The sequence below is a fragment of the Chelonia mydas genome, chromosome 5 (genome assembly GCF_015237465.2).
Source record: "Chelonia mydas isolate rCheMyd1 chromosome 5, rCheMyd1.pri.v2, whole genome shotgun sequence".
NCBI lineage: Eukaryota > Metazoa > Chordata > Testudines > Cheloniidae > Chelonia > Chelonia mydas.
In genome coordinates, this window is record NC_051245.2 from 98,196,305 (window position 1) to 98,338,340 (window position 142,036).

General features: G+C 43.4%; 2 protein-coding genes across 2 annotated transcripts; both read left to right on the forward strand.

The window, feature by feature from the left end:
* The first annotated feature begins 20,788 nt into the window (after positions 1-20,788).
* DMRT1 (doublesex and mab-3 related transcription factor 1) lies at positions 20,789-105,190 on the forward strand. Its single transcript, XM_007065580.4, has 5 exons — positions 20,789-21,350; positions 26,572-26,758; positions 50,433-50,716; positions 63,337-63,499; positions 104,837-105,190. The coding sequence occupies exons 1-5, from the start codon at positions 21,027-21,029 to the stop codon at positions 104,989-104,991; spliced, it is 1,113 nt and encodes a 370-aa protein (XP_007065642.2). The 5' UTR covers positions 20,789-21,026; the 3' UTR covers positions 104,992-105,190.
* Positions 105,191-114,902: 9,712 nt separating this feature from the next.
* On the forward strand, positions 114,903-128,532 carry DMRT3 (doublesex and mab-3 related transcription factor 3). The gene is made up of 2 exons (XM_037901869.2): positions 114,903-115,558; positions 126,621-128,532. Exons 1-2 carry the CDS (start codon positions 115,141-115,143, stop codon positions 127,583-127,585), a joined length of 1,383 nt encoding a protein of 460 aa, XP_037757797.1. The 5' UTR covers positions 114,903-115,140; the 3' UTR covers positions 127,586-128,532.
* Positions 128,533-142,036: the final 13,504 nt, after the last annotated feature.

Below are 142,036 nucleotides of genomic sequence, written 5' to 3' on the forward strand. Positions count from 1 at the left end.
AAAGTGAAGCCACACAGGCAGTTTAGTGGTTTCTCTGGGACTGCAGACACTATTATACCTTTGAACGTCTCATTAAAATTTCCAAACTTGAGTGTCCCAAGTTAGGCTGCCTAAATAAAGTGTCCTTATTCTCAAAGGAGCTGGGGATCTGCAGTCCCCAAGGAAACCAGTGGGAGCTCTGGGTGGTCAGTGCCTTAAAAAAATCACACCACTTATTCAGAGGGGTAATTATGGATATGGGTGTCTAAAGTTAGGACCTAAATTTAGGAATTTTAGCCCCAAACTCTAAAGCATGGATGGTGCTAGTGAGGTGAACGTGCAGCCTAACTCACAAAGTCTAGATCTGAATCTGAATGTCCAAAAGTTTGGAGGAGTTTGGATACAGGTCAGAACCTTCCCTAGTGTCTTTACATGATTATGGTCTGGTTAGTGCTAGAGATGGTTCAGAATTTGCACATAGATCTATAATCTTCTCCAACCATGGGGAAGTTCAGATTCAGAACCAGACTCTGTGACTCAAGTCCATGTCTGTGCAGTAATCTTCAACTCAACAAAAGCTAATTAGCACTGTCTTCTTAGGCCATCGAAAAGACAGCTTTTGTTACGCTGGGAGCAGGGCCTGCTCCCCCACGCAGTCAGAAGAACTGCCAAGGGTGGCAAAAACGTAGCCATCCATGGCTGGCACTTGCTCTCACAACAAGCAAACACTAAGAGTACATTTTCCAATTTGCCAAAGGCAACAAAAAACCTACAGCCTGTTTTGACCTGCAATTCTGTTGTCAGATTTAATTAATTGAGCAGAATAAACAGTTACAAAAAAAAAAAAAAGTAATTTACTCCCCTGGACTTCCGTTCTCTTGATGCCCCTCCTGTCTCAAATAGCTTGAAGCCCTAAATAGTTCACACCTTGAAAGCCACGGCCTCAAACAGGAAATACTTTGGAGTTCACAGTAATGCCTACATCCACTGATGCCCTTCGCTAGCAGTGTTTAATTCCATCTGTCAGCATTGGATGGAATTTATCACAGATGGTTGGATTAAGGGGTTTACCATACGTACCAATTGTGCTGAGATCACCAGTGGTTAGTTTCTCAATCCAGGTCTGACAATAAAGTCTATCAAAATCTGAAATTGTAACCACCTTTGAACCCTTGCTCTGTAGGGAAGTTTAAAAGTTCCATTGTTCTTGGGGAAACTGCAAAATACCGCACCGCGCGTCGCAGACTCCACTGGTGTGTTCAAGCAGCCCCAATGTAGACGAGTGACACATTCCATCTCATTTAGAGCCAGACTGTTGACTTGTTTTATAGTAATATATATAACATAAATGTTAGTCCAAAAGAGAGGAATTATGAGACTGTTTTTGCAACCACTTGCATTCAGAAGTTTTTCACCCTATCCAGTTTTCTGCTGGAGGAACTTCAGTCATCATGAAGGTATATGATATGTATATAGTTAGTGGGGGACTGTCACTGGTATAGTACTTCTGGGTGAGAAGCCTAGATGCTATGGATCCATTTCAACCCTGGTGTGAGTAAGCATATGCCAACTGAGTTGCTTCCCTGACATGCAAAGATATGATTCACTGGTATGGAGGGGGACTGGGATTATGGCTCTCCCCATGCCTTTGGAAAAGCTAATGACAGCACCACCGTAGTGTAGTGCTTGCACACCCTAAACCAGTTGTGTCTGACCCTTTACAGAGGCATGGGGATACGTGTGAGAAAAAGACTTCATCCTCTCCCACTCTTGTGACTCCATCCAGAAGCAACCTGCACCTCTCCAAATTAACAGGTTTAACTAAAAACAATTTCCTGGCTCAGAGAAGTCTCAGGATTTAAGATGGACTCCTACCAAAACTCCAAATCCAAGCCCCTCTAAGTCTTGAGAAAAGTTCAGATCCTGATCCAAGCTTTGAGGCTTGGGCCCATCTCTGTAGGAGATCCTGGAAAACAAGGGTATGTACACATTTTGGGGATTCCACAGCACAAATTGAGAGGAACTTTATCTCAGGAAGTTTGAGTTCTCATCTCTGAGACTGTAATATTAAAGAAAGCAGCTCACATTTAGAAAAGAGCTAAAAGGATCCCAGAGTTACAAGCTCCAGAAGCACCATGATTATCACTCTGCTAGAAACAGGGAAAAACTGTAAGCTCATTGGGGCATGGATTGTGTCATCCAATGTGTTTGTAAAGTGCCCAGCAAAAAGGGAACCTACTCCTGATTAGGGTCTCTAAGTGATACTGTGATATAAACATCTAATGTGGATCTGATACAGAGGAAAGGCTTTGTTCCTCTGAAATACAACTTTGTAGAGGCTTCACTCATACTCCCAGCAAACCTGAGGGTGTCACAGAACAAATACCTTCTGGGACCTTGCCTCTGTTTTTGTTTGTTTTGTTTTGTTTTTTTAAAATCCTTTTAGAAAAAAAAAAGAGAGCAAGAGACTCTCTTAGAAATACTGAAATGAGGTCTCAAGGAAGGAGCCCTCAGACTCATGTTTGCTCAGTTGAAAGTTGTAAAGCTATTAGACTTCCCTGCTCAGGGCCTACTCCAAAGACCATTAAAGTCAATGGAAAGACTCCTATTGATTTGGCACCCTTTCCTCTTGGTCATTTCTTACTGGGAGCTACCCCTGCCCATTTTCTGTTCAGGAAACCATCGCAGCTGGTACCATAGATGAGAAATTGCCTTTTGAATACTTTGTGTTATATAATCAAAAGTACCCTTTGGTGGCCAAGAGGCCTTTCTATACTAAAGGCCTTGTAAATACAGACATGGCTATGCTCTTAAATGGAGAATTATTAGATAACTTTTCCTATTGCTAGCATGAATCTCTCTCCATATCTTCCAAAAGCCAATACATTCTATCCCTGTCTTATTCTATAGACAATGAGAGGTAAGTTTTCAAAGCAATGCTAGGAATTTTAGCTGAGGAACTCCCATTGAATGGAAGTAGCAGAGAGAAACCTTTGGGATGTTTACTTAGTTTACTTCTAATTATTTTTATCTGCTGTTTCTTTAATTACAATGGCCAGAGTTGAAGAAGCATCTCATTCTAAGTTACTACTGCATTGCGTAGGCTGACCACAAAAATCAAAGAATGTGTCCAGAACAGTCAATGAGAGATTCATCTCTGGTAAAGCCCCATTGGCTTCCCTATAAATGAAGGGAAGAATTTGACTTACTCACTTCATTTGCATGCATTCTTCACCCTTGTACAGCGCCTTTCCTTCAAGGTTCTCCAAGTGCTTTCCAAAGCCTCCTGTTGCCTCTGGCTGTCTGGAGTCCTGTGCAATATCTGTGTCCTCAACTTTAGCCACCAGCCCCCTAAATGTAACCCCAGACCTGACGAGCACCTTCCTTAGAGTCCATGGGTGGATGAGAGGCTACTGTGGACGTGGCTGAACCTCCTTTCCATAGGAGAGAGGGCGTGCCATGTGGATCAATCAGGCCCTGAGTTAAGGACTTCAGGTTTGGAAATTACAACCAAATTACAATCATAAACCAGTCTTGCAAATTTGTCATGAGCTCAGGCACAAAATCTACTCCAGTGCCCTTTGCTGTGGTGATTAACGATACCCTTCGGCCCTGGAAGAAGGCGTAACCGACATGTTAATCACTTCTGCAGATAATACTAAATGGGGAGGAGCTGCAAACAATAGTGAGGGCAGAGGAATAATACAAAGGGATTGAGAGAGATTAGAAACATGGGCAGAGAATAAAATGAGATTCAGTTTGGTAAAATAATAATACAGCTCAGGAAAAAGAATCTGAACCACAGCTAATCAGTGGGAGGAGAAGCCTTGAAAGTAGTAATGCTGAAAGAGAGCTGGGCGGAGAGCAAACCGGGCAGGTATTTGCAAGGTGTTGGGGGCAGTAAAAAAGACCTCTGCAATTTTTTCTGCTTATGCATGAGTCATGGAGCAGGGAGGTAAACATCCCTCCCTATATACTGGTAGCTCTGATGCAACTGCATCTGGAAGGTTGTGTTCATTTCTGGCCAGCCATTTACTGGAAAGAAAATGACAAATTGGCAGGAGTTCTGGGCAAATCAACAAAATGATCAGCATGCTGGAGGGGTCAATTTATGGAGAAAGGTTAAAGGGAAAAAAATATCTGTAAGGCAAGGAGACAACTGCTAAAAGTGGGGAATGTGGAAAGAACTATAAATATTTGAAGGGTTTAAACATCAAGTAGAAAATGAAACTAAAAGAGAACAATGAAGTAATTATTTGCAATTAATAATAAGAGGCTCTCTGTGACTAACGGGACATGGCAAGTTACCTCTGGAGAACTGAGTCCAGTTCTTGGAAAGACACGGATCACAATATAAGTGAACATGGTCTTATGGTGTCACCATTGACACACATGACAAAACCACAGTGGTGTTGTATCTGCTCAAGATCAGGCTGGGAGTAGAAAGCAGGGTTTTCCAGATAAGGATCCACATGCCTGGTAGGGCTGCATAGGGAAAATTGCAGAGCCCCAGCCTGCAGCATGCCTGCCTTTAGTCTCTTTCGTTAATGCTAAATTTAGCCACAAGCTTTAAAAAAACAAACAAAAAAACAGTCTTGAGACTTGGGACGTCTGCTTGGCTTCTCTCTTAGCTCCTTCATGCATGATTAGACATTTCTCTAAGGAGAAGGGAGACCTCTGTTGGCAGGAAATGCCAAATACTACCAAGATTTACAGCTTTGCAGAAAATGCATTCTTGCCTTTTACAGAGTGGTTATTCACAGCATTTTTCACAAGTCACCCACAAGTATTCTAGTCTGAGAGCTTGTCTCATTCATTTTCTGGGTTTTAAAAACCATTTTCAATGTGTAAAGTTAAGGGACCATACATGTGAAACTTGGGCGTTTCCAAGGATAGAGGATGTGTCTTAATTCACTTTGGGTTATGAGTCCAGTACCTTCCTTGCTTCTCCATCTTACTGGAAAGTGCAGTAATACTCTGCAAAAGGCAGAGACCAGCAGCTGGAAGGAAGCCGTGGGGCACCCAACTAGCCCAGGAGGACTGTAAAAAGGTATGGAAGGGCTGAGTATGGGTGAAAAACAACAACTCAGGAGGCGCAAGCTCCATGCACAAGAGGAAAATTTTTCTTTATATATAGACCCTCCAGTAAAAGCAAAAGCACCAAAGTCCCATTTTCAAAAGTGACTTAGGCACTTGGAAGCCTAAGTCCCACTGACTTTCAGGCTCCTAAGGGCCAGAATTGTTAAGGTATTTAGGTGCCTAAAGATGCAGATAGGCACCTAGTGGAATTTTCAGAAGGACCTAGGTGCCTAACTCCCTAGCTTGGCACTTTTGAAAATACCACTATGTGCCTATGTGCATCTTTAGGCACCTAAATACCTTTTAAAATGTGGTCCTAAGTGCCCAAGGCTCCGATCCTACCACTGGGAGTTAGGTGCCCAAAAGCCTTTGAGGATCTGGGCCTTAAATCACCTTTGAAAGTGGAACGTAGTCTCCTAAATCCCTTGAAACTATTACCCGTAAGCAATTAGCAACCTAAATTCCATTGACTTTCTGTGAGACCTAGGCTCCTATGTGCCTTACGAAAATGGGAATTAGACCCCCTCCCCCTTATTTTCCCATTGGGAAAAGTCAATGCTTTGATACGGCAAAGAATTTGGCCAACATGTAGTTTTTGTTCTTGTGAAGTCAATTCGGTCAAGAATGTGAGGTATTCGGAGTGTATGTGCCCAGCACTGGGGAAAGAGAGAACATGAGAACGTCTCTGAGTACTTCATCAGGGGGCTGAGATTCCACTTAATCACTCCCCCCTTTCCTGTGCTTCAGCCTATTCTTCTACAGAAGCACAAGGCAGAGCTCAGTCCTTCCAGGACAAAGATTTGACATTAGACACAGTTACATTTCTGACTGAGAGTGTGACACAATTTCTTTTGAAAGTAACATGTAATAAGTATGAACAACCTTCAACCGATGTTTGACTTAGTTGTGAATATTTTTCACTAACAACTAGTATTTGATAGCTCTTCTCTGGTGTTTCTCATCCAAATTGCCACGTTTGTTGCTATTACAAAATATTGAGGAAATATGTATCTTGTAACCACACATATATATTCACTTCCCTCCAGCGTCCTCATGGGGTGAGCCCTCTGCCTTCTCTGGTTCTCCCTGAGTTGTGGAGTACACCGTCTGGATCCAAATGGAGTGGCACAGTCTTTAGATATAGACCATGCAGTGGTCATCTCTTATCACTGCATGATTCAGCTACTAAGTTCTCCCAGGCTGGCTCCAACTTCCCTTATTTATAGCCTCCTCCTCAGGGACCTCAACTGGCTCAGTCTTCAGTTCAGATGGTTACTTTTGGTATCTCCTGCCAGTTAGCTTGCCCACAAAGTTTCATATATAGCTTCAAAATGGCTACCGGGCATGTTTAGTGATGCCGTACCCAAATTTTTGGATATTTCTAGCTCCGCCAGCAGAGTCTGTACAGGCAAGGCTGAACAGAGTCTTCAAAATAAATACAAGAAACTATGTGTTCTCCCTGCTGTTTCTTCCCTTATTTACACCACTGAATGCTGTAGAGCGTGCATGTGGGTGAGATCTGCTCCCATCATTGGTTATTTTCCTTACATGCCTGAATTATTTTTTCAGTATGCCACCAAAACTGATGGTTTCTATTTAATGGCCAGGGAAGCTTCTACTGGGAAAATGTCTTCAAGGTCACCTAAAGAAGTCATCTTTGTTCCAAGTGCAACCAGCGCTAAGGCCTCAACAGCACCTGGGACACTAACTCCATCTTGTGGCCTGGGGTAAGTAACCTAGCCTCAATTTCTGCACTCACAAAACGTGGCTAATGATACATCCTCGCGTGAAGTTGTTTTGCAGATCAATTATTAAATACACTGAGCTAGGGATCTCTCAGAGGCAGAGACTGTTTTCCCATTACTGTGTGTGTACAATGCCCAGCACAGTGGATCTCTGAAACCCTACTGTGATACACATAATGATTATTTGTTCTTTGCCTATGAAAACACCAAGTAATTGCAAAATATTACTGGTAACGTTCTCATGTTCTATGAGAGCTCAGTCATAGCTGTGTTAGGGAACTTTGGTATCACAAGCCCAGAGAGATTAATACATTTTTTCCAGATGTGGGTTTTGTATTTAATTTTCTTTGTGTGTTAACGTTTGGTTTAAAAAAATGAGAAAAGCAATTTTACTGAAGTGTATGAGAATAAATAGCTATTTTAAAATTGCTTAAAACATGTATTATTTACCCAGTGGACCGTAACAACTGCAGTCTGATGGTCTATCAGGTAAATATACATCCAGACAGTTTTTAAAATGTGTATCATTTACTTGATAGACCATAGCAAGTTCTACAGCGTGGAGTTATGGTCTATTGTGTAAATAGGTATTTGGACAATTTAAAAAATGTATCCTATTTACCTCCATGCGCTTGGTGAAAATTCTTCTGAGAAGTCATTAACGTGCTTACATAGAAGTTGCTTTTCAGCATCTAATAGCTTGGTTGCATTCAATGACTTTACATATAAAAACGAGAGAAGACAAAATGATGTGTTAAAGCAGGATCCTTGCAAAGTTATTGCTTATTTAAAAGGTTGATTTCTGAGCCTGCATCTATGAATATTGGTTTTTAATGTACTACGACATCAGTCTCCTAGGTTTCATTATTTAGTCTTTATTCGGGCAATAGGACTATTTGCATGAGCTCTGCAATGTAACTAGGGGTTGCTGACTTGCACCCAAAATACTTTTTTGTCAATTGCAAGGGAAGGTTTCCAAGGGGTGATTGAAATAAAAACAGCTGTGTTTAGAAAAAGTCACACTCCCTCTAATCAAAATCAATAGTCTGCCAGTTAGGAGAATTTGTAACAAAGTATCATCTTCTTAAGCACCACCTAACCAATAGGAACATAGATGCTCATATGGTCTTTAATTTAGCCTATATGTGTATATTTTTAGGGAGTACTAACCTTTACATTGCCGGACTGCAATATTGTGCAAAACACACATCTAACAACAGAGGAAAACTGTTACTAGGGCTAAACAATTATCTCAATGTATTGAGTACTCTTACATGACACAACAATACCTTGATGTCCATATAAAACCTTATACACCAGCAGACTGACTAAAGACTTGAATAACAATAATATAGAATCATAGAATATCAGGGTTGGAAGGGACCTCAGGAGGTCATCTAGTCCAACCCCCTGCTCAAAGCAGGACCAATCCCCAATTAAATCATCCCAGCCAGGGCTTTGTCAAGCCTGACCTTAAAAACTTCTAAGGAAGGAGATTCCACCACCTCCCTAGGTAACACATTCCAGTGTTTCACCACCCTCTTGGTGAAAAAGTTTTTCCTAATATCCAACCTAAACCTCCCCCACTGCAACTTGAGACCATTACTCCTTGTCCTGTCCTCTTCTACCACTGAGAATAGTCTAGAACCATCCTCTCTGGAACCACCTCTCAGGTAGTTGAAAGTAGCTATCAAATCCCCCCTCATTCTTCTCTTCTGCAGACTAAACAATCCCAGTTCCCTCAGCCTCTCCTCATAAGTCATGTGTTCCCGACCCCTAATCATTTTTGTTGCCCTTCGCTGGACTCTCTCCAATTTATCCACATCCTTCTTGTAGTGTGGGGCCCAAAACTGGACACAGTACTCCAGATGAGGCCTCACCAATGTCGAATAGAGGGGAACGATCACGTCCCTCGATCTGCTCGCTATGCCCCTACTTATACATCCCAAAATGCCATTGGCCTTCTTGGCAACAAGGGCACACTGCTGACTCATATCCAGCTTCTCGTCCACTGTCACCCCTAGGTCCTTTTCCGCAGAACTGCTGCCTAGCCATTCGGTCCCTAGTCTGTAGCGGTGCATTGGGTTCTTCCATCCTAAGTGCAGGACCCTGCACTTATCCTTATTGAACCTCATCAGATTTCTTTTGGCCCAATCCTCCAATTTGTCTAGGTCCCTCTGTATCCTATCCCTGCCCTCCAGCGTATCTACCACTCCTCCTAGTTTAGTATCATCCGCAAATTTGCTGAGGGTGCAATCCACACCATCCTCCGGATCATTTATGAAGATATTGAACAAAACCGGCCCCAGGACCGACCCCTGGGGCACTCCACTTGACACCGGCTGCTAACTAGACATTGAGCCATTGATCACTACCCTTTGAGCCCGACAATCTAGCCAACTTTCTATCCACCTTTATAATGCATTCATCCAGCCCATACTTCTTTAACTTGCTGACAAGAATACTGTGGGAGACCGTGTCAAAAGCTTTGCTAAAGTCAAGAACCAATACATCCACTGCTTTCCCTTCATCCACAGAACCAGTAATCTCATCATAGAAGGCGATTAGATTAGTCAGGCATGACCTTCCCTTGGTGAATCCATGCTGACTGTTCCTGATCACTTTCCTCTCATGTAAGTGCTTCAGGATTGATTCTTTGAGGACCTGCTCCATGATTTTTCCGGGGACTGAGGTGAGGCTGACTGGCCTGTAGTTCCCAGGATCCTCCTTCTTCCCTTTTTTAAAGATTGGCACTACATTAGCCTTTTTCCAGTCATCCGGGACTTCCCCCGTTCGCCACGAGTTTTCAAAGATAGTAGCCCTCATCAAAATGTTCTAAGTGGTCCAACTCTATCCAAAGTGGAGTCTGGCCTATCTCACCTACACAGATGATTTGAAAGAGGAAATAAATAGGGGAAAATGGGTGGGGGGCGGGGGGAGACGCACAGAACTCCCGGGACAGAATTAAAAAAATAAAATAAATAAAGCAGGGAAAAATTTTGCTCTTGGACCCAGGGCTGTTCCAACTGACTTCAATGGAAAGTCAATCAGACTGACATCAACAGATGTGTGTGTGTTTGAAAGCAGAGTTCAGCCCTAAAGAATTATTTATTATTTATTTACAGTTAAATGACAACAACAACAAAAACTTCTACAAAAACCTGTGAGTGCTCAAACAATTAATTAGACTTCCAGTCCCAAATAATTGCTCAGCAGCAAAAAATAAGCATATCCAAATAAGGAATTAACTCTGCCAGCCAATAAATCAAAGCCGCAAAACCAGTCCCTTTAACTCTTGGTACATGCCCTCAGTGTCCCCTCCCCCCACTACAAACCTCTGTGCAATAAATCAATGGCTTTCGCAGTGTGGCTGGAACACCATCAGTTTTTGCCTATTTCAGATGAAGAACTTTAAATAACTGGAACTTGAGCAACTTTAAAAATTGCAGATAATAAAGCAACTGCTTTATCATTTGAAATGATCTATTAATTCCTTTAAATACGAACTAATGCAGTGGCTTTGTTCACGGAAGTGGAAAGTCAGCTGTATCCAGTGAGAGATTAAAGATCATAAATAAAAGACATAGCAATTAATTGTGTAGCTGTAAAAGATCAGAGTTTACTTTGCCACAGTCTGGAAATCTATCAAATTTCGTTGTCTTGCATCGGTTGTCTTGTATCTCAATTGATGTTGGTATTCAAATCTGAACGCACTGAATGCAATAGCACTGTTCTCTGATAAAAGAGCTCAAACATATAGATTGCTTATAGGATTCTATCATTCTGATAGAGTGAATTACAAATGTTAGAAATGTCAGTTTAATGAGTCATGCAAGCGACCTCAATGTTCTAAGTCACTGGTCCAATTAATTTTTTGAGTGTGCCTAAAATGAATGTGAAGGCTGCTCTCGTTTCCTCCTGCATGCTCATCTACCTTTATTTTATAAGTCAAGCCTAATAATGCTTTGAAATAGCTATCAAAGTAAATTATTAACAACAGCTAAAAATTCCAGAGAGCCTGATAGCTCATGCCCTTCCCCCGGTCTTTAAATCTGGAATGAAATGATTCAGGAACAAAGGAGAAAAACAAAAAACAGACTTTGGTTCTTCACAGGGATAAAAGTGTTGTTTTTCACCTCCCCCCCCCGCATCTGTTACTAGTTATAATAATAATCATCTCATCTGAGGCTTTTAAAGCTCTTAACATCTGAAATGTTAACATCTCTTAACATCTGAAACAGGTATGAATGGTTCAATTTAATTTGCTTTGCCAAATTTGCAAATTGTTTACTTTTTGCATTTTACTCAGCACAGTTTGGTAGACTCACTTTTGTTTCCAATTTCATTTTTGTTTAAAGCTACAGCCTAATATTGTTGGGTAGGTTGATACCCTTGGAGGGGACTGTTCCCAGGTAGGCACTTTGGGATTTATTTTGAAAACATTTTTTAACATAATCCCTTAATTTCTGGGATCCTGTAACCCACATCTACTCACCCACCCAATACATGTCTACTCATACTGATATTTCTAGTGGTTTCTTTAACAAGCAATGTATCTGGAGCTACTGATGCCTCAGCTCCCTGTATGAAGTGCTGGGAATGGCGCTGAAAGCAAATTCCATTTGTGTTTGAGCTGACACTTCCCACTTCTATGTCCATTCAGGGATGCAGCATACTCCCCTTGCTGCTTCAGGCCTGAACTATGAGTTGGAACACAATCCCACACGCTGACCTTTCCTCCGCACTTTGGGACGACGTTCATGCCCAGGTGCAATGGAGGGAACAGCTCCTGTCCACTTGGGATTGAGGTTATGACTGGCTCTTTTATAGGGCACAAAAGAATGAGGCGAAGACTCCCAGCATAGGCCCCTCATCTGCTGGCCCCTGCTGTAAGGGGCAGTCACAACCTGGCCTATAATAAATAGATGGCCTCAGAAACACAGACATGATACTTATCCTTCTCCACTAAATGGGAAAAACTAGTTCTTGGGTGCACAAATAAATTATAAGTGGAAACTGATAAACTATAAGAGAAGCACCAGGCTTCAAAATAGTAAGAAGGGAGCTCTTTGGCATGCTGTAGGTTGGAGGGAAGGGCATGTTAGAAAGAATTACTGAGGCCAACTCTCTTGACTTTGGTGAGAACATAATGGGGTCATTGCACCTTAAATGTAATTGGCCTTGGGTTGTATTGTAGAGTCAAAAAATTTCACACAGAAACATTCCAAAACCTGTACAGAAGAGCTGGCAACTTTGGGTCTCCCTCCAGAATGTTCACTGAATTCAGGACCGGTGACTTCTGCCAGCAGATGCAAAAAACCCTTTCTGGTTGGAACACAACTCTGTGGAGTTTTGTTTTGGCGTATATGCAATGTGATCCCATTGCCTAGACTTCACCTTCCTTATAAATTAAAGAAAGCTCAGATTAAGGCTCCAGAGACAAAAACAAATGATTAAAAAGGGGAGGGGAGCGATGCAGTACAAAAGATGAAGAAAACTGCAAAAAACATGCATGGCCTATTTATGCCACCTACTGGATTTTTACTGAAGTATATTTTCAGTGGGTTTGGGTGGTACAGTCAGACACTCTGATCTTGCAAGCACTTGCACGTGTGAGTAAAGTGACTCATGTGAGTAGGCCCATTGACTTTGATGAGATTACTCACATAAGTAAAGATACACATATGCTGAAGTGATTATAGAACTGGAGCCATATGTCTCTTTATTCTGCTAATTTGATGATCAGGCAGCAGCTAGGATACTTAGGGCTTACAGCAAGTTGCAGAGGTGGGCCCCTGGGAGGTCTAATTGGGTCTAGCAACGCAGTAGAGGCTGATGGCATGTCAAAGTGAGTCTGCCAAACTGACACATCATGATGTGCTCAGTGCTGTCAGCAGTAGCTAAAGATCCTAGCTGGGGAGGGCGTGGGGGAGTTGGAATTTCCAGCATAAGAAGGTACAATAACATCTCAGATGAGTCTGTCTCATAAACGTTTCCCTCTGTACATAGACTATAATGACAATTAAATGGGTGCTGTGGGTGTATTGCTGTCTGTACTGTAGTACGTCATCACTGTTTCAATTTGGGAGCGGTGCAAGCAGTGCCATCTAGCAGGCACTCTTGGGGATGGTGGGCTTTGTACCAGCATTTAAGAGGATGTGGTGTAGCAGGCTCTGCCTTCTTTACCATCTCTTCCCACCCCCTGTGTAGAGGTTAGCATTGACAGCCGCCCAGACCAACATATTCCATGTGCTTCCTGAGCACAAGGACTCCCACTAAAGTCAATCCCCTGTGAGTGATGTTCCAGGTGGGGAGAGGGTCCTAGCATCATCTCCCTCCCCTATACATCATACATGAACCTGATATGGTGGGGCTCTGTTTTACACTTTGTTCTGAAGGTGCTAGTGTTCATGGACATTCTGATCTCATCCATTGCAAGACCCAGTTGCTGTGAAAGCCCTGTCTTCTTTACCCATGAGTCTCGCCCCTCAGGTTGATAGTTCCATCCTCCCACTGCACCATAGCTATTGCAGGAAGCTACAATCATGCAGCGTGAGGTGGTCCCTCAGGCAAGGAATCACTATGAAGACTGGGACCAACAGCTGGGTTTGCCCCAGTATTCAATGGGGAGCTGGTAAAGGGTCACCGCGAGTGCCTGTGTAGTAGCTAAGCATGTTGGATGCTATGTTCTCTGACCCAGGTGGAGGTAAGAACCAGTGAATCACATTCATATATGTACAAGATGTAGGCTGTTTTTTTTAACTGTGGCAAAGAAACAAGCAAGATTCTTCATTTAATCATAGAATATCAGGGTTGCAAGAGACCTCAGGAGGTCATCTAGTCCAACCCCTTGCTCAAAGCAGGACCAAACCCCAATTTTTGCCCCAGATCCCTAAATGCAGTGGTGAGCTGGAGGCGGTTTGCACTGGTTCGTGCAAACCGGTTGTTAAATTTTGAAGCCGGTTTAGAACCGGTTGTTAAAGGGGTGGGCAAACTCCGGCCCGCGGGCCACATCCGGCCCGCAGGACCGTCCTGTCTGGCCCGCCTGAGCTCTCAGCTGGGGAGGCTCCCCTGAGAATCCCTTTTAAATTTTTACTCACCCGGCGGTGCTCCGGCGGCACTTCGGCGGTGCATCCTTCACTCGCTCCGGGTCTTCGGCAGCGGGTCCTTCACTCGCTCCGGGTCTTCGGCAGCGGGTCCTTCACTCGCTCCGGTCTTCGGCAGCACTTCGGCAGCAGGTCCTTCAGTGCCGCTGAAGACCCGGTGCGACTCAAGGACCTGGTCCCGAAGTGCCGCCGAAGACCCAGAGCAAGTGAAGGAACCGGTTCTTCAGCTTTTGGCAGCCCATCACTGCCTAAATGGTCCCCTCAAGGATTGAACTCACAGCCCTGGCTTTAGCAGGCCAATGCTCAAATCACTGAGCTATCCCTCCCGCCTTAATAAGGAGTCCAAATATAAATCAAAACAAATTGGACATTTCAGAATAATATAGTCTTTGGAAAGAGACTGGTGCTGTAGAAAGTTGTCCGTTTTTCCACAGAACCACTACAGTACAGACAAGAGCAATGGAACCTTCCTCCCACTGCTCTCCCAACGTGAAGGGCCATCTTCAGTGGGTGAGAGGATAGTCTCAGTGCTCAATCCAGGACTCAATCCAGCAAGGGACTGAATGTACCTCACTCCACTGTGTTCTGTGGAGCTGATAGTCCCTCACTTCACAGGCGGGGCAACATCTCACAGAATTGGGTCCTTAATTCTTGGTCATCAAGACTAATAATCAGTGCCAAATCTGGATGTTTTGACACGTGTCTGCTGGATCTAGACTGACACCCACCCATCAGTACAGTGGCTCCAATCAATGCAGCAAAAGCATTCAGCCATTCTCAGTGGTCTGCCAACAGGCTGCACACTCCGTAAACAGTGTGAGGGATATTTTTATACAAGGTTAAATTTTATACTTTAAATCTCAAGCAAATGTTAAAGCTAAAGGACAATTACAGAGAAATTGTTGTTACGCAAGAGCAAAAATATCCTTTGCCTCCTTTACTTTTTGCTATTTCAGTGGAGCCATTAACATATTTCTGAAGAACTTATTTCACATAGGCCATCTAACAGCCATCAGACAGTAGCAATGTTTGGTCACTGCTATCATGGGCTGGATTCAAATAGGCCCAGAGATGGGGGGAAACTTGCACCCATCAGCAAAGTCCTCTTCAAGCCGAGATGAGCCAGTAATGCCCCCATCACTCTCTTAGTTACACAAACAACTTTTGGGCCTTCCAAGACACCATGAAACTCCTGGCAGCATCCCTCCAGATCCCATTAGAAGAGGTTCAAGTGTGTCGCCAGTCTGTGGTGGACATTCGGAAAATCACCTACTCGCACAGTCTTTGCAAACCCCTGCCACTATCCAGCCCACCTGTAAGCAGGCAGATAAAAAAAGTACCATATTCCAGCCAAAGGAATAGAGCATTTCTTTTCCCACCCTACTCCCAATTCCCTAGTGGTGGACGTGGCTAATGAAAGAAATCGACAAACCTGCTCCCAACCTTCTCCTTACGATAGAGTTCAAATGTTTAGACCTCTTGGGTAGAAAGAGCTATTCCTCGGTGGCTCTCCAATTTCGGGTGACAAACTACCAAGCTCTATTGGCAAAATATGCTTTTAACACGTATTCCAAGTTCACACATTGTATTGAACATCTTCCATCGGACCAGAGAGAACAATTTCAGGCCTTCATCTTGGAGGGTCAATTGATAGTTAAAACCTCCCTTTAAGCTGCCCTAGATGCTTCACACATGGCTTCCAGGTGCATAGCCATGGCTGTGGTTACATGGAGAGCATCTTGACTCCAGTTTTCTGGTCTCCCGACAGAGAAGCAGAACTCAATTGAAGACCTGCCTTTGGAAGGGCCTTAGTTCTTCAGTACTGACACATACTCCTCCCTCCATACCCTGAAGGACTCAAGGACAACCTTACGGTCTCTGGGAATTTACATCCTTGCAACAAAAAGAGCCTCAGAAAACAGGACCTATCCATGCCAAACTTTTCCCAGACCTTCAAACTTTCCGAGGAGGAGATCTAGACTTCAGAAAACAGGACCACACCCCCAATAACATCATCTACACCTCCCTCTAAGAAACAGTTTTGAATCTCAGTCGAGGGCTGTAAGCAACCTACTTTCTTGGATCCTCTGCTACACGATTCCATCCATCCCTGTATGGAGACTGACTATTCCACTTCCTCCCTGCCTGGGAACAGGTTACCTCAGACAAATGGATCTTGGAGGTGATCAAAGGAGACAAGAGCTGGTAGGCTTCTATCCCTAGTTCCCAAGTGGGAGAAGATGGAGACTGATTCTCGACCTCAGAAACCTGAACACCTATATCCTTTCCCAGCACTTCAGGATGGTGATGCTAACCACTATAAACCCATCCTTAGATCTGGTTCGTCACCCTTAACCTCCAAAACGCCTACTTTCATGTAGCTATCCCCCCATCCCACAAATGTTTGCTATGTTTCATAGTAGGCTCAGAACCATACCAGTATCAAGTCCTTCCCTTCGGGCTTTCCACAGTCCTGGGGGTATTTACAAAACTTATTTCAACAGTGGCGGCCCATTTATGTCAATGGAGTGTAGCAGTATTCCCATGGCTTTTTAAAATCTTTTCTCCTTTATTTTTTCTCCCCCTCTCTTTTCTTTGTACCTCCTCTCTATTCCCACCTGTTTTCTGGCTGCTTTGCTTTTTCATGTGCATCCTGAATCTGACCCAACTCCCCCTTTCCGAGAGTCAGAGGGAGTTTTCCATTGCCTTCAGTGAGAATTGTATCAAGCCCCTAGAGATCAACAATTGCCAGTCTCAAAAGCATATAGTACGTCAGAGACTGGAGCCTGTTTGTTTCACTTTGCTGCTTCACTTGTACGTGGACTAAAACATCAGAGGACTGATCCAATGCTCCTTGGAATCTTTTCATTGACTTCAATGAGTGTTGGATCAGACTTCAAAATAGGAAGCAGGGAGCAGCTCATTCCATATGAACCTTCTTCAAACACTGACTATAATGAACATCATCCATTTAACAGACACATTTAGTTCTGTCCCAAACAAACGTTTGTTTTCCTCTGTACTATTACTGTAAGTGTATTGACATCAAAAATGTTGAACCATTAAAGTGAGGTTAGAGAAAATTTTCATTCACATCAAATATATAATTCTTGTATCAAGACAACCTATGTTTCCTCTGCTTTTCTTTGTTGGGCACCTGATTTGGGGGTTATTGTCACATATTTGGGACTCGGGAGCTATCACTTAGTAACAGTGATTTCAAATGTGAAATTCCTAGTTGGAGGGAAAGCCACACAAGTATCTTGAAGCTGCATCCTGAGGTAAATAATTTGTTGCAATGTACTTAGCAAATAATAATGCAATATTGTCCCATGGATGTATATGGCACTCTATTCACATAGGGCCATGTCACGGTTCCTTCCCCACTCTGAACTCTAGGGTACAGATGTGGGGACCTGCATGAAAACCTCCTAAGCCTATTTTTACCAGCTTAGGTTAAAACTTCCCCAAGGTACAAACTATTTTCCCTTTTCCCTTGGACTTTATTGCTGCCACCACCAAGCGTCTAACAGATATATAACCGGGAAAGAGCCCGCTTGGAAACATCTTTCCCCCCAAAATCCTCCCCAAACTCTACACCCCCTTTCCTGGGGAAGGCTTGATAAAAATCCTCGCCAATTTACATAGATGAACACAGACCCAAACCCTTGAATCTTAAGAACAACGAAAAAAACAATCAGGTTCTTAAAAGAAGAATTTTAATAGAAGAAAAAGTAAAAGAATCACCTCTGTAAAATCAGGATGGTAAATACCTTACAGGGTAATCAGATTCAAATCATAGAGAATCCCTCTAGGCAAAACCTTAAGTTACAAAGGACCCAAAAACAGAAATATACATTCCATTCAGCACAGCTTATTTTCTCAGCCATTTAAACAAACAGAATCTAATGCATATCTAACTAGATTACTTACTAAGGTCTAAGACACCATTCCTGTTCTGTCCCCGGCAAATGTATTCCACAGACAGAGAGAGAGAGAGAGGTTTTTTTCTCCCTCCCTCTAGCTTTTGAAAGTATCTTGTCTCCTCATTGGTCATTTTGGTCAGGTGCCAGCGAGGTTATCCTAGCTTCTTAACCCTTTACAGGTGAAAGGGTTTTTCCTCTAGCCAGGAGGGATTTTAAAGGTGTTTACCCTTCCCTTTATATTTATGACAGGCCAGATTCAGAGGTGAGTTTAAGGGTATGTCTATACTACAATGTAAGCCCAGCATTCAAATTCAGGAGCAAGACTAATCCCCCGCTTCCATCTACACACAATTTGCACTAATCAAGGGGCTCAGATCTAGGGTCCCAGGCATAGGTGCTAGAACGAGGGATGCTGGGAGAGCTGCCGCACCCCCTGGCTTGAAGTGGTTTCCATCATATACAGTGTTCACAGTTTGGTTCAATGGCTCTCAGCACCCCCATTATACAAATTGCTCCAGAACCCCTGGTCCCAGGACCCCACAGGGGTGGAGGGTCCGAAACTGAGTCAAACCAGGACCCAGGGTTCAAGTTGCTTTGCAGTGTAGACGCAGCCCCACTGGACTTGTGCTCTGGGAGTCTTCCCAAACTATTCCACCTGGTTAAGGCAGTGTTTTCCCCAGGAATTGAAATTAGAGAAGGTGTTCGAATTTACAGGGGAATGAGAGCTGAGGGGTGAGACTGTGAGGGTGAAGGTGGGCTGTTTGGCACCATATTAAAAACCGAAAAATACATAACTGTTTTAGATTTCTAATAAAAAATTAAAATATATTTAATTTAAATTGATTTTTGAAAACGTAATTAGAATATATTATTAAAAATGTTTAGTACAGAAACTCCCCAAGATAACGATATCTCGAGATAGTGACAATACGAGATAATGACCTTGGCAAATACTGCATTTTAAAAATCTTGGCCTACTAGGAAACTTATATTTATATAAGGTTTCACAGTAGCAGCCGTGTTAGTCTGTATTTGCAAAAAGAAAAGGAGTACTTGTGGCACCTTAGAGACTAACAAATTTATTTGAGCATAAGCTTTCGTGAGCTACAGCTCACTTCATCGGATGCATCCACAAGTACTCATTTTCTTTTTATATTTATATAAGTTTCCCAGTTGCAAATCCAACATTCTGGAGCAAAGTCACTGAAACATACTAATCTAGTTGTCCCAAGAATGAGAAATTATATTAATTCCTCTTATATATGCATGAACTTTCATGAAATTTCAATTAAAAAAGAGGAGTTAAGCGTACTGTCTCTGTCCGGTTGCTGTCAGTAAGTTTCGTACATTTTTGTTGGCAAAGCGCTAACTTTCAGCCCCACATTTTATAACACCAAAACATCATAAAACAGCAATAAACATCATATGAATTTATGATGATTTACTGATGTTTATACATCATAATTTGAAATTATGAGGTCGTTCAACATCATCAAAATGAATGCGCTGACATTGTCATAACAAACACAGCTGTATGAGGAAGCTAGTCTTTGTTCATACTTTTCAAACTTATTATGCTTTTTCAGGTTCAAGTATTTTATCATATATATGCTTTTAAAGTGTGTATTAATGGTTCAATTTCAATTCAAATTTCCAACCAACAACTAAATGGACTTTTTTTTTTCTAACTAGAATTTTTTTAAACAACTAGATCTAGGTGGAAAATGACTAAATTGGCCACACTGCGATGTAACTAATTGACCACTAGGAGGGAATGGGTGAGTTAGGGAGGATGTAGGGAAATCCGTAAGGGGAAATCGAGGCAGGGAGTGCCTGGAGCACCCAGCGGGGCCAATAGGGAGTGCTACAGGGCAGCCATGCCCTATGACATGCACACTACCGTTGCGCAAGAGATTCTATATGGTACCACTTTATAAATAATCTCTGAATTTAAGCCATGTCCTGACTCCAAGGACCTTACTTTAATTTGGAAGGCTTGAATGCAGAAAGATAAGAATGAGCTGTGTTACAAGTGGATAGAATTCCAGTCAACCAGTGATGAAAGACTAACTGAAAGAAATATGCTTTAAGGGGAGACTTCAAGGAAGAGATGGAGGGTGCCTACAGCACAGGAGAAGCAAGGCTGTATTTTATGCCCCAGATTCATAAAGATATGTAGGCTTCTAATTTACATTTAAAATCAGTGCACTTCTTTGGTAAGAATCACATCTGTCCAAGAGGACGGGATTCTTACAAGCGGAGTCTTAGTATAGGAATTATTTTTGTCCCAGACCACTCTATGCAGTTGATTCTTATAAATGGAGTGCACTGTACCTTTGGATCGGGGCCTGCATATTTTATTTATTTATTTTTCAGTGTGAATCGTGGACATACCTCTTAACTTATCAAAACGCCAGTGAGGTGGATCCTTAGCAGGGAGATGCACTTGTTTAGGATGCGTTTTAGGATGAGTGCGTCAGGCAGCTGGTGTATGTGTAAAATCTTGTAAAATGAGTAGGTTCCAGCTGGAGTCCCTGAGACATAATAAACATGGCACCCCAATGGTATTTTTATTGTGGGACTCTTAAAAAGAGCTGAAATGCAGTTTAAAATGCAACTCTCTCCCCATCCCCAAGGGACCTGCTACCCTAGATTTGTAAATCAACTTCTCTTGGATTTTTGTGTAATATCTTATTTAGATTGTCTCACTGCTCCCCAGCCCTGGAGCCAAGGCGGCATGGACCTGGTCTGCTCAGCGCCCTGGGCCCTGCAGCAGCAGCTGGCCGGGCGGGAAGAAGGGGGAGGAGCTGGGAGGGAGAGGCCGGGGTTTGCTTCGCTTTCTCTCTCCTCCCGGGGAACGTTCCAAAAAGTATCCAGCGTTCTGAAAAAAGTAGCGAATGTTCCAAACCTGCTGCAGCCCGCCCGCCAAAACTCAGCCAACACAGGGGGCAGGAGCTGGTGTAGTCAGTGTTACTCCCGCTGCTGCTGCGGCAACCGCAGCTTCCAACTGGGCAAAAGGTGGGGGCAGCTGTCTTATTTGGGCCGCATCGCAGCGACTCCTTCTGTTGCAGCAGGAATTGGCTAATACTTGTTAGCCGAACCTCTCTTCTCCCAGCCACACCCCAGCCCCTGAAACATTAACTACCTTCCCCCGTCCCTAACTGTGCGGGCGAACCAACCGGTCCGGGACGATGCCCAATGACTCATTCAACAAGCCCTCGGCTTCTTCGGACCATCATGCCCAAGGGGGTAAGATGAGCAGCTTCGGGAAAGCCGCCGTTCTGATGGCTGCTACTACTCCTGCCGGAGGTGGAGGGGGTGCCGGGGTCTTGACTCAAGCCGCCGCCACCGCCGCCTCCGGAAAGAAGTCTCCCCGTCTCCCCAAGTGTGCCCGGTGCAGGAACCACGGCTACTCCTCGCCACTGAAAGGGCACAAGAGGTTCTGCATGTGGAGGGACTGTCAGTGTAAAAAATGCAGCCTGATCGCAGAGCGGCAGCGGGTGATGGCAGCCCAGGTGAGCTGGGGATAAAGGGGAACCAGGCCTCCTCGATTGAATCAAAAAAGGGGCCAACGGTGGTGGAATGTGCCTTTCCTAGCACCTGTCTGAAACGCAGATACTTGACAGGCACACGAAGCTCCCTGCAGTGCAGAGAGAGGGGTTTAAAAGCTCTTATTTCAGGTTGTCACTCACGTGCACAATAACAGTTCCCCCACGGATGCAGGTTCTGCTCGACAGCAGTCACTAGAAAAGCTCTCGCAAGAATATACACCCTGCTCCCCAAAGCCTCTTTCCCGTCAAATCTCCTCCAGTGTCTCCATGTTTCCCTCTAGACCCACTAGGCTGATGCTTTGCGGATGGCACATCTCTTGTTACTCCAGACTGTCCGTTAAAACAGAGACTTGGGGAATTCAATCCACCCTGCACCTCCTCCCAGCCTTTGATTATTTGCCATTATATGGTTTCCATCTGCCATAACTACTAAAATACATTCTTGTTTACAAATAAATTTCATAAAACCTTTAAAACCTACCTAGAGGCCTGCTAAGCCTTTTATTCATCTAAATTATCGGCAACATGTCATTCCCTTCAGATGTTTTGGATAGAGTCCATAAAAGCATATGTGCGATCTGTCCTCATGTGTGTTTCACCGGTTTCTGTATTTATAAACTGCTCAGAGTATGTTTTGAAAATGAACTTCCAAAGACATTAAATAAGTGCCCACATATATTTGCTTAAGTCTACCTTTGTAGTTTGACCGAGAATTGCTAACTTTGTAAATGGAGTTGAATAGCTGCACTTCACAGATGTGAAGATAATAATACATACCAGGTTTTCTAGATGAATGGAAATGAATTCAATCATGTTTTACAAAACTAGAGTTTAACGCATGCTTGTTTTTCCCTTTTGCAATCAACAACCTAAACTTGTAACCTAAATCTACAACAGAAAAAGGAAAAATCTTCTGAAGAGCATGCTGGTCTGTTTGAGTTAAAACACCCCAATAAAGTCACGCTGGAGCCATGAAACATTTGTGTTTTAGAATTGGCAAAGAAACTGAAACAGAAACATTTAAAAAGCAGATTCTTGTCACACACTGTTTTTTTCCTGTTAACAAATGACCACATATTTCCTCACCAGTTTGATATGTATATTTAATTTACCTTATGTAAGCAAATAGTTACTTGTTTTCAAACTGTAAAATATTGATCTAACTGGATGGAAGCATCTGAACTCATTAAAGGGACATAAAAGGACCACATATTTTACTCGCTCCTGATACAGACAGATTCAAGATTTGGGAGTTTAACCTGTGTTGATTGCAGAAGCTGGTCCAATATGGTATTTTTATGAAATCTAATTGGGTTTTTTACATCTACTATCATACATATTTTGTTTAATCCTCTAACCAATGTAATGAATCAAAGAGTAACACATGATTCTCTTAATAGGAAAACAATTACCTCAAGAAAAAAAATTCTTTAAATTTTGGAATTACAGTATGCAAAAGGAAAGAACAAAATGATTGGATTTTTTTTAATCTGAATAAAAATGCTTTACTTTGCTGCTATCTCCAGATAATGTGGTCTTGAAGAGCATCTTATATTGAGTAAATGAATGTGAATGCTTTTCTTTATAAATTGGTATGACATTTTGACACTTTACTTACAGCAGTATTCAGAAGTGGTTTTAGTAAGTAGCGGATAACTCATATAGCAGATTTTGCATAATTTGTGAATGTATTTCCATTGCAAAAATGAGTAAAATACAACATGTTTATAAACTTTAAATTCAATTAAGACATTCAAGATGCAAGATTTCCAATGAAAATTTTTGGTGATGCATTTTCTATTGTCAAATACAACTTCAGTTACCCTACATGGATATTTTTTGGAAAAATCTTCTTCATGTAAGGTCAGCTAATTTTCATATTTTTGTAGGTAACTGTTTAAGTTAATTATCTTAAAAATAATTGGGGATCTGATCAACTCAATGAATGGTGGAAGCAGAATTGAGTTGTAGTTTTCCAGTTTGACATGCTTATTTTTTCTGATGTGTTCTGTGTTTTTAGGTGTACTGTGGTTCATTTCTAAGAGTAAAAAATATTTTTAGTGGTGTTTTAAAAACGTTTCCCTTGAATTATCTGTTTAAAAAATATTGGCCATTCAATATCTTATGCTCTTGAGTTGCGCTAGTTTTAAACTTAAAATTGGAAACTAATAATTGGTGCTGGTACTCTGCCCCCCCCGGCTTGAAGGGGTTTGCATTATATACAGGATTTACAGTTTGGTTCAATAGCTCTCAGCACCCCGACTATAAAAATTGTTCCAGCACCACTGAAACTAATAGTAGCTAATAGTTCAAGCTTGGTCCAGTCCTGCATGGGAGTAACTTTACCCACGTAAGTAGTCCCATTGAACTCTCAGTTATACATGTAAATGTTTGCAGGATTGAATCCATATGAATCTGCAAACCCATGCTTATGTGAGTAATTCTGTGTGTATAAGGGCTTCTTGGATGAGAAAGATTGTGTGGCTTTGAGATGCAACATCCTGTCTTGCATTCCGTACTTGTGCAATTTTACTAGAATAAATTATTTGCAGTCATTAGGCTTACTTATGTGAGTAAATGTTGCAGGACTGAAACCTATGGATTCAGTTCTGCAAGTGGTTGTCTCTCAGAACTTCCAGAATCCAAATTAACTATAATTCCCTTGCTCTGTGACTGAAGTGTGTGGCTGGTTGACATATTTTTTAAAACCTTGCAGTGCTGGGGTCAAATCCCATCCCAGTCCCTGTTCTTGGACCAGGTCATGTACTCCCATTTCCCCCAAATATTGTTGGTTTTAGGAGGTCTTTCTTAGAATACTATTTTGGAAAAATTATAGGTGCTTTTTTACCTCACTGGAGATAATACACAGAGATCCTGTTGTGACACCCTGTGAAAAAGAACCATTTGAAATTGTAAAAGTGTCAGTAAAAGTATCAGATTCTGTACAGATTGTTCTCATGCTGCTAGGTAGCTTCCATAATATGATTAACTTCTCTCTGCACATAGGCCTAGATCCCCAAAGGTATTTAAGCTCCTGAGTTTCTTCCTACCACCTTTGTTGATCTTGACCCTAGACCTCATTGTGCCTTATTGGGACTGCTGTCCTTACCTAACCCAGAGCTTCCTGGAAGTGCTGAATGTTCCCACACATCATTTCAGTTGAATTTTTTTATGTATAGGAGTTAAGATCCTTAAAATCTTCACTTACCACTCCCAATATATTTTGCATTGACCCATTTCCAGCAGGTGGGATCTTCTAGCACCATTCAGCTGATAGGTTGCTGCTAGATTTTGCAAATGAAATTCCAAGAGTTTGTGTTGGAAGATGTTTTTGTTACAAGAACAATTATTAAAAATGCTGCTTTTTGGGGGTGCAGCATCATTAGAAAAGTAAAGAAAAATAATACTGTTCAGTATACTGTAGTATTGAGGGAAAGGGAGATCTAGGTAAATTATACTGTGACATCTCAAAAACTGTGCCCCAAAAAATACATGGTCACCTCTTGTAAGTTGGAGGGTGATTTCCACAATTCAAATGCAAACATGGACCAAACTGCCACCTGTATGGGAAATCACAGCATAGGGGATTATAAACTCTGATGCCATGTCTGTGCTAGCCAAATGACTCGTTAGTGACAAGGGGTGTTAGCCGTGGGTGCAGCTAACTGCTGTTTAGCTACCACTGCAGACAAGGAGAAATGGTGCTGAGAACTGCAGCACAATGGTTTTCCCCCAGGGATAGACATACCCCTGGTTGTCTGCCAGCGGGTACATCAGCTCGTCTAGATATTTACCTACTTTTACAACAGGCTACATAAAAAGCTGTAGCAAAGTCAGTACAAACTAAAATTTCATACAGACAATGACTTGTTTATACTGCTCTAGATACTATACACTGAAATGTAAGTACAATATTATATTCCAATGGATTTATTTTATAATTCTGTGGTAAAAATGAGACAATCAGCCATTTTTCAGGAATAGTGTGCTGTGACACTTTTGTATTTCTATGTCTGATTTTGTAAGCAATTAGTTTTTAAGTGAGGTGAACCTTGGGGTAGGCAAGACAAATCAGACTCCCGAAAGGGGTACAGTAGTCTGGAAAGGTCGAGAGCCACTGCTGTAGTGGGATATGTGGATGACCTCTCTTTCTGAAGTGGTGCTGAACATGGTTTGTTTGTACCTACACTTGTAAAAGCTATTTTTGGTGCTGGTTGTGACATTTGTTGTCAGCAACAGGTTGTCTACATGAGCAAAACAAGGGTATAGTTTGCTAGCTCAGAGTTTCCTCTGGTTGCGTGTATTGGTAGGATTGCTGTAGAATGAAGGGGAAGTTCAGGCCACAGAACCCATGGATCTGGGGTTCATTTATGTGGGAGGCATGTGTGTCTTGTTCTATGGTCCTCATGGCAGCCATATTCTCATGGGTTCGGTGACTGCTCTTGCCCTGCTTTCTTCCTGTGTGCTATGAAAACTTGCCTGAGGGGGATTCTGTGGCAACAGCCTGCAGGGCAACCCAAGATCACTACTCCTCTCGGCACTGGCCTCCATGGATCTCCTGAGATCTTCAGACTTGCCATTTCTTGTGGGGCCAGAGCCCCCACCCTGATGAAAAGCTGCAACAGCTACTCTGCAAGTGGGAGCTTTCAGAATTTCCTGCCCCGCTGAGGCTACGTACGAACACAGGAGATTATCTGTCCCCTTTGCCCAGATCCACAGCAAGTAGAAATAAAATAACAGCCAGATATCTTTGAAAAATCTTCTTCCTGGCTTTGCCTGAACGTGACTGTATCATGCTGACCCTGGCTAGAATCTTTGACAAGAATGATGTGATTTTAGCCAGTACTAAGTATTTAATTCCTGTGCCCCTGCTGAAAACAGAAGACATATTTGTTTATGGCGGTAGCATTTTACAAGAGTGTTTCATCTTACCGATGTAACCTAACTGAAGTTTGCATGGCTATAAATGAAGGTAAATTTTGACCCACGTTGTTTCATAGCATCTTTTTCCTTTATACCCCTCAGAATGTTATTGCCCCCTTTCATGTCCTGATATTAATAGCCATGAGTTGTTGGAATGTGTTGTATGTCCCTTAGTTTGGGACCAGTGGATAATTTCCCTTGTATTCATTGTGATCATTGTCTAACGAGAGACTAGACACAGAATAGTTGTTCTTGTTTCCAGGTTGCATTGAGAAGGCAGCAGGCCCAAGAAGAAGAGCTGGGGATCAGCCATCCCATCCCTCTGCCAAGTGCCCCGGAGCTCTTCGTTAAGAAGGAAAACAATGGTGGCAGCTCCTGTTTATTGTTGGAAAACAGCAGCCCGACACATTCAACAAACACAGCAACTACAGCATCCACCACCCCATCAGGTAAGGGAGTGGGGGGGAGAGAGGGGGGGTTCTGGTCACTCTAATGAAGAGAGCTTGTTTCAGAGAGATGCTAGTTTTTGTTTTCCATGCTTGTTATAGCTGCAGTGACAGGTCTGCTGTGTGTTTCCTTCTCTTTTCTTTCCCACAGAGCAACACTGCTGTAGAAAAAAATCTGACAGAAAAGGTGTGGGGGGGGGGGGGGAAGGGGATGCAGCAAGCAATTTTTCATATTTTTTTCTTTTTTAAAAAACATGTGGAAATCAAAATGGAAAATTTCAGAAACCATCAGCCAGCTCTTCTACTGTATATATGTGTAGGCATGAAACAAGTCTGCAAACTGAATGCAATCATTTCCATTCATATCCGGGATTTAAAAGAGTTCTCTCAACGCCATTGTGGCTGAAAATGAAGCCCCTTGGGCCACATCCACAGCTGATGTAAATCATCGTAGTTCCCTTGGCGTCAGTGGGGCAATGCTGATTTACACCAGCTGATGATCTGATGCTTTGTCTTTACAAAACCTCACATAATTAGAAATAACAATTGGTCGTAACCAAAAGTGAAACCAGCTTCACCGACTTCCATTGTCCCAAATAAGAGAGATGAAAAAGCAAACGAACACGGTGAGAAGGAAACTGGATTTTCGTTTAGGTTTAGTAACCAAGGGGATGTTAGTAATATTGGTAAAGCAATTTGTTAAAAATATGTTTGTGAAATGGACATTGTCCCACTAATTAACTAAAAATCACCCCTGGCCAGGGTGCTTCTGTATGTCAGCTAGCCGACACCATTGCCCACTCCAGTACATTTAGAGCTTAATTCCTGCACCTGCCAAATGGAATTGCTATATCCCACGTTGACCAGGCAACCCCTCTGGGTCCAATCCCTGTACGCACCGGATGGCAATTCCATGATTTGTGTGTGTTAAGAGGGTATTGTTTTGGGTTGTGTTTAGAAAAATTGCTAGTTGGAATTAACAAGTCAGATTTTGTTTTCATTCAGACAATCCTGTTTGGACTCATGGTCAACCAAAGATGATCTTTTCATAAAAAGAAATATATTTGGAACACTGGGTTTTGTTTGTGGTGGGGAAGGCTGGTTAAGGATTAAAACAGCTTGTGAAATCACTTCCAGAGATTGAGGTTAATTCGGACAAAAGAGGGGGAAAACTTACTCAGATAAATCCAGAAAATGAGATCACGTTGCAATCAGTGAAACACTCACTCAGGAACTTCAGCCTCAGTGGATATACAATGGAGTATTTAACCTACTCAGTTTTTACTACAATAAAAATGTGCATTCAGCACCCTTGGCAATATTATAAAAATACACAGATCCATAAAAAGATCCTAGGAGAACTTTATGCTGGAGTGAAAAATGTAAAGTGTAAATATTGCCAATTTAAAAATCTTTAGAAATATTTTTAAAATGTCAGTAAGGGACTAATTAATTATAAACATCTTTCAGGCCACTATTTTTTTAAGCAGAGTGTCTTTGTCAGTGTGTCAGATAATTACGTTCTTCAGCATAGTAGCTCCATGTTCTTCTTTAGCATTTTAATAAATAGCACCATGTAGGCAGCAGCATTGATAATATTGTGCTTAGACCTTTGAAAAGTAGATGCGTTTCCAACAAAAGACAAAATAGGGGTCAGCATTCCTTTGCCAGAGATGAATTCAGAAATCATGTACAGCATCTGGGGATGAAAAGTTTGGCTGAGATTTTCAAAAATAGGAGCCTATGTCATAGAATACCAGGGTGGGAAGGGACCTCAGGAGGTCATCTAGTCCAACCCCCTGCTCAAAGCAGGACCAGTCCCCAATTTTTGCCCCAGATCCCAAATGGCCCTCTCAAGGATTGAACTCACAACCCTGGGTTTAGCAGGCCAATGCTCAAACCACTGAGCTATCCCTCCCCCTATTTAGGCACCTAAATAAGGCCCTGATCCTCTAAACACTGACACATATCCATAACTTCAAGCACATGCATGGTCACATTAGTGAACTCCTGGCCCAGTTGAAGTAATTGGGAGTTCTGCCATTGACTGCAGTGCAGTACTGTTTTCACCATTGACTTTGATGTGACTACTCATGTCCTTCAAGTTAAGGATGCACATAAATATTTGCAGGAGTGAGGCCCGAGTGGCCTGATTTTCAGCACTGTGCACCTGGCTTCTTCTACAGAAGTCGCTGTTCAGCACCTTTGGAAATTAGGTTTCTTAGCTGCCCAAATCGAGATTTATGCGCCTAACTTGGTCTTTAGTTATTTTATGTGTGTCAACATTTTCCTCCCTAGATACAAGTACCGAGGTGTACAGGTATATATGTCTATATTAACATATATAGATTAAACTTCCTTTGCAGGGGATCTTTATATGGTTAAGATGATGCCAGCCCTAGTATGAGAGCTGCAGAGAATCTTCCCCTTTGCAATCCAGGGTGTTTTCAGGTATCCTGAACTTGTGTTTAACCAGTTTTTAATATTACTCTCAAGCAAGAGTTTAATAAGTCACCTGATTTAGAGACTAAATGAGTGGATTGCGCGTTAATGGAATGAGGGGACATTGGGGGTGTGGAAAAGCAAGACAAAGGGGGCGGCAGTAAGGAAAAACTCCACTTTTAAAAATAAAGAGTCTAAGAATCCGATTTCAGTGACCAACCATATCATGAAAGACCCAAAGCCTTCAAACGTGCCATGTGAATGAAACATAATGATGGCTTATGGTGAATCTGGTATGTACTTGGGCGGCCACACTGCTATTTTTAGTGCACTAGCTTGCAGAGAGCTAGCACATGTCTGTCCACCCACACTGGGAAGCTCCGTTCCAGCTGTGGTGTAGACATACCCTAAGAAAGATAGCAGGCCCTGCCTCACTCCCATGAAAAGGAACTGCAGGGGTTGAATAGGGCTGGTTCATAGCAGCCTGGTGAGTGGGCCCTATTTTGGAAGTGGTGGTGTTGTGCCCCAGAGTCTAAACTTTCAGTGAAAATAAAAATGAAGTCCTTAGCTCTGACAATTGAAAAGATAACCTTCCAAATATGAATGGAATATAATTGATGGAGCGGTGCATGCCTGAGTCTGCCGGCAGCCTGGGCTCTGAATTCTGAACTGCTCCCCTTCATCTCCTTGGCATTAGGGAGAGAGATTGCAGGATGACCCTTCCCCAAGGAATGTGTGGGGAGGAGAGAGAGGTTGGTCAAAGAAGGGAGCAGAGATAGAGGAGATGGCCCAACACACCACTGCATACAGCCCTTCCCCAAGGACAAAAGCCCTGTTAGTGCCCCACTGTGCTAGGTTCTGTACAAACGCATAGTAAAAGTTAGTCCCTGGCCACTCTATATAGATGAGACAGACAAAGGATGGAAGGGGCAACAGAAACACAGCATGGGGAAGTGACTTGCCCAAGGAAAGATCATAAAGTAGGTCAGTGTCAGAGATAGGGTTAGAAGCCAGGTTTGCTGAGTGCAGTCCTCTCCACTGGATCACGCTGCCTGACCTTTCACAGGGCCTTTTTTGTATGTAGATGCAGCTCTTTGGAGAACAACCATCTACAGTAGTAGTCAATGCTCACTGAGTCAAACCATGGCCTGAGCTGGAGGCAGACTGCTTTCACTGCCACGCAGGAGAACCATGCGGACACCCAGGAGGACTCCTGTGAGGACAAATCTCTTTCTGTCTAACATTAGCATATAGTACACAGGAGGTCATAGTGACAGTTGTTAATTCTATTCCTTATGCAAGCTGTTGGCTTTAAAGGCTTAGTAGTTTTCCTTTTGAACTTCATCAGACTGCACATAGCTTGTGTGTGAAAGAGTCACACAAATCAGATAGGGTGCCAGGGAGAGAGGGACTTTCCTCATTGTATCCCTTTTATTGGCAGGTCAGAAATATTATGACACCTTGAGAAACCAGAGGCAGTTTTTCAGACCTCTTGCGACACGCTGTTTTTGGAAAAGAGGCAGAATGAGGCGTACTGGCACTAGAAAAGCAGCTTGCCCATGTACCGTTTCAGTCTTGGTGACAGTGTTTAGTTTGAAAGGTGCTTATTATCTTCCAGAATCAGAAAGAAAAGAAACATAGGAGTTTGCAGGATAGTCAGCAGGAATAGCATGGGAGCAAATGAAACAGTTTGGGCAGGACAGATACAGAACTTCTGTAAGCAGATCTCATTGTTACTGAGCAATTTTCCTGAAAAAGTATCATCTGGTTTAACTGTAGTGCACAGATATTGTAATGCTCAGTAAAAAGCCAGGATTCAGGAGCGTTTAGAGCAACAGTGAGTTCCTCGTGTTTTGTTTTGTTAATTAAATGTAGTGGGCAAAATTCGGAGATGAGTCTTAGGGGAAACTGAGCTGATGTGATTGTACCTTTCAAATGGCCTTTCTTTTAGTCCCAGAGTCATCTGTGATCCCCACAAATGTGATGTCCCTGCACTTCTTTGGTTTACATCAGAAATGCAGAGCCATGAAATGAAGGTTGCAGAGAGAGCCGCTCACATGAAAGGAAGGAATCTCACGTCATTTTCATGGAAGAAATGTAATAATTTGTGCCCTCATTTTGCGGTTTTGTCACACGTTATGCCTTGGCAAGTTGGGAGGTATGGGCGTAACATACACATTGAGGAGACCAGAAGATGCTGTAGGATACTTCAACTTTCTGGGTCTCCCCCATGTGATGCAACTGAGACTCCGCCAAGACTTAGCATAGTAAAGCTCGACCTACTTATCACCAGGCAGCTTTACACATTGTGGGCTTCTTCTCTCTGTAAGGTTTCCTACAACCTTAATCAGGGCATCATTTCTTTGCCTCCATAATGACACTGGTTCTGATCAGGTTAAATGTACCATTATTAGCACTTAGTAATCCATTTCCAGGGTCGAGCGCACCTAGCTCAGTGGTCCCCAGTCCTGATTAGGGGCATCTGGGTGCCACTCGGATATTAATATTTAAAAGTACTACAGTTTCATTTCAGATAGCACATAGGTTTAACAAAATCTGTAATCTTGCCAGTATATAGGAGAAAAGGTCCAGATGAAATACAGAACCGACACTTTGTTAATGTAATTGGACTAAAAAAATTGAAGGTTTAGTTCATTGTTATTTTTCCTTTTGATACATTTATCATGAATGATGGAAACAAAGGTGTTTTCTTCATATTTCACTAGGTAGGACCTCCCTTTATTAAGAGACTGTTGGCGGACTGGCATGGTTTGTCTACATATTGTTAGGTAGTTATGTGATTATTGGTCCACTGGCAAAGTAGCATTTAAGTGTTTACAAGTAGAGCCTTGAAGATCTGCGGATATCTGCTTTATAGCCGCAGATATCCGCATCCGTGTTTGTGGATATCTGCAGACGATTTTTGTGGATTGTGGATACAGATGCGGATAAAATCTCCCCTTTACCCTTTAATTTCCTCCTTTCCTTCTTTTCTGTTAGTCTTTCACTATGTTCATGCTTAAACAAGAGGGTGTGTCGGGGTATGGAGGAGTAGGTTCTTATGCCCCTGTATGGGTACCCAGTCCAGTCACAATTAGCTCTAAAACAAAGGAAAATGTAGGCAATAGTTATTACTGATGATCTATTAGATTGTGAGATAGTCTCCCAAGGGAACTGGAAAAAGCCCCATTGCTTGGGTGATTTTCAAACTGGACTGGACAAAGACCCATGGAAAAATATGGAAATGGACAATCCTGCACTGTCAGGCATGTGGGCTAAAGAACCTGCCAATAGTAGGTCTTTTCTATTTCTGATTTCTATGATTCAGTACTGGATTTGTAGGCGGTATTGGACAGTGGGGTGGATGTGACCTCACAGTGCACAGCCATTGCAACCATGGCAAGTCTTCTGCTTGCTGTGAGTTCTCTATACAGGGGATACCTCTTGTCGAGCAAGTGAGGTACTACTGCTTCTCTCTTTGTTGCTTTGGTATAGCCATGTTGAGGAATGCCGCAGAGACTCCTGAGCATCTCATTATAAAAAGGGCATAGATAAATCTGAGAGAATCAAGAGAAGGGTGGCAGAAATGATGTACGGCTTGTCGAAAAGGAAACTAAGGGTGGATATTACAGTCTATAAATATCTGAGCAGTAATAATATGAAGGAGGAGGAGTGATTATTTACAGTACTTGAGACCGCATAACAAGGAGCAATGGCTTGAAACTAAAAAAAGGAAAAAATTAAATTAGACAGTAGACACTTTTTTTCCAACCTGGAAGTGCAGTTAGGCAATAGAATGACCTGCCTAAGGACAAGGAGGTAAGTGAAGCATCGTAAGCATAGGCCGCGAGTTATAGCCTGTGCTCCACCAATATTGAGGAACGTGGGCCCAGCTTCACCAATGTTTGGGCTTATATTTTCAGAGCCGTCCTGTCCATAGGATGGACCGGGGCAACCGCCCTGGGCCCCGTGCTTCGGGGGGCCCTGTGCTTCAGGGGCACACTGGGTCCAGGGCGGCCTGGGGGGCCTGGTGCTGGCAGCCACGAGCGACCCGGCCCCAGCCTGCCCTGCCGTGCTCCGCCTCTTTCTGTCCCTGCTCTGCCTCTGCCCCACTCCACCCCTTCCCCCAAGTCCCCGCTCCGCCTCTTCCTGACCCTGCTTTGCCCCCATTCCACCCCTTCCGCCAAACCCCAGCCCTGCCTCTTTCTGGCTTCTGCCCCCGCGTGACATTGGGAGCCAGTGGGATGGGGCAGAGCGGGGCGGGATGGGGCTGGATCGGTCGCTGCTGCTGGCTCCAGGAGCCCCACTAACCCTCCCAGGCCGGCCTGGACCCTGCGTCCTCCTGAAGCACAGGCCCCCACAAAGTGCGGGCCCAGGGCAGTTGCCCTGGTCTGTCCTATTGTCAGGACTTCTCTGCTTGGACCCATTCTGGGCACCACCAAAAATTATACAAACCTGGTGCCCATGATTGTAAGAGGTGTTGAGGACAGAGGTGGGCAAACTACGGCCGGCGGACCACATCCTGCCCGTGGGCCCGTCCTGCCCGGCCCCTGAGCTCCCAGCCAGGGAGGCTCGCCCCTGGCCCCACTCCTGCTGTTCCCCCACCCCCGCAGTCACGCTGCTGCATGGACAGTGCTCTGGGTGGCGGGGCGGCGTGTTCCTGCAGGGCAGTGCAGCAGTGTGTCCGGCTCTGGCCGGGCGGCGCGACTGCCAGACGTGCTGCTCTGAGCGGCACGGTAAGGGGGCCGGGGCCAGGGGGTTGGATAAGGGGCAGAGGGTTCCGGAGGGCAGTCAGGGGACAGGGAACAGGGGTTGGATAGGTGTGGGAGTCCTGGGGGTCCTGTCAGGGGGCGGGGGTTTGGATAGGGGGAGGGGCTGTCAGGGAGTGGGAGTCCCAGGGGGGCCTGTCAGGGGGCGGTGGGTCCCTGGAAGGGGGCGGTCGGGGACAAGGAGCGGGGAGGGGTTGGATGGGTCGGGAGTTCTGAGGGGGGCAGTAAGGGAGCGGGAAGTGGGAGGGGGCGGATAGGCGGTGGGGGCCAGGCTGTTTGGGGAGGCACAGCCTTCCCTACCCGGGCCTCCATACAGATTTACATATATATATCTCCCTCCCTCCCTCCCTCCCCTAAATCCTGAAGTATCACGTATGCTTGCTTAAGGCCCAGACAGCATTGTGGAAATACTAATGCAGCAGAACTATAGCAAGACTGAAATTGTCCAAGGGGAAATCTTTGGGTAAAATGTTCATGACTTTCTTTTCCAGTTTTCAACTTGCTTAAACATTTCTGATGAAATTTCAAAACTTTTTGAAAAACTAGTTAACCAATGTGGGGGAGATAGTGGGGAGGAAGGTCGCTAAAAACTGTTTTCCCACCAACTCCAGAGAAGAGCTTGTTAAGGGGATTCGTCACCCTGATGCATATGCTGGGGAGAGCTGTCTGCATTGCCATATGGAAATGGAGGAGGAGCCAGTGGGTTTGTACACAGTGTGAATGCACTAGGGCCATACTTCTCATTGGTGGGAACAGCGAGCTGCATCTGCCGCTACGCCTCGAAATCTTGCTGTCGTTGGCCAGGGGCTGGATAAGTGTGTTTGGAGTACCCAAGGCACATGCTGGTGCTGAGGCTCTTTTCCCTGGGTCCTGCTGTACTTCAGAAGTTTCCTTTTACTAAGGCTTTCTTTGATTAATACAGGGGGGAAATGCTGATAAATTATTTCCTTGTTTTTTTCAGAACATTATGGTGGATCCTCTTTTACTTGGGCTTCTCTGAGTCTGCAGCTCCTTTTGGATCAGCGTTTCTGACATATAGTGAGATTTTCAAAGGCACAGATGAGAGAGATCCTCAGCTGGGGTAAGCTGTCATAGTGCTCCATTGACTTCAATGGTGACAATTTACACCAGCAAAGGATCTGCCCTAGGTGTCTGGCTCCCGTTGAAAGCCAGTGGGAGTTGGTTGCCTGTCTGTGCTTTGTGCCTCTGAAAATTGCCCCCATAATCTGATATTGGTAGTAGATTTGCATCTGAATTTGGGGGGTTACCTGTTCCTGGCATATGTTATAAACACTGAGACAAAGAATTTTGGTCCATTATGATTTTTTACAGGGACACTGTATTATTAATCTCTCTGTGCCTAACCTCTTGTTCCTTCCCGTGCCCTTGAAATTTTTCCTATTATTTATCTGAATGTGTGGTGTTTTGCTAATGTTTGTTGTTGTTTTTTTAGAAAAAACAAGATTAAAAGTGGAGACTGCAAGATTATTGCACACTTTCTTAATTAAATCCTGGCACTGTCCCATTTGTTTCTTTGCCCCATATTTTATACTTCACAAATCCTGGTTCTTTCTGTTTACTTTTTGACAGTCCTTCCTTATTTATAGGGCCCTATCAAATTCACAGACTGTGAAATCTGGTCTCCCCCTGTAAAAATCTGGTCTTTTGTGTATTTTTACCCTATACTATACAGATATCACGGGGGAGACCAGCATTTCTCAAATTGGGGGTCCTGATCCAAAAGGGAGTTGCAGGGTGGGTCACAAGGTTATTTTACAGGGGTCATGGTATTGCCACCCTTACTTCTACGCTGCCTTCAGAGTTGGGTGGCTGGAGAACAGTGGCTGTTGCCCAGGTGCCCAGCTCTGAAGGCAGTGCCCTGCCAGCAGCAGCGCAGAAGTAAGGGTGGCAATACCACACCATGCCATCCTTACTTCTGCGCTTCTGCTGGCAGCGGTTCTGCCTTCAGAGCTGGGCTCCCGACCAGCAGCCGTTGCTCTCCAGCTGCCCAGCTCTGAAGGCAGCGCCACCACCAGCAGCAGTGAGGAAGTAAGGGTAGCAGCACCGCCACGCCACCTACAATAACCTTGCGACCCCCCACAACTTTTTTTTGGATCAGGACCCCTACAATTACAACACCATAAAATTTCGGCTTTAAATAGCTGAAATCATGAAATTTATTATTTTTAAAATCCTATGACCATGAAATTGACCAAAATGGACCATGAAATGGGTAGGGCCCTACTTATTTAAAGGCTTGGCAGAATTTGATTTTTATTCGTTTTATAATTTTGACAGATAATACTGATGTTTATTTTTAAGCATTTTTTTCAATTTTTATCCATTTTAAATTTTCACAGCTGCATATAATTGTGGGGGGTCAACATCACATGTAAAAATATACAAAGTTTGAAATTCTAAGAAGGTCGCAATTAGCATTTTTCCTGCTTTGCATATCTGTGAATTTCTAGAATTATCAATGGAAATATTTCTGCATCGGTTTGAATGTACTGTGAAATCAATGTTTACCAACATTTACTGATCAAAACCTAGTTCTTCCAAGCCTACTTATTCATCATATTGGCCCTTATTTCATATTTAGTGTATTTATTGCTAGATGGTCTGTGTGACCACTAGCTTAGCTTTGAACGTTTTCTTTCTAGATTTTTTCTTTCTGATGCTTATTCACATTCACCCCTTCCCTAAACTTGTCTTAACTGTGGTGTTCAGTCTATGATCACACAATGCTTGCAAGAGCTCTACTTTATTTGCTGTCTGACTCCAGCTGTTTGTTAATAGCGATAAGAGCATCCCACCCAGACTCTGCCTGGGAAACTCAACCCTTAAAGACCCTAGTACCATACAGTCTTTCCTCTCTGAAGTGCATTGTCCTTGTTTTCACTTGTGTTTGCTCTCCTATTAGTCAAAATTACAAATTTGACTAGATCAATCAGTTCATGGAATTCCTACACACATGGTATTCCACCATACATCCAGGAGGAGATTTTTGAAGGCTCATATCTACTTAGGTGCCCAGCTTGTAAAGGAAGGTGGGTTTTTGCATTTAATCATACCTTCTGTGCTGCATAAAATTAAGGACAGCATTTTCAAACTTGGGTGCCTCGCTATAGGCACCCATAAATCTAGACCAGGGGTGGCCAACCTGAGCCTGAGAAGGAGCCAGAATTTACCAATGTACATTGCCAAAGAGCCACAGTAATATGTCAGCAGCCCCCCATCAGCTCCCTTCTCCCAGCACCTCTCACCCACCAGCAGCCGCACCAATCAGCTCCTCCCCCTTCCTCCCCATCAGCTGTTTCGTGGCATGCAGGAGGCTCGGGGGTGGGGGGGCGGGAGGAGTGAGGGCACGGCAGGCCTCGGGGGGTGGGGAAGGGGTGGAGTGGGGGTAGGGCCTGTGGCAGAGCCAGGGGTTGAGCAGTGAGCACCCCCTGGGCCGTTGGAAAGTTGGCGCCTGTAGCTCCAGCCCCGGAGTCGGTGCCTATACAAGGAGTCACATATTAACTTCTGAAGAGCCGCATGTGGCTCTGGAGCCACAGGTTGGCCACCCCGATCTAGACTTATGCACCTAAATAAACAGCCTAATTTCTGTTGACTCTGAACCATTGAGAGCTGCAGGGTATCAAGAGCTTTGAATCAGCTGATTTATTTAGATATTTAAATATGGTTTTTATGTGTCTCAGTTTAGGCACCCTGTTTGAAAAATTTGCCCTAACTTCCTTTCTAATTCTCCTTGATACCTTTGGCTAAATTTTCAGAGAGGCCTCTACCAGGTTTCTCTGTATACACAGGCCATTTACACGCTCAGATCCAGATCCTCAGCTGCTGCAAAACATCATAGCTCCAAAGATCTGGCCCTCAGTTGCTGTGCATTATTGCTTTTGTATGTAACTGATAGATTGTGCATGAACAAAAGTCGTTTGTGGTCAGTTTGCATTTTCATGGACACATGTTTTTGCAAGTATAAATTCTACTGCTTGCATACACTAGTAATCACATGCAGGAATTGTGTGTGCAAGTTATTTGCACTCACTGATGCAGGCCACTATATACATATAGATGGTTCTATACCATTTCTAGTCATATCGCTACCAAGAGTGTGTCTGCATAATAAAAAGAAAAAAACCTCTCCCATTATTACTAGTTGGTGTTTTTCAGAAACCTTTTTGATTTCTGTCATCATGTTGCTTCTAATCAAGTGGTCTCTAGCATTCCGACCATAAGCTTACTCCCTTTGTTATTTTTAGTGTGAGCTATAATGATTTTATCCCAGTCATATTTCCTCCAAGGTCTTCTATCTCAGATACTTGTAAAGCTATGCCTCCCTACTAATGTTTTCTTTGATCTTCTTGTTAATGACTTAAATCCATACTGGTTTTGTTTCTCCTCCTCTCGTGTTTGCTCCTCTGAATCTGCAGGATGTGTTTCTTATCATTGTCTGGGCTTTTAGTTTTCTTTCCCAATTTCTTTTTCCATAATATTTCTTCCTCTTTTAAGAGAAGTTCTTGCGTTATTTAACCGATGTTCCTATTAAAAATTTAATTCTCATATGTTATATTATAGTATATTTAAATATTTGTAGTTTTCTCTCTCTCTCTCTCTCTCTCTCTCTCACTCACACACACACACACACACACGTCATGCTCATAGCAAGTGCAGTGAGGTTGAAAACTACATTTCATTACAACCCCTTATTTTTACATGCTCATAATTTTCTAAAACACTAACCTTTTGGGCCCCAGTCAGGCAAACACTCCTACATGTTGGTAATTCTATGCACATGAACAGTCCCATTGAGTATAAATATCCCTATGCATTAAGTTACAAATGTGCATGAGTTTGGAGGATCAGGGCCTTAGTCAGAAATTTTGAATGCTTGCTCTCTGTCCAACGGTGAATTTTTTTATGTGTGAAAGTTTGAGCAAAATGTCAGTTATTTTTGAATTACGCCTTTTTGCTCAGCAATGTAACAAACTGCTGACAACTCTGCAAGTTGTTTGTAGTGTTGTTGTAGCCATGTTGGTCCCAGTATATGAGAGAGACAGTATATGAGAGGTAGTATTTTTATTGGATCAACTACTGGTGAGGTAATAACTTTTATTGGATCAATTTCTGTTGCAGAGAGAGATGAGCTTTCGAGCTACACAGAGCTCTTCTTCTGGTCCATAGCTCGAAAGCTTGTTTCTTTCACCAACAGAAGTTGGTCCAATAAAGATATTACCTCACCCACCTTGTCTCTCTCACCTTGTAAGTTGAAGAAGGACTATAATATGTCAACTATCAGGACTGGTGTCTTTATTTGATTTGGGGGGAAAGTGTTTTTTATAATTTAACAAAATTAGGAATACTTTAATGTTGAATACTGAACACATGCAGTAGATTTTTTTGAGAGGTGCATGCTTAAGGATGAACAAATTGGACCCAATCCACTTCCACGGAAATCAGTGGGGGTGTTTCCAGTGACTTCAGGAGGAGTTGGATGTAAATAAATGCACAACGGAGAAGCTGGTTATGCCATACGCTTCCTCCGAACGTACAGTGTCCCACCCACTGGCCAGCCCTCCTGCCTCCTTGTTATTTTCTCAAATTGTTTTGCCTTTTAAAATAGTTTTTGTCGTTTAAAGTGAACTACAGACCTTACAGTGACTTTTTTAACGTATGATGAGAACAAAAGGAATCCTAATAGTAATATTGGACCATTACTTGATGGAAATGATAGAATTGTCAATAGTAATGCAGAAAATGAAGGAGGTTTCAATAAATGTTCCTGTTCTAAACCTGTGGAAATGCCAGATGATGTAGTCACATTATATGATGAAGATGAAATACTTTCCATTCTAACAAAAACTAAGGAGGGTGTTAAACAGCAGCTACTAAAACTAGACATTTTAAATTAGCAGGTGCAGATAACTTGTATCCAAGAGTTTTGAAAGAGATGGCCAAGGAGCTCTCTGAACCACTAATGTTGATTTCTTTTTCAATAATTCTTGGGACACTAAGGAAGTTCCAGAAATTGGGTCACCTTGATTCTGGGGGCCAGTTTAGCTTTCAGCATAGGTTAGAACAGGGTCAGGGATCTTCTAACCTGCACAGGATAAAACAACATTAGGGACCATTCTGTCAGCATAGTCTGGTAGTTAGGGCACTTAGTTAGGATATGGGAGACCCAAGTTCAAATCCCTGTTCCAGTGACTATTTAGTTATTCATAAATAGTAGAACAGCTTCAGGAGGAGAAAGCCACATGCCAGAATATCCCACAGTCCAGTGGTTAGGGCACTCTCCTGCAATAGCAGAGATGCAAATTCAGATCCTTTCTCCACATCAGACAGAGGGGGGAATTGAATCTGGGTCTCCCACATTGGTCCGCTAACCATTGAGCTAATGCTTACAAGGGAGGTGCCAAAGCTACTGCCTCTGGCCATTTTGTGAATCCTTTACTATGCTTCTGTCAAAATGCTGAAAATCTGAATGAAATTACTTGGGCCAAAACAAGCTGTTTTGACTTTTTCAGTTCGGTAGAAACTATTTGACAAACTAAACACAAATTCACCAATAGTTTCAGTTGACCTGAAACTGCATTTTTTGGCAAATAAACTATTTGTCCAAAAAATGTTGCCCTGTTCTCCTTCTGAGTGCTTTACCTTGCAATCTTAATAGTGTTCTTTTTAACGTCTTGCTTTTTAATTAATTTCTTAATTTATATTGCACCTTTCTTGCCAAGAAAAATATAGTCTATTTGACATTGGTTTAAAACTTAATTTTAGCTCAAACTTGGAAAAAAACTGTATACCAGAAAGCATTTGCTTATGCTGGTAAACTCAAGATAATGACTCCAGCCTTATTGTTGGAGGGGGAAAATAATATTCATTCCTTCAGTATAAAATCAGTATTGTTTCTGGCAGTAGAATAAACCTTGAGAAACATAAGAGTTTAGGCATTGACGTCTTTACGGATAAAGCCAGCTCCTGCCCACAGACTGCTTTCTCCTGATAGCGTTCACATGATGCTTGTGCCTTTTTGATAATCTTTACAGAATTAGCAGTATTGCTTCTCACCCTCGCTGACTGTGTGGCTGGACATGCCAGATATTTTCGAGAGTTGTCAAAAAAATCACTTGAAGACATTCTTAATCACTGGTTGTTTTGTCTTAAGGGCTAGCATCAGAGTGAGAAGAGATGAGGATGAGGTAGGAGTTGCCAGGTGGGATGTGCCTCAAAAAGACGTTGTTAGATAAGGAAGTGGTGCAGCAGTTAAGTATGTCCCTGTATATTGCAGCTGAAGTGGAATAACAGCCGGCCTGGAAAGGCTATAATACTTCCATTGTGCCCTTTTTTAAACACTTTGAAAAGTGGCTGTGTAAAACTGGCACCTTCTTACCAAACAGATCAGCTCCCTGTGTGTGTATTGAGAGCAATATCTAATAACTTTTGGACAATAGTACATTTTTGCTCCATTTTGCTCCTGTTTGCCCTGCACAGCTTCGAGAGAGCTGAGTTATTTTCCTGCGTGTGCATCAACAATAGAATTATTTATTAAGTTCCAATCAGTTACATCTGTGCAAATCCATTGAAGGGAACAGGCTTGGACCTGTGTCACTGAAGGCATCATCTGAAGACCCTGGTGCTGCAGAGGCATCGCCAAGGGCACAGGTTAGCCTGCAGAACCTTTGTTACAGGTGATGATGGGCAAGAAGGGAAAAACCCTAGCTTGGCTGAGTTTGCAAGGCTGGCAGTTAGAAAAAAAAACTCTTTCATTTGTAAGCTTTGCGTATTTGAGCAGGAGTATTGAAAGACAATGAGCCAGGAACCCCACAATGTCATTTTCCCAGAGACACTTAGAGTGCAATTGCCCTTTAACTCTCTCAGTGCACTAGGATGTCAGTGACTGGCCCTCAGTAATAATTCCTTCCAAGGGTAGAAGTGTGGCCTACTGTGTAAAGGTCAAAATGAACAAGTGCAAGCTCCTCTGCTGCTAAACAAGCTCCATTCATGTCTCTAGTCCGTGTGTTCTGCCACTTAGCATGCAGTTATAAATGTGAATGCTTTGAGTTACCTGCATCAACCAGTCCTAATGGGATTGTCATTTCCTTGAGCGTGGGGAGAAATCCAGAGATGTCGCGCATTGGCTTCTGTCACTCTCGCTTCATAGCAGGAGCAAAATGGCCGAGGTAGATCTCCATGTCTGCAGAGAGCCTAATTTAAGCAATCCTTTTAAGGGTCTTGAATACCTTTGTTTTATACATTGGGCTTTGGTGGGGCGGGGGGGCAAAGGGGGGAGGGTTGCACCGACGAAGCTACACCATTGCACACCTGTCGGGCTTGATTCATGGTTCCGTGCCATGCGTGTGTAGCCATTTGTGCTTGTGCAAAGCATGGCCATCGTGAGGGATTTCTTTGAGCTTGTGGAGTGCAGGAACAGCATCTGAGAAGTTTCTTAAAACAGGGGGGAAAACTCCACTTTCATCCTGTAATTTAAAAATGGCCAACTGGCTTTTTATTGGAATTTCTTTAACAATAAATTAATGTTCTCGTTATTTTAAATTCACCTTTGGGCTAAGAACAAGCCTGAGAACTTCTCCAGAAAGTTATAAACACCTGAAAATTGGGCATTAGAAAGAAAGCGCCTCCAAAATTTATATCTGTAGAGTCATCGTAAAACGATTTTAAAAAAATCAGAAACGTGTCTTAGGGAGTCAGTTCCCCACCCCCCACCCCGTTATTTAATTCATTTATTTTTCTGGGTAAATAGCTTTTTCTGGAGACAGCTTCTTCTCATGGAGGATCAGAGTCTGCCACCCTGACTCAGTGACTAGTATCTTACTCATGGAGTAGTGAGACTACTTACGGGGTAAGATGTTACCCATACTCAGGCCACAGCTACAGTGCAGGTGCTGCCGCGGCACGGCTCTGGCTCCATAGCAGTGCTCCTGTAGAGTCATAATGGAGACTCTCTTCAGTGACAGAAGGGGATTTCCCATCACTACAGGAACTCCATCTCCCTGAGCGACGGTAGCTAGGTAGACAGAAGCATTCTTCCATCGATCTAGGTGCAGCCACACCAGGGTTTAGGTTGGCACTATAGCTGTGCCATACTAGCTTTTAAAAGTAGATCAGGCCATATGGTGAGTATCAGAATCTGGCCCTTAGCTAGATGTCTGAGGGAGGTAAACACAGAAGTCCTGATGTTCCAGTCACTTTCACTAGTATAGATAAGGAGTGACTCCACTGAAGCCAATTGGGCCTGACTCTCATTTACACTAGGGCCCCTTTGCATTGCTCTGGCACTGTAAAGGGGCCTTAAATTAGACATAAATGTAATTTACACCCACATTAGGGCCTCTTTACGCTACCAGAACAGTATAAAGGGCCTTAGTGTAAATGAGAATCAGGCTCAACAGAGCTACACTGGTGTAAAACTGGCCTAAGTGAAGAAAGAATCAAGCTCATGGGACTGGGATGAGAGACAGGGAGAGGTGGAGTTGAAGAATAGACCAGCTGGCACCTCTAGGATCTAATATTCAGGCATACCTATTTGTTGCTACTATACTTCCCAGCTTAGGCTAAAGAGGATTGTCCCACCCTCCTGCCTGCCCTTTATTAACAGAGAGAAAAAATATTACAGAAACATTTTTTGGGGGGTGAGGGGGATTTGCAATGTTTCAGACTGCTCCATGTGTTACATACCCTTTGTAGGGTCTGCATAATAAATCACATGCTACATGCTTAAACAAATTACTGCCAGCTTTTGTATGCACAGTGACAAGTGCTCTAAAGGTCAGAAAAGCTTCCTTAACAAATTTGATAAGATAGTGCAGTGAGCTGTAAAGGCATAAAGTCCTGGGGGTCGGAAACCAGGCTCGAAGAAATAATTACGCATGGTAATGGGTAATTATGGATAATGGCCTATCTTGGGGGGTGGCAGAAAATACACAGCCCCACAGCCTTGCCTGGAATGCACATTGTCTAGCACATTAACTTTATAGTGAGCTAAAAGTTCAGCACTGGAACAAAAACAAATCCCTAATTTACAAGGGAAATAGCACAGAAATGTTCTTTTCAGAGGCTGAGTTTATTTTTAAAGGCAGAACAAACGTGAGGGTTTGGTTTTGTTCCAACATCCCCCAGTCAAAAGAACACTGATGGCTAAGCAGAAAATAGTTAATGGTGCCAGCTTTGTTTGACATCTAAAATAGCTCTGTCATGACTGTCTGGTGGGAGAAACATATTGTTCCAGCATTTCTGATTATTACTTTAGGGAGTGATTTCACACCAGCCTCTTTCAAGGCTACTGTCCGACTTCAGAGCCAGCCATGAATTGAACTAACACACAGCCGGGGCAGCATTGCCAGGCTGGTTAATAGGGCAGTTAGGATGCATTCAACTGAGCAGGGGGGAAATTCTCAAGTGCAGATCCTAGACTTTTATGAGGGCTGAAGACAAGTATTTCAAGAATGAATAATTATTCAAATGGTTGTGGCCTGATTCTTTCCTGTGATAGAAGTTGGCTTATGGTAAAATAGAACCATTACTGTGATGAAAACAATCACTCTTAACCAAAAGTTGGCATAGCTCTGTTGAAGTGAATGATACTATGCTGATTTATTCTGACTGTTGATCTGGTGCACTATTTTAAAGCCTGTGGCTAAGTAGAGGCATGGGATCTGGGCCTGTCACAGGGATGTGGATATATAGGACTCTTAGGTGTGGCTGACCCAGGATCTTGCCTCTTTTTAAAAAAAAAAAATCTCAACCCTCCTGAAATGAATTACTGGTTAATTACTGTTAATATGCCATAGACCTGAAGAGCCGTGTACAACACCGAAAGATCAATAATAGTATTTATCATGAGGTATATTGATCTTCCATCTCAGAGTGGGTCATATTTCACACCACATCCTTCAGTGCACAAAAGTAGCAGAAATACAGTATAAGGCTAAGTAAACAGGTAGAAGTGAGCTTAGTGATCAAGTACAGCTTATGAGGACTAGAATGGGAAGTGATAACATCATCTTGCCAAGGGCGCCAGATGGGAGGGAGGGTGTGGGGGGTGGTACTGTATGGCAAGCCCGAATTAGAGACCGGCCTGGGGGAAGACGTGGTGTACATGAATCATGTATAGTGTATATGAATCAGGGACCAGTGAGGGGAGGAGGCAGATGGCACCCTATTGCTTGCCTGCATCAGTGACCAGTATGGGGGGAAGACGTGGGCAGTGCCACATGGCATGGGCGCTCATGACTGGTGGGCAGAAAGAGGCGGGTGGTGCTGTATGGTGTGCCAGCATCACTGACCGGTGTCGGGGAGGACACGTGTGGGGCCATAAGGCGTGCCCTCCTCAGTGACCTGAAGGCTGAGGAAGATTTTTCCAACTCCTCTCTCCTCGTACTTGTGCATTGGTGGGTTGCAGCTTTGCTTTGGTGTTGAACCCAGTGTTCTTGACCCCATTTTGGCTACAGTTGCACAAATTACTACTGTACCTTAAAAAGGCTGGGAGAAGATTATACCTATGCAGCATCTGAACTCCCAGAATACTTCGCAGACTTAGGGCAAGGCTGGTCCTGGTCCTGCACACATGCACAGGACTAGGGAGAGGGTGTAAAGAACCTCTCCTGGCTCCCAAGCACGGGGACCAGGGACAACCAAGGACAGTATAAGGCTAGCACCTGCAGCAACCACTAACCTTCCCAAGGGTGCAGGGAAGGGCAGAGTTGGGAGCACATGAGGCAGCTGGTTAAAAGATGTAGTATCAGTTGTTCTCCTTGGAGCATTGTGCCTAATATTGAGCTCCCACTGGCGTGATGCACCCCTCATGTGCAGAGATCACTTTGTTCTCCGCAGAAATCCATGAGACAGTCATTGTCTGGCATGAGAAAGCAGCAGCCAGTCTGCCAGCAGCACTGTACAAGTGCCGAGGGTTTTATTTGCGGGAAACAGATGAAAAATAGCTTATTAAATGAAAACCACGGAGTCAATCTAGGCAGGCTGTAATTAGCAGAATGCAACCTGCCTGACAACTCTTCTTTAATAAATTCAGCACTGGGGGTCCTTTACTGACAACGAGTGGGCAAGGACTTGGTTTTCAGTCTGATGTACAACACAGTTCCTAACCAGTACAGCGCTTCCAGCACTATGGTGGAACTCAGTGGAATGGGCCAGAGACTGAGTAACCACCCCCACCAGCACCTAGCTTTCCCTTGAGGCTCTCCCAGTTAGGCAGTCTCTCATCCTGACCCTGTTTAGTTTAAGAGCTGGTAGAGATGCAGGCAGATTAAATGCCTAAAAGTCTCTCCTTCAAGCACAAAATCCTCTCTTTTGGAAGTGCAGTGTCCGGCTTTGCTTCAGGGGATACAATTCAGTCAGGGAAATAGAAGGAAAATACAGGGAGAAGATGTGGTTAAGTATTTTAAAGGTAGAGGGCCTGATTCTGGTCCCTAATCTTGCCCCTGTGCGTCATTCAGGGGCACACCATTCTGAGAGAGAATTCCCAGGGAACACCAGCATCGTAGGAGCAAGTGTCTCCTTGCAGCCCCAGCGTCTGGTGTATACCAGGAGCAGGAAGATGCTTGTGGTCCTAGGTCTCAGAGCAGCCAGCACCAGCACAAGTGTGCTGTGAATCAGAGTAATCCCTGAGGCTGCTCCAACTTTCACCAAAGGCTATTTTGGGCCGCAACAGTAGCCCAGAATCCAGGTGGTGCAAAGATGCCATAAAGCTATGCCTTCTGTGTTGTATCTCTGAGGATATGCAGCCCTGAATCTAGCCAAGAATACTCCAGGGAAAGGCAGTAACCAGTCACCATGCATGGCTGCAAAGAAAAGCGCTTAGGTTTTAAATCCAGGGTGCAGGAGTTGGCTGGAGCCTGTGCTAGTTCTCAGCTGCTCTTTGCATGATATTGCGATTTCCTACATCTTTTGGAATATAACATGGTAACGCCATGAGACCTCACTGTGGCCTCACTCTTCTGCCTTATCTCATGTGGCAAGAGCATTTGGGTCTGCTCCAAAGCCCACTGCAGTCACTAGGAGTTGCTCCAGCCAGGGGAGGCCATTATACTTTCCCTGAACTTTCTTCTTATGTTCCATGTCTCCTGCTTTTCTGGTGTGTTGTTAGGAGTGCTTCCCAGCCCTCTGGCTGTAGCTCATGGGGGGATGTTTGTCAGGCCCATTATAAGAATTGTGGGTTCCATAATTTCATGTTCATGAAAGAAAAACATCCCAGGCATCTGACAGTTTGGGATTTATGCATGTGGGTGAGTGGGTGGGTGAGTGAACCGGCGAACTGATGAGTCTTAAAAGAGCAGCTCATAGGATTGTACAGATTATTAGAGAGCAAAAGATGGCAGGAGACACAAGGGACGAGACCAATAGATTCATCATGGGGCCCAAGCACTAAGCCACCAGGGATAACAGCACAACCACGTCAGGAAAAAAGAGGGTGTTGGCAAGTCAACCCCTTAACTCAGTAAACTCCAAATTATGGCGGCCCAGCCTGGGTATGCTGTAGAGGGGGAAGAACATGCATGAAGCTTTTAGCTCTCTTTGTGCTCCTATGAAAGAGGCAGCCATAATGCTGCACCCAGTGCCTCTTTTCTGGGAAGGGAGAGCGCTAGCCTTGCCAGCAGTACTGAACACCCAGAAGGGGTGTGTTTGAGGGATTTGGGGCATGACCACGGCTGTACCCCTGCTCCAGCCCTTCCCACCATGAAAGACCTTTGCAAGCACCAGGAGGCTGTTGCTGAGGCTATAGGGAACACAACACCCTTTCTAAAAGTGCAGCAAGTGCTGCATGTGAGTATAGAATCATAGAATATCAGGGTTGGAAGGGACCTCAGGAGGTCATCTAGTCCAACCCCCTGCTCAAAGCAGGACCAATCCCCAATCAAATCATCCCAGCCAAGGCTTTGTCAAGCCTGACCTTAAAAACTTCCAAGGAAGGAGATTCTACCACCTCCCTAAGTAACGCATTCCAGTGTCTCACCACCCTCCTAGTGAAAAAGTTTTTCCTAATATCCAACCTAAACCTCCCCCACTGCAACTGTAACCCCTCTCCCCCCCCATATGCTTGCTCCGTCCCTCCACAGGCACAAAGTGCCCCCGCCAGCCAAGTCTGCCTTGCCTTACCATCTATCTCCTGTAAAATCTGTATCCCAGCAGGGGAAAGGATGGAGGACATTACATTTGGCTGTTGACAAGTAGTATGCGAAGCCGAACAGCCTGTCTGGGATATTATTCAAAACCTAAGTTTGGGGTCAAGGTAGTCCAGGGATTTGTGTGATTGACTAGCTTTTCAGTTCCAGTCACCTGAGTTCGGATTTCGCCAAAGTCCCGGAGGGGATGAACTTGGAGATAAAACTGGCAGACTCTGCTGAGCAGAGAGACAGGCGTGGAATAACAACAGCACCAAAAACTGGGATGGAGGTGCAATAATAGAGCTCTATGGGCAAGGTCTCTGCTTACCTGACCTGATACCTCTAAGCAGGGCTCTAGTCGCCTCACTTGCACAAATGTTGTGGTGTAGGTTTGAGAAATGTTCAGAATGTAAGTGCCCAAATGGCTGGATTTGCACTCGGGTAGAGCCTCGGGATTGGGAGAGTCAGGACGGAGAGAAGACACACAGTATTTGAATTAGCAAGTTGCTTTGTTTTGACATGTGCAAAGATAAACTCCAGTGAACTCAACGGAGTTACAGCAGGGATGGAACTGCACTATAGACCTGGAGTGATACAACTGTTGATTGTGAGGGATCTTAATTTCAAGCCGGGAAGGGAGGCAGGGTTGGGTTGAAACCTGTAATAAATGGTACTATTGAACATTTGCAGCTGGAATGGAGCTCAGATATAATGCTTTACAACTGAGGGTTCATGAGAGGTAGGTAAATACTGTTGTGTCCAGTTCGCAGAGTTGGTTATTGGGGCAGAGAAATATTAAGTGACTTGACCAAGATCACACAGGCTCTGTCTACGTTAGGGATTTTGTATAAACATTCCCTTACCATTGTTAGCACTGGTTCAGCTCTGAAAGTGTCTACAATATTGGAAGGCCTAGAATAGAAAGGTCAGCCCTGTCCTTGTTAGCACCCTGTCATGTCACCCTGCTCAGAACAGATCTAATCTACATCGTGTTAAAAACAGCAGCAGCAGCTGTCTGCACTCAGGATTGTAACGTTGCAGACACCACTGAAGCTGGAATGGTATTGGTGATGGGGGGGAAACATCCCTAGTGTAGAGGGCCAAGTGACTCAATGACAGAACCAAGTAGTGGAGTTCTGAAGTGTTTGTGCCTCTGATAAAATACACCCTTGTTAAGTACTTAGCCCTATTCCCCACTGTATCAATAATACACCTTGAAAAGTTACAGCGTTGTTTCCTGTACTCTTATATTAGTGCCTTTAAATGCATGTGACTGTGTGAGCACTGCACAGACCTGATGCATGTGTATGAGACAGAGTAAGGGTGTTAAGCAACTGCAAAGTATTAAAGGACAATCCCCTTCCCCTCAGAGGAGTCACAAGACACCAGACCTGGCCTGGGCTAGTATAGAGGGATGGGAACTTACCCATTCATGCATTAGCAGCTGAGAATGAAGTTGGAGCCTGACTCCCTTCTCAGCAGGAGGGGAAGGAAAGAGGATGGAACCTTCTTTCTTCAGACAGTAGGGGAGGGATGTGGTGTTGGCAGCACACAATCTAAGCAGTCAGGAGTGAGATTGAGAGCACAGTCAGGAATCCTGTGAAGCAACAAAATAATCAGCACCTCTTTCTGCAGTGCCGTGGAAACTGGTGCAAGGGATTCGGGTGTGGGTGATTGCCTGAGAAAAACATGGCTGCATTTTGAGTGTTTCTAGAGGAAAGGGGTTGAGTGTCCCTGCTGAAACTAGTCTTAGCCACCCCCAACAAATCAGAGTTTGGATTGCCATGGCTTGATCTGCTGTCCCCTGGGTATCACAGCTTGTGTGGCATGTACACACGTCCTCCCCCCTGTTCTAAAGCCATGTTTATAGAGTGCCCCAACTGTCACCTGCAGATAACCAGGTCCAAAGGGGTGAATGAAGGGAACCGGTGTCAGCCTGAGGTCAGAATCTTTCTGTTTTTAAGTTAATTCAGACTTGACATATAGCTATGATGCGCTTTTAAAATGTAATGGTGTAAATGTATTTCATTCGAGTTTACACCTGCTGAGGTTCTGGCCCAATCTCTAACCTTCTAGTCGGTTTTGCCTCAGGTGAGATAGTCAGTGGGAAAGGTCTTTCAGGCTCAGCCTTGCCTCTGAATGAATATCTGCCTGCTGACGCTCCAACGAACAGCAAGCGCTGCCTCCCTTCAGCTTTCACCTTTTCTGATCTGTCACCCCCTGTCGAGCCAGCAGATGGAGAAGCAGCTTAGTGAAAGATAACGTTCTTTATGGACCCTCCTGTTTCATAACCAGCTGTGGTTTGGTTTTTTTTCTTTTCAGAGGGACGGATGCTCATTCAGGACATTCCTTCCATCACCAGCAGAGGGCATCTGGAGAGCACATCTGACTTGGTTGTGGACTCCACCTACTACAGCAGTTTTTACCAGCCATCTCTGTATCCTTACTACAACAACCTTTACAACTACTCCCAGTACCAGATGGCAGTGGCCAGTGAATCCTCCTCTAGTGACATGGGGGGCACACTAGTAGGGTCCCCTGTGAAAAACAGCCTGCGAAGCCTCCCAGCCACATACATGTCAAGCCAGTCAGGAAACCAATGGCAGGTACTGTGTAACAGAAATGATGTTGGCATTCTGTGTGAAATGTGCTGGGGTCCATGAGCCTGATTCGAATCTCATTTACCCTGATGGAACGCCATTCGCTTCAGTGTAGTGGCTGTAGTTCTCAGCCGTGTGAGATTGGAACCAGACTCTAGATGTGTGTTAGGGTGTGTTTAAAAAGAAAGAAAGAAAGAAATGTCCTGGGATCCGAAGGCATTATGAAAGCCATGTGACAGGCTGTCAATGCAACTGGAAGGGGTTTCCGCTCAATTTCTTTTTATTTTCCGTTTATAATTAAATATTCATTTAGTAAGGGTTTGTTTCCGGAAATAAAACCATTATAATTAGTAAATTTACCAGCCTGAGAGCTCAGGGTGGCGTTCTGGAGAGACTGTGTTCTTTAGGATCTCTCTTCATTTCTCTTTTATTATTCCCCTTCAAAGACCATACATAGAAGTGACCCCGCCTCCCAGCCTGCTAAAACAGTCCATGCCGCTCTTTGATTGGCTGGCAAGGGTCAATTGAGCATGACACAAAGCTGTTCTTCATGTGAATGTTAACTCTGCCAGGAAGAAGGGAATTGGACTTGGCTCCTCCATGTAACAGTTTGTGCTTGGTAGGCCAGCCCTGAGGCATTTTTTAAGCTGTGTGTACCACTATTATATGCAACATTAAACCCAACCTCTCCCCCTTAACTGGAAATAATATTAACCCCTGAATGTTCAAAGAGGTAGGCAGGGCTTAAGGGGAAATCAACCATTTTTTAATGTTTTTACATTTTTTTAAATAATTAAATAGCTTAAATTTCTAAATGAAAAGTCATTTCAAACAGGAAAAGTGGAATTTTTCATTTAAAAAATGAGTTGCAAAGCTGTTTTTTAAGAAATTTTGGAATTGAAAATTCTTCACAACCAATCCTTTCCCACAAAAGTTTCGATTTCAGCAAATCAGCATTTTCCATCACAAACATTTTGTTGAAAAATTTCCAGTCAGCAATGTGAATATCCATTTTCGCGTGATTTACACATACACAGCTACAGAACTGCAAGTGTGAAGTTGGAAAAGAGGCTGTTCCAGGTTGGCCCACAAACAGTCGGTTCATTGTATTTTGAACCCCCTAAGCCAAATGAGCTATTCCTGTAGCAATTTTATTTTTTACCTTTTTCAAGCTCCATTTCCCAGTCTGGAGAAGGACCAAGGGTTATTTGAGGTCAGAGACTGGCCAAAAAAAAAAAAGAAGAAGAAAATCTGAGACAGTGAGCAGTTGTCTGGTCAGAGAAAGAGAAATCAAGAGTAGGAAATGCAGTCACTCAGTGCCACTCTCCACCTCACGCTGCATATTCCTCACCCTCCTTTGGAAGTGCTCCCCATGCAGCCACACCCTTTATGGCTCCCAACTTCCCTGGGTTACTTGTCTCCCTCTTGCAAAGCACGAGGGTGCACAACACAGTAGTAACACTTACAGCCAAGGGTTTGATTTCCAGCTCTCGTAGACATACTCGTGCTAACACTCTAAAAGTAATAATGTCGCTGCGGTAGCACGGGTTAGCCATGTTAGTCTGGACACTATGGATATATACTTGGCATGGCTAGCCCAGGCCATTACTCTGGCTACGCTACTATTTTTAGTGTACAAACTCGATGGGAGCTAGCATGAATATGTCTGTGTGAGCTGGGAATCACCCCCTCCTCCCAGCTCCAAGTGTAGACATTCCCACATGGAGAAGAGAAGGGTCCTTCTTCAGAGGCTCCACTGTGACACCCCTCCCCCCCCCGCCCCCCCCCCCCAAAAAAGAAAGGTAAATTGCCAGAAAATCCTCATTTCTTTAAGGGGACAAAAAGATATCGCCCTGAAGGGAGAGGTTTGATCCATTCACATTTGAGCTATGGGGCAGCACTGGAAATGTTTTGCGTTCCAGTACAGTAGGTACTAGAAACATCAGCATAGTTCCTGTCCCCACTTATAATACTCTTCGAGTGAGGTTTCCCAAATGTTGCATAATCCTTTTTTCACTTCCTCCGCATGGAAAGGCCCTTTTGGAAACCCAGATTAAGGGCAACTCTTGAAGGAAGGGGGTAGGTTCAAGGCCATGGCTTCATGACAGTCTCTGTTTTTTCCTCTTAAAGTCCTTCACCCCGGAGATCATTCCTGTTTTTCTGAGAAAAGAACTGGCTGGCCCCCCTGTGCCTGAACTCAATGCTGAGACAGCTTCGTTCAGACAAGAGTGATTTGCTCCCTCCACTTATACGTGTACACACGTGAAAACTGGTGCTGCCCCTTACCCAAGTGGTTGTTAGAGGCTGTTCTAGTGTTGTATTCAAGAATACTCAGACAGGTCACACAGAGGGAGGTGGATCTGGATTTCACTCATGACAGGACTGTGCAGTATCATTGGTTTACTGCTCTTAATTTTGTTCAACCCAAGTGTTACTTGTTTGGTTAACATGATATGATGCAATACGATATAGCTTGTAAAATGTTATCTATTCTGCCTTTCAGTGTAAAGCTGTGTTTGTACAGCCCCTAGCACAATGGGGTCCTAGTCCATGGCTGGAGCTCCTAGAGCTACCGCCACGAAAATAATAAGTCATAATACTTGCATCGTGAACAATATGTTATTAAAATGGACTGTCAATCATGTAGTTCACAACTCCTCCAACCTAATAGTGATCCTTCCTGTGGTTGCCTCACTAACTGAGAAAAACAATGGAAAGTGAGGGGTGCATGAGTTGACATAATACATAGCATATGCGTGTAGTCTGAAGAGTTGCATGAGAGCTAGCTGCTGCATGAAGAGCTATATGGAAGACATTATGCACTGCATAGTGGAGATAGTATCTAAGCTACTGTGTTCTGATGTGTAGTGTAAACTTGAATCTAGATTATTTTTAAACACATGAATTCTATGTATCTGTGGCTTGAGGTGAGCTTTGGCTCACTATGATATTAAGTATTGTTATAGATCTTTATACATGTCTCATTTACCTATCTTCTGAGTTACGGTGCCCCAGATGTTTAAAATATATGGCATTGTTTTTAACAATATTTGTGGGGGGGAATAATCTTTTTTGTTAAGCGCTTGTTTTAGAAACTCAAGATTTTTTGTTTCCTCACCAGTTTCATTTCCTTGGGTCTTGGAAAAGCTTTAACTCCTACTGGCGGAGCTAAGCCAGCTGCAAATTTTAAATGCCCGCTTTTCTGCTATTGACAGCAGTTGGATACGGAGAACAGCAATTAAATGTAACATACATAGAGGACTATTACCCTTTTGCTAACACTTTAACACCACTGCCTTGAGACTCAGAATACAGTAATTGAGCCAAATCCTCCGCTGGTCTGTATAGGTCCAGCTGTGTTCAAGACAGTAGAGCTAAACCACTTTTCACCAACTGAGGATCTGGCCCATGATCTTACTGGCCAACAAGGACTGGCTGAGAATCCTTTTGGAATCCATCAGTGCTGTTCCGGCCAAAAGTCACTGCTAAGAGATTTGAGGCATTAACTTCTCCCTGTTGCCGGCATAGCTGTCCCAGGCTCAAATGGGCAAGTTAGTGAGAATGGCCCCAAAATTGAACATAGGTCTTCTGCCAGACAGTGGAAAGCACAGTCACTAAGACCTGCTGCTTGTCACTGTGAGGAACTGCAGGAAGGAATGGTGTTGTCTGAAGAGTTAGGAATCATGTGACTGACATACTGTTATAACAGAGAGACAAGGTGGGTGAGGTAATCACTTTTATTGGGCCAGTTTCTGTTAGTGCGAGAGACAAGCTTTCAAGCTACAAAGAGCTCTTCTTCACATCTGTGTAACTTGAAAGCGTGTCTCTCTCACCAACAGAAGTTTGTCCAATAAAAGATATTACTGCGCCCACATTGTCTCTTTAATATCCTGGGACCAACACACCTGCAACAACAGTGCAAACGTACTGTTATATGTAGCCGTTGTGAAAATTACCATAAAATACTTTATAATGAGAGATAGGATAGATAACCTTTTACAGCACAGGGGGGCAGTGACTCTCATACAGGCAATTAGGGAAAGCAGTGTTTTGCACTGAAGTAGACTAAAAGTAAGTGGGAATTAGATTCCCACTGCAGTATGTGGTTGAGTATAGCATATGTGTGGCCAGTATTGCATATAGTCAAGGAAAGCTCCCTGCAGACTAGTTCCAGTGTGGGAAGAATAGGAAATTGTGGTGAAGAGGAAGGTGAGTGAAACTTCAGTGTCAATTGCAAGAAAAAGTTAAAGGAGTCTTTTAAAGTAAGATCTGAAGAGAGGAGATGACTAAGGTTTTTATCTGCACTTAGTTGGATTAGCTGGTTTTAATATATTGGTAGAGTTATACTGGCAACCCCCCAGTGGAGATGCAAATTATACTATCTGAAGAGTGCTTTTGTCAGTGTGGCTTAAACCAATTCCGCAAATGGAATAAGTCACCCCGGCAAAAGGACTTTGTTCAGTATAGCTGCATCTACACTAGGGCTTTTGCCAGCAGAGCTGTATCAGTTAGGGCAGGGGTGGCCAGCCTGCGCCTGAGAAGGAGCCAGAATTTACCAATGTACATTGCCAAAGAGCCGCAGTAATACGTCAGCAGCCCCCTGTCAGCTCCCCCTGCCTGCCAGCAGCCCTGCTGATCAGCGCCTCCCCATCCTTCCCCATACCCCCTGTGGCATGCAGGAGGCTCTGGGGGGAGAAGGAGTAGCGAGGGCATGGCAGGGTCAGGGAAGGAGGCAGGAAGAAGCGGGGGCCCTGCAGGAAGGAGTGAAGTAGGGGCAGGGCCTGTGGCAGAGTCAGGGGTTGAGCAGTGAGCACCTCCCCACCCCCCAGCACATTGGAAAGCTGGTGTCTGTAGCTCCAGCCCCGGAGTTGGTGCCTATGCGAGGAGTCACATATTAACTTCTGAAGAACCTCATGTGGCTCTGGAGCCACAGGTTGGCCACCCCTGAGTTAGGGGGTGATTTTTTCACACTTCTCATGACATAGCTGTGCCCGGGAAACTTCCATAGGCCAAGTCTACACACAGTTTTTGTTGCAGTCTCATGATTTTGGTGAGGGGGGCGTGATTTTATTTTTTGTTGAAATCGTACCAGTACAACTCCTAGTGTGGACGCAGTTACCTCGGTGTAAAGGTGTGTTAGTCATGGTCTACATTTAAAAGGTTTGTGGGCATAGCTATGTCGGTCGGGGGAATGATTTATTATTTATTTATTTTGCTGCCAGAATGATGCTGACAAAAGCCTTAGTGTAGATGTAGTTAAACTAGCAGCCCAGCATCAGCTATATAAGCACATTTATAAGCCCATTTATATACCGGAATAACTATTTCCATGCTGGGGGTAGGGGAAAGGCTGGAGCTACTTTAACTGTACCAAGATAGTTAAAGCAGTACAACTTTTGTGTATAGACAGGGCTTTAGTAGCTCAGCTGTTTGCTGTTGGGGCTAGAGAAATGAATTTAGGGAGCAGGGAAAAGCGATTGGGGAGGGAACACGAGTGTGTGCATGGGATGGGAAGAAGATTAATGCATCATTGAGATTTGGCAAATAAACTGAATCACTGAATTTTTAATGTAGATTAATGTCAGATTTCATTAGTCTTTGTTCTTTGCAGGAGCTCATGTACTTGCTTGGATTCCTGTGGGGGAAAGTTTGGACTTGTGGTATTTCTCTGGAGGGTTCATTTGTTTGTATATAATTACTCAGGAAGCTGTATCCGTCACAATGTGATAAGCACAAGGAAGATGGTAGTGTTCAAGAGAGCAACACTGGCAGCGTTATCTGATATGTTTTTAGTTCCTTAAAGCCAGGTTTTCTTGCCAGTTTAAGGCAGATGTTCAAATAAGACCTGATGTGGAGTGTTAAATATTATTTAATAAACAAAAAAGTACTCGCGTGTGCACAAGAGCGGGAAGGTGGAAGAAATGTAACAGGCTTAACAGTTACTATCCATCTCATTTTGTTCTATTTCTGCACTTGGCGACTGGGCCCTCCCTCTGGTCATTGCAACAGAAATTCGTGCCTTATATCCAATTAACAGTGAAATGAGTTGAACAGCATTGGCACTGCAAGCCCGCACACGTTAATGTTTTAATGGAAGTTGGTGAATTGCTGTCTCTGGGACCAGTGCCACTGACACCTGTTTAGCTGGAGGTAAACGATAAATGTTGAGATGGCTTCAGTCTTCTTGACCTAAAGAACAAAAATTGGCACAGTTTGTATCTAGTCAGGCTTAAATTCTCTCCTATAAGAAGGCAGTGGATCATGATAACTGCTGCGCCAACAGTCACAGCAGAAGGATAATGCTGGCTTCTGAACGTGATGCCCCTCCCGCAGGTTTTTACATCCTTCCACGCCCTGCTGCCAGGCTCGTCAAAAGTCTGGCTAAGTCGATCAGCTTTCCTTCAGAAGACGCCTTCTTTGGTTGGGAGGGCTGCTGGGTCTTCTCTGAAGAGGGCTTCTGTTATGTCGGGAGGGTGGGCCAGTGTACTTTCAGTAAGGGTTAGGGAAGGGAGAAAGCTCTCAAAAGCTTTTTACAAAGCCTCTGGATTTCAGGTACTTTCTGGATCCAAAACTGAAAAGTTGAAGCTTTATTTTTAAAATGCAACTTTTACGATCACCATGTTCACTTCCAAAAACCTCCATTTTCATTCCTTCCTATGGCAATGTAGGCAGAAAATCTGAAAGAACCACCACGTAAGGTCAAACAGAGAAATTAATTTATTGTACGGAGAAGAAATATACTGTTAATTCTAAAATGTGTGATTAAGGCTGTTGACCTAAATACCTCATTTATTAAGAAGTTATAAAACATGGCATCCAGAAATTTTTTTTTGTGGGTTTCAAAGGCAGAGCTGTGATCAAGCAGTTAGGAGTGTGAACTCTAAGAATAGCCACCGTCTCTAAAATGTGTTGTTCCCATCACCTTTTGTAGTGTCTCTCTCCTGTTATTTTGACATAATTTTTTCTTCATAAATCTTTTTATAAATCCCATTTATAAAAATACGCAGTCAGAATCTTACGCATAGAGTGAAACTTACCTAAATGTATACATGCATTTCACAAGTAACCCGAAAGCATCCCAACGTGCCCTGTAAGCAATATATTATGTACCATATTCATAAGATACCCTTCACATTACAGATTTATGCTAAAAGTATCCTAATGTTTCTGACAGCTCATGTGTGACATGGATATAATCCATAATTCTTAGAGAGCTAATCTAAGCGGTTTATTTTCCGATACTGCTGATAGAGCTATATCTCTTGATGTCGCAGCAGTTGAGATTCTGATGGTAACATATTGTTTGTGGGTCACTGCTTTTGTCTCAAACAGTAGGTTGGAATAGAATAGCAAAGGTTAATTAAGTTTGTCTATCAAGGAAGGACAGATATAGATGTCTCCTGCATTTTCCATGCTAGAATCAAAATAATTCAAGGCATGGTGTCATTGTCTTTTCTTTTTTTTTTCATCCTGCAGAATGTGCTTAGTAGGTTTTAGAAATGAACAAAAATACTCTGAACAGTACTAATGTAATAAGACTGAGCATGTCTATAGCAACTTTTGTCTAAGGATCTCAAAGCACTTCATAAATGGGAGGTTTAGTTCGTTAACACCACTCCTATAAGGTAGGGAAGGTGTATTATCACCATTTTAGAAATGGGGAAACTGAGACATAGACTTGTTAAGTGACTTGCCCAAGGGTCACACAGCCATCTGGTGGCACAGCAGAGCCCGGAAGCCAGTTGTCTTAATTCTTAGTCCTGTGTCATAAGCAGAAGACCATCTTCTCATCTCACACCAGGACACTGAGATCTGAATTCTGCTGTTTTTAAAAGAGAGTTATAAATAAATGTTAGATGCCATTTTATCTCATCTAAAAATGACTTAGCATTTAGGGAAGGGAAAGGAGCTAATGTTAAAACAGTTAACATCTAGTACTATGTATACATGCACGGAAGACAAAAAAACTTTGCCAGAATTTTAAGGCAGCTTTGGCGGGGGATAGTTTATGTATGAGCCATTGAGGAAGTGGAGTCATGGAGTTTGTATGTTAAGGGACCTGCCCAAGATCACACTCCCGGACCTGTGCTCTTTGCAGCATCTGTCTCCCCCATAGATGGGCACTCCAGGAGAGATATGTGACTTCTTCCTTGTAGCTTTTCTCCTGGGGAATGGGCTGGGCCAGCTACAAAAAGAAAGACGTGGTCAGCTCATTTTGTTTATTTTGCAAGGGGTTTAACATAGAGGCAGTCAGCTTCTTCACAGCTAGCTATTGCCCAGCTCATCCCTTCCCATGGCAAAATCACCTGGAGAGGGCAATGGAGGAGGGAAATTCTGCAAGGGTCTTCTCTGATTTCCCCCCAAATCATTCTCTGGAGTGTGTGAGGTTTCTCCTGCCCCTACCCCGGGGAGCCATGGATTCCCTGGGATCTGCAAGGACACCCTGCACCGGAGGTGCTCAACACAACTCCCTCCTTCCTTGACACTGCTCCATCCTGGGCCGCGTGGCTCTGAGGGAACTACTTCACCAAGCCTTTCCCCTAGCTCTGATTGTCCCAGGAACCTCACTGAGGACCTGGTCCCAGCCCCCTTTGAACTCTGTGAGGTCTTTGTCATTGGTTTTGATGGCAGCAGGTTCAGGCCCTGAAGGAGGATGTCCATGCTCTCTGGGTGTATATTTTTTCTGACTCAGTGTTTCCCACACTTGCAGTTTTATCACAGGTCACATGATATTTGGTCTTTTTCTTAAATCTCATCTTTAATTTTTTAAAAATGCATTTCTTGTTTGTTGAAACTCCCATGATTTTGGGGACCTGACTCATGATCTTTGAACACTTGGGGTTGGCAATGCTTGAGTTTTTACAGGGCTGGTAGGAGAAGAGTAAGCAGCCGGGTACAGTGGCCGGATCTTCTCCCCATCCCTTGGTCTGCCTAGTTCCTAATATGTGGCTCTTGATTCTGTAGAGACCCCTCTGCAAGGAGTCTGGAAAGATGGGGCTGGGCTGCACCCACCCCTTCTGCAGTGTTGGGGAGGTTGCCCTGGTGGGATTCCCTGGGATGATCTGAGTTTGTGGAATGTCTTATTGTTTGAGCTCCTGTAACATTCATAGAGGCAACGGTTCTGTTGCTTTGTCAGCCATCAGTGGAGAGCTGAAGGCTGTGTGTGCTCTGGTCATTATGTTAAATGACTAAAGGCTTTCGTTTAGCAGCTTTTAACACACAAACACATGTGAACAACCTACAACTGCCTGTTGATGCAGAGTCCTCTACCGTCTTTTCAAACAACAGCAACAAAAGAATTCCAAAGTTACAGTTTACATGGTTTCTTGGCTCACTCATATTTATTTTGTGCATCATTTTTCAAGTCTGTCTCACCAGTTATCCAGCTGCTGTACACAATACATCCTTTGACTCTATACTGCATTTGCACAGTATACCAGCAACCGTGAATATTGGCCAAATTCTCTTTCCCGCGCCCCCCCTCCTTAGGACTTGCAGCTCCCATTGAAGTCAGTGAGAGCTGTGGCCTGGCTGTGCATTTGAGGGCAGAGATTGGCCCCAAAGGATTCCCAAATGCAAAGAGGAGTGATAATGAAATGCAACTGGTAGGAGATGCCTAGAGATGAGAAACCCAAGAACGCTGAGCAAGGGCAATACCATATTTACAGGTGATGGGGCAGCTAGGTCAATAGCTGTCACCCTTCCTGCATTGTAAAAAAGAGTGATTGGTTGTATCCTATAACTCTTTGGAAAAGAGGCCTGCTAATCATGCCCCAGCAAAAAGTGTGCAGGTTAAACATTCTTATCACTAGCATCTAGAGGCCCCAACTGGTTTGGGGCCTGGTTGTGCTGGGTGCTCTCCCTGTCCTAAAGAGCTCGCACACTTTGTGTGAGGTAAATTGCAATAGGTGGGTGTAACAAACAAACCAACGGAGGAAAGGGTGGGCGAGAAGGGAGGCTTATGTTATGGGTTTATTTTAAATGCTGCTTTCAAAATGAAAGGGGTCTGTGTTCAAGCCAGAGCACAGGAGATGACTATTACCCCTGCTTTGTGGCCTGCCCCCCCAGTTTGACAATCTACCTCACAGCATCCTGCTGATAGAAAATGTGTCCCAATATGTATGGCAGGTATCCCATAATGAGGGTACCACTTCGTCCCCCTGGGCACCCCTTTGAACTCCCGTTCATGCCATGAGCACCTTCCTTCTGACTTATCACCAATGGTGCAAGAACTCCCAACCTAGCCGAAGCTGAAGGGGTTAATACAGAGTGAATCCCCCGCCCACCAGGGTAATGATCTCGTAAGTCCCCATTTTTAATACAGTGCTAAGGTCAAGAATGTTTATGTTTGGTTGGTTTTTTACTGTTACTATAAAATAGGGTAGCTAAGCGCTATGAAAAGGAAACCTTCTGGTTCAGATTTACAGTGGCGTATATTCTAAACAGTTTAATAAAACAAAACCTAAAGCTTTTTGATTTTCTTGAGTGGTTAATTCAATGCATATTCTTTGCAGAGCCAAACCTGTCTGTTGGTTGGACTGTGGTTCATAGACTTGGTGTGGGTAATAAGATTATAAAACATGTCTCTTGCCGCCAGCTACCACGTATTAATACTAATAGTTGTAATAACTCATTGAATCCTGGGCATTTTAGGTGAGTTGTTTTTTAAGGAATGGGGGGGAAAGCTTTAAACGGCTTGAAGGAAACAGTTCATCGCCCACATCCTTCAGGGGAAGGAAACAAGACATTCATTCAGTGCCATTGAGCAGTTCTTCCATTTTATTGCTGCTCAAATAATATTATCTCCAGCAGGTGATATTTTTAGTGCCCGCACACAGACACCACACACACACAAACAGTTACTTTCAAGGATAGCAGGCCTAAAAACTGAGCTGCCAGGCCAGTTGTCTCATAACGCAGAACATGACAACATGATTGCCGAGGGCAGGCAGAGGTGGTTCTTCTACCATCTGCTCCACCATGCTCAGTGCTGACTGCCTTCAGAGGTGCATGGACTGAGAAGGAGCCTTTGATGTTGACATTCAAAGCCTTAGGAATAGAGTGGAGCCTGCGTACCTTATACTGAGTTTCTGGCTTTCTGTATTGCGTTCTTGCCTTCTTAGGTCACAGAGGGCATTGTGGATTTGGAGATGGGAAGTGTGCTGAGCTTTACGTCTTAGCCCTGGCCTCCCTGTGTTTTGGGGAGTGCCTTACTATCTGAGCTTAGGGCCATTGGTTTGACCTCTATTAAGCAAGGCCTAAGCCCCTTCTGACTTCAAAAAGTTTTCAGAATGCTACCTGACAAGGAGTTGGTTCCTGAAGTTTGTTTAACATTGTCTTATTGCTCCCCTGCACTCTCATTTGCTGTACCAGGTAGAACATTTCCTGTTTTTCTTCCGAGTGTGATTGCAGTGGCATGTTTTGTTGGATAAACATACAGGGCCAAATTCTGGTGAAGCCCACAGAATACACTGGGTATAACTGCTGGCAGAATTTGGCCCACTGTCCGTATGTAACATGAGTACACTGTACCTTAGATAAGGAACTTCAGATGGCATAGTTGTACAGGTGTGCCTATGGATAGATTTACAGGTTTAATACATACTGTGATAATTTTTCTCTTGTCAAAAGCTTTTTATCTACTAATAATTTAATGGCAAACCAATTTGCGGAAGCTAGATAATATAGTATTACCTTCACACATAGGATTTTAATGTTTTTAGTAATTATGGCTTTCTAGGTTTCTCGCTTACCTTTAACTGTTATATCAGCCTTACGGTATAGAAGTTTATAACAAATAATAATGCCAGTTTCCGTAAAATAAAAATTTAAAGATATAGTTAATTCTGTTTGGGTACTTCACAGATATCAAGGACGGAGTGCAGATTAGGTTGGCCCAAGGGATTGGAAATAGGATAAGCCTTCATTTCTGAGTTTTAGTCTCCATTCATCCTTGATCCAGGTTCAAGGTTTTTACTACCTGGAAGCAATTTGGGCTGTTTGAAATGAGAAAGGATGGTCTGGACTGAGACTCACAAGATCTTAAATTCCATTCCTGGCTCTGACAGATTTCCTGTGTGACTGAGGCAGTCACTTAATTTCTGTCTGACTCAGTTTCCCATTGTAAAAGAGGGATATTTTTCTACCTCACTGGGTTTTAAGAATAAATTCAATAATGTGTGTGAGGTGCTCAGAAACTCAGTTGGTGGGATCTATATAAGTCTCTAGATTGGTATGCTCTGTCCAGTTTCTAGAGAACGTGTGTGTCCTCATTGTAGTAACTACCATCACCAATTGGTCCCATGGTTGCTAGTCTCTTTGGAGAGTCCAAGGACTGAATGGCTGCTGAGATTGAACTATCTGCTGTTCATCTCTGCTGCTGTTCGTCAAGTTTGAACACATAGACAGAATGGGATTAGAAAGCTCACAGTGATACTGTCTGTGTTGGAAATAAATAATTTTCTAAACAAAATTCCTAGGAAATGAATGTGTTTTTTTTTCTTGAAATCTAAGTCAATAATATGTAAATGAAGGACCGTGAGAAATTTCCAAGATGCAAATAAATCTCACTCCCCACCTCTGATTCAGTTTTTATACACTGCTGTTCTAATTCTTTCTTTGAACAGATGAAAAGCACAGAGAGCCGACATGCCATGAGCTCCCAGTACAGGATGCACTCGTACTACCCTCCTGCCTCCTACCTGGGCCAGAGTGTTAGCACACCTGCATGTGTTCCGCAGATCTTCACTTTTGAGGACAGCCCCTCGTACTCAGAGTCTAAAGCAAGCGGTAGGTGCACAGTCACCCCAGATCTAATGGGGGTCTCAGATTTTTTTTTTACTTCACCTTGAGAGGACATAAAAAACTAGGATTATGCACAAGGTTGAATTTAGCAGTGCTGACGGTACATATCGTAACCAGAGTTTACAAAGAGCAGTCCATTTTTGGATGATGTCTGGTGCTGAGATGCATATGACATTATGAAGTTCACTTTTTGGAAGTCTGATAAATTAGTGTGGGAGGGAAGGTGCAAATTTCAGGGTCTTGTCTGCTCCTGCATTCGTTTTGCTAGATTGCAGGAAGAGCAACTAAAGGTTAAAATAATGCAAATTCCTATTCTATTCCTATTCAATCCCTATTCATATTCAATCAAATAAGTTCCTCCAGGGAAACATTTACCCCAGACAGTTCTGAGCTGTCTTTCGAAGAAGGGACAACCCCTTTATTTTTTAAAGGTTCTGTTCACTAAATATTCCTTTCAGGCCAGTACTTTCACAGGCCCCCGTGGCTTTGCAATCCTGTTGTTGTCTCCATGTGTGTTTCAGGAGACACTTCAGGCCCAACCGTCCAAAACCTGCGGTAAGGAAGGACTGGGTTCTCTGTGTGAAATAATTCACCCACCTCCATTCTTAGGTTTCAAGCACATCAGACTACATTGCCTGATTGAAAAGAATTCCAGAGAAACACATATTTTTCCCATCTGGTGTTTTTTCCATAACACTAAAAAGTTTATTTTTAAAATGTCTGTATACTAGTTTGTTTGTAAGGGCCTCTGGGTTTACGTGTAGTGGGTTAGCAGTTCTGACATGGAGCAGTAGGACTATGAAGCATGAACAGAGCCTGAAAGCAATCAAAGTGCTGATCAGGGAATCGTCCCACTGTGCCAAATCCGGGTCGATTGGACAGAGGGGAAGACGCAGATCAGATGGATTCAGTGATGTGGAGAGGAGAAGTCACATGGACACACCACCTGTCTTTTAAGAGTTTCGTCTCCCCCCACCCCAATTATGACTAAGCACTGGGAACATATGCTGGGAGTTCTCCATCCAACGATGAGTATCTCCACTCTCTTAGACCAGGGGCTGCAGTCCCATGGAATTTTCCTTCTGCTCTTTATTCCTATGAATATTTTCTCTCCTCCTTCATAACTTCACTCCCAGTGGATGCTTACTTAGCCAGAATGGTGTGAACAATGGAATGCTGTTCAGTACCTGAAACTTGCCTACTCTGCAAGGTACTGGCTATGTCTGCTACAAGTGTTTGATCATTTAAAGGACAGGCTGCTTTCTCATATTTCCAGTACTTGCTGGTTTGGACTCTGGGCATTTTGTATATAATAGAGCAACTGACCTATCTCCCCATAGTTAATGATACCCCATCTTAAAAGATAACATCAGTGCAGCTTCATATATCAGCAAGCCCAAGGAAACTGCTTTAGTAACTTAGACAGTTCCATTATATTGACATTAGTATGTTCACTACTACTGTAAAGGTGGTGGATCTGTTTTAAATCTTGTACAATAACCCTCTTCCTTCCCTACTGACTATACACATATATTAAATGAAACATGTGATATGCTGTTTTCAGTCCTTTCTTCCTTTTCTCCGATTGAAATCATATCTTCACCTAACCTCATAACGCTGAAGTGTACCTGTTCCGAAGTCCATGAAGACACTGGACCCTTAGTCATCTTGTGGAAGATTATTAATAAAACACACTACACCGTTCCTGATTTTGCCCCAGGAGCATTTTTATTATTAAACACAAAACTGCTTTTTTCTTTCAAGTACCCGTATTCATAGGTTTTAAGGCAGAAGGAATCATTGATTATTTAGGCCAACGTCCTCTGTAACACAGTCCATACAACCTCACGCAATAATTTCTGCATCAAGCCCATAACTTCTGTTTGAAGATTGTACAGATTTATTGGAAGATCTGCGTATCAGAAGTCCATAAACTTCACAGAAACGTAAAAAGCACATTTGTTTTGGAATCAAGCTTGAGAGATCATGGTGAAAGTAGAGGAGAAACTGTAGGAATGTTTATAGCACAGTCACCATGATAGGAATCAATTAACCTGGGTCCCCCTGAGGAAGGTAGTCAGTCCGAAACTTCGGTGGGAATTCTTACAGGCCCAATCCGATGTCCGTTGAAATCAGTTGTAGTCTTTCTCTTGTCTTCAGTGGGCTTTAGAACAAACCCTATGTGCTTAAAGTTAAGCAAGTGCTTAAGTATCTCAGTGATACCTCAATTCAGGAAAGACATACTTAAATCCATCCCTTTCAGGGTAGTGCTTATACTTAATTTTAAGCATATCCTTACAGCCCATTGACTGAAAGTTACACGTGTGCTTAAGTGCCCTGCATGACGAGGCATGTTTTCCTGAACTGGAACCTGGGAGTCTGGTCTGTGTGGACAGGTAATACATACAGGAAAAAGTTAACATCTACAGAGAAGGAAATTAAAGAGAATGATTACTCTCTCTCGCACACACACATACCTCCCCCTCAATTTTTAAATGAAGACCATCTTGTTCCAAGAAATGCACAAAATAAGCCCCCACTTCATGGCCCTACTGCTTCATATTTGTTTTGTGTATTCCTTTGTCCATGGCTAAGGAGGTTACTTGATTTTTAAGATGTGGGCCTAGGCTCTGTGAACATTTGAATTTTTTGTTTTCCTGTGGAAATCCCTGGAATGTTGGCAATACAAATTATGAGCTATCAGGGGTCATTGTCTGTGTTTTTACCGTAAAACTGGGAGCCTAGAACAACTGAGTTCTAATCCTATCACTGACACTGTTTCCTGTAGTGGCCTTGGGCAAGTTATTTGATTGCTCTGTCTCAGTTTTCACATCTGTAAAATGGGGATAATACTTTTCTTCCTGTGGGGTGGTGTGTCAGTGCAACAGCACTCCTTCTGGCCAAGCATGGCGCAGCCCCTGGGCTCGCATAACCTAGCGGGGCTATCAGTCTATTCCTGGTGTCCAGAATCTGAAAACACTTTCTTCACTCCCAAGTCTGTCAAGGGTTTAGTAGGGGAAGCCAGGCCTGTCCACTCCCGCAGGTTTCAGCTCCGGGCCCTTGAGCTAGGTGAGTAGGATCAGGGTTCTTTGACTCTGACAGTGCCCTGAGCTCCTTCCTACCTTCCCCTGGATCTCTGCAGGCTCTCCAGCCTGTTGGTCAGTTCGTCCCCTTCTGGGCTCTGGGCAGCACTTTAGTAGTTTGCTGGCAGGAGCTCCTTTCTCCAGCCTGCTCACTCCTCTGACAGCTGCCCTGCCCTTCTGCTTCCCAGCCCTTTTATCCACCCAGCTGCCGAGAAACTGCCAATCAGCAGTGGCCGGCAGTGCCTTTGGTTGCTGGGCTCGCAGGGGGTACATACATCCTAGGACACTTCCTAACCCGATGAATTACTTGCTTGTAAAGTGCTTTGAAACTATTAAATGTAGCACTGGTTGAAAAAGTTTCAGCGGACCAGCTTTCCGTCAGAAAATGCTATTTCATCAAAATTGAAACGTTTTGCCGGAACATGTTGATTTTGATGGCATTTTTAGTGGAAATTTTTTTAAACGATTTGATCTGAAATTGAGTATTTTCTTGTTTCATTTCATTTTGACTCATTTTGTTTAGACTTAAATTTAAAAAATCCATATAGTAAACAAAAATCAAATTTTGTCTACACACACATATATGAAATATATTATATTAGAATATTTTACCATTATCAAAACGAAATATTTTGATAGGGTCATGTCAACGTTTCCAAAACAAAAGACTTTGGAATTTTTGTTCTGCACTAAATCTCAAAATTTTGACTTTTCAGAATGTTGGAATTTCCCCTGGGCGGGGCATTTCATTTTCCAGACTAGCTCTAATTAAATTATGTATAAACGCTTAGTACGGTCTTTAATGAGCACCCTTATTTGATGTGATTGTTTTGCAAAAATATACAGGAAGACAAAAAGAGCATACCCAAACATTTCACACTACGGCCATGTCTACATTATGAGCTGAGGATGTGAGTTCCCTGCTTGCGTACGCATTCTTGCGTCAGCTCTCATTGAACTAGTGCTAGTAAAAGTCTGACTGTAGCCTCAGGAGCAGGGGCAGCAGCAGTGCAGACACAGCTGAGCTGTGCTGACTACAAACCCGCCTGAAACCGGTGGGTATGTACTCAGCATGGCCCGGCTGTGCCTGCACCGCTGACACTTGGGCTGCTGCAGCTACGCTGCTGTTTATCCTCATGCTAGCTCGATGGGTGCTAAAGCAAGCATGTGTACACAAGCGGGCAAACCACACCTCCTCGCTCAGACTGAGCCTGTCACCTTTAACATTAGCTACCCACAGGTGATCATTTGTGCATATGGAATTGCTTGGATTGTGTAACCCCGCCGATAGTTTGTCATCCTCTGCTTTTGCCACATTTTTTGTTTTTTTGCATTTTGTTTGCAAAAAAGTGTTTGTTTTTTTAAATCAGCTGAATGATAGAAATATTGTCTTGTACTTGTCCCTTTAACACGTTAGTCCTGGAGTCATACACAGCCTGACACTGAATTGTCAGGCATGACAATAGCATGTGACAGCCAATGGTACTGCCCTGGCCACCATCTTTTCTGCCTCCCCAGCATGAAATTGCTGCAGCAGCTGAATCTGTGAAACTAAAGGATCTTCTTTTGTATTCAAAATCAAAAAAATCCTACAAGATCTGTGAGTAGCCAAACACGGCACACCACACAGAAAGTATAATGACAGTCAAGATACACATGGGGTATGTCTGCAGTGGAGCTAGAAGGTGGACATATTGATTGACCTAGCACGCTAAAAATAGCTGCAGTGGCATGAGACACAAGAAGGACTAGCTGTCCCTGTCCGAGACCATAGGTGCGTATTCAAGATGGCTAGTTACTTCTGCTGCTCCTGCCACCTCAGATATGCTTCTGTTTTTAGCATGCTAGCTCTGATCAAGCTAGTGGGGGTTTGTCTCTTCAAGGTGAAATTTACACCTTTTAGCTTCCATGTACGCATACCCTTAGGCAACTGGGCCCTCAAGGAGAGCTTTGCTGTGGTGTACTAAAAGCAGTTTGTATCTGATTCAAACAGACCTTTGTTCATTTCATACTGTGACGCTATAGATCTATTGGTTTGAAGTTACAGGAAGGGGGAAATGGGAGTGGCAGAGGTAGCTTTTGTGTAATGGGAGATGACTAACTCCGCACTGAGGAAATAAAAAGCCTGGTAAATAGAGAGTCTGATTCTCATTTACACTATGGCTCCTTTAAACCTCTCTGGAAGTGTAAATGAGAGTCAGGCCTACTTTTTTAAACAGCTTTTTAAATTTAAACTTATTGGGGAGCTGCAGATATTTCTGTTAGGAAATATTAGTTCCTGTTAAATAAACAGATCCCAAAAGTACTCCAAAATTGTTTACATGTAAAGTGGAAGAATTAAAGTGATTACAAACTTTGCCACTCAGTGCATAAGGACATAGCAATTGCCTGACTGCATCAGACCAAGCTCTGTCTATGTGCCTTGTCTTTGTCAGTGACTAACGCTAGATGCTTCAGAGGAAGAGAAATCCTGCAGTAGGCATAGATAGGTAAATGTGTCCCCACATTATAAGAAATTAGGTTAATACCTAGTTTTAGATTGGCTTAAGTCCTGAAGCATGCAGTTTATTACCCCTTCCAAATTTATTGTTGGCATTACCTATTATAACTGGATATTCTTGTTATCTTATAAATGTTGAATCTCTTTTTGAATTTTGCAACATTCTTGGTCTCAAATTACTTCCCATGGCAATGAGTTCCACAGTCTAATTATGTACTATGCAAAAAAAATCGTATTGTGTAAATAATTAATTAAGCAGCACTGCTTAAAAAATGAACCTAAAGGCACAGTGAAGCAATTTTTAGTGTTCTGCCTGTTATGTGAGTCTAGATTATATTCAGACATAGTCTTTTGACAGTTATATTGTAATAAACCCTTGTGCTGCTGACAACAGCCACAGTTACTAGATGTACCACACACGGATACCCCAGGCAACTGGCACTAGAAACTTTTTCCTTCAGCACCAGAAACATGGTCCTTGCCAGTTAGGCTAAAGGAGGTTTTCCTTCACTAGTACTAGTATCAGTTCCCCTAGCCTTTCTCTGGACAAGCCACTAGAGTGCAACACCATACACACACACACAGCCACTGTATTGTGATATGCCCTCATACACCTAATTTCCTTCTAATAATCTACAAAATGTCCACTCAACCTTAATTTTTTTAAGACTGTTCCAGTTGCACTAGTACGCACTGGAACAGTGTATAAAACAACTGTGACATGTTTAGTCCATGCTAAAGCTAAAGTCCATTCTGAGCTAAGCTTTAGCCAAAAAAAAAAAAAAAAAAAGAAAAGAAAAGTTTGACATTTAAAATGTGGAAATGAACCAAGTTTTCAGTCTTCTTACTTAAGAACAGCTTGTCCAATTCACCTCAAAACTACCAACCCTCTCCCCCCCCCCCCTTTGGCCTAGGAATAAACATGAGGAATTTCAAGCAAGAAAGGAGGTTCTTTTTCCAGATAATTATATGGGAGTCAAAATGAGGCATGTAGTGGAAGCTATCTCAGACTCTTAACTGTGGAGCTCGTACCATTGCTTCATAATTTTTCTAATGCTTTATTGTAAAACATGCTGATCCATTGATGAAGCCCAATGAGGAATTTGAAACATGTGCTGGATTCTACCATTATAAAAGCAATTGTGGGATGGATCTCTTGCACAGGTGTCACAGTCAAAGGCATGTAAGAAACAAAATCCCACGTCTCATGACAAAAACCACCTTCAGAATCATTTCAGTGAAAGGAGGGCTGGAATAGCAGAAATACTACACACGGAAAGAATGTAAAAGAGAGTCTGGATTATGACATTTTTCTCAGTCTGCCCTGCAGCGTTTGAAAGCTGTGCATCTTTTTGGTGCCTCTCAAGTACAACATTTTCAAATGAATCTATGCCCTTGGATGCCAAACAAGATTTAAAGAATATTTTAGTGTCACAAATCGTGCCTGAATGCAGAATCAGAGATATGCCTCTCTCAGAGTATTGGCGCGTGGAAGACCTGTGAGACCACTTTCTGGAACTTGTGGCTGTTTCACACCATTGTCTGTCCAAGCTGCCCGACAACATTGCTGCAGAAAGGAAAGCGTTGCTGCTGTTTAACACTATAGTTCAGAAGCAATGCCCAGCAGGGCTGGATTACCCAATAGGCAGACTAAGCACGTGCTTAGGGCACCAGCAAAGCAGGGGGCACCAAAAAAAATGAGATTTCTTTTAGCAGGCCATATCTCAAAATACGGGAATGCTGGCAAAGGTAACCCATCGTACTTATCCAAGACAATATGCGATTAACTCATTGGTCTAATGAGTGACAAAGTTCGTTCACTATTGTGGATGAAATAAGTACTGCTGGGTACTTCAGTTTATCTGTCGACTCTACACCTGATCTTTCACATCTTGATCAATTGAGTATTGTACTAAGATATGTGTCTCCCACAGATGGAAAACCAGTTGAACGATTTATAACATTCCTCAATTTGAAAAGCCACACTGGTGAAGAAATGGCAAATCAAGTACTGCATTATCTGTGCCAAGTTTGCAAAATAGGTTTCTCAAAGTGCAGAGGTCAATCTTATGACAACGCTGCCAACATGTCAGGGCGTTATCAAGGAATGCAGAAGAAGCTTTTAGAACAGAACAAATATGCCATGTTCTGACCATGTGCTGCACACTCTCTCAATCTTGTTGGCCGCAGTGCTGCTGATTGTTGTCCAGTGGCAGTAAGCTTTTTCTCAATAGTCCAGTTACTTTGTACATTTTTCTCTGCCTCAGCACACCGATGGGCAGTTCTTAAAACATATTTGGGCAATGATCGTGTGTTGAAATCTCTTTCTAATACTCTCTGGGAAGCACATGCAGTGGCAACAAATGCAATTCTGGAGTCCTACTCAAAGATTGTGGATGCATTAGAAAGTATAGCTGAAGACCAATCACAAAAGGGAGAAACTATATGAGAGGCAGAAAACATTGCAAACAAGTTGCAAGAACTAGAGTTTGTATTCATGTTGACCATGTGGAATGAAATTTTGCAACACTTTGACCACACAAGTCAACCTCTCCATGAAAAAGAATTGGATTTGAAAACACATGCAGACCTCTGTCAATCATTAGCAGACCACTTACACACTTTGAGGAATGATTTCAAAAGATTTGAAGACATATCAAAAGATATCTTGCCTGATACTACAAAGAAGCCCAGTCCCGCAAGCGAATCAGGAAAAAACAAGCAAATGATAGCAGTGCAACAGAAACAGCATTGAATCCTAGAGACAAATTTTGCGTATCTACTTACTACACTATAATTGTTACACTTGAAGCTCATATGAAGAGGAGAGGTGAACTGTACAAAGAAGTATCGAGTAGATTTTCTCTTCTAAACGATATGGACTTCTCTGATGAACAATATTCACAAGGTTCCCAAAAGCTAGTTGACTCATACCCTGTTGACTTGAACATGAATCTCTGTGGAGAAGTACGGAAGTTCCACTGTTATATGCATGCAAAGTTTAATGAAACAGGAAAAATGAGATTCAGTCACATTGATCTTCATGACACAATATTGAAAGACGGAATGCAATGTGTATTTCCAAATGTAGAGCTCGCACTACGTATTTTCTAACATTGATGATTACTAACTGCTCCGCAGAACGCTCTTTTTCTCAGCTGAAAAGAATAAAAAATCCTCAGAGAACAACGTGTCAGACAGGCTTGATTCACTTTCCCTATTGTGTATGAAAGCGGACATGCTTCGTCAAGTCAGCTTCGATGAACTTATCCAGAATTTTGCAATCCGAAAATCTAGAAAGAAGCTATTTTAATTTCAGCATACATGTAACTTTATTTTACGGTATAGTATTGTTTTTATTTTGAATTACATATGGGGGGGCACCATAATCTTTTCGGTGCTTAGGGCCTCTAAAGGTCTTAATCCGGCCCTGATGCCCAGCAATGGAGGAAGAGACTGAATCTGGCTGTACTTTATTTACAGCCAGTGGACCAGATTCACTCCCTGGGTTTTGCTGATAAATCTCCTTGAGCACTGGAACACAACACCACAAGCTGCTCCATACCCATCTCTGCCAGGGAGGAGGAGCCATTTGCCATAGCTCCCAAAGTGGGCCTGGCTGTCCCTCGAAGGGACAGGGCTGGGGCAGCTGAGAGATGCTGTTTCTGCACCTTTCCCAGTTAGCCTCCACCCACAGAGACCTGGCTGGATTTTACAGCTGTTCAACACAAGCAAAACCTCTGAGGGGAACATGGTGGTGATGTTGCCATCACCCGGTTCTTTTCTCAAGGGGCACAGCTGTTCCCTGATAGTGCAGGACAATGCAAATTGCAGCTCCCACATCCATGAGGATAAAAATGACCTGATGTTGGAATACAGTCCCTGTCGTCTTCTCCCAGTAGCTGGAATCATTGGCTAGTGTTGGCTGGGGTACCCCTTACCTCATGTTTTGCTTTTTAAAACTAGCTGCTAAAAATGAGAGTTCCAGCAGCTATGATCTCGAATATGCCGACTCTTCGCTATGAAAGCTGGAAGTGGAGAGTCTTTTCCACTATTTCTTAAATAATGTTTTCAGAAGAAACTTCAATTAAAAAACAGACAGCTGTTAGTCTTTACTGAAACTAGTACGAATGATCTGGTAACGTTGTTTGGTGATTTACAAAAAATGCATGCAGATTCACAAAATGCTGTCATTTCATCTGCATATTTTGTCGTTTACATGGTTCCTGCATAATTGTATTTATTTTTGGCCACTATTATTTTTAAACAGGTTCTTATGGGTCAGTCCCAGATGCATGTGCCACATACAACCTCCCTCAAACGTGAATTACAAGAATGCCAGGAGGGCTAGCAGGCCTAAAATTAGAACTCCTATTCCAGCTTTGGTTTGCATTGCTGGTACACAAGCACACAAATCAAACCATCTTTCACTCTTCTTGACTGCTACATTCCCATCATCGGGTACAGAATTTGCTTTGAGCAGGATCCTGGTAAATTTCAGTGCCTTGCGTATGCTCAGAAAAAATTAGATCAGAATGGAGGATCAGGTGATGTGTACACACGTGCGCACCAGTTAACTAAAAGGTGGAGAGCATGGCTGCACTGTGACATATCCACACATGACCAGGATTGCAGAGGCATGAAGCACAATGGATTTGTGTTGGTGTGTTTTGTGGGGACCAGGCAAACTCCCTTTGAAGTCAATGGGAGTCTTTCTATCAATTACAATAGAAGTTGGATCAAGTCCTAGCAAACTAGCGAACATTTCAACAGGCCTTCTTTTTAGATAGATTTTTTTTTAAACAGAAGACAGCATGTTTAAAGGAAAAAGAAGAAGAAAGCATCAAAATTGGCTGGCTCAAAATGTATTTTTTTTTCTTTTTAAGTAAGCATGTAATTAACTTTCATTTGTGACATAACTATTTATTACTATTATTATTGTTTCTTTAGCTGTAACAGCAGTTATCAAAACTTCAGTTGAACTTGGTGGGCATTTTATAACAAAACATGGCAAATTATTTTCATATGAGTTTTAAAATAACTGTTTTGGTGAATAATTTCATACCTGTGCATATTCTGAGTGAAGCTGGATTAGTGAAGAATCTAGAATCAATCTTTAAAGCCCGAGTAGAGGAAGGCACCCCTATTTAGGAAAGCAATTAAATAGAACTGGTAAAAATAATCCGGTGACTCAGTTTTTCACTGAAAAATGCGGATTTGGGTTGACTAAAACAATTCATAAATTCAAGTAGATTTCAGAAAATTGTTTTAGTCCAGTAAAAACATTTTGGAAAAGTCAAAACAGTTTGATTTGGCATTTCTGAAATGAAGCATTTAGACATTTTGTTTTGCAATTTCATTCAATTTTATTTAAAAAATAAATTTTAAAAAGATTAGAAAAATATATGGAAATGAAAAGTTTTGCTTTGAGCTGAACAAAGTGTATTTTGGATTGAATGAAACATTTCATTTGAGCTAAAACAAAATTTTTCAGCGATTTCATTTTGCCAGAAAAATCAAAACATTTTCATTTCAGGTTACCCTGAACCATTTTTTTTTTCAATTATTATTTTTCAGTTCATCCACTTAACTCAGAAGTCAGTTATTCACACAGTGCTTCACTTAAGCACATGCTTAACTTAAGCATGTGCTTAAGTCCCATTGTGCTTAAGTTCTTTCCTGATTCAGAGTCTGTTTGTTTTCTATTCTAATATATTCTGTATGCTGCATAGACTCTAAAACATAAAGGAAGAAAATCGTACATACACAAAATAGCTAGTCCTTGCACAATTAGAAAGATGTGTGTTTTGCAGAGTCCTTACAAAGGAAACCTGAAATTAATTCTGATAAACCTAAAAATGTAGAGCTCACATTGCTCAATGAGATTTTTTTGTTACCCATTTTTTTTTATATATCACAAAAAGGAATCTGACAAGGTGAGATACAGGGAGGTTTGAAGGATGCCAGGCATCCTGTTAACTTGGAGTGAGTGCTGCCATTTGATGCAGCCACCCTGGAGTGGTACAGAAATAGCAGGCAGCCCCAGCTACCTCACATGTGGCATGTCTGACACACGTACGTGTGTAAACCCTCACCCACTCATAGGGGCTTTTAAAATAAATTAGCAAGTATCAGTCTGATCAGTTGTGTGGTTTTCCTAGCATTGGTTGGCATAACAAGACAGGATTTTATGAGGGCATGCGTTTAGCTGGGCGATAACATTTTGTGTGAAGAAAAATGTGGGTTGCAAACATTTATTAAATTGAGCCCCGCAGGCTTTGTTAGGAGGCACCACTTGCCATTCACATTCTGCTAGAGAAAAGGGGTCCCATGAGAAAGTTTTGTTGCCTAGTTGAGGAAAAGGCAAATCAAAGTACACAGTTGGGCCACTGTCAGTAGTTCAGACCAATGATCCTGGCTGATCGGGGGAAACCCTTCATCATTGAATAGGGCAGCAGAGAGCAACAGGCCACTGAGGAGTAGTGGCATCATGATAGAACGCGGCAGTGCTCACCTCATGGCATTGCATCATTGCAATACAGTGTTTTCGCAAGGCAATGTCAGCACACAGTTGTGTGATTATTAGTGTGTTCCAGTGGCTCAGTCTGCTACAATCTCTTCTTTCTTCTCCTGGCTATTGGTTGCTGGGAGGAAAAGGTGGTTTCTCCTTACTTCACAGAATGAGAGGAGCCACAAGCTGAGGGTTGCTGGTTTAGATCCTTATGTAACCCTGAACCCAGTTTGTTCCTTTTTCTAGCCACTCTTTTCTTCAAGGACAGAGAGTGCTACCCACGATGCTAAATATTTCAATAGTTACCATCTAAAGCCTTCCTCCTACTTTACAGGATCCAGAATACCCTTTTATAGAAATCCAAGTCAATGAAGATACCTTGTTAAGGATCTGGCCCACTGATTGTCTTACCCTCTGAATATGAACATTTCCTGATACAAGCAAGGAGCAATGACAATTTTATTGTCTGACTCAAAACAGTAGCGAGAATGGAGGAGTTCTATTGAGCAGTAGTGATAACAGTGTGCTTACCATGACAGGCTAGTGTATTGGCACATTGCTGTATTTTTTCCTGACCTTGCTGTCTGGACCTGATTGTCTGGCCAATATTAAGAGGGAAAAGGGTCCCCTCTACAAAAACAACAAGGAGTCCGGTGGCACCTTAAAGACGAACAGATTTATTTGGTCAGTTAAATCTATTCGTCTTTAAGGTGCCACCGGACTCCTTGTTGTTCTTGTGGATACAGACTAACACGGCTACCCCCTGATACTTGGTCCCCTCTACACTGATTCCCCATTCCTTCATGCAGGTGGTAGTCAGCTGCCTCCATAACATCTTGAGCCTGCCTGACTTGGAGACTCTGCGGATATTGTACATGAATCACCCCACTACACAATTCACAAGTCCTTTGGCAGGGCCGTCCTTACCCATACGCAAAGCATACAGCTGCATAGGGCACCAGGAAATTTGGAGCACCACATCTCCCGGTGCCCTGCGCAGCTGCAGGCTGCTCCAGCCCCAGCCCCGCCTCTTCCCTCCCCTTCCCCAAAGCCCCTGCCCCTGTTCCACCCCTGCCCCGCCTCTTCCCGCCCCTGCCCTGCCCCCACTCCACGCCTTCCCCAAAGTCCCCACCCCTGCTCTGCCCCAGCTCCATCCCCACTCCCCTGAGGACTGCTGCAGGGGTCGGGCCTGCCCTCACCGGTAAGTAGACCGACCTGGCTCCAGCCTGCTCCGCTCCCCTGGCTCCCAGCCACACCGCCGGGCAAGTGCTGGGGGCGGTTCCCCACTCCCCCCAAGCCTGGCCCCCCCTGGCCAGCACCCCCACCCCACCCCGTGGAGGCCTGGGGCCCCACAGAGCCCCCCCATGGGGGGTGCTGCAAAGGGCACCAAAATAGCTAGGGACGGCCCTGTCCTTTGGAAAAAAACAACAGAGATACTTGTTGCTTCTGGCCGAGTTAATTCTTCTGCAGTGCTCCAGGGAATCCCTTCCTTAAAAGGGTGAGGGAGGAGCTAAGGGATGGCAGATAGATCTTGGCTACAGGGTTCCAACAAACCTGTCTTATTCAGAAGTCAGGTGTAAGATGAGGAGTCCTGGAACCATGGCCTCTTATGGCTCCCTGTGGGTCTGCTGGTTGTGAGGGCAATTGTGAGAGTAATTGTGTGGTGAGGGATTAGGGCAAACCCCACTGTTGTCCCCATAAAGGAACAATCCAAGGAAAACGGTGAAGGATATCATAGAATCATAGAATAACAGAGTTGGAAGGGACCTCTGGAGTCCATCTAGTCCAACCCCCTGCCCAGAGCAGGACCAATCAATCCCAGCTAAATCATCCCAGCCAGGGCTTTGTCAAGCCTGACCTTAAAAACTTCTAAGGAAGGGGATTCCACCACCTCCCTAGGTAACACATTCCAGTGTTTCACCACCCTCCTAGTGAAAAAGTTTTTCCTAATATCTAACCTAAACCTCCCCCACTGCAACCTGAGACCATTACTCCTTGTCCTGTCATCTGCTATCACTGAGAATAGTCTAGATCCATCCTCTTTGGATCCACCTTTCAGGTAGTTAAAAGCAGCTATCAAATCCCCCTTCATTTTTCTCTTCCGTAGACTAAACAATCCCAGTTCCCTCAGCCTCTCCTCATAACTCGTGTTCCAGTCCCCTAATCATTTTTGTTGCCCTCCGCTGGACTCTCTCCAATTTCTCCACATCCTTCTTGTAGTGTGGGGCCCAAAACTGGACACAGTACTCCAGATGAGGCCTCACCAATGTCGAATAGAGGGGAACGGTCACGTCCCTCGATCTGCTGGCAATGCCCCTACTTATACACCGCACACTCTCGTGGAGTTCCCTGGAAGGGGGTGATCCAGCCTATGCAATTAGCATATTAGTATATAAGTGATTGCATGTGGCAATGAGTTGAATTATGCCTGGCTGTTTACTGCTAAGACACCAAAATAGGAAGGAAAACTTCCAAGAGAAGAGCGTGTAAGTAACTTGTCACGCCCAGTGGGTGAGGTAGTAGGGGACAATGACATGCTCTCTGCAGCTGCACTAGAGAGAGGTAATGCTGGATCAGCAGGATCCATCATTCACAAAGGCATACTTTATACATAAGTGTATTTATACTCCATGCATAAATAACACCAGTGTATGTTGCATGTACATGATGTATATAACCATTCAGGGCAAGGGGTGAAAGGTGAATATCAAAGCTTGTAGTTGGGATTTCTTCATTTAGTTCCCATTAACATGCCAGCGAACCAGGGTTTTTAATTCTAAGGTTCAGGGTAAGCGGTGAGTTTATTTTCAATGCATGGTTCCTCACAGGCATAGCTTAGGCCAAGTACAAGTTGAATAACCTTCAGGAAAGCTGTGCTGTCCTTCTGTCGGCCGCTGTCTTTGAAAATTGCCTGCAGAGTTAGTGAGCAGGAACAGTTAAGATTTACAAACAATGATGAAGCTTGTCATGCATCTTTCACCATTCATCATCTAGGTACCGTGGCTGGGCGGTGAAGTGTTCTTCATAAAAACCAGCTCAGTGTGAAATACACCTCGCAGCAATGTTTACTGCTCTGAAACTCGTCAGCAGCCCTTTATAGTAAATCCAGATTGCGATGTGACATTACAGTATATCATTGCAGCGCGCGCTGGGGTTTACACTAGGAATGAGTGCAGTTCACACCAGATGAGATGTCCAAATTGAGTTATGTAGGAATTTGGCTGTTATATGGGGATAGCTTTTGTTTTCTGAGGCCTGAAAGTTAGCTTTATATTATATATATATCTACACATACATACACTTATGGGTGTGGATGCATATATCTATATAGAAATATATACATATGTGTATCTATAGATAAATACACTTATATACGTATATACACAGACAAACAGATATATACACTACATGTACATGTATATCTTTATATAGCATAAATATATGTCTATGTAAGTCATTTCTTAATACAGACTAAGGTATTTTCACTTTTTGTCAATCACCATATTTTAATATTAACTATTTAGTACATAAATAAATTTTATCTTTAATTTTTTTCAAAAAAGTGCTGTTGAAAATACAAAAAGAAAAGGAGGACTTGTGGCACCTTAGAGACTAACCAATTTATTTGAGCATAAGCTTTCGTGAGCTACAGCTCACTTCATCGATGAAGTGCCACAAGTACTCCTTTTCTTTTTGCGAATACACACTAACACGACTGTTACTCTGAAACCTGTTGAAAATACAGTTATTTGAGGTCCACAGAATTATAATCCCTGCCTACAAAGTTCAAAGGGGAATTGGCTCAAGTTGTTTTGTAGGATTGTAACACATAATTTTAATACTGATTTTAAGGAAGAAACCCAGTCTCTAATTAAAGTCAGTTGCATGTCATTTTTGTGGGGGGGTGTGGAAGAAGCAGCAGTCACCGTCTGTATTAAGTTACACTCCTGATCCTAGCTGAATCCAGTGGTGTTGCGGAGTGCAGCTGGGGACAGGACATTTGACCTATGCTCTTCACTTCTGAGATTTACAAGTTCTACTTGTTTGTTAATTTTTCAGTGGGTACCAAAGTCCAAGTGCTTTTTTCAATGCATGTCTCTAGCAGCTTGAAAAATGCTGCTCTGAGAAGCAGGGTTGTTCGACTTTATCGAAAATCTTCAAAAATATGGAAACTACAGAATTTACTGTATCACTGGTGTACCAGAGAGTTTATTTCCATTGGACCCATATTGTTATATATGACCTCATTGAAGGTAAGCGTCTAAGATAAAATAGGAGGTGTTTATGTTCAATTAAAAATGTACGAAATCCATATAAAATAGGCATACCACTGGGTTGTTACATGAACTGACAGATCGATGTACAGTATTGCATCAGGGATGCTTTAGTCTGAAAGATATCGGGGGCTAAGGGATGATAGCTTCGTGGACCATACAGCAGCCACTATTGGTCAGCATACGCAACAGGTGCAGTAACTATCCTGCTATCCTCTTGAAGCTAGATGCTATCATGGCAGCTAGCCAGTGAAAAACGAAGGGCAACAATGGAGATTGTGTTAAAATCTTTACCAAGCTATCATAGTTTTATTTCTGCCATGAGCGCAGAAAAAACAGTCCTATGATTCTGTGATTCTGTTTCATTCCAAATAAGCTGAAGTTGATGGAAGTAGTTTGAGAGTCTGTGCTCCTCAGGGTAGGGACTGTGTTTTCCTTTGTATTTAGAACGCCCGTAGGTAGCATATTTTGGATACTACCACATAAAATATCTAGTATATTTCATTTAAATATTTGGGTTTTGTGCGTTTTTAGCTGTTAACTTTTTCAGCCAGCGGGGAGGAGTAAAATAAATAAAGTATCATCTTTATTTTTAGGTCTCTCATCTTCATACGTTTACCATAGCTGTAGCTTATTTTACACAATTGTAAATAGCCAACACGACTACATTGATGAACAAAAATAATACATTATTTGTCCTCAAACTATTTTAAATTAGTACCCAGAGTGAAAACAGATACTCTGTGATTTTTGTCAATCACATCACTTTTTTCCAAATCAGTGCACTTTCCTCGAATATGTGTTTAGTAGTTATTGAATTTCATAGGTTCATTCAATAAAAGTCTTACATACATGCAATTTACATTTCACAATATAAGTGTAGACTTTTGTGGGTAGGGAGTGGGTTAATCATACGTATGCCTTACATGTGCTAATAGATTTCTAGACTTTCTTATACTGAGAATCTGTGTCAGAATCAGTAAGATGATAGTGTGTTAATGCTGCATGGTTCTTTAGCAGAAAAACTGTAAAATTTTAAAGAAACCCTATTAAGTTTCTTTTTCATTTTTTTGGGGACCATTATTACTGAGGAATTGCATCTTTCTGGTTTGTTTGGTTTGTTGTGGGAGGAGGAGAAGCAAATCTGGAAATCATCTTTTACATTAATCTTGTGGCTTGTATTAGGGGCGTGGGGAGTGAAGCCTGTCATTTGAAGTGTGCGGGTCTCAGGTGGCTGCATATCGAACCAAAGGAACATGTCTTTCGTCTCTTGACCTGCTTTGTGCACTCTTTCAAACTAATAACTTTGCTAACCCACAGGATTCAGGCATACAATAAATAGTGGCTTGATGTAGTGATGTTCTAACATTGATGGGAGAGTTGAAATCCATATTAGACATTCCCAGTGCTATATCTGGCTTTCAGTTTAATTTCCCATCTATACATGTGCCTGTTCCCATCCTGGTGCTGACCGTAAGTTGATTTAAAATGTCACAGCATTGTGTAGGCTTCCAACATACATGGCTGAAATTTGGGAAAATATTCCAAAGAGATGAAACGTTACAGCTAATGTTGATGGTGTACATTTTGAAGTGCTAATGTCTGTTGGAAATGTTGCTGTCCGGAAACTTCAAAATTAGATTAAAAATGTGTAGGTATTGAATTTGATTTTAAAGAAAAGATGATAACCTGCATGTCAAGCGAAGTCACTTTACTCTGCATCACTTTCACCCCTCAGAAGTGAAGTGTCATTTGCTTATTAAGACCCTCCAGAGAGGCAAGGTAAAATTGTCTATCGAGGATTGTAAAAGCAGCACGTGAGGAAATAGCTCAGAATGGGGGATCGGGGGGGGGAGGGAGAACTGCATCACAAATAAGCTAGCAATACGTTGGCTGAGTCTTAATGACTGGCTTATAGCATCCAGGAGTTGTCAATCACACCTTAATGTTTAGAGAAGTGAAAAGTCAATGTGTAGTTGTGTAATTTGACATGACTCTCGAGTTGAGAAAGTGTAATGGCTAGAGGGGACAGTTAAGTAGCTGTGCTCCATGTCAGCCTGTCTCGCTCCGACTACTGCACTAAACGCTTTCCTGATGAGCAATAGATTTGGTTAAATACCAGGATAATTGCTAGCTACAGCACCCGGCACTCGTGTAATGCCTTGTACTACATCTGTATTAGCTCTTGCCTCAGGCTGTTTGAGGTTTCTGCCATAAACAGAACACATATGTTCCATTATATTATTCTCTTTTGGTTTTGAAGAGCAATTGTTGCAGAGCTAAATGGGCTGTAATAAATTATATTTCTTTTCCCCTAGACCTGTTGAAGTAGATCAGACATGCAAATGTCAAAGCTGCTTTTTGCTTGTAAGTAATTTTTGTTTGCCTACCATACCAAGAGCTCACACTACTACTTAGACAATGAAGTTTTTCACTTTAAGATTGTAAACCTCAGACCTTTACAACTAACTCAGCAGGCTGATATAAAGCCAAATAACTAATTTTACATGCTGTAGAACAATTAGCTTTTAGCACACTCGTTTTCTTCAAGTAAATGAGATTATCAGACAAAAGTATATTGATGCTTGATATGCGTAATAACAGTGTATTACAGTGACATCATTCTCAGATCTAATTAAAATTGTGTAATTCCATTCTAATTGTTGGTTTCAGAGCAGCAGCCGTGTTAGTCTGTATCCGCAAAAAGTGCGTCTTTCCATTCCTTTATACTTAAAATATCAAGAGCATTTAAAAGGAGAGAACTTGACATAGCTCAGTTATTTCGGTTAAAATAGTGGCTACAGCATGTGTACTAATACCCATTGATTTCAATGAGACTTTGCATAGTGTAGCTGCAGTGGCTCCATATTGCGCATTCGGTATGTATCACTCACTGCACGTCCCTGTAGCCTGGCATCACTGTGAAGATGTGCATGCTAACAGCTCCATGACATCTAGCGACACTGTACGCCGTCATAGCTCTGTTAGGTCAATTGTGGTTTATTGTTCAAAAACCTCCATACCAAACTGAAAAGGGGGTTAAAAATCTGGGTGAAGGCTCTTACTCTGTTGCTAATTCTCCCCTTTTGTGTCTGGATATGGAAGGGTCGTGCGAAAAGCACGCAGCATAAATGGAGATCGGGGCTGTTTGAAAACCAGTAAGAATGTTTTGTGGGGGGAAAATCATTAACCAAAAAAATAATAAATCACAAAATGTTCTTTGCAATGTTATGTTTTTTTATTACAAAAGAAGTTTTGTTTTCAAAGTGCTGTGGGAATTGGGCATGTAGGTTCATATGAAAATCCTCGTCAAAAAGAGGAAAAACCTGGATAAACATTGGGATTTACCACAAAAAAAATCAAAATAAAAACAATTGACATCCTTGAATTTACTTCATGTCTCTCTCCAAGAGATACTGTTAGCTTTAAAACCAGGTTTTATTTTTAATTTCAGTTCTTAGTTATTTTCTCCTTAAAAGCCAAACATTTTTCATAATAGAATATCAGGTTTGGAAGGGACCTCAGGAGGTCATCTAGTCCAACCCCCTGCTCAAAGCAGGACCAAGCCCCAATTTTTGGCCCCAACCCCTAAATGGCCCTTTCAAGGATTGAACTCGCAACCCTAGGTTTAGCAGGCCAATGCTCAAACCACTGAGCTAAATCAGGCGTCTGGTATGGCTGTCACACCAGCATAAAATCATGAGTACCTAGAAAGCCAGTGGAGTTATAGTGTACTGCTGCCTTGAGGCAGGTCCAATATGCTGTAGCCAAATACATATATTTACCTAGAATATAGCATTAATAACATCTTAGATTGTCAAAAGGGAAAAAATATTTTCAGTCCAGTTCATCGCTAGTTTTGCTTTTTTACTTTTTCTTCTTCTCATCTTGGACAGAGAAAAATAAATGATTTCCCTTTCCCTTTAGTTTATAAACCAGTTTCCCCTTCAAGTTCTTTTTCAGTACTTTGAGGTTTTGTTTTCAGTCACTGCAGGAAGAGGTGTTTTTCCCCTCCAAAACAATGGTTTTTACTGGATTTTGTTTAAGTGTGATAACATTTCTATTGACTATTGATTGCATAAAAGCATGTTTCAATAACAGTTCAATTTTGAGTCAAATTTAGATCCCCTAATATTCCTAGTCAGGTCCTTAAGTGACTTAGGTTCCTAATAGTTTGCAGTGTTGTTATATCCAAAGAGTTCATAAATATACTTGAGGGTCAGAGCCTAAAGGCTAGATTCACAAAGGGACTTAAGTACTACAGTGCTCAGCTTAAAATACCAAACTTTTAGGCACTTTTCTGTCAGTGGAATCCTGAATTAGGCATGCAGGCTCCCTATATAATGCAAGGAGAAAGTTAGCTGCCTAAGAATGGGATTCACAGAAGTCAGCAAGCTAGTTGGGGAGCCAACTAACCTAGCCAGTAGGAATGCAAAGGAAAGGTGCAGGCCTAAAACCCACCTCTCTCAGGGCCAAATGAAGGTGCCTCCCTCTACTCAGCATTCACAACTGTGAACCCTCTCCTGGAATTAGGCATCCAGGACAGATCAGTCCTTTCTCGTGACAAAATGGGGGGCTAGGAAGAGGGGCATGCAGAGCAGGGATTCAAACCTAGGTCTCCTACCTCCTAACTGCTTGGCTCATCACTACCACAGAGCAGCTTGCATGATCAGGATTTTAGTAGTTTTGCAAAAATGAAGGCATCATGAGGACTCTACCAGCATCAACTTAGATGTGATTAAACATAGGTGGCAGCTGAGTGGAGATTTGGAGGATCTCACTGGCATCTAAATGTTGGATTTAGGTGCCAAAGTATACAAAGTATCTCAGGGCTTGGCTACACTTGCGAGTTACAGTGCAATAAAGGAGCCCCAGGCGCACTAGCTTACTTCCTGTCCACACTGGCAAGGCACGTAGAGCGCTCTGACTCCGCGGCTACAGCGCTGCTGGTACTCCACCTCGGCCAGTGGAATAACGTTTGCTGCACCCCCGCTGGAGCACCGTGGTGCCAGTGTGGACGAGGGGTTGCATTACTGCTCTCTGATCAGCCTCCGGAAACGTCCCCTAATCCCCTTAAGTCAAGTGGCCACTCTTGTCATTGTTTTTGAATCACTGTAGGAATGCGGATACACCCTTTGAAAGCTCTGTTTCTGACAGCCGGCTGGCTGCTTATCTGCTCCGAGACAAAGCAACCATTAGTGTGGAATTGTGTGTGTGTGAGAGAGAGGCGGGGGAGAGGGAGGGGAGTCTGCTGCTGTCTGAACTTACAGGACAGCATGCTGACATGCTCTCAGCCCCCCAAAAACCCACTCTCTCTCCACCCACATACACACAACACACTCCCTGTCACACTCCACCCCACCCCATTTGAAAAGCACGTTGCAGTCACTTGCATGCTGGGATAGCTGCCCATAATGCACCGCTCCCAATGCTGCTGCAAGTGCTGCAAATGTGGCCACGTCAGTGCGCTTGTAGCTGTCAGTGTGGATACGCTGCAGTGCTTTCCCTACTGTGCTCTGCGAAGGCTGGTTTAATTCATAGTGCTCTACATCTGCAAGTGTAGCCATGCCCTCAGTTGCTTTTGAAAATGGGACTTAGTCTGAACCAGGAAAACTGTCAAAAGCCTGTGTTTTAGGAGGCTGAGGAACATTTTATTCCAGGAGTAATCCTGTTGAAATTGGTGTGACTGCTTGTGTAGTAGGATACCGCTCAATGGGAGTAACGGTGTCAGAATCGGGCCTGAAGCATCACCTATATTTTGTACTAATTTGAGCTTTTAAACAGAGTTTTTTGCATGTCTTCAGCAAAAGCTTGGCAGTTAATCTTTAAGTAGAAAAAGTCTTCAGTGCACATCAGCATTTCTCTCTCTTTCTCTCTCTAATGCTACGATGGTGTCAGCAGAAATAAATATAAATATAACACAGTGGGTCTGTCATATGACTATTGCTGTATAAAACTTCATGTTATTTGTTTGACTAAATCAAAGATCTTTTTAGTTCAGTTTTTGTCCTTATTTTAATGATGTCACTGAAGGGATTCCTAAACATCTGAGGGTATGAGTCTCATAAACAGCAACATTCTTACCCTTTTAAAACACTTTTTAAAATGTACTGTCCATTTTTGGTGTATAGCTTGATCAATACTTATTGAACTGCTATACTACAAAGCTGCTTGACTTGCTTCCAAATTGAAGTTAATATTTAAAGTATGGAAGTACTCTAGTAATATTAAGTCATTTTAGAGTCTTTGGTGATTTTAAACTATAAAGTCATTCCTGTTTTAATTGATAACTGATCAGGGTTATTCTTTTTTTCCCCCAGCTTTAAATTCTGACCACAGTCATTGGTGATACCACACAAAGACTCCCTTTGCCTGCAGTAGTGCGGGATCAGGTCCTGGGTCTGTCTCTTCTCAGCATAGAAGTCTATATTATGACAACATTTAAAAAAGAATAAATCTATTCCTGCAAGTAAAAATCTATTGTTTCTGTCTTAACAGATCATTTTAATTGTATCTGGGATTTTATTTAGTTGATAGGTATCCTTTTGATTTCCAAAAGCTTGCAAATCATGTACAGAAATCTTTAAGCTGTGTAAGATGGGACTTCGCCTTGAGCTGGTATTTTCTGAAATTAGCTACTTAGTTAAGCATGAAAGAGCCGAGCTGTTTGATTACTCTTTGCATACAATAAGCTCTTTTACTTTTGCTTTATAGATTTAAAAGGGTAGCATCAATTCACAAGTCTGTGACTGAGTCTGCTGCTGCACCCTGGTTTCTTCCCTCCTTGCCCAGACAGCCAGGATCGACAGCCAACCAAGTTGTAGAATTTCTGCACCCTCTAGGACGTTCCTGCTCAAGTTTCTCAGTTTCATTCCTGCCTCACAGGGGATCATAAGCCCAACAGGCAGCCTGCAGCTGCCTGGATGTTGCCTTGGCTCTCTTCTTACGAATTTTGGGCCTGAAAAGGCTTCCTTAGACAAGGAGCCCTCTGTTTCCTATGCTGCCTGCACCAGGTCTCCGACTGACTGTGCAGAGAGTGCAGCAGTCTTACTCCGCCAGCCCAGACCGCCAGACTAGAGCTGCTGAGCCAATGACATCATGAAGGTCCGTCCTGTGATTCCATCCCAGCTAGGGTGACCAGATAGCAAGTATGAAAAATCAGGACAGAGTGTGGGGGTAATAGGCACCTATATAAGAAAAATCCTCAAATATCGGGACTGTCCCTATAAAATTGGGCGTCTGGTCACCCTGATCCCAGCAGGCTAGAATCCCCTAGCCAGTGTTCTCCGAGAAGCTTGTAACTTGATTTAAGCCCTGAAAATGAAGTGTTGAGCCAGTAGCTTCTCTGGATGGCTGCCCACGTATCATCGCAGCCGTCCAGAGGGGCTGGGACACAGGCCTGTGACTTACCATCAGACCAGCTTGCTAATGCAGCTGAGCTGGTGCCGTCAGAGAAGTCTGAACCCTGATATCCGTCCAGCGCCTCAGTCAGAGAAACTTGTGCCTGGTAGCAGATCAGCACTCCAGAGATGCGGCGCAAGTAACACTCTGTGAGGCCTCAACCTTGACATTAGTCCGGCAAGCCAGCAGTACTTAGCCATGAGCTCAAAGCTCCCTGGACAGTTACACGTTTTGCATAAGAAATGACCTGTGTGTGCAGACACTCATATTTTAGGCTTATTTATTTACTTAAATGTAGCCCTTAGTTACCAAAAATAAGAAAACCGTTCCAAAAACTGATTCAGTGCACAAATTCCTTGGTATTGGCACTGTTTCCTGCTCATCTTTTGAAAATCAGTGACCCAGGACACTACTCCTACTGGGAGTTAGCCCTGGACTTTCTGAGTTTCAATATACTATGTGTATACGCTAACTGGTTGAGGCATAGGCTTGGGAATCAAGAGACCTGGATTCACTTTCCATCTCTGCAGACTCTTTCTGTGTGACCTAAAGCGAGTCTCTTAAGTCTTTTCTGAGTCTTTTGTTTCCTTTCTGTAAAGTTGAGAACCATGCTAACATCAAACCGAGCTCATAGCATTTTTGTGACACTGAATTGTCTCTGCTTGGAGATCATCAGATGGGAAGGTGTTATGGAAATGCAAAGTCTGATGGATGGTGATGATAAAGATAAATGCCCACTCTGTCAAAAGGTTCAAATTTCAGTTTGGAGTGAATCTTGCTTTGTAACTTGCAAAAAGGGTGGAACATGTCTGAAATGAGAACTCAGTTGCAAAGTGTATCTATTTGCAGAAAGCATTAGCGGCCAGATTTTCAGCTGATATAAATCAGGGGACTTCAATGGAACTATGCCATTGTATACCTGCTGAGAATCTGGCTCTTGCAGAATTGCAGAGGCTGGCAAATATTTTATACAAGAGGTTGAGTAGCCATCCACTTTTCATACTACGGGTCATATCCTCGGTTGGTGTATATTGGTTGACTTCAGTGGGGCTTGCCAGTTTATACCAGCTGAGGATCCAGCCCCATGTTCCTTGCTATGTCCCTAGATAATTTAGAGCAAGGACACTCTTGTGCTTCCTGGAGCTTTGACTGGGATGGGGCAGTTCCACACTGTTCCCAGCACTGGGCTGTGGCTTAGCTGCCACAGGTTAAACTTCAAATTTTAGTTTGTCTGTTTCAGATAGGGTAGAACACTGTTTTTAAAAGTGACACTTAAATCATCTCTGCAATACGCAGAGCAATCACCTGGCACCTTAAAGATGCTATATTCCTGCTTTGGAATTGATGTCTAGAGTTTGTTTTGAGTGGGATTTGCAAAGAAGGCATAATCTGGAAGTTCTTCTCTCTTCCCTACCTGTAAGTGTGGGGGAGGGGAGCCTTGTTTAATTGTTTAAATTCCCTTAAAAATAATCTTTGAAAGTCAGGGGATGTGGAGAGTTTAACAAGTGAAGATCTTTCCCTTGGTTTCTGATTTCTGCAGTTATAGCCCCGCCTTCCATTTCACTGAGAGTACAAGCCTGAACTAGAAAAGAATGAGATAATCCATGATAGATCAGGTTGAATAAAGATCCATTCATATCTTCACCTTTTATCCCTTGTTCTGAATGCCAAGAATTAATGCTGTTGGAAAGTACACAATGAGCTTGCCAAACTGGGCATCTAAAATAATCCTAATTACTTTACATGTTAGTGAGAAAGGCAGGAGTTTGATAGCGGAAAAGGATTCTATTGTGAAATAGTGGATATGTGTTACGTGTCATGCACTGGACATGATTTTGTTTCCAAATGTTGAGGCCTGTCATTATACGGGAGATGAGCCATAGGTATTGTTTATGAAATTTTCATCAGCGGTAATGTGTATCTGTGCAAATCTTTAGCGCTACATTATGTTGTATTAAGATATAGATGAAAAGGAAAGTGTCACAATTTGCTTTTCTTCCTTCATTTTTATTTTAACTTTAAACATTTCAGTATTGAGTCAACATAAAACAGATATTGAAGTGGATTGATCAGGAAAAGTTTTAAGAGTAAGTAATGATTGAATGGCACATTGGGTCTAATGTGTTCCAGTGGCAGGACCCTATCACAGTTTTGGATTATTGTCATTATTTAATAGTTATAGGATATTAACATCCAGTGGTCTGTTCGGCTCAGGGCCCACTGTGCTAGATGTTGTACAAACACGTAGGAAGTCTAAATGACTCCTCCGAAGAACGTGCAATCTGAGACCCTGACCTGGCAATGAGCTCCTTGCAAGTGGACTCTCTTGAGTTCAGGGAGGCATTGTTGGTGCAACAATGTGGCTGTGTGGAACTCATTGCAGGATTAGGGTCTAAGGTGACAACAAGGATGGGAGGGTAGGGATACAGTCTATATATATAAGTGCCCACTAACCCCGTCTACCCCCTGAGCCATCTTTAACAGCAGAGATTTGAAGGAGGAGGGTGTAGTAGCCTAATGGGTTAGTTCGGGGAAGGCAGTGTGGAATAATGTGAACAAGTGAGCATGTACTTTCAGAGCCTCTCATATGGGAGAGCCAGAAATACAAAGGAGAAGAACCTCAGTTCTTTTAAAAATTAAGTTTCCTGTTCTTTTCCTTTCAAAGGGAGCCTTGAAAATATGTAACCAATGAACATTTTCCCTAAAGATCACAGATTACTTATAGTTCAAGCAACTGGGCTTCACTCCTGCAGCAGGAGGCAGATGGAAATGTAGGTGCTAAAGATGCATACACATTTTATACTTATTACTAATGAGTCGTAAGTATTGTTGGCCAGTTGGACTTAAAATGTTCATACTTCCTGTCTGTGTCAGGATGAGTATTTTTGAAAGCTTCAGCAAAAATGGTTCCATGCTCTAAGAAAGAAGTTTGGGAAAAATAGGTAGCTTTGATAATTTTTTTTTTTAATTCCATCCATTTTTCTGAAGATCTCTAGCATTTCCATGGTTCGGAGCAGAAACTAGAAATTCAGCAGGGGAAAATGCCTTTTGCTCTTCCCATAAAAATCAGTTAAGAGTTGGCTGAGTTAGCAGCCTCTGAAAATCACCATAGGCATATATTCAATCGATTTTAGCAGCAAGCCTCTAAAAAAAAAAACAACCCTCAGTATATTTCATCTGCACTGAACATGGTCCCAGGCTCACAGTCCTTCCATCTGCAACACTACGCATGGTCCTGACCCTACAGAGCTTGACCTCCAGACAGGATACTGCAGGAGCAGCAGCTGCTCCTTTGATCCTGTGGGAAGGAGTGCTGGGTTGGGAGCCATGAGGAGACCATAACGCTCAGCTCTTCCACAAACTGGGATTAAGTCTGTGCATTTCACAGCCATTATTACTGAACAAGGCCTTTACCCCTAACTTAGAAGGCAAGCAAGCCCTTCATTTTACAGGTGGGGTAAATGAGGTGCTATCTACATGACAAAAGAGCTCATGTTTGAAAATGTGGTAGGTAAAACTTACCCCAAGTGTAGACACAGTGTAAAACCTTTTAAAATGTGTTAGCTGGTTGTGATCAACCTTCGGTTTCCCCAAGGACCTTAGACTTGACCATAAACATCTAATATGCTTTTAAAGGTTTTACCTGTGGTGTTTTACCTAGCCAGGTAAACTCATTGAATGTGCCTTGTACAATCGCTATCTGGATTTCCTTTCCTCCAATTCCATCCTAGACTCACTCCAATCCAGCTTCCGCCCCTTTCACTCCACTGAAACCACTCACTAAAGTCTCTAATCACCTTTTCATAGCTAAAGCTCAGAGCCAGTATGCCATCCTCATCCTCCTTGACCCGTCAGCCATGGTCTGTCACAGGCAACCGTGCTCCTCCTCACAAAATCGTGTCCTCCCTTAGCTTCCATGACTCTGTCCTCTCCTGGTTCTCCTCCTGTCTCTCTGATCAGTCCTTCCGAGGATCTTCCTCATCTGCCCTCCAACTTCCTGTACTGTTTCCACAGGCTCTGTCCTTGCTTGCTCCGCTTCTTCTCTCTCTGTACTTTATCTCTGGGTAATCTTACCCGCAAACACAACTTCAGCTACCACTTCTATGCTGCTGACTTACAGATCTATGTCTCTATTTCATACCTGTTTCCTTCTGCTCAAACTAGAATCTTGGCCTGCCTTTCTGACATCTTTGTGAATCTCTAGCCATCGTCTCAAGCTTAACATGGCTAGAACATTGCTAAGGGCTTGTCTACACTGGGGTATCCGGGAAAGTTATTCAGAATTAACTAAAGGTGTGAATTTGAAGTGGATCAGATTAGTGGAACTGCATTAAATCCTTATGTGGACATTGTTTTTCAGAATTAAAGTGGGCCATTTTAATTCCGAATGAGGGCGTTCGCATGGGGTTTTAATGTGGTTTAACTAATCCACTTCAAAAATCACACCTAATTCTGAATAATTTTCCTGAACAACTTTCTCTTTGTGGACAAGCTCTAAATCCTCTGCCATGTCAAACCCTCCCCTCTACCTCCTTTCTCAGTCGCTCTTGACAACACCATCATTCTGCCTGTCACTCAAGCCTGTAACCTGGGTGTCAGCTTTGACCTGGACCTCTCTCTAGGTCCTCACATCCAGGCTACATCTAAGTCTTGCAGGTCCAGTCTGCGTAAAATCTCTAAGGTATAGCCTTTCTGATCCATCCACGGAGCTAAAACTCTCAGCCAGGCTGTCATCTTGCATCTCAATTAGTGCAATACCTGGCTTTGGCAAGTACACTCTTGCCCCACTCATACCCATTCAGGATGCTGCTGCTGTGACTGTCTACAGCTGCTCAGGAGCGTGAGTACCAACCTCAGGGCAGACTTTGAAGAAGCAGGGCACACTCCCTAAATTGGCTGTGAGCTCTATACTTAGATTTCCCCAACCAATTATCAAGTGTTAAGTCCTCAAGCACTGTAACAGCCTTAACATGGAGTCATAGATAGCCCCCCTATCTTGCCACCCAGGTAAGCTTGCCTTTGTGACAGATGATCCCTTACACCAAAAATCACCATAATATTCAGATTACTTCCAGGTCCAAAGGACCAGTCACTTACCCCAAGTCAGTTGCACCTTAGATCTCACACCAAAGATAACACTTGTAGCCAATCCTATAATAAACTATCTAAAGATCTATTAATTAGGAAAAGGAAATAAGTTATTTACAAGGTTAAATCAGGTGAACATAACTCACACAAATGAGTTGCTGTCCGTTAAGTTTCAAAAGGTAATAGAAGCGTCTATAATAAGCAAGCTCTGTATGTCCCTTAGGGCTAACCCAGGCTAAACACAGGATCGTTTGCTTATGCCTAGAAAACCTCCCCCTTGAAAGTCCAAGCAACATAAGAGAGGGTGTTTTTTTCCTGTTAGGGGTTTTTGTCCCATTCTCATTCTCTGAGCTGTCAGTTCAGCTGATGGGAGATCATTCACTTTCATGTCTCCTCTTCACTGGCTGGGTGAGTGACGGTGTGTGTGGACATTAGCAATTAACAGTGTCTTGTCCTCCGATGTTCTACAATAGTTTGTCTGGAGTTGCTGGGCTTTCTTTGTGGGGCAGGAGATAACCACCTGTTGGAGACTAATATTATTTCACACTTGGGAGTGCTTTCCCCTGTCTAGTGACTTAGAGTTACAGCAGAAACATTTAAATATTTACCTTATAACATGGGATACAGATGTTATAAGTGAGATTATGATATACTTGTAAGTTGCTGCATGCATCAAAGTCTAAATACTAACCACATTCTTGTAATTCTAATACCTATTTTAACAAAACTAACACACAGGCAAGCGAGACTGGTTCCAGCTGTGTATTTGTCAGTGATCATGTGAGACCTAGGGGCCTTGCAATGAACTGGCACCTGGTCTGCCAGCATCACAGCTGCAAAGAACATTGTCCTACCCCATTGCTTTGACCCTGCCACCCCACCCCTGGCTCCCCCTTCTCTATTGCATCAAACATAAGCTGCTTGGCTTCACTTTTAAGGCCCTTCTCAGCCTATCCCTGCTCTACCTACTATTTCTCATTTGCTATCACACTGTTGATGATCACCTCTGATTTCCCACGATGCCAGCCTTGATTGCTCACTAGTTACATTTTCAAACAAGCACCTCTGTGCTTTCTCCTCCGCTGCCCCACACATTTGGGAGAAGCTCCCTGTGAACAGCTGCAAAACTAACACATTCTCCTCCTTCAGAATCCTCATTAAAACTCTCCTGTGATTTGATCCCTACAAAAAGCTTGACCGAGGGTAGACTGCTTGTGTGCGGAGACTGCAACTTATCATGCTGACCAATGTTGTACTCCCCCATCTGTCTATTGTGTTCAGTATAAATTCTTTGAGGCCTTTTTGTGCTTTGTACAGTGCCTAGCACAATGCGGTCTTGATCCACGACTGGGGCTCTTAGGACTCTGGTAATACAAATAATTAATAAATAATAATCATTAATAATCTGGAGAGTGTTGGCTCCAGCTCCCCAGTTCCTGAGGTGCCTGGCTGGAATGGTACCACTGGCAGCGGGGCTGGCTAGGTGGCAGTACCGCCATTGGTTTCTTGGTTATATCTGCACCTTGTGATCCTTCTTGTGGGGCTCACAGAGCAGAACTTAATGCTTCCTCAAGCAGCATTAACTTCCATAGTATTTACAAGAAGAGAATCTGCTGGGTTCAGAGAAGAACATGGCATATAGAGCCACTGCAGTCTGCTTCCACGCCTGCACCCTCACACAGCCCCAAGCATGCTGTGTTTGTGCCTAGATGCTGAGAGGGACCCAGCATCAGACTGGCTCTTCCCCTTTCCATGCTCACCAGCCTTGCAGCTGGTGCTTGCGCATTTATTTGCACAGTGAAAAAAGCTCTTGCACCTTGATAGCAAGTGAGGCTGGTCTGCTGATTTGCCTCCTCCCTGAACAAGAGGGTGAAAGAGTTCATAAATGGCTTGTGTCGCTCAAGTTTAAATCTTAAAAATGGCTTCTTATTGAGAGTTTAATGGTTTTTAAAATGTAAACGCAGGGAAAATTTACTTTTCAAGCATGAATGTTTTTCTGGTTTCTCACATCAGTGGAAGTGTATTATTCTTTCCAGTCCATTGAGTTCCAGGGGATCACTCAAGTCAAGTCAGTGCTCTTTACAGTGTTAGAAAATCTAAGGTTTTGTTTTTGAGGTTGGGTTCCCCCCGCGACACACACCTTTTTTTTTTTAATGTGGTCTTCGCTGAATCCTCATGTTTAGCTGGTATAAAATATATGGGTTCTCTCCTAGGAATAAAGGTGATTAGATATAGGAATGCTCTAAAAAAACCAACAAGTCAGGGCCCTATCTGCAACCCTTAGTCACACAAGTAATCCTTTCACATGTCGTGAGTAAGGAATACTCAGGTGTATGAGGATTGTGAAATCAGCCACATCTTAAAATTAAAGCTTTGATGAAAGACACCATAGGTCTGCTTCTTTGAACACGGTGGACTTAGACATTTCTGCTATTGGATCTTTAATAGAACAGCAGTGAAATGTAGGTTTCTATTTTGCTGACTCTTAATCTTAAGGCTGTGTACAGCTCACAGACCTTGTTTGCATTTCCCATTAACATCAGTGCACTTGTCCTGCCCTCCTTGCTTGAGCAAAATATCTCATTGACTTCACTGACTTCAGGGGGTATTTGCCTGAGAAAAGGAATACAGGACTGGGCCTCTGGAAGCTTTGTCATGTGCCAAGGACAGTAACTATGTGCTGCTAAGACCAACATCTGTCAAACCTCTATGACTAAAGTTAGACACCTAAACCACATTTAGGCATCAACGTAAACAGCCTGATTTCCAAAAGTACTGAGCATCTGCACCGTTGATCTCACTCAAAATCAGACCACTTCTATGTAGTGTTTAGATACGGTTTTCAATGCCTAGCTTTAGGCACCCATGTCTGAAAAATTTTAGTCTTAGTTTGTTTAGAATTCCAGGTGTTTGCAAATATGGGTTAATATGCAATAAAACTTAGATAGAGCTTTAATACCTACTGTTTTTTTAACATTTACCACAACAGGGATAGGATGAGATTTTTTTGGAAACTTTCTGAAAGTTTGTCATTGAAATTTATGGATTTCAGTATTTAAAAATGGGGCCTCTCCATCATTCTGGGCACATGACCACTAAAACTATTTACAAATCCTATCAAATAAACATCTCACCCATTCAGCTATTCAGGAATAAACAAAAATGTATCCCCCTTAACTTAGTTACTCCCTTCATAACTCATGTGCTTCTCCAGAGTCTGGGAAAATAGGTGTTCCTTACAACATGTCCTGGGCTCTTCTGGAACAAGGAGGGAGGCAACCAAGTTTTAAAATCAAGGGCTGATCCCTGACCAATCATCCCTGTTTAAACCGGAGGAGCATCTCAACTTACATCATCTGCCAGGTATCCTGTGAGGAGAGAAGCATTTTCACAAGTAGTCAGATTTTACCAAACCATGGGTCAAAATCAAGACCTTATATGGCACTCAACAACAAATTGGAAGCTAGTGTAGTTCCTGGAGCACAGGTGCAAAAAAACCTTAGAGGTTTTTAAGGCCCGGCTTGACAAAGCCATGGCTGGGATGATTTAGTTGGTGTTGGTCCTGCTTTGAGCAGGGGCTTGGACTAGATGACCTTCTGAGGTTTCTTCCAACCCTAATATTCTATGATTATATGTTGTGCCCCTTGCAAAAAGCATCTCTAAATGAGCAAGCCACTACATTCCACACCAGTTGAAGTTGCCATTGGTTTTCAGGTGTAAATCTATCTAGTGGGCATTGCAGTAATACCATTTCAAGGTAACAAAGGCAAGGATCATTTGTAACAAGTTTTTCATCCTAAAGAAAAGGGTTCAGCTTTCTGGATGAGTATAAATGATAGAAAGCAGTCATGGCTGTTAGGACCTGGTCATCCAGAACTAGCTGAGCATCCAACAGAATAACCAGGTTGTGAACCTGTGTCACTAAAAGTAAGCTTACTCTCTCCAACAAGAAGAAAAGGAGTACTTGTGGCACCTTAGAGACTAACCAATTTATTTGAGCATAAGCTTTTGTGAGCTACAGCTCACTTCATCGGATGCATACTGTGGAAAATACAAAAGATGTTTTTATACACACAGACCATGAAAAAATGGGTGTTTATCACGACAAAAGGTTTTCTCTCCCCTCACCCCACTCTCCTGCTGGTAATAGCTTATCTAAAGTGATCACTCTCCTTACAATGTGTATGATAATCAAGGTGGGCCATTTCCAGCACAAATCCAGGGTTTAACAAGAATGTCTGAGGAACAGTTGGGGGTGGGGGGGAAGGAATAAACAAAGGGAAATAGGTTACTTTTTATAATGAATCAACCATTCCCAGTCTCTATTCAAGCCTAAGTTAATTGTATCCAATTTGCAAATTAATTCCAATTCAACAATCTCTCTTTGGAGTCTGTTTCCAAAGTTTTTCTGTTGTAATATCGCAACTTTCATGTCTGTAATCGCGTGACCAGGGAGATTGGACACAAATCAGATGTCAAGAATTATAACATTCGTAAACCAGTCGGAGAACACTTCAATCTCCCTGATCACGCGATTACAGACATGAAAGTTGCGATATTACAACAGAAAAACTTCGGAAACAGACTCCAAAGAGAGATTGCTGAATTGGAATTAATTTGCAAATTGGATACAATTAACTTAGGCTTGAATAGAGACTGGGAATGGTTGATTCATTATAAAAAGTAATCTATTTCCCCTTGTTTATTCCTTCCCCCCCCTCACTGTTCCTCAGACGTTCTTGTTAAACCCTGGATTTGTGCTGGAAATGGCCCACCTTGATTATCATACACATTGTAAGGAGAGTGATCACTCTTTAGATAAGCTATTACCAACAGGAGAGTGGGTTTTTTTGGGGGGGGGGGGGGACCTGGATTTGTGCTGGAAATGGCCCACCTTGATTATCATACACATCGTAAGGAGAGTGATCACTTTAGATAAGCTATTACCAGCAGGAGAGTGAGGTGGGGGGAGAGAAAACCTTTTGTAGTGATAAACACCCATTTTTTCATGGTCTGTGTGTATAAAAACATCTTCTGTATTTTCCACAGTATGCATCCGACGAAGTGAGCTGTAGCTCATGAAAGCTTATGCACAAATAAATTGGTTAGTCTCTAAGGAGCCACAAGTACTCCTTTTCTTTTTGCGAATACAGACTAACACGGCTGTTCCTCCGAAATCTCTCCAACAAGGGAGCTGAAATAACCTCTGCCAGTTCCTCCAATTGCTTCCTCTAGCCTACATGTTTGAAGGCTAGCTGGCTAAGGCCTGGTCTACAGTACGCGGTTATTTCTGAATTAGCTGAGTTACCTCGAAATAAAACTGGTTCCGTCCACATGACCAAACCAGTTTTTTCAATTTAAAGGGCTCTTTACTACGATTGCTGTACTCCACCTCAGCAAGTGGAGTAGCGCTAAAATCGAGATCGCAGTTCCGGGTTACAGGTATTGTGGATGCAACTTGACGATATTGGCCTCTGGGAGCTATCCCAGAATGCTCCCTTGTGACTGCTCTGGACAACATTCTGAACTCTGATGCACTAGCCAGGTAGGCAGTAAAATCCTCAGGAACTTTTGAATTTCCTGTTTGGTCACCATCAGCACAGGTGACCATCAGCACAGTCCACCATCACAGGCAACCATGCATAGTCCACCATCTCAAGAGACCACGCAATCCCGGATTCGCAGCCAAGCTCCAGCATGGTCCGAATGGGAGGTACTGGATCTCACTGCATGTTGGGGAGATGAATCTGTTATGGCAGAACTACGTTCCAAAAAAAGGAACGCAAATATGTATGCTAAAGTCTCCAGGGCCGTGACGGAAAGAGGCTACTCCAGGGACACAGAGCAGTGTCGTACAAAAATCAAGGAGCTCAGGCAAGCGTACCAAAAAGCCAGGGAGGCAAACGTGCACTCTGGGTCACAGCCCCATACATGCCGCTTCTACTGTGAGCTGCATGCAATTATGGGGGGTGACAACACCACTACCCCACTACTGTCTGTGGACACCTTCAAGGGGGGAGTAGCACAGAGCGAGGAGGATGAGTTTTTCGAGGACGAAGAGGAGGACGAGGAGGACAGTGCACAGGCGGCAAGTGGGGAATCTGTTTCCCCCCCCCAGCCACGAACTATTCTTAAAGCTGGAGCCAATAGCGTCCCCCTACTTCCAAAGCATGTTCCCGGACCATGACCCTGGAGAAGGCACTTCTGGTGAGTGAGACCTTGATCAGAGCCACGCGGTGGGGGGCGGGGGGAAACCTAGCCACGCTGGGCTGTTTGCATTTAGTGTAAAGAGCTCATCCCTTCTCAGAGCCTCATCGGAGCTACGCTGGGCTGTTTGCCTTTAGTTTAAAGGGCTCATCCCTGCTCAGAGCCTCATCGGAGCCCCGCAGTGGGTGAATGTGTGCGTGTGGGGGGGTGTTGTGTGAAGCGATCATCCCGGAGAGCCCGCAGGCTGCCTGCAAGCTGAATTCTGTTGCCTGGCCGCATGTGATGGCTTACTCACACCAAAGTGGCAGGCATTTCAGTATAAGAGGCAAAATGCGACCTTGTACAGAAAGAACATGTGCTGTGTACTATGAATTGCCTGTTTCACTGAGAAACAGTGTCCCCTTTGTTCTCTAAAATGTATCTTTTAAAATACTACCCTCCCTTTTTCTCCTCCTGCAGCAGGTGCAAATGTTTCAACGCGGCCCCTATCTACTCCGTCCCAGAGGCTGGTCCAGATTAGAAGGCGGAAAAAACGAACTCGGGACGACATGTTTGCCGAGCTCATGCAGTCCTCCTGCATTGATAGGGCCCAGTTGAATGCGAGGAGGCAAACAATTGCGGAGTCGCGTAGAGCGTTACATGAATACGAAGAGAGGAAGGAGGCATGCGATGAGAGCAGGCAGGATGCTATGGTCAAGCTCATGGGGGAGCAAACTGACATGCTCCGCTGATTGGTGGATCTAATGCGGGAAAGGCAGCAAGACCACAGACTGCCGCTGCAGCCCCTGAATAACTGCCTTCCCTCCTCCCCAAGTTCCATAGCCTCCTCACCCAGATGCCCAAGAACGGGAGGGGGACTACGGGGACCCACGCAGTTCCACGCAGTCAACCCCAGAGGATTGCACAAGCAGCAGAAAGCTGGCATATCCTAAATTTTGATTTGGTTTCTGGACTTGTCCCTCCCTCCTCCGCCACCTCCCTAACACAATACTCCCCCTCCCCCATCTAACTTCTGATTTCTCTCAATGTTTTGTGCAACAAATAATAAAGAATGGTTTTTAAACAATTGTGACTTTATGTCCTTTCATATATATATTGGGGGCAGGTAACTTAAAGAGAAACAAACACAACTCTCACACCGTACCCTGGCCAGTCATGAAACTGGCTTTCAAAGCTTCTCTGATGTGCAGCACGCCCTGCTGCACTCTTCTAATCGCCCTGTTGCCTGGCTGTGTGAAACTGGCTGCCAGGTGAGTTGCCTCAACCTCCCACCCCACCATAAACATCTCCCCCTTACTCTCACAGATATTGTGGAGCACACAACAAGCAGCAATTACAGTTGGAATATTGGTTGTGCTGAGATCTAACCGAGTCAGTAAACTGCACCAGCATGCTTTCAAACATCCAAATGCACATTCTACCACCATTCTGCACTTGCTCAGCCTATAGTTGAACTGCTCTTTACTACTGTCCAGGGTGCCTGTGTACGGCTTCATGAGCCCTGGCATTAAGGGGGGTTCTTGGTCCCCGAGGATAACTGTAGACATTTCAACATCCCCAACAGTAATTTTCTGGTCTGGGAAGTAAGTTCCTTCCTGCAGCTGTTCAAACAGACCAGAGTTCCTGAAGATGTGAACGTCATGCACCTTTCCCAGCCATCCCACGTTGATGTCGGTGAAACGGCCCTTGTGATCCACCAGTGCTTGCAGCACCATGGAAAAGTACCCCTTGCGGTTTATGGACTGGCCACCCCGGTGTTCCGGTCCCAAGATAGGGATATGCGTTCCGTCTATCACCCCGCCGCAGTTAGGGAACCCCAGCGCATTAAAGCCATCCACAATGGTCTGCACATTTCCCAAAGTCACTACCCTTGATAGCAGCTGGTCAATGATTGCATTGGCTACTTGCAGCACAGCAGCCCCCACAGTAGATTTCCCCACTCCAAACTGATTTCCAACTGTCCGGTAGCTGTCGGGCCTTGCAAGCTTCCACTGGGCTATGGCCACTCGCTTCTCAACTGTGAGGGCTGCTCTCATTTTGGTGTCTTTGCGCTTCAGGGCAGGGGACAGCAAGTCACAAAGTTCCATGAAAGTGGCCCTACACATACGAAAGTTTCTCAGCCACTGGGAATCATCCCATACCTGCAACACTATGTGGTCCCACCAGTCTGTGCTTGTTTCCTGGGCCCAGAATTGGCGTTCCACAGCATGAACCTGGCCCAGCAGCACCATGATCTCCCAATCGCCACATGCTGTCTGTGTCCATGTCCTCATCACTATAGCAATCGCGCTGTCGTCGCTTCCTCGCCTGGTTTTGCAGGTACTGCACATACTGCTGGGTAATGTGCGAGGTATTTACAATGGTCAAAAGTGCAGCGGAGAGCTGATCGGGCTCCATGGCTATGGCGCCTGCATGGGTAATCCTGGAAAAAGGGCGCAAAACGTAGGAGAGCAGAGTGGCAGCGGAAGCTGTGCTGTTGGGTTCACGGTAGCCGAACAATGGCTGAAAATGGTTGTCTTCTGTGGCTTTCACGGAGGTGGGAGCCCAGGACAGACAACATGGAGAAGCTCGGAAGCGTGGCAATGGCAGGAGAGCAGGGTTGGCGGCGGAAGCTGTGCTGTTTGGTTCACGATGGCCGAGCAGAGTTGAGTTGGAGAGATGGGTTCATAGTAGCAGGAGAGCAGCGGTGCACTGTCTGCTGAAAGCAGTATGGCGTTTGCACACCAAAAAGGCTCGAAACGATTGTCTGCCATAGCTTTCTGATGACACACACCCAGAAACACCTGCAAGAATGTTTTAGCCCCATCATGCACTGGGAGCTTAACCCAGATTCCAATGGGTGGCAGGGACTGCGGGAACTGTGGGATAGCTACCCACAGTGCACCGCTCCAACATTCGATGCTAGCCTTGGTACTGTGAACACAATCTGCCGAATTCACCTGCTTTAATGGGGACACAGAAGACCGAATGTATAAAATAGCGTCCAAAAATTCGAATAGAATAATTTCGATATAATTTTGTATTGTAAGATTCATTTCATTCAAACGCCAATTGGTATTAGGCACGAGCCAAGTGACAAAAACACCCCACTTCAAAACATTTTAGATAAACAAAGCTGAACTGTGAAAATCTGTGCACCAGACTAAGTGAAAGGTTGGCCAGCAAGGAGGGGAGTGCATTTTTGTGAATCAGGATGCACCAGTCACCAGCACCAGGTCTAGTGTTAGACGTTCTTTTTATCTGTATGTCACTATGCTAATTTTAATATGCATTCATAGGATGCCTAAATGCCTCCAACGCCATCCTTTGCCTATTTCAGTATTCCCACTAATATTAAATACGCTTGATCTTAGCCAAAAGGTGAAGAAAAGAATGTAGTCTCAGTTTAAAATCTAATTAATCACATATAGGATTAATTTAACATGTGGTTCATTCTGTGATAATACATACTATTCTGTACACTAGATCAGTGTCATATCTGGTTCTATATCCTGCATCATAAATGTCCGACAAAAGACAGAATACATGTGATACTTTGTTGAAAGGAATAAGGAGAAGCCAGTAAAACTGGATGGTATAGAGTTAAAATCTGTGCAATAATTCAGAAAACTAGATTCAGCTGTGATGGTACTGTGGAGGTTAGGAATTGAATGAAGAATGGCTGGGGAAAATTGATGTGAATTCTCTAATAAAACTATGCTAAGTAAACCAAAGAGCAAAGTGTATAAGACCATGATTAGGCCAGCTATGGCATACAGGTCAGAACGCTGGGTAATGAGGAAGAAGACAAACAATTATATCACCCTGCTGAAATGAGAATGCTCAGGTGGATGCTGGGTAGGACGAGACAAATAGGCTATGCAATTAAAGTCAGTAGGAATCATGATGCAGGTCAACCCCATCATGGAATTGTTCAGAGAATATTGACTGAGATGGTTGGGTCACACTGAGATGTGGTATATGTTGGCCGGAGAGTACAAGATCTAGCAGTAACAGGACAAAGACCACAAGGAGGACCCAGAAGAAAGTTGTTCAAGATCCTGAAAGAGAATGTGAAAGGAGTACTTGGCAGGAACCCTTGGAATAAGAACTGCTGACCCTGAGTAATCGGACAAGACAAACGTGAAGAAAATCTGATTCTATATCCTGTCCTTGCAGGATAATGAACTCAAAAGAACTAAAGTCTAACTTGCCTCTTACGTACACCAGAGTAAATTGAGAGTAACTCAGTGTGTCAAATTCTCTAATGGCATAAATGGGCAGAAGTCAACGGAGGTGGCAGTTTTACACTGTCATAGAGTTTGGCTTAATGGCATTAACACTACTGTATAACAAGTGTAAAGGAAAAGAGGACCAAGCCCATAGCATATTTTTCTTCTTTGATGATTATGATCCTATAAAAACAAAACACAAGAAATTGAACTGCAAAAGAAACCCTGTGATCAGATATCTATTAACCCACAGAAGCTGGAAAATTCAGAGGTATCTAAAGACAGGGGACCACATTCTGCTCCCAGTCACACTAGTGTATTTCAGATTACCTTCACTAAACTCATTGGAGTTTCTCTGGATTTTCATTCCTGTACGTGATGGCAAAATCCAGCCCATTCTCTTTAGTTCAGCTTCCATAGTTACTAGACATTTCAGAAGTCTGCAAACATTCAGTGACCCGGTAGGTACTGCTTACCTAGGCATAGCAGGGTGGTTTAAGGATGGAGTTTAAACTTTAACACTGCATTTCTTGTTCTTGTGTGGTTGTTCTAGATTAATCATAGCTTCTAAAAAACAATGATTGTAAACTGTATTCCCTTTTTAAAAGAGCTCAGCCTGGGAACATTCTCCACTAAATCCTAAAAATTCAGAACATAATAAGTATTGATGGTTAACATGTCAGGGGGCCATTCAGCTTCTGCTGTGTTTTAGTTTTCTAAAAATGACTCTTAACACTCAACTACCAATGCATTTTGCTAATTACATCATAGATTTCCCTATTGATTAACAGAATCTGAATTAACACAGGAGCACTAATGTTACCCTTTCACCATTATTGTTGTACAAGAAGCCGTGGCAGATGCTGGCAGTTAGTTACACAAACATTAGTATTAACGATTGGCTATTTGGAATTGGTGACAAACTGCAGCCCGATGGAATTCTGAGCTTGAAACCAATCAGGAAGTTAATGAGGAGAGAAATTACCACTGCAGCTTCCCCTTAATTACCTTCTCGCTAGGCAGGAAGGGAGTGCTGTGGGTGGATCTCAACTCATCTAAGGTTAAGAAGGTCAGAGACCCTTTTACTTGGTTTTTGTATCTACTGTGAATTGTAATGTTGCAAATATTTCCAATCCAGCCCTATATTCTGAAATTCTTAATATTTAATTCAAGTGTGTTGCATTCTTAGCTCTTGAGACTGGATGTCTGTTTTAGTTACAGCTTTAATTCCCATGCTCCTTAAATTCTTATTTTATTGCTTAATACTATATTAATCCCTCTCATTATTTTTCCCTCATGCCCCTTGGTTTTAGATGTGACTCTGTTCATGCTCCTTGACTTCCATAGCTATACAATAGGTTGTGTTCTCGCCATGCAGGAAAATCCAACATAGGAGCCTGGGAAATGTAAATTTCCTTCCAGCTCAGGAGTTTCTAGTGGCACCCCTCACCATACAGTTGTGTCTGAGGGCCTCCCTTGCTAACTAAATTAGCATGGCAGCATCCCAAGTAGACTTCTTGGAGTCTCCAGCCCTTATCTCTGGACCTCATCTTTCCATTGGAGGGCAGGGTCTTCTCCTTGGTGGAGTAGGAAGAGGCGGTACAGTGCCATAAACCAGCAGATGTCCCAAGACCCTTGTTCCTTATCTCTTTCCCATTCTCTAGCAGTAGGTTCTCTCTTGGCTCAGTGTTTGTAGAGGGATGATTGTGTCCCAATACACTGGCATCCCCAACAGATGCCAATACTGCAGAAAGCTGTAACGAAAGGTTGCAGAGGTGCTCATTTGGCTGTTTGCCAAATATATTTGTTTTCCCCCACCCTCTGTCCTGGGCTAAGAGTTATTTGGGCCTATCCAGCACAGCAGGGGGAGTACACAGGACCCCAAAGCTTTGCTTATTGAAACCAAATCTACCATTGTGTCTAAATTACTATTAATGCTGTTTGTGGGCCTGTAGTTGTGTGCAAGGAGGGGTGCCTCCCTAGGGTCCCATCCTCTCAGGTGTTCCAATTAATCTGTTAATATCCCACTCTTCTATTTCCTCTCCAGTATTTTCACCACCCAGCAGTCAAGATTCTGGCTTAATTTCCCTTTCCAGCAGCTCTCCTATCAGCACTGAAAGCACCAAAGGAGTACTGGAGTGTGAGTCTGCCTCTGAGTCTGGCACCTTCACTGTTAATTCTGTCATAGAAGATGGCGAATAAGCAAAATTCAGCCCCACATCTCTACTTTATTCAGGAGAGCAAGTGCATTCTGTTATAATGTTGTTTGTTTGCCTGTTTTGCATTGACTGATGCTGAAGTAACCATTTGAAAAAAAGTTTGGTTTATTCTTTTCAGACTCGTATTATAATGACCAAAGACTTACATTCCTATAACAATTTAGGGACTATAGCTTCACAGACTGCAGTGCAGGTTAGGTATTCTGCACTCTGTGTTAATGCAGTAATTCTCTTTATTAAATGTACACACTCAGTAAACTATTCTTTACTAAAGTCCTGGATTGTGGCATGAATAAAATATAATCAAAGTTAAGATGAAATGTTAGAACCCTTGCGGGTTTTGGTTCCAGTTTGCATACACAAGAATGCTATAATGTAAAACAAGTAAGCTAAATCCCTAACCAGTGACTGAAAGCAAGATGAATAGACACAGCTCTCTCTCTTTTTTGGTAGAAATTAATTTGCTAAGATACAAAATATTTTGTAACTTTACTTTGTAGCACCCCTCCTCTCCCTGAAAAAAACCACTGTTTGCCTTCATGGACTGTCAATTCCAGAACCGATTCAAAATAAAGAATTCTAAAGAGAAGTGATTGTCAGTTTCTTAAGAGAACTACCACTTTTTCTGTTTTTTTTTGTTTTGTTTTGTTTTTTACACAAGTAGCAAGAGAGGATGACTGATAAATCGTATTTTAAAAAATAATCTTTATGAAGCATTCTTGAAGGTTCTTTATAGGATAATGCTACTTTGACTATACACCTATTAATGGTGTAAAATTAACATTTTGCATATTACAGTTGAGCATATTGCATTAGATTGCAATCTAAATTGCAAGTAAATGTCTTTTTAAAAGTTACTATGGATTAGTTTTATTATTTTGTTTAAAATTGCTTATGGCATACTCCCCTTGTGTTACAGAAGCCAACCTGAAATGAAACTAGTCTAGAAAAATTCATTGTTCTCTGTAGTTGCAGCTGTACCTGAAAATAAAAATGTTATTGATGACTGAATTTTCTTGTGTGTATATTTGGTGAGCAGTATTAAACAGAAAAAAAGAAATTACTTGTATTTTCTTCGCTCTGTGCTTTGAAAACATCTATTTGATTTCACCCCCATCTGTTGTAATCAATAACCTGACCATCTTGTTTTTTATTAAATGCACTTACTCTTAATTTCATCCACCAGTGGTTTTAGAGAGAATAATGTGGAGTTACCTATATAGGTTTGACATTATAAATCACTTCTTGAGGCTGAATCGTATAGCGGTATCGATTGATCCTGATATATCACAGAAATTTACTGTCACTTCTGTTTTCAATTAAAGATACAATCAGTCAGATAATGACTTAATTGGATTTTACAGAAGATTGAGTTTTATTGCCCAGTGCTTTACGAGTTTAGTTAAGGAAGATCATTTTATCACACTTGTCAGCCTGCTATTGCGGTTGTGTGCCCTTCTGCCTCCGCTGTTGCTAGTGTGACAGACCCACTGTTATAGTGTAAGGCAGGTAAAGAATAATACTGGCTCTGAAAATGCTATATAGTAAAAGAGGCAATTGCAGCAGCGCTGATGGGAGATAGGATTCACTCCTTTTTCACCTTTCTTGTCAGTCTTAAACTGTTATTAAAATACCCTTTCCTAATTTATAGAGGGTGCTCTCAACTCCCCCCGCTCTAGGGAAAGCAAATAGCAAAGGCAGGACTGGTCCTAAGACGGTGTGTTATGTTTAATATGCAAGCAGGCGCGTGAACTTTTACCGCTGCGAAGTCACCGTGCAGTAAACTGGGAAGGGGGTTATGACCTTAACACAACACGACGCGTCTGGGCAGTTTCTCCTTTCCAGGCGTGGCGTGTTTCGGTGAGATTAGGTGGCTAATCCGTTATACCCTTCAAAAGCCTCGCAGCTGTGTGACTGCTTTAGAGGTTAATCTCCGCGGGTGGCCATATTGGTATTAGTAGCAATACTCTGAAATGTTGGGGTGTGGGGTTTTGGGTTTTTTTAAATCAAAGGTGTAGAAATTCTACTGATGTGCCCGCGAGTGGAGCCGGGGGCTGCTCGTGTCAGTGGCTCGGTGCGTGGATTCTGCTCATAAGGAATGGTTTCAGAGGAGCAGCCGTGTTAGTCTGTATTCGCAAAAAGAAAAGGAGGACTTGTGGCACCTTAGAGACTAACCAATTTCTTATGCTCAAATAAATTGGTTAGTCTCTAAGGTGCCACAAGTCCTCCTTTTCTTTTTGCTCATAAGGAATGTCCCAGGGATTCCGCCTGAGCAGCTGAATTTAGCGTCCTTTAGTCTACCGTCTTTTAAAAATTGTAGCTCCTGTTGGAAGGGACGATGTGTACATTGTAAAGCACCCCCGCTCATGAAATGCCTCGCAGAGTAAGGAACCCGCTCGGATTTTCAGGCACCAATTTCTGGGGGAGCGAGGGGAAGATTAATCACTACGGTGGTGCTTTTGTTTTCCGCTCAGTAAAATATCCCCAGAAAATCGGCCGTTCTGCCATTTTTTTTGCCACTGCTCCTGGCTCACAGTAATTTTGAGCCACCTCCCGAGAAGTACGCTGTGCTGTTTCTGTTGCAATGTTCCTGCAGTACGCCAGAAGACTGAAAAATGAACCCTGCTCCACTTAATGTGATCGCCCTTGTATTGGGATGATGCGCACTGTGTGAAGACAAATTGAAACTGATTTGTTCGGCGCCTCCCAACTCCCCCCTCTTGCTAAGACAGAAAGAGAGAGTGAGATCAGTAGCGTTAGAGATGCAGTAAGAATGGCCTGGATACTTTTCCTAAAAGTTACAGGTCGTCAGCACCCGTTTTGCTCACGATCCGATTTCTTCTTTTGATAGCTTCCACAGCACGCGCTGGTCTAGTCAGAGGGTGACAAGAGTTAACCAAACGCAGAAGTAATTGATTTTTAACAGCCGCTTACTGGAGGTGAATCTGATCTCACACCCATGTAAATTCATTCCGCTAATAGAGTTGCTCCTGATTTATAGTGGAATGAGACCAGAATCAGGCCCCTCTCTTTCAGGGATGCTACTGGTGAACAAATGTCCACCCTATAAGAATAGGGGGCTATTTTATATCCAATAAGACGCTAATTTATACCAGTTGAGGATCAGAGCCCGTGAGTTTTCCCCAGATATCTTTATTTAAATGTATGAACTTCTTGAGGGATAGATGCTGCCCCTCTCACAACTGGTTTACCCAGGGCATAAACTCTGCTCTCACTTAATGAGGTCACACGTGTCCCAACCGAGGGCAGAATTTGGCCGTAAGGCCTGTATACGGGCACAGTACCCACTAAACTCCCTTAAGGCATCAATTTCAGAGCGGAAAAACCGGCTAGTTCCGATGGAACAATGTTCGCACTGGATGTTGTTCGTTTCTGGCTGTAGGTGGATTGAATCCTTGATGCCGCTGCGCTTTTTAATGACTAATACGGTAGCAGCCTTAAATAGCCCTGATAGTCTCCACGTAGCCCAAGGACGGCTAGAAGACTTAGTTAGCAGCCAGAGCCCCATGAGACAGCAGAGTGGATCTAAGTGTTAACAGGGGATGCCCTAGCCTGGTGGATGTGCTGAAGACTGCCCCTGGAGCCCCGGGGGTACTGCTGGGAAAGCGCTTAGCCTAAGGGCAGGCTGCCTGCTGCAGGTTAAATCAATGAGAGTTTACCATTGGCAGCAGGATCGGGCCCCAGTAGGGAAGCCCCTGGAAAGGAAGGGCCCATTGGCCCAATCCACCTGAAGGACCAACTCAGCAGCGGGGTTTGTTACTTTATCAGCTCGCCGCCTTCTCTCGGCATCGGACCCCGAAGGGCATCCCGGCGTCTTGTCACCTTCGGCTGGAGGACTCCGCCAGAGAAGTGATTAAACCCTGGCTTTGCACAGCAGCGCTCCTGGCAGTTAGTTCTGAAGGCTAATGAACGGGAAAGTTCAAACGGGGGGGAATTGCCTATACAGCTTGTAAAAACATACTCGAATAAGCGTCAGGTTCTGACAGTAACAAAGAAAGGAAAAATTCGCACGCTCATTCTCGGGCTGCCTTCGAAAAGCAAGTCCTAAAATCCCCGTCTCCGCCCTCTTTGAACGTGTCCTTTCATCAAGGGAAGGGCTCACCTTTAGTGTTAATTAAAAGTTTTTCTTTTTAACCGACTTGCTTTCTAAAAACAAAACGCCAGCTTTTCCTTGGAGATTGTAAAAAGCGGGAAAAGCACCCGATCATTCCGTCTGATCGTTTGTCCAAAGATATATTTAGATAGTGTTTAAAGTGTCCTAAGCATCTGCACATCTGACAAGACCGGTAATACTTCTACAGGAGATACCATTCCAGTACCCCAGGTAAATCTGTAGAGCGTCGGAGTATGTTTCCTGTCTGCGTTTTTAATTCTAGGCACTATTCTTTAGGAGCTATGCTGTATTTACCCACAGTGCTTAAGCTTAAAGAGTGATAAAGCGTTTATGAAAAGAAAGTTGCAGGATACGCAGTGCAGCCACGCCGCAAAGGTCCATGGGGCTTTTAGCCTCTCGCAAGTGGTTCAAAGAACTAGATTTCAAATTTGCTAATTTAAAGCAGTCATTTTTTAGTCAAACACGTGCAAAACATCCTCCCACACGAGCTCTCAAGTGAGCAATGGTTTTTAAAGGGCTGAACGTCTCATCTAAAAAGTAGCCCAGTTCCACACGTTAGGAAGAGTTTCTTCATGATTTGATACTCCTCCAACAGCACGAGAGAAACCTGCTTGATCCCTTGTATAGCAAGTGGCAACACCACTCAATATTATATTGTCACCCCCAGTTCGCCTGTATTTAAAGTTGCACGTTATTACACAGACCCTATTTCTAGTGGCCTATCAGTTAGATGTGTTAACATTGCTTCAAAGCTACCTGGGTGCATGGAAGTAATGGGATAAAGTTAAAGCAATTAAATGCCAACCGAAAGTTTACTTGTTTGATTGCATTGTTTTTTAACATCGAATCGCTTTAGAGGAAGTCTCAGCACTACTGATGAAGTGTGAGTTTATTTTGCAAATATTACCATGTTTCATCTCATATTCCAGGAATGCTCAGCGAGATTCTCTCCCCTCCCACTCCCGGGAGATATCGGTGTTTTTCTTGTTTTTCATTGAGTGAGCTGTAGAAAGGAGGCAGTCATTTTCCTAATGCTCTCAAATTAGCTCTCTTTCAGACTAGTATTGGCTTGTAATGGTGGAGATAATGTGCGGGGAGGAGACGTGGCTTCGCTCGGAAGAGGAAGGCAAAAACACCTGAACCCTGGGATTTTGGAAAACTGAAACTTTTTTCTTTCAGATTCCTTCAGGTTCTCGAGTTGCAGGAAATGCCCTTTGTGCAGTTTCGTGAAGATACCGTGAAGTGGAGCATTTCGCGTGAACGTAGTTTCCAAACGGGGTTCTGAGCCAGCGGCGTTTTGCATGTAACCGAGGAACTTTCATGTTTCAGCGAGCGCCGAAGTTCACGAGTTCTGAACCTGTCATCGATTTCTTGTCACCGAGGTGTCTTCCGCTGGCTGGGGCGGTGTATTTTCTTCCCTTGCCTGTGGAGCCCTGGGTTTTATATATCCTCAAACAGAAATAGCTCCATCTGAGCAACCAAGCCCTCAGCATCACATTTGTCACACGGCCTGTTAAAATTGTCTCAAACTATTTAGTCATCGCTGATGGTCTCGTTAGCAGATTGTGTAAGGGGTTAACACGCTTCTCTGGGGCAGGTGGTTTGTTTGATACAATTACGTTATATTCGCTGCACTGGCTAAAGAACAGTGGGAAAGAGGCCATCAGAGATGAGGTACTTTCATTATTCTGTTGCATAGCGGAGCGTTGCCTATTTCTAGGATCAGCATTATCACTGGGGGCAATTATACCTCCTGGAACACGGTTGGCCCAGGTAAAAAAACAAGTGCAAAACATTCGCCTTTCAGAACAACCGGCACTGTACTGTAGTGCCACCAAACCAGGCTTTTTAACTTCGACGATACTCTCATTTCTTCGAGATCGCAGCCAGATGTAAAGAAAAGAACTGGCGAGATTTGTGGATACTGTACATTAAAGACAGTCCAAGGGAACTTCAGGAACATTTTCTCTGCAGGCGGCCAAAGGGGGTGTAACATGAAAATACAAATCGTCACCTTTCTTTCAAAAATATTTACGAATGGTTGGTAATCAGTGACCTTTATTAATTCTATTCAGATCTCTAGTGCCTCCTTGGCTGCTTGCTAGGCAGCTTTGATTAATTATCTGTGTGATCCTGGGCAGGATAAGCCCCTCTATTTCTGAAATCTGCCATGTATTTAATGTCACTGATTTCAATGCAGCGCACTTTATTCGTTGGAGGACCCATCCCAATTGATATGTGTTTCTGTCCTGAAGTAATTATGTGAGAACACGAACATTTAATGCCATCTGAAGTGACTGATTGACTGACTGACCAATCATAGGGCAAGTGTCTGCTCATCCATCTTTTCCTTTTAATTTGACATTAGCTAAGAGCATCTTTGAGATGTAATTGAAACTAACTCTACTACTCAAATCTCGAAATAAGAAACGTTTGTAAACTTTGCATGAGGATCTATCTGAAGCCCAATTTCATGCAATCCAAAAATACAGATAGTAATTATAAATGTTCCTAATAAGTCCTATACTGTAGTTAATAGATAAACGTAGACAAATTCCCTCCTTGTCGTTAAGCCTCAATGGATGTCACATTATTTATCAAACCAAGACCTTCCCTGAAGATCTATGCACTTCAAGTGCAAAATAATAATATGAACATACTATTCAGAAGGCTGCTTTTGTTTGGCTTTCGATAACAGGTCCAGGTGTAATTTGCAAAAGCATTTCTAAGTGATCATTGGAAATTGTATTCCCTAGGCGTTCTAACCATTGTCTGTCAAACTGAGCGCTCACACCATTGATTATCATAAAAAAATCAAAATCGAATGGAAACACGTTGTCAGTGGGTTCAGTGCAATTAAGTTACATTTGTTTTTTCACTCCATCTTTCCTGATTTCTTGGAGGATTTTTCCCATAAAAGTCTAAGCTGCTGGACTTAGTGGAACCAGGCACTTTCCCCTAACTGTTATTTGGACCATATGCTCTGCACATTCATTCTCTTTCAATCTATTCTTCTGGGCACTAACTGCTAACACGTTATAGTCACCTTGAAATTTCCTCTGCTATTTTCCAATTAAAAGCTTAATAGCCCTGGTAACGGAGTTCATGTGGTGAAGTTTACCATAGCCCCTTCTTCTGAAAGGCTTTCTGCTGGGATCCCATTATGTGCTTGAATAAACCTTTTCTAAAAACAGAAATGGGACTCGGGGTTGTCAGGTGTTGGGTTACAATAGACTTTCAGGCAGGGGACATTTTACTAACATAAATACAAACCTGTCCCTATAGGGAGATGTTGTCAAATACTAGGATATGAAAAACATTCCCATCAAATATGAGAAAAGGATTACTGCACTATATCAAACGAGTATTTCAATCTCACCTCCCAATGTGCACTCAAGTGAGAGAGGGGGGCCTCAGACCTAAGTATGCCTGTGAATGTTAGCGGTAGAGAGATAGCTATGGAGGACTTGTGGCACCTTAGAGACTAACAAATGTATTTGAGCATAAGCTTTCAAAAGCTTATGCTCAAATAAATGCGTTAGTCTCTAAGGTGCCACAAGTCCTCCTTTTCTTTTTGCGGATACAGACTAACACGGCTGCTACTCTGAAACCAGAGATAGATATGTAACCAGATAGCTGATAGACCTGGTGAGAGACTCCCTGGGCTGGTATATGAAATCCATAACCTTGGAATACAGTACAAAAAATCCATATTTTAGAAAGATTTCATTTGGGGATCTCAATATATGGATAGATAAAATTCAATTAGATATTGATATATCCCCCAAGGGCCCCATTAATTAATCACCACAGTTGTTCCATGTATTACACTACAAATTATTAAAAATGTATTCATTTTCCGGAGTCGTTCCTTCAGTGCAATCCCATGTATTGAATTCATTAGCTCTTGCGCGCATGGCTTCTGTAGATTGCTGTGCAGCATATTTACATCGTTTTAAAATTAACCTTTCAGGTATTTATTTGGGTGCATGGATTAGATGTCGCTACTCATTTTACTTTATCAAAAAAAACCCTGTTAATCTGGTTTGTGTTTTTGCAAGAATTTCGGAGGGTTTAAAATTCCCCGTAGCGACTACACAATCATGGCAAGGTGGTCTGTGGGCTATTTTCAGTGTGAGACTCATACCAAGCAACAGAAAGGAAATGAGGACGACAGACGATGCAGAAGAAAGGTTTTGTTTGTATTCCTATTTGTCTGTGCTGCAAGAAAATGGAGTGTATCCTACACCTGATCAAATGCAGTTTTCTCGTAAAGTAAAGTTGGTCAGCAACAGATGAATTTTAAAACAGGATGTGGTCCCTGAAGCCCGCCGGATAATAAAATATGAACCAACCCATCCCGAAATTGGATACATAATTCGGAATAAAGCATTTTAAAAATGGAATATGTAACAGAATGAAAGACCATTTTTGCTGTACACATACATCACACTTTTATTCCCCCAGGCAAAATATTTTTAGACCTTAATTAGCAATATACGTTTAAAGTGTGCTAATTAGGCAATTAATTTAAAAAAGCAGTTCCAGTATAAACATAATTTATTTTTATTTATTTATTTCTTGGAATAAAGTATGAAAACTTCGAAGTGTTGCATCCAGTCCTTTACACGGTGAAATTAATTTAATGTCCAAGCAGATGGTTATATGTACCCTAAGAAAACAAGTTACAAATGAAATGTTGATGCACTCCTCTAATAAACATCTGTGGTGAGTCTGTCCTTCACAAACTGTATTCACTTTCTTTCCTGCAATGTAATCATTAAACTTTGTGTTTAACTTCTCGCTGCCATCTGAGAAATATCTTTGTTAAGTGATGTAGGTCAAACATCTCTGTGTTTGGAAGTTTTAAAAAAAGGATTACTAGTATGCATCAAACAAATTAATTAAGAGGCTGCACGAATTTGATGTGAATTGTGTTTCCTCTCTACAGGGACGGTTTACATACAAGTAGCCATCTTGGCGAGGAACATCAAAAAGCAAGAATGGATGCATGATGCAGCCCGTAACTAAATAATAAGTGTAGGCTTAGATTTTTGAATGACATGTGATCTGAGCTTGGCAGTTTAAGAGCCTGGGGGGCGGGGGGGGGGGGGAGTTAAGCATGGGAGCATTCAAGATGTTCATTTCTAATGCAGCTTCTCTTTACCTTAGTCCTCTGAAACGTAGATGAATGAGTTCAGCAAATACCTTTTTAAAAGCCTCAACATCTCTGCCCAGCCCTGAGGGGCAGAGATAATTTTATTGAGGAAACTTGTTATTTATTTATTTATTTTTTGGTGGGAGCGAGCCTGCTTGGCTGCGCCTTCGTCTTTGAAGTGCGTATGCCGATGGTGTTGAATGGGGTTCCTGGATCTGGGGTCCTGGGAGACTCTGATCCCCCTGCCTGAACTTGAGAAACTTCCCCAACAAACCAAATCCCGTCATTGCCTTCCTCGCCTCCTCCCTCCACCGAGGTGGGCTGGGCACTCACAGGTCCCCAGCTGAACCTCCAACCTGCTCACCAGTCTCCTGCCCGGGGAGGGAGAAACACCAGCGCCCTGCCCCTTCCTGCAGGGACTTCGCTTGGCGGCGGGAGAGACCATTTGCCCCGGACTCGAGAGGGAACCCCCCCCTCCCCCCACTCCCCAGCGGCTGCCTAGGAGGCTGGGCGCGCCCCCTCCCCCCGTGGCGCCGGGCTGCGGGGAAGGTGAAGGGCAGGGAGCGGAGGGGCGGGGAGCGGAGCAAGGAGACGGCGGCGCGGAGGGGAGGCTCCGGCACTGGGCAGAGCGCTCTCCGCCGGGTCCCAGCCTCCGGCGCCGGGGAACCTGCCCGCAGCAGCCGCGGAGGGAGCAGCAGCAGCTGGATGCCGCCCAGTGGCTCGCGCCCGTAGCGCCCGGCGGGATTTAGCCAGGGAAGAGCCACCGGCCCCTCCCCGGCAGCCGGCGGCCGCCCCCTTCCCCGCTCTGCCCCCAGCCCGGCTGGGCTCCCGCGCGGGGCATGAACGGCTACGGCTCCCCGTACCTGTACATGGGCGGCCCGGTGTCCCAGCCGCCCCGGGCCCCCCTGCAGCGCACCCCGAAGTGCGCCCGCTGCCGCAACCACGGCGTGCTGTCCTGGCTGAAGGGCCACAAGCGCTACTGCCGCTTCAAGGACTGCACCTGCGAGAAGTGCATCCTGATCATCGAGCGCCAGCGGGTCATGGCCGCGCAGGTGGCGCTGCGCCGGCAGCAGGCCAACGAGAGCCTGGAGAGCCTCCTCCCGGACGCCCTGCGCGCCCTGCCCGGGCCCCCGCCGCCGCCCGCCGCCAGCGGGGACTGCGCCCCGCAGAGAGCCCCCGCCGAGCTGGCCGCCGCCGCCGCCCTGCGCTGGGCCTCCGAGCAGCCCGCCGCCCTGCAGGCGCCGCTCCCCAAAGCAGGTAAGCGCCGGGGCAGGGGGCGGCACGACCTGGGGGCTCCTCAGCGCCCGCGGGCATCAGGCGGGCGCGGGGGGACCCGGACCCAGCAGGAGAGGAGCCCCCTCGGTGCCTGGACACGGGGCAGGGGGGGCTCCGCAAGCCACGGGCCCCGCAAAGCCGGGGAGGACCCGGGGGAGGGACGGGGCCAGGCTCCGTGACAGGCAGCGGGCAGGGGGAGTTCCCCATAGCAGGTCGGGAGGGGCCCCCGGGGGCGGGCGGGCCGCAGGCTCCCCAGCGCTGTGCCTCGCTCCGAGCCGGAGGGAGCCTGTGGTCCAGACCCGCAGCTGCCGGTCTTTGCAGACAGCTGCGGGGACCGTCCTCGCTCTGGGGAGTTCGGGCCGGTGGCGCGGGCGTTTGCCCATTGCCGAGAGTCCCTTCGGAGCCCGATTCTGGCCCCAGGGCCGCGCCACCGGCTCTCAAGGAGTTATTTCTGCTTCACGGCGGTGCCCGGGGAGGGGGTCAGATTCCGGGCCTGGGTGTTTGGGGAAGTGGGCACTGACCAGCTGCTGGCTTTCAAGAGAGATGAGCTGGCTTTTGGGGGCGAGGGGGCGTCTTAATAAATCGGATCGATTGTCAGGACTTTGTATTATTAAACCTCACTGAAAGTGACTGGGCTGACTGGCCCGGGACTCGCTACCTAAACCTGAACCATGGCCACTGAAAAATGATTAGAAGGAAACAGAATTCAACCTGCAAATAGCCGACAGCTACTGACCAGGCACACGGGCACTGTAGGGAATCAGACTGAGTGGGTAGAAACCCCCCTAGCCACAGTGCATGTCCCTGGCCTCGGCATTCGCCAGGCTGCAGGGCGGTGTCATTTCACAGCAGAGTCTCAGCCTGGGCTTTCCTCACAGGAAACCGAATAGCTGAGTTAACTCACTCCAGGCCACGTCCTTCCCTTGGCTTTAACTCAGTCATGCCCCAATGGGAGGCTGCCCGAGTGCGGACGCGGCAACCATGGACAGCCATGCGTCTGCGTACCTTTACACTTGCAAACAGTGCCGATTCCAGTGAGGGTCCTTTTGAAATCGGCGGGATGTAGCAATGGGAATGAAGACCGTTTACTTGTAAGCGATCGAAGGATGGGGCCCCCGAGTGAGGGGCTCCCATGTTATGGTGATGAGTGCCCGTGCAAAACCCTCCGATAGACAGTAAGGACCGCAGGAGCTGCTCCAGAATTACAGCCCGGACACGTTAAGGTCAGGTAGCACTTTGCAGGTCACAGAAGCGGTGCAGATTCCTAATGCGCCAGATCTGAGCTTGCAAAGGCGAGGGGCTGCGGTGTGATTCCCGTCGGAGTCCCAATATAGCGCCTGCCTGGCGCCTCTGCAATAACTCATTTCATCAGGTGGATCTTTAGGCAGCTCTGTTTTTTAGACGCTGCCCTATTTTTGTGTTGTGGTGGAGAAAACAGTTTACGTAGAACAACGTGTCTCTTTCCCGCTCCGATGGGCACCTTTGGAGGCCGGAATACACTTTACGTTTAAACCTCAGGCTTCGAATTAAACCGCTGAGTTGATTATTTTGCACCAGGTGATGAAAATCAACACACAACTAACCAGCCCGCAACGAGCAGTTTTCGGCCCGAGCTGCTGAGGAAGGGGGCTCGTGACGTACAGCGTTTCCTGGATGCGCACCATTGGGAGTGACCCAGTTTGGGTGCCCAGCTGTGCAATGCAATTCTTGTTTAAGTTGATAGCTTTGGTGGGAACCCATTTCTGTGCCTGAGACGTACAGAGTAAATGAATGCCGATATATATCCATGGTCCCGTCATTGAAATTAACTAATGAATGGGCTGTTGGGAAGGGAAAGGAAACGCATGTAGTAAATATTATTAGCAATATAGTACTAGTATCAGTTGAATAATATATGTATTATTTATTGTTCAACATCTCGAAACCAATCGGGACTTACATCGTATCCCATTATCACTGCAAATCTGAAATTAATCCCCTGAAAACTTTAGGGCTTGCACTTTTTTGTTCCGCTAAATCATTTAGGAAGGGGTACCCTTTCCCATCTCCAGGGGCAGAGGCTGCAAAACAATTCCCCAAGCCATAACAATACACAATAAAACACTGAATATGCAGCGTCATTAAAAGAATAAGGGACGGAACTGGCACTTTTGTTTTCTTTGAAGAGCAGCCGGTAATAAGAAAGAGTTCGGGACATGTCAGAAGGAAAACGAGACAACAGTGGCATCGTGTTTATATAGTGGAGATCCCTTTGACCTCCATGCAACATAAATACAGACATATTCCCTCTCTTTAGTTCAATTTAATTCTCTAAAATTAAGAAACTACCTATGCAAAGGGATACAAAGCGGTGTTGTTGGGCTAGATTGCAAATCTGAGGCTCGATTGATTGAGAGACTTCATTCGTAAAGTCTCTTTATCTGACCCTTTAAAATATTTCTCTGTGCACAAGCTATACATACAGCGTTGCTGCTGAGTGCAAACAGCACAGGGCTGGTGCGTGGAAGAAACATTTTTCTGGGGAAAAACACAAACCGAAGCCTTTTTCACCGAGTACGGGGCAAGAGCACACACTTATTAAAACATAAACTTCCAGGTGAAATCAACAGGAGCACAAAATGAACCGGTGTGGCCCAGAGAGGGTTTTTCAGAGGGTCAAACCAAAATTAGCCCATAAAAGACACAGAACTCTTGTAAACAAACCACTGGCTACAGAACGTAGATCGGTCACAAATATTCCCCCCTCAATTAATTATTATTCATGTATCTAGGGGTTTAAGATGGTTTGCGCATTGGGTAGTTTAACTTGCATGAGCTATTTTCAATATATCTACAGGGTTTTTTTTTCTGGACACTAATAACTGAAACAACTGCAGCCTTCGATTAGAGGGAATTTTAGCCCAAAGGGCCACGAACCCTTAGAAAGAAACGGAGTTGGATTTGCGACGATCTTTCCACAGCCATCTTTCAGCTCTTGAGTGTTTCTGTAACGACAGACTCAGCCCAGCCCGCTTGCTCCGCGAGCCAAAAATAAGGGTCATTGCAAAGGTGGGTTACTGGGGTTAGGTGCTCCCCTTCACCCCCATTATTCCTTCCTTCCCCAGACAGCATCCCTCCACCTCAATGCGATGTAGGAGGGGCTGGTGGAAAAGAAAGCAAAGCGGGAGCTGATCAGCTCTCAACGCCAGATCTTTTCCGTGGTCCTTTCAGAGCGAGGGAACCTATAACCCTGAGCTGGCTGCTTCTCTGGACTTTTACAGGCCGCATTCCCTTTCTAGCTCGGAAAGGAGGGGGGCGGATATTCCAGGACCCTAGAGCTGCGCTGCGCGCCCCTTCTCCAGTGGCTAGGGAAGGAGCGCTGGCAGAGTTAAGTCAATTTGGCTGCAATGTTGTCAGGAAAGTTTCTGTGGTCTTCCCAGGCTTATTGCACTGTAGCCAGGGCTTGGCATTTTGTCCCACTTGTCATCGTTCCCAGAGGACAGGAAAGAAATGAAGTTGCTTACAGCAAATCTGTCGGTGGGGTCCTGGCTGGGTGGGATCGTTTCCGCAGGGGAATTAACACTGGATCGCTGTAATCCGAGCTAAAGGAAGGGAAACAGGCTCTTCCCCCGCGCCCCGAACAAAATGGGGCAAGATTTAATTGATAGGGTCGGAGGGAGGAAAGGAATCCAGGGGCCAGATCTCGTAGAGCCTTATGATCCCCCTAGGGAAGTCAAAGACTCCACTTGGGTGAGTAAGGCTAGTTTAGGTGCGCCAGGCTTTGCAGGGCCAGGCGCAGAGATGGCTTTCAGTGCCACGGGTTATTTTATTCTCCTTGCCACTGTGGAACCAGCTGGGCTTTCCCATCCTCCCCAAGGTCTGCTGCAGGGGCCTCCCCCCTTCCCCACGCACTCTGCTGTCAGCTCAGAAAGGAAGGCCCCTCCAGGGCAGCTGTAGGACCAAGGTCTCCGCGGGCCATCTCCTTTCCTGCGCGCTCGGATGGATTGTCTGATTTACCCGAGTTTTGTTACTTCTATTCTGGGTTATTTCTAGTTGTGAACAGCTACCAGTGGCGCGGTGTGGGGCGTTGTGATTTCCCACCTCCCCTTGGGGCAGGCCCAGCGCCTGTCATTGTAAGGATTTGTAATGAGCCCCATCTCAGTAACTCCTCCTAAATCAGACCCGGGTCCCGCTCCGGGTCAGAAAGTAAATGTCAGGGGGAAGATAATGCAGGATTGGTGTAGACTGGGCCGGAGGGCGAAACTGTCCCTGATTTCGGTGGGGACGGGGATCAGAGCCTAATTGTAATAGCCGAGAATTTGGGTTAAAAGCTCGCTCCTTCAGAGGGTGGCCCGTTGATTTCTAAACGGGTAGTTCGCGACCAAAGCTTCACCTAAACATGCCCGTGTGTATGTGTGTAGATTCTAGCCCAGCTCACAGCATCTCCCTCATCACACAGCTACACACGACGACCACACACCGGCTACGCGGCTTGAGCTGCCAGCCAAAGAACTCACTGAATATTGGCTCGAGTCGTGTTAACCTGGAGTCCAGCTCCCTCTTTTCATCTGCTATTGGCTCTTAGCCCTGCACTTGACTCCCAGCCCCCAAACTTCTCGGTCCCCTTGTTCACTCATCCCTCCCCGGCCTGGACTATAGGCACTATTCCCACCCTGAGCGACACATTTAGCTCTCTGCAAACCCACCAGTAACCCGCAGAAGCGTTGCCACTTCTCCACCACCCCATCCGAAGTTTAAATCTCTGCATGCCGTACTCGCTTCCCCATCTGTTAAAGAACAGGCCAGGGATGCTTACAAATCCAGAGTGAGGAGGGGTGTCTTGTGTGTCTGGGGGAGGAAATGCCAGGAAAATCCCGGTTCTGCTCCCTCCAGCAAGTGCAACAGAAATAAACTCCGCCAGCAGGATATAAATCTGGCGGACAGAAGCGATGTTGACTTGCACACCCAACTTTCTTTCCCCCCTGATATATGAACTTCCCAGTTTAAAAGATTACTGTAATCACAGGAGGACAGTGTAAATCGAATCTGATAGCAATAACTTTTGGAGAAGGTCAGGCTCAAGTGAAATGTTACCAGGCAACAGGCATTTTGTTTGCAAAATACAATCAAAGAGCATTGATGAGAAATTTTTCCCTGCCAGCCAGTCAGCACTTTCTGCTAACAGCTTTACAGGGGGAAAAAGGAGTAAATCTTTATAAATCAATCTGTCAGGAGCTCTCCCAGCCCCTTCCCTCAATGGTGTTGCACTTCTTCGTGGAAAGGGAGGGAGATTTTGCTTATCTGCACCTCCGCTGCCTCCCTAGATGCAAGACCTTCAGAGAGTTACTCCCTCCCAATGACTCTGCTTTCTCTCATTTTTAATTAAGGTTGCAAGTCACGGGGCTCATTCGGAAGCTGCCAGGTTGCTTTGCGTTCGTTGTAAATAGACTTCCTTTACAATCAGGGGGCAATAGAAAGCAAGGCTGATATACCTCAAAACAGCCGAACACCCCTCTGGATCGTTCCTTTTAAAACCGGATTCACCAGTCCGGTACTTTTCTTAATTCACAGAGTCATAGAAATTGGAGATGGGAGACACCTTTTAGATCCTCTCTCCCCTATAGAGTATGGTTCCTAGATACCACAGTGAATAGCATACTGGAGAGCGGTAACAGGATTGTTCCCTAGGATATATTAGCCAGTGCTTTGTCCCATCTTTTATAACTCTGGGCTTTAGAGCCATCCAGTGTGTCCTGATTTAGGGCCAGGTTCTAATACCCTTTACTTGGACTACTTTACTCCTGGAGTAGTCCTGATCACTTCAATAAGGCTATTTTCCCAGTAAAGTTCAGTTCGGGAATCAGAATCTGTTCCTTAGACTGTAGTTTTCTTAATTTCTTCCCATTACATTACACCGTCTTGTGCCACTCCAAATAATTCTTCCTCCTCCTATCTTCACCCTTCCCATAAACACAGGTCTCCTCTCCCTGCCCCTCAGTAATGATTAGTGCTCCTAAACAAATACTATGAAGAAGCCACACTGGGCCTTTCGTTCATTTAAGTGCTAGGTTTTGCTTAAAACTCACAGCACAACATTGCCCATGGGGAAAAAATAACTTAGGAGCAATCACTCTCGATCTGCCCAGGAACCACAGGCCTTTACAAAGAGCGGAGGAAGTTTGCAATGAAATGGGCTGCTGCAGATTTTTTTGGGGTAGTGACTATTATAACAGTTTCACAGGGATCCACGGTATTTTCCGTGTCAGGTCATTATGGGGACAGAAACCGGGATAACAGTAGATAGGGGTGGGCTCCAGGTAAATTTGGGTTGCAGGTAGAGCCTTCCTAATCAGATACAGTTTAGACCCATTTTCGGGAAGGGCTATCAGTGGGACTATTAAGGGCAGCAGGATTTATCCTAAAGGATTAGACATGTTTTCAGTGAAGGAATGAACTGGAGAGAATGGCTTTTTGTCTGGCTGTCTTTCATGGGTACTTATATGGCCCCATTATCATAGTATATGAAATCTCACAATCTTTATTGTATTTATGTGTAAGGAAGAGATATACTGTATAGACATCTCCCTTAGAGCTCACAATCCCTGCGGTCATGTATGTCTACATCTTTACAGCACATACATACACACGCTTCTCCCATTGCTCTGTGTATATATATCTCTATCTCGCTATAAAAATGTGTGTGTGAGTGAGTGAGAGAGAGAGAGACATGTTATGGAAGTTCTCCATTATTAGTATAAACAAGGAAAGCGATTCTCTCTGGTTACCTGAGGGCTAACAAAACAGGGCACTGAATGCATGCAATCTGAAACAGCATATGTGTTATTAAAAACAATACTAAAAGTTGCCTGAAGCCAAGATTTCTTTCTATAAAATACAGATCACCTTCAGGAGAAGTTAGAGAATATCACAGAAAGATACAGTGGGCTAAGAACAAAATATACATTCATTTTTAGTTAAATCTATATTTTAGTAGTTGAAGACTCATCCTGTACTTGGGAGTAATATAAAATTAAAGCCCTAGATGTGGCTAGTCTGCATGTTACATTTCTGCATTTCACTGTCCAGAATATTTGTATGGATTTGTAATATACCTTTCCAACTCCTTCATTATTTAACAGTTGTTATTCTCTGCCCATTGCAAATACATAAAAATCTAACCTCAACCATTCCCACAAAAAGAAGGAAATGAACCAACAAAAATTACCCTTTGCCAAACACCACTTGCATACCATCTATGCATTTGCTAGAGGAACTAGTGTTCAGATAAGTTGCACAAAATAAACAAATTGCCTTCCAGGCAAGAAATCAGCATGACCTGTTAAGTGGTTCAAGGCAGTCACCATCTGACCTGTCTAAGAAACTAGACATTTGTGACATCTACAGGTCATCATGAGTTTTGAATTGGTGCATGCCACATCCAGATCAGTTCAACAGGAAAAAGGCTTTTGACTGACAACCATACAGAGAAGAATTTTATTATAAGAATAGGATCAACCCTACTATATATAATTTTCTAAATGTTTACTAAGGGTAGGAAGGAAAATCCCTGTGAAGTAGTAACAATGAGGAACAAATATTTCATTTAAATAGTTGTAATCTACCTTTGTGACTCTGATACCAGGAGGATTTGGGCAGTCTGTGGAGATACATACCCCTCCTGCATGTAGTGCATGTTTCACCAATCACAAGCCCAGATACTGGGCTAGGAATAAGGATTTTTATAGGGTATGTGTATTATGGACCTATCCTGATGTCACTGAAGTCAGAGAGTGTGCACATACTTTTAGATTTTTAGTTCAATAGATGTAATGTCTAGAATCTGAAAACATCTTTAAGTCAAATTTCATAAAGACAAAGTAGAAAATTTGAAAGCTAATTAACCCCACCCCCAAAACATAAAACTCATAAAGTAATAATTTCACAAGGCCAGAGCTGTATTTAACTGATTTGGGAGATGTAATATGAATATATTTTCCCATATATATTTGCTAGGTTATGGTGCCCAGTATTAAATGTAAGCTACATAGCAGTAAATACATTTTGGAAACTAAGAATACTTCTGAAATACACTTACTTGCATGCAATTTACAAGAAAAAATACCACCATACTATCTTCCTCAAGTGTCTGTGTACCAGAAATAACCACGCAGGGGCAAGAGCTGCTGCAGCTTATCTTCCAAGCTCTGTCCTGCAGTCTTTCCACATGTAAGTTCCCATTGATATTAATGGAAGCTACACTTGAAGAATGCAGGATCAGGTCCTTAAAGTCAGTGTACTGCAGCAGTTGGGTGTCTGCAGAGGATGAAGGTGGGTAGCATATGGAGTACCAAGAGTTCTCCTTTAATAATGTCTGGCCTACACACAATTACCTTGTACACACACAGGTATATCAATTTTAAAATGTTTATATCATTTTTGCTTGTGTGTGGGTAAATTTCCTGTTTCCCCGTCCCTGTTTTCTTTTGCTGCTAAGACAGAAATGACACACATGGAGCACACAGGAAGTGCACCCGCATTGTTTTCTGCTTGATACAACAGCATGTGAAATTATAACTTCTGTTCATAGCCTAATTGTGCATCAGACGTGGCCATAGTGCATAAACTGGTATGGTAGGGCCTGAGCTTGACATTGCAAAACAGATGCTAAAAAGCAAACTTTAAAGGTAACCAAACTTTTCTTAATATTTTTCATATACACTGGATTTCCAGGAAGAGGGAGTTAAGGGGGATGAAATCTCCACAAGGATTTCTGACTTGCTGAATTCCTCTGCAATTATTCCATGTGGGAAATGGGGTTTGCTCTCCTGAAGAATGAATCATGCATATCCCAGGAGTTCTGCAGGAGGCCAGGACCATTCCCATATAAGCCCTGAATCTCTGTGCTGGTTCTGGAGCCCCAGTATCTCTCCTTCCAATCAAATTCACTACCAGGGCCTACCCCACGCTCCCAAGGCAACCTGCAGAGGAAGGCTCCCTCACAGCAGATATGTGTATGTGTGACAAAACAGTAATACAGCCCCAGCTCTGGGAATTTTCTCAAGACCTGGGAAAGGGGGATGTTGTCACAAAGATCACTAAGCCCTTGTTCTGCTTGGGAGCAGATCTCAGAGGCTGAGCTGGCCAATAATAATACATTTAATCAGCACCATGAGAAAATGAATACTCCCCTATCTGGTGATCACTAGGAAAGAGATTCCATGCAGTGGACAGACGGGGCACTCCAGATTGTTTGTTTGCAAACCTATCTGAAGTAACTTACAGTTTTGAATGAGTGGTTACTAGCATGATTTCCAGCCCCAAAGCTCCTTGCTTGCTCCAGGCTGCTTCCTTGTGCTAGTAAGGTTAATAAATGAGTTGGCCTCATTTTAGTGCAGTTTTGCAACAAAATGTTTGAAGGCTTTGTTCAGTGTTTATTTAAAAAACAACAACAATTAGGGCCAGATTCTGCCAGCCTCACCCTTAGCATCAACAACATACTCCGTGCTGAGCTCTAGTAAAATCACTGGAGCACTTCAGGGAGTAGGATACTATTCTACATGAGTCAGGCAGGCGGAATCGGTCCTTAGTGAAATAACAATGAATATCTCCCAGCAAAATATATTGAAACCTTTCTCTTTAAAAAATGCCAGTGAACCAACTCTCCTGGCTTATTTTGTTTATTTCTACCAAGGAGTCACGTTGAAACGGGTTCCAAAATCTTTCCACATTCTGGCCAAGTTTTTCAAAAGTGACCAGTGATTTTAGGTGTCTCCATTTTTGGGTGCCCTGAAAGGGGCCTGATTTTCAGAGTTGCTCAGCATTTCTGAAAATCAGACACCTTTAAGGCATCCCCAGTTGGACATGCAAAAAGTGAGGTACTCAAAATAACTAGTCACTTTGGAAAATCTTGGCCTCCTTCTCTATAGTGTACTATATTAATTAGGGTATAATAGATTATAATCTAACTGATATACAGAGAACTAGGGCTTCATGAATCTATGGGGCAAATTCTACCCCCTTCCCTTTTCCCAGACATAGTGGGAATATTATAGTCTTCTGCACAAGGTAAGAGTGCAGGTGTAGGAGAGATGAGACAAGAAGCTATTGCCCCAGCATGCAACTGAGCTGTGCTCTATGGATTGGGGGGATATGTGGCTCAGAGTGGGAAGCAATGTTCCCCCTAATTTTTGACAGGCCATGTGAGCAAAAAATTTCTTCTGTGCAAATTTTTGGCAGGTCGTGTGTGCAAATATTTCTTCTGTGCAAATTTTTGTGCTTCTGTGCAAATTTTTGTGTGCAGAGTGTTTCGCCGTGCGTGGGGTTTAGGATCTGCCTGCGCGCGCACACGCACACAGCTTAGAAGGAACAGCGGTGGGGAGGGGGCTGGCTTGTGTAGGAGCAGAGGAAAAGTGTGCTGGCAATGAGGGCTTCTTCAGTCTTGAGACAGTAGTACTTGTGGATGGCTTCACTAATGCTGTTTGGCCTTGTGGGGATTATTCTTGTGCCCCAGGTCCCCTCAGAACACTTCAGTGCACAGTCCATTCACTAAGAGCATGATGTGGTCCTAAGAGAATACTGATTTAAAAGAGTGAAAATGCCTTTGGGGAAGGCTGGCATTCAGCTGATGTACTGGTGTCTTACGACTGGGAATCCCAGTTAGGAATGGCAAATCTAGCACTCAGCAGGATTAGCAGAAATGGAGTTAACCAAACCCATTCCCTTTCTATATAATGTAGAAAAATGAAGATATTTACAAGGGGGTATCAAATGCGTAGTGCATTTCCCCTCAGGTCAGCTAGTCCTCAGTAGAGAGCACCATGCTGGCTTGAGCATTGGTATCGTATCATTTAGCATGACACAGAGAGAGGGGTTTGGGTACAGGTTATTAATGTAGGCACAATGGAAATAGGATCTCCACTTCATTCAACCATTTATTGTAATCTCAGGATATTCTTTCCTTCAGTAAATTCTTGCTTCATTCATGTTAACAAATGTATAATACAATGTATGAAAAAAGTTTTTGGGCTCTGTGAAAGGTTTAACCCAACTGCCTTCTACTTTACAGACATGACTGAGGAACGGTTGGGTGACACAAGTGGAACAGATAATGCTGAGACCTACAGTGACAAAGACACAGACCAAAGGAGTTCCCCTGATGTGACAAAAGCCAAAAGCTGCTTCACTCCCGAGAGCCCTGAAATAGTGTCAGTGGACGAAGGTGGTTATGCAGCCCAGAAAAATGGTGGCAGCACAGAGAGCAGACCAGGTAGTCCCAAGTACCACGCAGAACAGAATCATCTCCTGATAGAAGGTCCATCGGGGACAGTTTCTCTGCCTTTCAGTTTGAAGGCCAACAGGCCTCCTCTTGAAGTGTTAAAAAAAATCTTCCCCAACCAAAAGCCAACCGTGCTTGAATTAATCTTGAAAGGCTGTGGGGGTGATCTGGTAAGTGCTGTTGAGGTCCTTTTGTCCAGCCGATCTTCAGTAACTGGTGGTGACAGAACTTCTACAGAATCAGACAGTCTTGTTTTGCCTTCCAATGGGCACATTTTTGAACATACGCTGAGTTCATATCCTATTTCCTCTTCTAAGTGGTCTGTAGGATCAGCCTTTAGAGTTCCAGACACATTGAGATTCTCCACTGATTCTAGTAGTGTTGTGCCAAATCCTTTGGCTGTACCTTTACAGCACCCTTTCCCACAGCCACCACGATACCCACTGATGTTGAGGAACACTTTGGCGAGAAATCAGTCCAGTCCTTTTCTACCTAATGATGTCACCTTATGGAACACCATGACGCTGCAGCAGCAGTACCAGCTGAGATCCCAGTATGTCAGCCCGTTCTCTAGTAATTCTACCAGTGTGTTCCGAAGTTCACCTGTCCTTCCTACTCGCTCATCAGAAGACCCCAGGATCTCAATCCCTGATGATGGATGTCCAATTGTGTCTAAACAACCTATTTATACAGAAGATGACTATGATGAAAGATCTGATTCTTCAGACTCTAGAATACTCAATACATCATCTTAGAATGACACTTGACATGCAATAAGTAAGTGATATTTGCAATTCAGCTGAACTACTGGGCAACAAGAGGAGGGACACATTCTCTATGAAACCCTTGCAATTATATAAAAAAGTGACTTTGCTTGGTACTGTACATTAGCAATAAAGACATAACTTATTAAATTTCTTGCACTTCACTGGAAAATGCCAAATAGCTATACTCTATGGCTTTAGTGCTGAATGTTTATTACAAAGGAAGATTCTAATGCTCAGAATAATTATGGGAAAGCTGGGACTGTGGAAGATTTATAATAGAACCTAAAGCTGAAGGTCTGCCTTGCCCCTTAACTCAGACAACCGGGGATGTTAAAATAGAATACTTGAATGCTGTTTTATAAGAGAGGACTCCTCAGGACATAAGAAATCAAAAGAACGTAGTTCAACTGCAAATGGACTAAGCAGGGACCTTATATTCTTATGCCAATACTCATCCTTACATTTAACAAAAACAAAAACAACCCCCTTCTCCCCAAAAACAAATCAAAATGACTTACTGCCCATGAGACTAGAGTGAACTGCTTCTGTGCTGTTTAAGCTTGGACACTTTTTAGAGACAACTAACATTAAGAATTATTCTTTTCACATGGCTAGATCAAAACATGTGTAATGTCAATGTAAAACCAATTACAGCTGTGAATTGCATGAAATGTATTGTGAAATAAACACAAGATTAAAAATTGTCAGGTTAATGTAGCATGCTAAGGACTCTAGAAAAATAAACTAAGAAGATGATCTTGGTTTATGTCATTTATATTTGGGCAAAGAACATTTCTAAAGTGAGGCCCAGAGCCGCAGTTGGTGCAAATATGCCTTCAACGGAGCTAGGCCAATTTGCACCATTTGAAGATCTGGCCAGGAACCTGAAGCCAGTGAATGAACATGACTAACGGTCAAATGGTGCCCAAATGCTGTGGAGTGGTTATAAGAAGCATGGCAATCCTCACAGTACAAATGCTATCATCAGTCAAATGTTGTAGTCAGTTAAGCTAAGGTATCTTGAAGATATGTGTTTGCCGAGTCTGAGGAGGTTGACTGAGTAAAGCAGAATTTGCTATACTAGGAGTGAGCAGAAAAAAGGATGTTTCTTCATAGCTCCTTTTCCTCATAGCCTACAGCAGCATAAAGGAGAGAGGATGCAAGTTATGTGGTGTTAGAAGACATTTCTTTAAAATGGGACTTTGAGCAACTTGTCGTAAATCTTTACAGATTTAGGAGCAGTTAACGCTGCCCCCATCATATATACAGTAGACCTGCACTAAGGACCTCTCAAGTGAACAATTAATATACAGGGTTCCTCAGCAAAGTGTCATCTAGGTTTCAGTATCAGTTTTTCCACCTGTAGCTAATGACCACACCTCTGTGACAATTGATTTTTGCTGGCACCTTAACACATATTTTGGTGTAGATGCAACTACTGGCAGGATTCGAGGGGGTGTGGAGAACGTATCCCCTCAAAACAATTCTGGTGCTGAGCACAGAGTGACCCCAACTGTGTGAGGCACTGCTGTAATACGGATACAAATGATTAATCTTAACTTTGTGGGAGAGCAGTGGCCTCTGTATTCTCTACCAACAGTTCATACTTGGCCATGCCTAGGCACCAAGGGTTTTCCTTAGATCACAAGCATACTGTTCTATAAAAAAATTGCTGAATGATTTCTCTTTCCCCAGTGCACACAGATGCTCAGAGAGGCACTCTCTCTTGCCAAATCTTTCAATCTATTTGAAAGGGAGTTGATTTCTTTTGCCAGATAATAAAATGATAAATGTAGGGGGAAAAGGAAACAAATACATAAATAAAATCCCTGCTTGGCAATGATGTAAACAGAGATCAAAATGTCTCGCTATGTCTTAACCCTGGTATTTCAATTTTGAAAGGAGAAATGACAATACTTACGTGCACTCACATAGTATTTTTTTCTTAAACAGTTTTAAAACAAATCAATCTTCATTCTGCCTCAGTGCAGTAGGTAATCGATAGTTCTAGACTTGTTCCAAGGTCACAGGTGATAATGAGTGTTAGAGCCAGGATTAGAACTCAAGATTCTTGGCTCACTCCACCAGGCAATGATTTCTCTCTAGAAGGAATCTTTTGCCTAAACATTCCTGCTGAGCAACCCAGAAGTGTCATTAGCCGTAAAGTCATCTGTGCCCATCTGTCTGTTTAGATGGAACAGAGGGGCAAACAAATTGTGCAACTCATAGAAGTGTATTTTGTTGTGGTTACGCCAACGGGCAATTTCCCAACTGAAAAAGGACTTTTAGAAAACAGGACTTCGGGACATACCATTGGAAGAAAGCTCTTTCTTGGCTAGCTCTGTGTGAGAATTTTATTGTTTCTTTATAATGATCATGGAGCAAGAATCCCAAATACATCACACCATTGATGAGTGAATATAATTTCTTAGCCTTAATATAATATTGAAAATAATGATCAGATCCTCAGACTGAATACATGAACTACTAGGAGCCTGCTTGTTCCCCTCTCACTTACATCAATGTAAAATCAGACATAACTCCTTCACTGTCAATGGTATTATACTAGTGTGTAAATACTGTGAGTGGAGAATCAGCTGTATCATTATTCTCTCCTGCACTCTCACTATATTTATTGTCTGAGGGGACTGATACAACTCAAATCTCTATATTTCTTTTTTGGTAACTGCCAATGAAAATGAGAGTTACAGCCAGTGGTTAGAGTGGTCTGAAAAAAGTGTGTGTGTAGGCGGGGAAGAGTGGGGGGGGGGGGCAGGGGAAAGTGGGGGCTCTATCATAATCTAGAGGCAGCAGCTTTGGTAAGACAGTACAAGTGCATCCCTCCTTGACCTGGCTCAATTTTTAATTAATTATTTTTGGCTGGGTCTGCAACCTCTTACAACTGCTGCACTTTAAGCCTGGTCAGAGCACTGGCAAGAAGCAAGCATTGCAAAGACATGCACTATGCACATTTCTCCACACCGCTCTGCCAATGCAGTTCAGTCCTGACCTGTAAAAATGCTGTTATCGCAGTCAGCTTCAGAGGGCTCCAGCCTGAATTCTTTGCATACCCAATGACACTGGTTGAAAGATGAAAGCAGGATAGGGCCCAGAGAGGGCCTACCAGTCGTGCCACAGGTGCGGAGTCCTTGTAATGTGGACAACTGACCCCTACGGATGGAATTGCTGTGACTGTATCTCATTTCACTTTTCCCCTAAGCCACATTTGAATCCAGCTTTCCACAATCTAAGTACTGTTGTGATGACTCTGGCCACCCACCTAATTCCTGCAACTTCAGTAATTTTTTCATAGCGATATTGTGAGTCCACCTTCCTCCCAAAATCATCTATGTATAAGGTCCTGCTCTCTGAAAGTCAATAGGCAAGTTTGTGCCATTGGATTCAATGAGAGCAGAACTGGGCCACAGTCATCCGCAGAAAGAGCTTCTCAGTCTTATTTTTTGTACAGTTTGTTATAACCAGTTAACTACTTCAGAAATTTGTCTAGCACTGACTCAGAGCCTCATATTGTCTGATTCCATCCTGGGAATTGATTTTGGGTTTAGTCAACAGCAAAATGTTCAAGTTGGAGGAAATGTTTATGCGCCACAAAACAAAAGTACAAATAACAATCAGATGTAAGTAGTTTTTGGAGATATTTACCAGAAAGCCCCAGAAACACAATATGAATGAGGAAACCCATATCAATCCAAGGAAAGATGTTTTTCACTTGGCAGGGTATCCACTTTGCTTTTAAGTCCAATGACCAGTGGGTACTATTTGAGATTTTAAACACAGTGCTTTCATCATTAAGTTTCTAACATGCATGTGGGGTAAAGGGAGAATGTCATTAAAATGTTGATCTCCTCCGCATTAGCCTGATCTTACAACAGCCCTGCTTACTTGAGTAATTTTTATATGTCAAGTCCCATTAAAGTGGGAGGAAGGACAGTCTTGTGGTTAAGACTCTGGATTCCAGAGATTTGGGTCCCAGTTCCTGCACAGACTCTGGGCAAGTAGGTTAGTAAATGTGTTCCTCGGTTCTGTATCAGTAAAAATGAGGATGATAGTAAAACTTCCCCACCTCAGAGGGGGCGGGGTTGCGAGGAGAACATTCATTAACAGTTGGTCACTGCGGCATGTGAGCATCTCACAGCATACCTGCCAAGATAGGTAAGAGCCAATGGGGCAACTTGTCTAAGTTTGGTTTGTTTATGAACAAAGCTGTGGAATTGTTCTATGTCAAGCCTCTTTATCCGCTGCCTCAGACACGGTGATGTTTTTTTCCCCTTATAACCTCAAACTTGCCCTCGTTAGAGGTCTGAAAGGGCATCTCTGGAACATTTGTTGGGTGCACGGTAAACAGGTTCAGCTCACATTTGTGCTGACATATGTGAAAAAATGAGTTTGCTTCCCCCGGTACACTGTTTCAGTGATTCATTCTTTATGTGCATTTACTCAGTGGACATGAGTGGAGAAATAAGATTGATGCTAAATTTATATGTTAATTTTAATATTGAAGCTATCCAAGGAATTGATCAATTCTTCAATTTCATTTCTTATGTGGTACTGCACATTGTCATTACTGGAAAATAAAATTATTTCTGAATGCACACTACCCAAACTCCAATTCTAGTGGACATATAACTCTCTGACGCATCATTCTTCTCTCTTCCTTATAATGAACTCATTCACTACAGTATTTTTAACATTCTCACAGTACACTTTGCCACTGAAAGAAAATGAAGACAATTCTTTCCACTTTAAGTGAAGATCATTTGTTAATTTGTTCCATGCAACATTTTGTTCCATTGTGCCCATGTGAAGTCCATGACTCATCATCTCTCTGAGGGATTATGAGATATAAAATTCAACTGTAATCTTGGGTTAAGAGTCACTGCCGGTGCTATTAGAAATTATCAGTCGTTTTTACAATAGCTGTGGTACCTGGGAGTGATAGTCACAGCTTCACGAGCTTATGATCTGACCCTGAGAGGCTTATGGCTTGATCCTGACTCCAATGGGAGTTGTGAGTGCTCAGCACTTCCCAGGATCAAGCCCTTAGAACGCTGGCATTTTTCAGACTGCCAGCCAAATGAATGCTTAGGAGAATGTGTACTCTATGGAGAACATTCCATAATCTCTAAGAAGACCTGTCACCGGTCACCTGGCTAGACTGAACCTACAGCAGAAATCTCTCTACAGCTCCTGACAGCTGCTTGCATCTGCAACTTTCCTTTGAAGTTAAAGGGAGTAGTAAATATTCAGCACTTTTCAGGATTTGGTGCATTATCTTTTCTTTCTATATTGGAGGGGCAGTAGCTGTCTAGAGGACTGAGTGAGGAGTTGGATGTCATGGAGTCTTGAATATTAATCCTTCCTCTGCCAACTGACTTGATCTGTGGCCTCTGGTAAATCACTTAACCTCTCTGTGACTCAGGGGCTCTCTTCCCCTACGTCACAGCGGTATTGTTAGCATTAAGTATTTAATGTCTGTAGAGTGCTTTGAAAATGTAAACTGCTGGGTAAATGCCAAGTGTTGTTAAATTGCCCATGACCTTTCTTAATAAAGACTGGGAAGTTTTATTTTCCCAGCAGCTAAATGGTCTCTGTATGCCATAGGAGTCTTCTTCAGAGGAACTTTGACTGGTATTGCCAACCTCAAACCTTCAAAAAATCTTGAGTTAGACCCCTCCAAATTCATGAGATTGATCAGATTTTTTTAAAAAATGATACATTTGGGATGATGGGTATTTGCTTTCCATTTTGAAGGCCATTACGGTTCACGCTTTCAAGCTTTTCTCTGCAACCATGAGGACTAAAAGCTATCTTTTTAAAAATGAAATCTCTGACTCTCACATAATAACATGACTCCAGGATCTGAGACTTTATCACAATTCTCACAGTATTTGGTGTTTTCCTTAAAGTCACAGGACTCACAATAAAATTGTTACTTGGCAGAACTATTAGGCCCCTTTGCTCCTCTTCTCTCTGAGCTGTCTAAATGAGCAAATCTCAATAAAATGAGGAAAAGCCCCCAGGCAGAGGGAGGAAAAGTGTAGCAAGCTCCCTTCCTTCTCCCAAGCCCATAAAGGCCCCTCTGTGCTTTCTCCATGATGTAGGGTCTCTGCAGTGTTTGAAGGAGCAGGGCTGGAGAGAAGCCCTTCAACCCAGGATGCTCTTTCTCTGAAACAGATGGATGTACATGCGTACATTAATGCTTCTGCTAGGAATGGGAATTTTCACTCCATGGCCACATCCGTCCCTGAGAGGGGAAGAAAGGGATGAGGGAAGATTGTGCCAGTGCAAGAAGAGGAATCAGTGAGTGGGAATGTGCTGACATGGGGAAGAAGAAGCGAGGCAGCACCACGGAGGGTCTAGCATGCTGTGCAGTTGGTGCTTCCTTTCAGAGATCCCCCTGTCTCCTTCGCAAACTGCTGTAACTCCTCCATGCTGCAGTGACTGTTAGTGAGGTGAACCTGGGTCCTTCCCATTTCGCTTCTCCATGTTACCTTATGATATGGCCACTAGGCTCTGGCTGATTGAATTAATACATGGAAACTTTCAGAGGATCTGAGCCAAAGCCTATTGAAGTCAGTGAAAAGATTCCCGTTGACTTTTGATTAGCCCCGCAGAGAATGCTCTGCCAGTAATAAAAAAGTAAGTCCCCAGCACTAACTTTATAGTTACATTTACATGGTATATTTAGCTTATACCTGCTTACCATTTACACTTCTCTTGCAAAGGGGGTAATTATTGCATCTTTCTGGTACACGGTCCATGGTACAGTCAATACGTCCAACAGGAGAAGCTTTGGTGATGGGCTAGGAACACATCCCTTCTGCCTACCCTCAAGTAACAGAGTGAGATTGAATTTTTTTTTTATTCTGGGCAAGAGAAGTGAATGAATTCTAGCCACTTCATAAAATTGACATAAAACACCTCTATTTAATGTAAAAATGAATCTATTAAAAATAGCTTGAAATACAAAGAGACACAATTCCACATCTCTTGTGAGATCTAGAGGCATTGTTCATGTTTTAGGGTTATACCAATACTGATAATCGAACAAGAGGTGTGGTAACAGAATTGCATTGCATTGGGAGGGAGTGTTACAGTGGCTAGGGCACTAGGCGCTAATCCTCGTTCTGCCATTTATCCAAGTCACTTGGCCCAATCGCCAGTAGTGGGATTTTCTAAAGCACTTAGCATTGACCTAACTGATGTAAATAGTAAAACTCCTACAGACTCCAATAGGAGCAGAGTCGGGCTACTTTGAGCACTTGTGAAAATCCCACCCTCTGGGCCTCGGTTTATCCCTCTGTCAAATAACAACGTTATCTATGGCATGTGTGTGCGTGCGTGCACATGCGTGTAGCTTAAGTAATGCTTGTAAAACACTTTGAATTTCTGTCTTGGAAGTTTTACTGTATATAAAAGCAAATAATGATTAGATATGGTACAATATTAGCACAAAATCATCTCTATTATAAAAAACAACAACCTGGATGCTTTAACCTCCTCACTGGAATTTGGCTAAAAAAATTTCAAATAAAAACAGGCTTTACCTTTACATTTTAACAACAATCGTAAAACTCTGTTGCCTATGTACTGAAAAATTCATTCTAGATCCTAGGTCAACTTCTGCTCTCAATATGCCTGTGTAACCTCTTTGCATTCCAAAGAGCATGGATTTAAACAAAAGCAGAATTTGGCCCTGTATACGTAATTCCGTGTAGATTCCTTGCCTGATTATTCATTATTAACTAAGGTGGGTTTAGGATGATCAGTATAAAATGGGAACATTATCTCTTCCCCTTGGGAAAAAAGTACTGGTCTGAATTTTTGTCCAATGACAACAAACATTTTGAAACACAGATGCTAATCTTTCAAAGCCTTCCAGAAGGGCCAGTTGTCTGCTGCCTTGCACTTTATGCTGTCATTCACACCTGTACAAAGTGAGTATAAGGCATTACCATCAGTGTGAGTGAGTGGAGAATTGTGTGGTGATATCATCTTAAATAACTTTCTCACAGTGGTTAAAAAAAAGTGCAAGGCAGTGGGGCGTCAGGCCAAAAATGCATTCTGGGAAGCTATGTCTCCTGGGGCCCAAATCAGCATCATTGACGTCAATGGGCATTTTGTCATTGGCTGGAGTGAGAACAAGTAGAACCTCTGTGCCAGACAGAAGGTGATGTCTTGATTCCGGAACATGTACAAGTCTCAATGCACTGGTTTTCTGACTCTTGCTATATGAGCATTTACTAGATGTGTATTATGAACCAGGAAGCTGTGATAGCACTTCCCAAGATGACTGGTTTTGTTTTCACATCAGAACTCTCTACAAACATACCACTGGTGAATTATTGTAGCGTTCCATAGTTTCTGATTTGGCCATTGCTAGTGGCTGCTATTCTACTGGTCTGGCAAGAGGCGATATAACTGTGGCCTCAGAGGGTGGGGCAATAGGCAATATGATCCCTAAAATCTCGCTATTATTTATTGTGGTTTGATTCTTAACCCAATGTACAGAACTGCTCTTCCAGTTTGTTAAACCCATTTTTAGGACCGGGAACACATTACTATGACTAGTTACTGTGACCTGGTTTTAATTCAATTGTAACTGATTAAATTTTGCCCCTGCAGGGAACTTTAATTACTTTTTGTTACAATGGCAAACAAAAATCACTGATGCTGAAGAAATACTTAGTGACCCAAATACCAGCTCTTCAGCCTGTGTGTTTTTGGCAAAATACAATCTCAGCTGGAAATAAATATCCCCTATATATAGTTGGAAAGCCCCCCTTGAAATGAGATATATATTTTCCTTCCAAATGTCTGGAATTGCAGCTGTCTTTGAACATGTGTTTGAGCCACCTTTAGCACAGAAAGAAATTGCCACAAATGACTGTAGCATGTTTTTTTCAAACATACATCTAAAATAATATTCAGCTTGTCAGATTAAATTGACTTGACATAGACATCAAAGGCACATCTGTCTTTGGGTAAAGTGGGTTTGGCTGGAAAACCTTTGACAGAATATACTATATGGACTTGTAAATGCCGAAGAGTTATTTAATTTGATAATGTAACTAGACCGAAAACTTCAAGACTCTTTATTTTCTGCTTCTTCAGTCTTGTTCCTTTAGACAATGGCTCCATCTAGTGTCTGTGTAATCACAGCACTGAACTGTTCTGCTATTCCATGACTTGGAAGCTGCAGTCAATGATATGGTGCTAATATGCTTTGTCTTTTGCCCATGAAACATATTTGGACATTATTTCAGGGGTTTGCTTCACCTGTCCATCTCAACAAATCCATTACACTAAATAAATGCCATTTATTTTTTAGACAATGGGCCAAATTCATCCTGCTGTAATTGCATGTGCTTCACTGGAGCTATACCAGGGATGGATGTGGCCCCAGGTTTTATCAGACCCTACAGAGGAATAAGCAGGAGGGGGGAAATGTGGGAGGAAATTTGTTTCAGAGCCCTTTGCTGCTCTCATTGTGTTTCACACTGGAGATAGTAGTCTCTTGGCTTGTCCCTCATGAGCATGCATTACTCTCAAATGCTGTGTTGGGACTAGCCTTTCTTGTGGCAGAACTGGCCACGCATAAACGGAAACACCATCTTACAGGGTGGTTCCAGCAGCCACATTTCCCCAGCATACCCTGGTGTTCCAGGAGCTATTAAGTGTAAATGCTTCCATGGGCATCAGTGAAGGATGAATGCTGATTTGGCAGTGTTTTATGTCCACTTCACATCTCTTTTGAATTGCTACCTTGCTGTAATAATGACAAGACATGGACCTCTTTGAAGTTCCTTGCTCAATACAGCTACCTTGCTGGACCGATATGAAGGCCTAGGCTTTTGTGAGATTCTTGGCTCAGCATCTGTAGCTTGCTGGACTGATGTTAGCTTCTGAGAACTCATTAGCTCTGTGCCTATATCTTGTCAGTCTGATGTCAAGGGGCACGCTGTTGAAGGGTCACTGGATAAGCAGCGTTAGCTTACTAGGAGTATGTCAAGGTACAGACCTTGGTGAGGTCACTGCATCAGCATTTTTATATTTCTGGGCTTAGCACCACCACTTTTGGATCTCTAGAAGATCGTACTGCATTCTTAGTTTATTGATCTTCAGAAAATAGTGCATGGCCCATTTGTTTTTCCTCTCTGTGAGGAGTTATGAGCTCCCAGAAGCTGTGTCTTATAACAACAAGCTGCCAAATTCGGCACCAGCTTCTGGATAGATTTAAGACGTAACAATATGTAAAATGCATTCCAGCCGCCTAATCTGGAGGTGATACAGGCACAGAGATGATAGTTGCAAGGTCTGCATCCAAAGGCATAGCCTACTGGCCATACATGGATGAAAAAAGCTGATCTGGCCACAGATGGGAATCCAGCAGGACTCCTAGAGTGTGTCCTCACAAATGGTAGGTGAACACCCTCTATCAGAGGGGGGATGTTATCTTTGTCAGCTCATCTGGTTGTTTTCCTCAGCCAACCAACATCACCTTCATCTTCTCCAGATTAAATCTGAGCCAGCTAACTTCTCATCCACGCCCTCATCTCATCCAAACACTGGGCCAAGCAATCAACTGCTTTGTCTGGATCAGGTGATATGGAGATATAGAGCATGGTGTCATCAGCATACCAAGGGCATTGAAACCAGTGTCTTTACTAACCCTCCCAGTGACCCCAAATATACATTGAGCGGGAGAGGTGACATAGTGCACGAACATGGAATGTAGAGTCACCCAAGAGCTGCCCTATCTTCTTCTGCCATCGCCCACAGATAAGTCAACAACACCTCCTGACTGAAGACAAGTGACAAATCTAATATTATTATGGACACACACAATCTTCATCCTTGGCCAGGAGATCATCCACGAAATGCAGCCAGTGCAGTCTCATACCCTGTGCCATACCCTGGTCAGTACCCAGATTATCCCAGATATCCCAGATTATCAAGTACCAAGAGATATGAGGCCACCTGATACTCTGAAGTACTTTGCCATCATCTTTTCAGTAACCTTTGCCAGAAGTGAGGTACCAGGCAATAATTGATCAGATTTTTCAGTGTCAAATGATCGTTTCTAGAGCAGAGGCTGTACTGATGCTTCCTTAGGAGAAACTCACAGTCTGCCCATCCCTAAGGAGTCTTTGACATTCTCTACCAACAACCTGTGAACTTTCAATAAGCAGGAATGACCTAGGTCCTGAGCACAAGCATAGGAAAAATTGCTTCCGGTATTTCTAGAGTTTAACCTGAGCTAAAACTCGATCAGAGAAGACTTAGCTTTTATGTCTCTCTCACCCGCCACCCTCTCTGCAATCATATCTGGCCTTCCTTTATGGTCACAGACAGAGCAGATTAATTCCTAGAGATTTTGTCTGCAAAACAACAAGAAATTTCCTCACAATGAAACATATTTATATTAGCAAATGAGTGGCGACAACTCCGATTGAGCAGGCTTCTCCACCACCCAAAGGAAATCTACTAACTGAGACTTTGCAGATGCAGTGGTGCTGGCAAAGAAACTTCACAATGCCTCTTGCACAGCCACAACATAGGACTTTAAACCCTCTGTGCTAATCCATCAGCCCCATACTGAGACTTCTACCATGGGCACTCCAGCTGCCTTTCCTCCTGCTTCAGCTGTCACAAGTCATCCACAAACCAAGGTGACTTGCGAGGTCGAAACCCGGGAGAAGATTGTCTAAGGAGCTGTTTCACTGATGGTTGAATTCAACAGGAGGTTATAACAGTCCACCAAACTATTAAAGGAGTGGTCACTTAGCAGAACAATATTTTCCCTTGGAGCACTCTACAATCACTCAGGTTCCATTAGTTTTAGATATAACCATCATTCTGACCTCCCATTGGAGTAAACAGGAGATGTGATTGCTCCACACCTCTGAAGATCAAGCTACTTTTACTGAGTTGCCAAAATGTGGATTTAAGTGACTAATGTTAGGCACCCACATTTGAAAATGTTGGCATAAGTTACTTGCCCATTTCAAGGTTACATGAAGTCTTTGCAATTGTTTGTAAAATTCTGACATAAACACTGTGATTTTGCTCATGTACAGTTGTTTTTGCGAGAGCCTCCGGTGAATAGATCACTTAATGGACTGAATCCTTTCTTTCTACATTTGAAATTAAAGTGGCTTCCTTCATAATTTACTTTTTACCACAATTCCTTATTCCAGCTAAAGTTTATTCACAGCTTTCTTTAGGCAGCAAAGGCAATAGAGATAATAAATAAAGCCCTCTGGTGCCAGGCAAAAACAGACGCAGTTTGATAGGAAAGTATACTGCTGTCTTGAAGGACCTCCTCGAATATGAGACATAAATCTGAGAAGGCTCTTTTGAAATGCCATAACCTTTCCTTCCTTATGGGAAACTTCTGTTCAAAGAGAGTGTAACTAAAGTTACAGCTCATCTGGACCTTGTTACCCCTAACAATGAATAGTAGAATGATATAGGAGGGCGGAAGCTGCAGAAACGAGCCATTTGGAGTGAGTATACCATTCAATATCTTCATTATATAATATTCCTCTTTGAAAAAAACCTTTCAGGTGCACAAATGTAGTTTTTTTTTTGCTCTCTTTTGTTCAGTGTCTGGAAAATACTAGTAATTGATGACAATCAGTACAGAATTCTCCAGTAGCCAGGTAGAGTTTTAAAGGCCTAGCTGGAGCACTTCAAAAACAACCATGAATACTGACCAAAACAACAATGAGCTGATGATATGGGGGTTGGAGGGGAGGGATAAATTACATCTTCTTTGTTTGGGCCAGGGAAGAGTGTTTCCTTGATCCATGACTATCCACTGCACTCTCTGCCTATGCTGGTGTATATTACAGTAGCGATGGGGCTAAACCAAGTCCCCAGATTTGAGCCCTGTATCCAGATCTGAATTTTGTATTATAATGAGGCAAATAAAAACCCCAGATCCAAACACTCCTGAGCTTTGTGGGGAAGGGGGTAGGGGATCAGGAACTGGATCTGAATCAGAACATGCCCAAATTTCAGATTGTTTGGAGTTGGTGTTTGGCTTTGCATTATTATAGAGATAGGTTCAAGCTGAGAACATGGTCTGATATGGTGTTTTGGTTCTAGGCCATCTTTGTTATAAAATGACACTTTCTGCACTTCCGGGAATGAGATCACACAGATCCCATTTTCTAAAGTACAGACAGCAGTGGGCCAGATCCTCAGCTGACGTAAATTGTCATAGCTCCAATTTATGTCAGCTGCCGCTCTGGCCCACTGTGGTTTAGTCAATAATGAGGACTAGAAATCGAGACTCCTGGATTCTATTCCTGACTCTGTCACTGACTCACTGAGCCAGATCCTCTGCTGGTATATGTTGGCGTAGCTTCCTTTATTTCAGGGGAACTTGTGCTGATTTGCCCCTAGGATGAGGCTCTGACCCACTGTTTGAGCTTGGGCAATTCATGAAGAAACCTGAGTGCCTACACTAAGGAGTCAGTTGGAGCTCTTGGTGATCGGCAGCTCTGAAAATCAGGCCACTTATTTTAGATGTCTAAACATGGATTGAGTGGCCTTTCAGCATCCTAGCATCAAAGTGATGGCCATAACCTCTTGGCATCGTAGTGTACCCATATGTGGAATGGTTAAAAGCTTTATTATCAGAGCACTTTGTGAAGGTTAATCAACTGTTTGTAGAACATTTGACATCATTGGCTGGAATGTGCGATATAAAAGCCAGATTGTGACTGGCCCTTATACAGGTCTGCATGAGTCTGAGGACACCAGGGCACCCAGGAGCACTGTGTGAGGAGCAAGCACTTTCTGGTTTTGATCCATTCTTTCTTTTGTTTCTTTATTAGTTCCTGCTCCTTTCCCATGCTCTATGTCTGCCATGGACTTGATCCAGCCCAGGCTTCTTGCTGAGTGTCTTATTCCAGGCTCAGTAACTCACATTAATGAATAAAATTCATTGTTGGTTACCTGGTCCTTCCAGGTATGTGATCCAAAAATCCCCAAATGATTTGTGAATGACAAACTCATTTTTACATTTTGTCTCCTCAGTCAATTTGACCACTCCCAGCATAGCTCTCTCTCATTATAGAAAATAAAATTAGCTTTTGATTGAGCAAATTAGGTTAAACATATCCAAGCCACATCCACACACAGACAAACAACTGAACATTCATGCCCTTTCTGTGCTGTTTAGAATAATGGCAGTGACAGACAGCTACAGAGGAAATTACTGAAGTTGTCAAACTCCATCTAGTGGAAGGAAAGCAGAAGAGAAAGAATGTGTGGTAACATTCTCGTGCTCTCACTTACACACTCACACATGCACACACCGTTTCTCAGTACATTTAGAGAGAGTTAGAAAAGTTAGATCTTTTGTTTGCTGTCTTTGTTTATCTTATTGGTCCTCTTTCCGATTTT

What these genes read in the sequence shown, in the direction of transcription:
- DMRT3 (XM_037901869.2), top strand. Translation starts at nt 115,141, where the DNA reads ATGAACGGCTACGGCTCCCCGTACCTGTACATGGGCGGCCCGGTGTCC. An exon ending in GGCGCCGCTCCCCAAAGCAG is followed by an intron (nt 115,559 to 126,620) that starts GTAAGCGCCGGG and finishes TCTACTTTACAG; the next exon opens with ACATGACTGAGGAACGGTTG.
- DMRT1 (XM_007065580.4), top strand. Translation starts at nt 21,027, where the DNA reads ATGCCCAATGACTCATTCAACAAGCCCTCGGCTTCTTCGGACCATCAT. An exon ending in AGCGGGTGATGGCAGCCCAG is followed by an intron (nt 21,351 to 26,571) that starts GTGAGCTGGGGA and finishes TCTTGTTTCCAG; the next exon opens with GTTGCATTGAGAAGGCAGCA. An exon ending in AGCATCCACCACCCCATCAG is followed by an intron (nt 26,759 to 50,432) that starts GTAAGGGAGTGG and finishes TTTTCTTTTCAG; the next exon opens with AGGGACGGATGCTCATTCAG.